At 40.2% G+C, this 122,812-nt stretch overlaps 4 protein-coding genes and 1 pseudogene across 32 annotated transcripts; 3 read left to right on the top strand and 2 right to left on the bottom strand.

The window, feature by feature from the left end:
• Window positions 1–9,077: 9,077 nt before the first annotated feature.
• Window positions 9,078–19,321, top strand: TDG (thymine DNA glycosylase). Of its 2 annotated transcripts, none has more exons than XM_014451519.2 (9): window positions 9,078–9,217; window positions 12,029–12,342; window positions 13,229–13,298; window positions 15,062–15,197; window positions 15,400–15,482; window positions 15,562–15,656; window positions 15,907–16,078; window positions 16,502–16,627; window positions 17,494–19,321. In XM_014451519.2, the coding sequence occupies exons 1-9, from the start codon at window positions 9,124–9,126 to the stop codon at window positions 17,622–17,624; spliced, it is 1,221 nt and encodes a 406-aa protein (XP_014307005.1). In that variant the 5' UTR covers window positions 9,078–9,123; the 3' UTR covers window positions 17,625–19,321. The 2 variants fall into 2 exon arrangements, with proteins under 2 accessions (XP_014307005.1, XP_006084125.2); XM_006084063.3 differs by having other exon boundaries at window positions 17,491–19,321.
• A 119-nt stretch (window positions 19,322–19,440) lies between these two features.
• Window positions 19,441–45,269, bottom strand: GLT8D2 (glycosyltransferase 8 domain containing 2). The gene is made up of 10 exons (XM_006084061.3): window positions 44,923–45,269; window positions 36,095–36,141; window positions 33,840–33,932; window positions 32,868–33,039; window positions 29,664–29,781; window positions 28,576–28,660; window positions 27,688–27,800; window positions 24,952–25,118; window positions 24,014–24,126; window positions 19,441–20,028 (listed from the first exon to the last, which is right to left on the bottom strand). The coding sequence occupies exons 2-10, from the start codon at window positions 36,111–36,113 to the stop codon at window positions 19,856–19,858; spliced, it is 1,053 nt and encodes a 350-aa protein (XP_006084123.1). The 5' UTR covers window positions 36,114–36,141; window positions 44,923–45,269; the 3' UTR covers window positions 19,441–19,855.
• On the top strand, window positions 43,041–46,047 carry LOC102421028 (annotated as a pseudogene).
• Window positions 46,048–56,517: 10,470 nt separating this feature from the next.
• Window positions 56,518–102,654, top strand: HCFC2 (host cell factor C2). Of its 25 annotated transcripts, none has more exons than XM_023749849.1 (18): window positions 56,590–56,765; window positions 58,643–58,791; window positions 60,243–60,403; window positions 66,426–66,634; window positions 68,069–68,153; window positions 70,611–70,717; window positions 70,822–71,014; window positions 75,648–75,889; window positions 77,438–77,605; window positions 78,146–78,198; window positions 81,772–81,949; window positions 84,817–85,020; window positions 85,644–85,717; window positions 87,680–87,817; window positions 89,496–89,681; window positions 90,287–90,572; window positions 94,730–94,783; window positions 97,732–98,949. In XM_023749849.1, exons 1-17 carry the CDS (start codon window positions 56,603–56,605, stop codon window positions 94,750–94,752), a joined length of 2,619 nt encoding a protein of 872 aa, XP_023605617.1. In that variant the 5' UTR covers window positions 56,590–56,602; the 3' UTR covers window positions 94,753–94,783; window positions 97,732–98,949. The 25 variants fall into 25 exon arrangements, 19 of the variants coding, with proteins under 19 accessions (XP_006084121.1, XP_023605617.1, XP_023605616.1 ...); XM_023749848.1 differs by having other exon boundaries at window positions 97,729–98,949; XM_023749845.1 differs by having other exon boundaries at window positions 94,724–94,783.
• Window positions 102,655–105,800: 3,146 nt separating this feature from the next.
• On the bottom strand, window positions 105,801–122,337 carry NFYB (nuclear transcription factor Y subunit beta). Of its 4 annotated transcripts, none has more exons than XM_014451514.2 (8): window positions 122,176–122,337; window positions 120,343–120,429; window positions 115,464–115,594; window positions 113,572–113,702; window positions 110,444–110,641; window positions 109,098–109,179; window positions 108,255–108,334; window positions 105,801–107,556 (listed from the first exon to the last, which is right to left on the bottom strand). In XM_014451514.2, the coding sequence occupies exons 3-8, from the start codon at window positions 115,555–115,557 to the stop codon at window positions 107,524–107,526; spliced, it is 618 nt and encodes a 205-aa protein (XP_014307000.1). In that variant the 5' UTR covers window positions 115,558–115,594; window positions 120,343–120,429; window positions 122,176–122,337; the 3' UTR covers window positions 105,801–107,523. The 4 variants fall into 4 exon arrangements, with proteins under 4 accessions (XP_014307000.1, XP_006084120.1, XP_023605610.1 ...); XM_006084058.3 differs by having other exon boundaries at window positions 115,464–115,557; window positions 122,176–122,336; XM_023749842.1 differs by lacking the exon at window positions 122,176–122,337 and adding an exon at window positions 121,660–122,134.
• Between the last annotated feature and the right edge of the window lie 475 nt (window positions 122,338–122,812).

The raw sequence follows: 122,812 nt of genomic DNA, 5'->3' as shown, positions 1-122,812 counted from the left end.
ATTTTTCTTATCTGGGAGATGCTGCTGTTTTGTGTCGGAATTTATAGCTTCTAATGAACTTATACAAAAATCATTATTATTGAGTGTTTTCTTTTTATTCTATTTTCTAATGTCGGTTTCTTCAATTCTTCCGACTCACCCTTGTTCCTCTACCTCCATTCCCTAGACTCAGAACCAGGGCGACCCAACCCTCTTCCCGAACTCCCTCATGCTCCTGTCAGGCCCGCCCACGCGGGCCCGCCGCACCTGAACCCCTCCTCGGCCTTTTCCGGTACCTCACCGGCTTTCAGATGCGTTAGTGAGCGGCCTGCAGTCTCCTGTTGTGTTTCTGGTGGCCGGTCTTGGCTCCGTGGTCGTGTCAGGAGCTGTAAACGTGGAGTGCCACCCATATCCCTTCAAAGGTTTCATTTTGAAGTTAGATTTATGGGGCTTCCCACCCCCAAGATTTACCAAAAGCAACATCCGGGACCGCAAGATAGCTAGCGCTGCCATCCTGGAGCTCTTGAGTTCTGAGACTGTGAACACCACTCCCAAAAGTCACCAAAATGTCTTCCAAGGGTCTTGAGGACGAACTTAAGAGTCCATTTTTAGTATGTTCCTTTGGGGAGTGTTAGGCGTGTGGGAAAACGTTGCAGAAGATTTCGAGATTTGAATGGGCAGAAAACCAAATTTTAAAAAAATAATCAGATATGGTAAACAACAGGGTCTTTTTATAAAGTGATGCTCCGTATTGGAATAAAATACTGCCAGACCTAAGAAGGCTTATCCTGACTTGCGGTGGCTGATGGGCCCCGAACTTAGGCAAGACCCTCCCTTCTCTGGGCCTGGTCGTGTCTGTAAATGGGGCATCGCTGGAATACAGTTCCGACGTGGGGTGAGTCCGTGTTAGCTGGAAAGGGTTAAGCCACCAAAACCGCCTGAGAGTTTAGGAGAGGAGAGAACCTGTAAAGTGGGAACTTTATCCTGACCTTGTGGATCGAATCCTGAAGTGAAGTTACTCCACTTCTTTCGCAGAAGAACTTTACAAAGAAAAGAATTCACCAGACCTTGTGGAAATCGCTCTGACCTTTGCGATCTTACTTCAGATCAGAATGGGAACTTGGGTAAACCCTACCATCAAATGAATTCCGTGTTCTAAGACCTTGTTTAGTGTCTTATAAAGCAAAGTAACAGGCTGGTAGTGTGTTTAGCTCAAAACTGACTTATATTCTGTCTTCACTTAATCCATAGAGTTATAGACCATTTTTTATTTTGATGTGCAAAACTTTAACCTCAGGAAGTAAGAATTCTGCGTGAATACTGTAAGGAGTTTATCCTTGGGAATTACGAAATGACAGGCTCCCAGAATCCAAAGAAAATGGTTCCCTGTCACCCTTACTTTATGCTAATCAAGGAGTGGAATGGGATGCTGGGTAATAATGAGTTTGCTTTTTATTTTGGAGGATTCACTTCAAAACATTCAAAGAGCCCTGGCCAGGTAATTCATTTGGGTGGAGCATCATCCTGTAAAGTGGAGGGTTGTGGGTTTGATTCCTGGTCAGGGCACATGCCTAGGTTGTGGGTCCCACTGCCCTGGAGAGCTTGCAGGAGGCAGTCGGTGGATGTTTCTCTCACAGGAGAGGGGCCTGAATACTGAAAATAAAAACATGGGTCCCTGTTTCTTCCAGAGGTGGAATCTGTCTTCTTAATGTATGGACTTTGATCCTAAACAAAATGTTTGCTTCTCAGTAGTTAGCACATTTACAAGGAACCAGTGACCACTAGGCTATAGTATAAATTCAGAAACAAGCAAGAGCCACCAAGCTAGATCATTCCCTTTTAGCTAATGATAACTAGAGTAGACAACATCAGGAGGGATGAGAGGAGGTACCTAAAATATTTAATCATCTCCTGTTTTTGTTATTGTTATGGCAAATTTATTACTTGGCAGGCACTGTTTTAAGTGTTTTGCACAGGTTAACTACTTTAATCCTCATAACCAGTAAATTATGTGCAACTATTCCCATTTTACAGATGGGGAATCTGGGACACAAAGAGGTTAAGGAACTTGCCTACAGAGCTAGTAAGTGGCAGTGCTGAAATTTGAACCCAGGCAGTGTGGCTTCAAAGCCTGCCTTCCTAACAATTGTGCCATGCCACTGTATGTGTGTGTGTGTGTGTGTGTGTGTGTGTGTGCAGATGAAGATGGACTGATAGCAGTCTAATTAGGTGAAATCAAAGCTGGTTTACTACCGAAAGAGTCAAATGCAGGCTGAAGGGAAGTCTGTACTGATGTGCCATTTCGTTGTACCCCAACTTTGTACTTTTCAGAAGTTTAATAACCTCGAGGTGTTGATGAAATGATAAAATGTGTCCCTGACCTAACTCTGGAATAGAGGGTTGAATCAGAATCTTGATCAATCCCAACCGGCTGGAATGGTGAATCAGCTTTTACAAAAAAGAGACAATGTTTTGCTGAGGTGTAGAAAAATCAAGGATACACGTGTGAGATGAGGGGGAGATGATAAAAGCGCAGTTTTCATTGATTGTGAACTCGTATGAATCGACTGGATACTGTGAGTGCCAGTACAGCTAATGTATTGGGTTCTGTACTGTGTCTCCAGAATGAGGAAGTAGATAGCCCGGCTCAGTTTCAGGATGATGAGGCTATATCTGAAGTATTTTTGTTTGTTTGTTTGCTTCTGAGCACCAAAAATGACCAAACAGTGAGGAAATTTGAAGTCATACTATATGAAGAGTAGTTAAATGAACTGGGGACTCTGGCTTATTCTATATCTTTGTGTTTACAGTTTCTAGTGACTGTGCACAGCGAGTACCCAGTAATACATGGTGAATACACACACTTCCACCTAAGCATTATTGAATGTAGCCTTTAAATGGTTATGATGGAATCAGCATCATTAAAATGTCCACACTACCCAAAGCAATCTATACATTCAATGTATATTAAAATACCAATGGCATATTTCACAGATCTAGAACAACACTCCATAAATTCATATGGAACCAAAATAGATCCCGAATAACTGCAGCAATCTTGAGAAAGAAGAACAAAATTAGAGGAATCACAATACCAGATATCAAGTTATACTACAAAGCCACTGCACTCAAAACAGTCTGGTACTGGCATAAGAACAGGCACAAAGAACAGAACAGATACCCCAGAAAGCAACCCAAGCCATTACACTCAATTAATATTTGACAGAGGAGACAAGGATATACAATGGAGTATAGACAGCCTCTTCAATAAATGGTGCTGGGGAAATTGGACAGGAACATGCAAAAAAAAAAAAAAAGAAACTAGATCACCAACTTACACCATACACAAGATTATTAAGCTCAAAATGGATAAAAAACTTAAATGTAAGTTGTGAAACCATAAAAATCTTAGAAGAAATCATAGGCAACAAAATCTCAGACATTTCTCATAGCAATATGTAATACATATCCTAGGGCAAAGAAAACTAAGGAGAAAATAAACAAATGGGGCTGCATCAAAATAAAAAGCTGCTTTCTGCACAGCAAAAGAAACCATCAGCAAACTGAAAAAAGAGCCCCCCGCATGGGAGAACATATTTGTCAATGATACATCTGATAAGGGGTTAATTTTCAAAATATATAAGGTATTCCTACAACTCAACAAAAGGAAGACAAATAGTCCAACCAAAAAATGGGCGGACGACCTATATAGATACTTTTCCAAAGAGGACATACAATTGGCCAAGATACATATGAAAAAATGCTCAACATCACTTATCATCAGAGATGCAAATTAAAACAACAATGAGATACCACCTCACACCTGTCAGAATAGCTGTTATCAACAAACAACCAGTGTTGGCGATGATGTGGAGAAAAGGGAACCCTAGTACACTGCTGGTGAGAATGCAGACTGGAAAACAGGATGGAGTTTCCTCAAAAAATTAAAAATGGAACTCTCAGTTGACCCAGCAATCCCACTTCTAGTAATATATCCTAAGAAACCCAAAATACCAATCAGAATGAATGCATCCCTATGTTCATAGCAGCGTAATTTACAATAGCTAAGATTTGGAAACAGCCCAAGTGCCCGTCAGTAGATGAGTGGGTAAAAAAGCTGTGGTACATCTATACAATGTAATACAATGTGAACCAACTCTTACCGTTTTTGACAGATGAATGAAACTGGAGAGTTTTATGCTAAGCGAAATAAGCCAGTCAGAGAAAGATAAGTATCACATTATCTCACTCACATGTGGAATCTAATGAACAAAATAAATTGATGAACAAAATAGATCCAGAGACATAGAAGCATGGAACAGACTGACGAATTTCAGAGGGAAACTAGGGGTGGAGGTGGAGCAGGAAGATTAACTGGGGAACTTGTATGCATATTTATATAGCCCATGGACCAGACAATAGTCTGGTGAAGGCCTGGGAGGGGCTGGTATGGGGTGGAGGGGGTCAATGGAAAAAACAACCCACAAAGTGACATCTGTAATACTTTCAACAATAAAGATAAATAAATAAAAGTAAATAGTTATGATGGTATTCCATCATAGTTACATAACTAGTCCTTTGTATTTGAGCTTATGGATTATTTAGTGTTGATTGTTACTTTTGTAAGTATTCAGTGTTGTATATGCTTGTTTAAATGAAGATAATAAAATGTTGCTATAGACTGAATATTTGTGTCCTTCCAAAATTCATATGGTGAAACCTAACAATCTTCAATGTTACGGTATTTGTAGGTGGGGTGGCCTTTGGGAGGTGATTAGGTCATGAGTTCAGAGCCCTCCTAAGTGGGATTAATGCCCTTATAGTAAAACAGGTCCCAAGCCCTGGCCAGTTTGTTCAGTGGTTAGAGCGTGGGGTCACAGGTTCGATTCCTGTCCCTGTACAGGGCACATGGGAGAAGCAACCAGTCGATGTGTCTCTCTCACATCGATGTTTCTTTCTCTTTCTCTCTTTGCCCCCCTCCCCCCTCTATGCAAAAAATAACCTTGGGTGAGGTTTAAAAAAAAAAAGAGGTCCCAAGAGAGATGTGTCACCCCTTCTGACGTGTGAACTCAGAATTAGGCCCTGGCCAGACACTGAATCTCCTGGTGCCTGGAAAGGGGACTTTCCAACCTCCAACACTGAGAAATAAATATTTGTTGTTCGTTATCCATCCAGTCTGTGATGTTTTGTTGTAGTGGCCCAAATGGACTAAAACAAGTGCATATGGAAAGAGCAACCTAAAACTTCAAAATAGAGGAAAATAATTGCAGATTAAAGAGGTTGAAGTTGTTCCTTTTAGGGAAAACCTTAAAGAGTTAGTTTAACTACAGGAAAATCTGAACTGAACTCCTCAATCAGCTGTGTGTATGTGTGTACATGTACGCATGTGTGTATGTTTTGAGAAAGACTGTCGGAAAATAAACAGTTCGTCAGGAAAACTCAGTTTATCAATTTCAAACAACTAAAAACCAGCCCTTTGAGCACTGCTGTTCCAGAGAAAGGGGGTGCTCTTGGAGGCTAGGAGTGAGGAAGGGGTTAGCGACAGGAAAAGGAGACAGGTGGCACCCAGCAGGTGGGGACAAACATGAAAGGGACAAGTGGAGAAGGGGGAATAAAGTCATTCATACTTATAAGTTTGAGATCAGGGAATTATAGACAATAAAAGCTCTTTGGGGTGTGTCTGGAATCTGGACAGATTTTGTCCTATTTTCTATGCATTCTCCATATGGAGAAGTCACCAAATCTCACCTCATTTTCATGGTGAGGCAATGGAGCTGTCTCAAGGATGCATGACTTGACTAGCTGCTCTTTTGTGGCTCTTCCCCTTGTACAGAGACAATTATTGTTCATAAATATTGCAGAATTCTGAGTTATGAAGTCACAGTTACCATATACAAATACAGCAAATGTATTTAAGAGGTATTTTAACATTAAGGATAAAAGAAATTTATGTTTACAAATTTATTATTACATAAAAGAAAATGAGATTACTCAGAACTCTGTAGTTGCCTAGCATTCAAGTTCATGAAGGTTTTTGTACAGATGTCATGCTTTCTTCTGCCAACTAATAAGAATGTTGTAACCCACCCTGTTTCCTTTTGTTCTGGCTGTAAGTTGATCAGGCTAAATTTAACACTCAAAGATAGTGTTACTTTAGAACTTACACATTCTATTTTCCATAGCTTTATTTTTGTTTCTGTTCTAATTTAATTTACTGTAAAGTGCCAGAGATAGTTTTTAAAAGATTAAGGGACACATCAGTATTCTAGATAAATTTCTAGATTTCTTTCAAAAATTGATATATAAAATAAAGCTCCAGGTATTTTTCTTCATTATTTTTTACTTCAATCAGCTGATTTTGAAAATATTAATTTTCCATTTCTGAGCCCCAGAATTTCTGAAGATCCTTAATGACCCCCTAAGTATGCTAAGGGAGCCACATTTCAGAAATGTATTTTTTAAAGTTTGGAGTCCTTGCCCTGGCCAGTGTGGCTTCATTGCTTGAGCGTTGTCCTGTATACCAAAAGGTTCAATTTCTGGTCAGGCACATGCCTATGTTGTGGGTTTGATTCCTGGTACAGGAGTCAGCTGATCAATGTTTCTCTCTCCCTTCCTCTCTCTCTAAAAATTAATGAAAACATTTTTTTTAAAGTTCAGAGCCCTTTTGTAATGTGAATGGTGTCTCCCTAATTTTTATATGCTTTAAGTTTGGATTTTTCTTTACTTTTAAAAATGTTTATGTATTTACTTGAGGGAGGGAAGGAGGGAAAGAGAGAGAGAGAGAAACATCAATTTTGCTGTTCCACTTATTTATACATTCATTGGTTGATTCTTGTATGTGCCCTGATTGGGGATCGAACTTGCAACCTTGGCGTATTGGGCCGACAGTAACCAACTGAGCTACCCAGCCAGAGCTTAGGTTTGGATTTTTGTGAAGTACTCAACATCTGTTGAACTCTGAGAGTGGCAGCAAGAAACGTGGTGGAGGGGGAGGTGGTAGGTTGCCTTCCTGACAATATGACAAAGAGCAGACCTGGTGCATTCTTTGGCCACTGGTTTATTGTGACCACATGTCTTTACTTTTATATATCCTAACCGAAAGCACTGTTAGCCTCTCGGAAACTGGCATTAGCCCCAGCCAAAAGTTACAGTTCATTTTACTAGAATTTCCAGAGGGCGGACTGCACATGATCTCGCAATGTAACAGCCTTACCCTACTCCTCATCAGAATATTTAAATCATTAACATTGAGCAACCAATGTTTTGACAAGTTAAGAAAAGAGCTACAAATAGTATTAAAAGTGTGAAAAGAGGGGACATTTTACTTTGTGCTGGGCACACTTCACTTCTCTTCATTTTTAACTTTTTAATTTCTAGTCTTTGGCTACATGGTTTCCCTATGCGTAGCCTTGGTTTACAGTGCTATTTTGTATTCTTTTCCACTTTAAAACATATCAGAGGTTTTGTGTGCTTTTATAGAATATCAGTACATTTACTTTCTAGGAGCTGCATAGTATTGTCTCATGTTAATGTTTCCTAAATCATTATATCACATTTATTTTTTTACATAATTTGAGAACAATATATTTAAAGAAATAAAACTCTCAAGGTATAGTTTAATATCTGTCTTACTCTTAACCTTTTAATTTATTTTTTAAAATATGTTTTTATTGATTTTTTTTTTTGAAAGAGAGAGAGAGAGAGAGAGAAATTGATCGGCTGCCTCCTGCACGCCCCTTACTGGGGATTGATCCTGCAATCCCTACCATGTGCCCTGACCGGGAATTGAACCTGCAACCTCTTGGTGCATGGGATGATCTCAACCAACTGAGCCACACAGGCTAGGGCACTAATTCCTAGCCTTTTAAAATCAACTTACCCTGAAAGACAGCTTGATGTTAAAATGCCTCTCCAGTGTTTTATCCATTGAGAACATGGGATTGAACCCGTTTTCTTTGCAAATCTAATATTCTAGCCCAGCCACCCATGGGTAGGTAGACTCTTACCTTGTGTCTGTCTCAGCCACGGTGGGATGGTGTGGTTGATGAGCAGGGTTGCCAGACCAAGGCGTGGCACTGGTTGCTGTCATCAGGGCGAGCCTCTGGTGGTTACTGAAAATTTTTTGCTCCCACACACCGCTGTCCCACCCGGCACTTGCACCCACTACCAGCATCTGGCGCCAGTCCCGATTGCTCTGTGCCGTCAATGGGTGCGAACAGTGGCTGCCAGCCCCGATTGCCCCTGAGGGATTCTCCACCTCCCCTTGCTCCTGAGGGGCAATCAGACCAGCATCCGCCACTCGCACCCATTGCTGGTGCCGGCCCCAATTGCTCCGCGCCATCAGTGGGTGCAAGCGGGGCTGGTGCCATCAGTGCGTGGGAGCAACAGGAGCGGGGCTGCCGGCAGACAGGGACTAGGGGCCACAGCAGGAGGGGCTGGGCAGGGGCGCAGAGGATGGGCCAAGACCCGCCCCTGTGCCCACTGCAGCCTCACAGCCCACAGTTTCTTTCAAGATACACGAATTCGTGCACTGGGCCCCTAGTAAATAATAATACAAGAATAAATTGTGTTTCGTGTACTCACAACAGCAAACCTACTTTTGCCCCACCCTGTATGTAAGTGTATCAAATCAACATGTTGTACATCTTTAACTTACACAATGTTATATCAAAATTGGGGGGAAAGTTAGGCCAGGGGAGGGTTAGATTAGAGGATTCAATACTGATGGTAGTAACACAAATTGTTTTTGTGTTCCTGTGTGGGCTTGTGGGCCTTTTGTGTCTCCCTGCTAGAAATTCCCATGATCTCATCTCAGGGAAAGTGCAGGCTGACTTGATGGACTGGTAAGTTGTATTGAGGACACATCTTGCCATTAAACAGTGTGAGAGTGAATTAGTGTTGGTTAGTAAAGGTTGGGTGAGTGTGTACATATGAAACTAGATCTTCCTTCTCACTTTGCACCTGTTGTCAACTCTAAATAAATACCACATTCTGGTTTCAAAATATTTGGATCCTGAAAAGTTATTTACAGCTGATCATTTAAACTTACATTTGGGTAATTTTACCCTCTTATCTTAATTTAATTGTTCTTTCAGCTATTCTCTTCAGCAAGCTCAAGCTTTTTACACATTTCCATTTCAACAAATGATGGCCGAGGCTCCTAACATGGAAGTTATGGACACACAGCAGATGCCAGCTGAAGTTCCAGAGCCAGCTCCTGCTCAGGCACCTGAACAAGGTAGTTGCACCAGGAGAGCATAGAAAAGTAGCTATTGGATTAGCCTACTTTTTAAGAAAGGGTTTAATGATGAATTTTAGTGTTAAAATTTTTTTAAAAATTTTTTTATTGATTTCAGAGAGGAAGGGAGAGGGAGAGAGAGATAGAAACATCAATGATGAGAGAGAATCGTTGATCGGCTGCCTCCTGCACCCTCCTTACTGAAGATTGAGCCCACAACCCAAGAATGTGCCCTGACCGTGAATCGAACCGCGACCTCCTGATTCATTGGTCAATGCTCAACCACTGAGCCATGCCAGCCTGGCTAGTGTTAAAAAATTTAACCCACTTTTTAGGTACTTAGTATCTGCCAGGCACTGTAGGTTTGCAGGGCAGAAGGGGGGGAACATGGATCCTGTCCTGGCTGGTATGGCTTTATTGGTTGGGTGTTGTCCCATGTACCTAAGTGTCTCTGGTTCAATACCTGGTTGGGCACATAACTTGGTTGCAGGCTCGATCCCCAGGGAGGGTGTGCGGGAAGCAGCCCGTGGATATTTCTCTCTCTCTCTCTCTCTCTCCCGCGCTCTCTCTCTCTCTCTCTCTCTCTCTCTCCCTCTCTCTTTCCCTCTATCTCTCTCCCTTCCTTTCTCTGAAATCAATAAAACATATTTTTAAAAAGGGATATGGATCCTGCTCTAGAATATCTCAAAATCTAGTAGGGGAAAATAATAAGTAAATACACGTCATGGCTCAGCACACAAAGCAGTGAAGAGCGGCATAGAATGCTGTGAGAGCTCATGGCATTGACACCTAACTCAGACTGAGGCTCAGAGGCAACTTCCCAGAGCTCAGAAACTCCAGGGGAAGGAGACGTTATCCCCAGGAAGAAAGGGCTGGGGAAGTTCCAGGTGGAGGGAAGCATGCACAAAGCACAGACAAGAAGAAGCACGACAGTTAAAAAACAGTGATTCTGACATCGGAGTCTGGGGTATAGCAAAGAAATGGTGAGAGGCGAGGCTGGAAAGGGGGCATTGAGGCTTGTTTAGCCTAAAAGATGTATATCCTATTCTGAAGGCAATAGGGAGCTGTTGAGAGAATGTAGGCAGGTAGTGGCGTAGTCTAGTGGCATTTGAAAATATCAGCCTCAGGTATTACAGAGGATAGAATGGGTGGTAGAAAACAAGCAGAACTTGGAGGCAAGGAGTGGATTAGAGATCCTTTGAATAATCTGGGGACAAAATAAGGAGGATGGAAAGCGGTGGAGAAGGACAGAATTAGGAACTACTCCAGAGGTAGAATTACTGGCCATGGTAGATGGATTTCATGGGGAGACAAGGAGGAAAAGGAATCTGGAAATAATTCCTAGACAATTGGATGAAGGAGGTACCATTCACCAAGCTAGAGAATTAGAAGAAAGGAGAACAGATTTGGGGGTGGGGAGATGGAGAGCTACTCTCCAGCTACTCTCTCCAGGGTAGCTGTATTGCATGAGAAATGTGCTCCGAGTTCCAGGTTATGATCCCAGGAACACGTCTCCCTTCACTGTGTTGGGGATACCCCTGCCCTTGACCGCTGTTTTTCTGGGCAGGCAGCACTGGGGCTTCCCCAGCTACAAGCAGTGGAGGTGGATCTCTTGGCATAGGAGTGGCTAAAGCAGTGTGAGATAGAAAAAAGGAAGGACGGGAGGCTAGGGTGGAGAAATGCCAAATAGTAGTAGAATGGGGGAGGAGCCTGAGAAGTTATAAGAGATATTAAAGAACTAAGGTTAGAAAACCAAGGCTTCCTGTCGGATATTTTAGGACAGTGGTTTGTGACCAGAGATGATTTTGCCCTCTAGGGACGTTTGGTATTGTCTGGAGACACCTTTGATTATCATGACTGGCTGGATGCTACTGGCATCTAGTGGGCAGAAGCCAAGGCTGTTATTAAATATAGAATGTTGCCGGCCCATGTGACTCAGAGGTTGAACAATGACCCATGAACCAGGAGGTCACGGTTCGATTCCTGGTCAGGGCACACGCCTGGGTTGCAGTTTTGATCCCCAGTGGGGAGTGTGTAGAAGGCAGTCAGTCAATGATTCTCTCTCATCATTGATGTTTCTGTCTCTCTCTCCCTCTCCCTTCCTCTCTGAAATCAATAAAAATATATATATATATTTTAAAAATATATAGAATGTTAAACATTTTATAATGTACAGAACAGTCTCCCACAACCAAAAATCATTCAGCGTAAGATGTCAGTAGTGCCAAGACTGAGAAGCTCTGCGTTAGGTCCTGAGATCAGAGTCCTACTGCCAGCCTGAGGTTTCCTCTTCAGCACCTCTGAGTTCAGAACTCTTTGCGTGTGTGTGGAACAGACACTCAGAATCTCTAAAGCCCACAGGCCTTGCTTTTAAGGCTGTCTACTGCTGGAATTATGGGGAAATTGAGTAAAACTGTTTCCCTTCCTCCCTGTTTCGCTGTCTACTTTTTCTATCATTTGTTTATTTAGCTATTCATGTATTTACATGTAGAATTCTTATAAAATAGTACATAGATGCTTTGTATCCCAGGGGAGGCCAAGATGCTAGGTAAGATTGTGTAGAAAATCAATCGATAATTCTGATGGAGGTCTCATCCCAACAACAGCCAGCACAGGAGGGAGGGTCGTGGATGGGACCACATGAACCCAGTTGGAGGGTGAACCAAGGGGAAGACATTGTAGAGGAAACTGGCACTGGGAGATTGAGGAGAAAGGTGAAAAGGATGTGGATAGGGTGGCTTTTCTGGGAAAACTGCCTAGGCTTTGAATTGCGGTTTTCTGCATCACATCCTGGAAATCATTGTGTTTCAGAGGCTCCCAAAGGAAGGAAAAGAAAACCCAGAACAAGACAACCAAAAAAACCAGCGGAACCCAAGAAACCTGCCAAGGCCAAGAAGCCTGCCGAGGCCAAGAAAGCCGCCGAGGCCAAGAAAGCCGCCGAGGCCAAGAAACCTGCTGAGGCCAAGAAGTCTGCCAAGTCTGCAAAATCAAAAGAAAAGCAAGAAAAAATTACAGACACGTTTAAAGTGAAGAGAAAAGTTGACCGTTTTAATGGTGTTTCAGAAGCTGAACTTTTGACCAAGACGCTCCCGGACATTTTGACTTTCAATCTGGACATTGTGATTGTAAGGATTTCTGTCCTCATTTGGTTTTATAAATAGCACTAGAGGCCCAGCCCTCGAAATTGCACAAGACTCAGACCTGCTGTGCTGCGGGACCCATCAATGCACCTCCTGGTGACGGGTCGTTTGGTCATTACAGCATTACGGTCACTGGCCTTTTATAATATAGAAGATGGGTGGATTAACTTAACCTTTATCCTTGCAAATAATTTTGCTGAAAAGAACCGTTTCTTTTGGTAGTACATGATGTCACCTTCATGAGGTCCTATTACTGGGGAGTGTTTGAGAGGGTGGGCTCCAGAGTAGAGTTGTCCAGTGTCCAATCCTGCCACATGGGTATGACCCTAGACAGGCCTTAACTTTCCTGAACCCGTTTCCTCCTTGGTGAAACGGGTGATAATAGTGCCTCTCTCATAGGGTTCCAATTAAATAATCCATGTAACTCAGACTGCATGGCATCTGTGAGTTCCCCATGAATGGTAACACTGATTTTAAACTTTGATTTTTGTCTGTAACTGTAAGAAACAGCATGCAGACAGCTGTGCAGATGTTGTGGAGTCAGCTCCTTGCTGGGAGCTGAGAAGGAGACTTGTGGCTGGACCTGGGCTCAGACTCACCGATGGCTCCAGAGCCTCTTTCTTTCCAGCCCAGTGGGTGGGGGTGGGGCCTGGGGATATGAGGGAGTCAAACTGGTTTTTAAAAACAACAGCAAAACTTTTAATATAAAGGAAAATTTCTTTCCTCAGATTAGAGTACTTTGTTCAGATCCAGAGGAGGTAATTGATAAATGATACTGCGTATGATGTCAGATTACACTTTTAATAAATTCAATTTTGTCCACCACTCTGTTGCCCTTACACCCTACTAAAATGTATGAACATTTTTTTAGATTGGCATAAACCCGGGACTGATGGCTGCTTACAAAGGGCATCATTACCCTGGACCTGGAAACCATTTTTGTAAGTGGTTACTTCTTTATTATTATTACTGTAATTTTAAACTCGATACCTGTGTTAATAGTTTGGGTTGTTGTTTTTTAAACCAAATTGTGTTTTTAGTAAGAGAGATTGTATATATATGTCAATGTACATACATGATTTCTGTGTGTGTATACACAAAGAAGGTTTGGAATGACATGTCACTTGGTTTCCAAGAGTAGAGGGCCATGAAAAGGAGTACATCCTCCTTTGTTTGGATTGTTTCAAATGAGTGTTACTACTTTTTAAAGGATTTTTTTAGTTGTCACCTATTGATATAGCAGCAATAGTGCATCGCTGAGCCAGTGCAGACAGAACACTGACCCTTGCAGATTTCTGCTGATTGCCATCGGATTTCTAGGAGAGATGAAATGTTTGCTCATTGGCAGTCAGGTTAAGAAGTGCTGTGATTGGAGACATTCTGTACAGAAACACCATATCTAGCAGAAAATAGTATTAAAGACCTTCATACTTGTCAAGTGAGCTTTAAAACCATGTGTAACTATTGAATTGTCCTGTATACGAGTCGTCTTATCAGCATGCCTAATGGAACAAGGCATGCTGTAGGAAATGCTAGTGGATGATCTAAGAGTAACATAAAAAATATTTAGGGCAGCCCTGACCAGTGTGGCTCAGTGGATAGAGCGTCAGCCTGCGGACTGAAGGGTCCCAGGTTCAATTCCAGTTAAGGGCATATACCTTGGTTGCGGGCACATAGCTGATCGACGTTTCTCTCTCATGGATGTTTCTAACTCTCCCTCTCCCTTCCTCTCCATAAAAAAATGATAATAATTAAAAATTAAAAAAAGATATTTAGGGCAAATGATAGTAATGTATTTTTGGAATGAATAGCATATTGTCTCCATTATTTAAAAAGTTTTTCCTAGGGAATTTTGAACTTTTAATTTTCTCCACTGTCAAGCCCATCAGTGTATGGTTACCTGTTTGAGGTATTCCGGGCAGGTGGTGATATCACCAATGATTAGAAAGGAGAGCTATTTCAAAGTTTCCTATACTGACTAGATGTGTATTCTTGACAGGCCTTTATCTTAACTCCCCTATGAAAAGGGAATGATAATAATAATATCTCATAAGTATGATGATTAAATGAGATCATACAGGCAAAGGGCTTAGCATAGTACTTAGCACACAGTAATTGCTTGATATGGTTTTTGATCTATGTTATAATATGTGCTTTTTTTAAATTTCAAGAATAGGATATAAACTAATGGCCAGATCTCAGAGGGGAGGAAGGTGGAAGGGGACTGGAAGGGATTAATCAAAGAATATATATGTATATATGCATAGCCCATGGAGACAAACAGTAATGTGGTAACAGCCTGGGGTGGGGTGGGGTCTGGGTGGAGGGGGGCAAATGGGAGACATCTATAATACTGTCAACTATAAAAAAATAAAAGAGCATGCCCTAGTTGGTTTGGCTCAGTGGATAGAGCGTCAGCCTAAGGACTGAAGGGTCCCAGGTTTGATTCCAGTCAAGGGCATGTACCTTGGTTGCAGGCACATCCCCAGTAGGGGGTGTGCAGAAGGCACCTGATCGATGTTTCTCTCTCATCGATGTTTCTAACTCTCTATCCCTCTCCCTTCCTCTCTGTAAAAAAAATCAATAAAATATATTAAAAAGAAAAAAAGAGCAGAACAATTTTTAAAAAATAGACTACTACATCAACCCATAGGGCAGAAACCTTTGACCTTCTATGGGAATAAATAAACTCTCTTTCTCACAGGGAAGTGTCTATTTATGTCAGGACTGAGTGAGGTCCAGCTGAACCATATGGACGATCACACTTTACCAGGAAAATATGGTATTGGATTTACCAATATGGTGGAAAGGACAACCCCAGGCAGCAAGGACCTCTCCAGGTAATTACATAACATTTATTTTTATAGACTGAACCTTGGCCGTGCTGGTGCCTCATACACTCTAGGAATACCATATGTGTCTAGTTCAAGCTGAACTTGACAAACAGTATGTGACTTGATCTTTCTTGGAAAGCTATCTGAACTTAGCATATTATAAATATTGCCATACTTATATTATGATGACTTTTTAATTTAATTTTAGTAAAGAATTTCGTGAAGGAGGACGTATTCTAGTGCAGAAATTACAGAAATATCAGCCACGAATAGCAGTGTTTAATGGAAAATGTAAGGTTTGCTTTTAAATTTTATCTTTTTTCTTTGCTAACATTATGGACAATGTAATTATGTTTGCATTTCATTTTAGGTATTTATGAAATTTTTAGTAAAGAAGTTTTTGGAGTAAAGGTTAAGAACTTAGAATTTGGACTTCAACCCCACAAGATCCCAGACACAGAAACTGTAAGTCCTTAAAATTATATTTGCAGATCAGCTCAATGTGGATTTTTTTTTCTAGCTAGTTGACCTTTTTTATTTGTTCTACCCATTGTAATTTATGCTATGAAAAGGAAAACACAACCACTTTTATTAATTTTGCATAAACTGCTAAAGTAATAAGTATCAAATCATGAACCCAGAGAAAGACACATTTTCTATCTCCATAGGAGTGGGTTGAACAGATTTCTATAACTGTCAAATTTTATGATTCTAGCTCTGCTATGTGATGCCATCATCCAGTGCAAGATGTGCTCAGTTCCCCCGAGCCCAGGACAAAGTTCATTACTACATTAAGCTGAAAGACTTAAGAGATCAATTGAAAGGCATTGAACGAAACACAGACGTTCAGGAAGTTCAGTATACATTTGACCTGCAGCTTGCCCAAGGTGTGTCCCCGTTATTGCTCCTTGTTTTCATTTCATGTCTGTATACACTCCAGAAAGCATGTTGTGGATTTAAAAGCAGGAGAAGAGAAAGCAGTTATATTTGCAGCCAGAGTGCTCTGATAATGGCTGTTAGTCACTATTAGAATCTCCTTTTACTAAGGTCTTCCCGGTGGTCTTACAGATGTTGAGGATATAAGAAACATTGTAACCCACCCAAAATTAAATCTCATAGGATGTAAGAGTTCTTATGAGTTAATATAGTATATGTTATGAAGAGTGCAAAAGGTCATACATAGCAAAAGATGTATCTCAGTGTACATGAACATTCAAGAAAAAGATTTCTCCCTCATGATTTCTGAATAAAGCTATCTTTTAAAAGTGTTGTACAAAATTAGCTTTAAATCTCTTTCACCCTCCCCACAGAGGATGCAAAGAAGATGGCTGTTAAGGAAGAAAAATATGATCCGGGTTATGAAGCAGCATATGGCGGTGCTTACGGTGCAAATCCATGCAATGGTGAACCTTGCAGCTTCTCTTCAAATGGGCTAAGTATGTCCCCTCCCTGTGTTTGTTCTCTCAAAGACTTGCTTTTGTCAGGATTGAGGGGTAGGGGAAGTTCTTTTAAAAAGAGTAAATTATTGAAGAATGGAAATTATTATATAAAAATCTGGTTAGTGATTCATAGAGAAAATGTGATGGTTATTTAATGTTTACACAAACTTACAGCCCCTTTACTTTAAGTCACTAACTACTGTAAGTCATCTTAGTTGCATTTTCCTCCTTGGATAACAAATGAGGATTTATTAGTCCGGTATCTGAAAATAGAACAGAAATATACTGTATTCAAGAAGCTTCTTGCCCTAGCTGGTTTGGCTCAGTGGATAGAATGTCGGCCTGTGGACTGAAGGGTCCCGGGTTCCATTCCAGTCAAGGGCACATGCCTGGGTTGTGGGCTCAATCCCCAGTAGGGGGCATGCAGGAGGCAGCCAATCAATGATTCTCTCTCATCATTGATGTTTCTATCTCTCCCTCTCCCTTCCTCTCTGAAGTCAATTATATACATTTAAAAAGAAGAAGCTTACTTAACTATTTTAATAACAGTTCTCATTCACTGGACAGTTAAAATCCCCTAATTTGATCATTTAAAGCAGCGGTTCTCAACCTGTGGGTCAAATGACCCTTTCACAGGGGTCGCCTAAGACCATCGGAAAACACATATATAATTACATATTGTTTTTGTGATTAATCACTATGCTTTAATTATGTTCAATTTGTAACAATGAAATTGGGGGTCACCACAACATGAGGAACTGTATTAAAGGGTCGCGGCATTAGGAAGGTTGAGAACCACTGATTTAAAGCTTTTAAATATAAGAAACTAACTCTCTCCCTCTCCCCCTCCTCCCCGCCAGCAGCTGACTGTGGAGAATCGACTTTCAGTGATGTTCCCAACGGGCAGTGGATGAGCCAGTCGTTTACGGACCAGATTCCTTCCTTCAACAATCATTGTGGGATGCAAGCACAGGAGGCAGGAAACCTTGCTTAGGCACGGTGCTTCTCAGCCCTGCTCCAATGCTGCAGTTTTATTGCAGTTGTCAGGAAGTGGCCCTCAGTTTGCTAACTGAAGTATTTTATTAGTGTTTTCCTCTGGTGATGTAACCATAGTACAGTTGTGTGGTAGAATCAACTGTATGAACCTAGGTAGTTTGGAAGGAACATTTAGGATTTTTTTGTATATAAGTTTTTGTATTTGAATGAACCATCATTCCAGCATTTTATAAAGGCTTTTTCATTTAGGAAGAAAGTGATTTTTTGGGGGGAGTCACTTTTAAACTGTAATTTAAAAAATGCAACAGTCTGAATATTTATTTGATTATTCACTGTGCATAAACCTAGAAACACCATTACCCCTCTTATGCCTAAGAAGGGCATGCTGTTAATAAGAGTTGCCACTGGTAAAGAGGCAGATGTGTGGATTTTCATGTGAAGTTAAGCCTCTGGAGTCATGTTTACACTCAGACCTCTTTACCAATGGTGATTGTTTGTGAGAGTTGCTTTCTAGTACAGACGTAGAGTGTGGCCTTGCAGCAGCAAGACCAACCTGGCCTTACGTGACAGGGCATTCAACCCTGGCTTTGGCCTCCTCACCCTGTGTGTTAGTTCTCTAATAGGCAGAACCTATTCTGCTGGGATGGTGGGCTCCAGGGAATGCAGTAGACCTTTTAAATGTTGTTACTTCATCTGTGTTTTACTTGAGAGACATACACTCGATAGGGAAGGAACTGAATTTCTCTTTCAGTACCTATCACCGTTCGAATTTTATCTTCCTCGGCTTTAGGGGTGTAACATGGCAAGTGATGAGAAATGAATTTTCAGGCTGAGCAGCAAGATGCTGGAGGTGTTCGATAATCTTTTTTAAACTGGTGCTTTATGTACATGAGATGTGCTACTATAATTAAGACAGAAATGTTCTTGCTAGTTAAATCTCATAAGCCAGTAATTTACAAACTTCTGTCTCTGCATCATTGTTCTTTGTTACTGTGGACTACGTTAACCTTATGCAAGGTTAGTTTTTAAGTAATGTACCTTTGTGGTTTTTAATGCATTTTCCAAGGTGCTACAACTAGTCCAGACTTCTACGCCTGGCAGATATAAACCTGGGTGTTTGGAAATGCTATTTGCATCTCCCCTTGATCACTTATACCCACGGAGCATGCTTTTCAATATGGAAATATTTAAAGAGAAACAAATCCTTGTTGTGAATCTTAACATGCTGTGTAGCTGCTGGCTGTGATGAATTTTATTTTTCCTTTAGTCTGGATCAAGCTGTGTAGGAGTCATGTTATTTAAATCATGTACTGTACTGCTGTTTACATGGATGTTTTGTGCAGGTGCTTGAAGCGCCTTGCATCAGGGACTAGGAACAACTGAATTATTTTTTCATGGGACTGTGTAAAGCATGTAACTAGGTATTGCTTTGGTATATAATGATTTGTAGCCTTACAATGGATTTTTTTTATTTAAGTGGAGGAAATACCCTTTAAATTATGGACACTTACTAGAGAATGGGTTTAAGGACTTTCCAAGCGTACAACAATGGTGTGTTTCATTAAATGACAGGTAGTAAATGTTGATATATTCTATACATGACAGGATGAGACTTTTTCATTAAAAAATATTGAAAAAGTTTTTAAATTCATTTGAAAGTCTGATGATTTTTACAATAAAAAATATAAGAATGATTATCCTTAAGTTGCAGGCTTTTCTGTAGCGAGACTTACTGGTATTCTTTCATCCTTTAAACCTGAGATCAGTTTGCCTTCTGTTATATTTAACATATAGAATACTATATACAATGAGAATCATTAAAAATCTATGACTATTTTATTTTTCAGGCATTCATATTTTAAGTGTAATACAAAAACACAAGACTGGCAACCTGTTAAAAAATACCTACATGTGAAAAATACATGTAGAAATTTTGAAAAGTTTTAGATGTAATTGTCACTGAGTTAAGCAAATTGGTTGCTGGAACCTACATGAGTTTATTTCTTTCCAGCAATATATTTCACTCACATAATCTTGATTTCCACACTCAGCGCTTGTACTTAAGGAAGTAATCAATACCTATGTGATCCAAGGTATTACTTGCACACAGTAGTCTCTGTTTTTCATATTGTGGATCATACATATCGAAGGTACTGTTCATAAAGAATGATGTTATAGTAGATTGCAAATGGACAATTCCACATTTTTATACAGAAAATATTTAAAGTGTCAGCTGTTTTGGTGACTGAGTTTAAATATCCCTGCAGGGTCAGGAACAAACCAGCTTTCCCATAAGTCATTGTGAACGCTGGGGAAGTCCCAAGGTTTATGTCTTCCGTTCCAGTGGAGTAATTTTGCTTCTTGCAGAAAATGCTCTGAATATCTGGTATCTGGACTCCAGCCTTTATTGTGTTTAGAGAAAAAGAATAGGCTTGTTAGAAAATAAAATTTTATATATTAAAAGTTGAATATAGGTTCATTATAAAAAAATTAAACAAATTAAAGGGTATACAATGAAGAGTTTACCACCCACCCTAAATCTCTAAAATGACCATGATTTGCCTGGCTGGTGTGGCTCGATGGTTGAGCATCGACCTGTGAACCAGGAGGTTCCCATCAGGGCACATGCCTGGGTTGTTGGCTCGATCCCCAGCATGGGGCGTGCAGGAGGCAGCCAATCAGTGATTCTCTCTCATCATTGATGTTTCTATCTCTCTTCTTCTCCCTTCTTCTCTGAAATCAATAAAAATATATTTAAAATATAATAATAAAGTGACCATGGTTTGAGGTTCTCATGAGAAACTATTCTACCTATACACCAGTATGTGTGTAAGTGTGTGTATATAGTATGTATTTGCGTATATACATATTCATGCATATTATATATGTATTTTTAAAAATTTGTAATTTGCCTTTTAAAATTACTCTTAGGAAACTTTCCATAGTTGCACATTGATTTACTGAATTTTTTAAATTTTTTAATGTTTTTATTGATTTCAGAAAAGAAGGGAGAGGGAGAGAGAGATAGAAACATCAATGATGAGAGCGAACCATTGATCGGCCGCCTCCTGCACATCCCCCACTGGGGATCGAGCCCACAACCCAGGCATGTGCCCTTGACCGGAATCGAACCTGGGACCCTTCAGTCTGCAGGCCGACGCTTTATCCACTGAGCCAAACCAGCCAGGGCTGAGTTATTTTTAATGACTACATAGAATGCATCTATGATTACTTATTTACTGAGTTTCTTACTATGTTTCTGTCCCTTCACTAGAATCAACAATGCTACAGGAGACAGTCTTCTATGCATGTCTTATGCATTTATACAAATAGTATATCTATAGGATAAGAATCTTGTAGGTGGAATTGAGAAATTGAAGGGTGTGTGCCTTTTAATTTTTGGTAAGAGATTGTCAATTGTCCCCAGAAGAACTTGTAACGGTTTGCCTCCCATCCAGAGTTTATAGGAGTTCTTATCTTTCTACATTATCCAACAATATGGCAAGATTTTCTTTTTAAACAGTCTTATTTTGACTATATGAAAAGTGACCAAGAATAAGATCCACTTGTTAACAAACAGCTATCTCCATGTGAATATTATTTCCCTCATAAGATTCACTTAGAGACTATATATCCATTTACCTTAATATTGCTGTTGCTCAAATATTTTTAGAATACTTCTTCCAGAAGTACATTAAGATCTTGAGAATGTAAGTCTTTTTTTTTAAATATCCTCTACAATGTTTTTTTTTCTAAGAGAATTTGATATTTTTTGAAAAAACAACAGTCTATTGAGTAAAGAGGGTGAATAGCTAGTTTATCATATGATGTGAGACAACCAAAAACCTGTCTTCTGTTATTCATAAACACAGCTGTGAAGGGGGGTAGGAGAGGAGCTCAGCGTTTCAGGTTGCCATGGAGTCTATACAGAGGAAACAAAATGCTCATTTGGGAAGAGGGACCTTCCTGCCAGAAGCCTCACTAAGTAGAACATCATCTCTCAGCTCTTTGAAGGAAGGACCAGAGGGCCTTGCAGTTTTGCTTTTAGCCAAATATGTTTCATCAATTTTTAATATTTTAAGCCTCCCTGTTTAGACCCAAACTTAACACTGTTAGCATGACATTGCTCTCTGCTTTCAGAACACTCTCAAATCGAGGTATTTCTCAAATGATCACTGTGTAGATTCACTTGGCAGACCAGCCCTGATTCCAAAACCCTCAGCACAGACGACATTCCACTCTACAGAGAAAAATGACTACTTTCTACAAAGAAAAATGACTTCTTTCCCTTGGGAAGATTCCGCCGCTTTCTACTTGTCAGTAAGTTAGATATTTCATAAAATGTAATTCTGAGTCTCTGTTCCAAGCTCATAAATGCTCTAACCTTATCGATCTAAGCTCCGCATAGCTGTACCTACACAACATTTTTCACAGACATTCTACTTTAATGGGATTTTCTGCACATTCATTACATTGAAATGTTGATATTTGACCTAACAGTGAACTCAGCATCAATATAAATCAAATCAGACGGAACAATAGTGTCCTTAGCTTCCCTGTGTCGCTTTTATGTGCTTGCAGAGGCTCAGGAAAGTCGGGGAAGAGTCTGGGAATGAGGCAGAAGCCGTCCAGGCGGAATTGCTAAGAGGAGACAGGAACCCAGCTTCCACAGTTTTGTCTGTGTGTCCTTCTAAAAGGCAGAGTAAGGGAAGTACCATCTTAGAGGATTGTTCATCTTTATCATCGGAACTGGGCCCAGCACTTGGAAATGCAATGGGCACTTGGCAAATAGAAGTCCATAATCCATTGTCTCCAAGTCTATAATCATCCCCAAATGTCTGAAAACAAAAGGATTTCTAATAACTTCTGTGGCAGCAAAACCTAGATCCCACTCAGGGAATTGCATAACGTAAGTATATGCATTTTAGGGTTCAAAAATCCTTCTCAATTTCTAAATAGGTCTGGCTCAGTGGTTTTAGCTAAAGGGTTGTGGCCATGTGTTTGAGTGAATGTGAATGCCTCTGTTCTAAGCAATTTATACACTAACTGGCCAGATTATTATGAACGGCCAGATTATTATGACCACCCCATCAGTACTTCATTGACACTTCCAAAAATACTGAATATTGAAAACTTCCTAAGCAAATACTCTCAAGGTTTTATTATTAGTATTATTAGTATTATTATTTGCATAACTAATTCACTTCATTGTACTGATGGGGTGGACATAATAATCTGGCCGGTTATCATAATCTGGCCACTCAGTGTATATGTTAGGTCATTTATTCCTTACAAAAACTGTATAAGGTTCTATTAGCTTTGATTTACAAATGAAGAAAGTAAGGCACAGAGAAGTTGAGAACTTGCCCAGGACCATAGGTAATAGCAGAGTTGGGACCCCAACCCATACCCTAGAGCAGTGATGGCGAACCTTTTGAGCTCGGCGTGTCAGCATTTTGAAAAACCCTAACTTAACTCTGGTGCCGTGTCACATATAGAAATTTTTTGATATTTGCAACCATAGTAAAACAAACTTATATATTTAATATTTATTTTATACATTTAAATGCCATTTAACAAAGAGTTCGCGTGTCACCTCTGACACGCGTGTCATAGGTTCACCATCACTGGCCTAGAGCCTGCACTGCTGTAGTGAAGAGTGAATACACATAGGACACAACCAGTAAACAACTTCTCTTTGAAAGATACGTTGCCAGCCCTGGCAGGTTTGGCTCAGTTGGAGCGTTGTCCTATACACCAAAAGGTGGCGGGTTCGATTGTCCTATACACCAAAAGGTGGCGGGTTCGATTCTCGGTCAGGGCACACACCTGGGTTGTGTGATCGATGTCTCTCTCTCTCTCTCTCCTCTCTCTCTCTCTCCCTCTCTCTCTCTCTCTCTCTCTCTCTCTCTCTCTCTTCCTTTGTCTCTCTCCTTCCCTCTCTCTAAAGTCAATAAAAAGCATATCCTCTGGTGAGGAAAAAAGAAGATACACTGCCAGCTAGATAAATGCATCATAAACCATTATGCTAATTCATTTGGTTTTGTCCACTGTAGGTCACTTCAAAGAGTTCAATAAAGTTATGAAAAAGTTTTGACTGAAAGTTCTAACAATAGTTAATGTTTATCTGGCACGTACTATGTGTATGCTAAGCATGAGTCTAATTGCTTTTCATGAATTCCTAGAAACACACCTCTCAGGCAGGCCATCTTTATCAGCTGCATTTGCAAATCTGAGCAATGACGGTTAAATAAGGAGTCCAAGGTAATCTCCAAGGTCACATGGAGGATGTGACTGAGGAAGCTAGTGCTCTAGCACACTTTCCCCAACCTCCCGCTCAAGCGATCTATAACATGCACGTTTGCATGGTTTTTCCACAGTACTTACCCAGGTGCCTTATGTGCCACAGGGGGTTGATGGTGGAGTATTTCCCATGAAACACAATCAGCATTGGGGAGGTGGCCACCTCTCCCCCCAGGGAACTGCTGTAGAGATTCTCCCTAAGAAAATGAATAGAAAAGAAATATTTTAAGCCTGGAGCCCCACAGACTCAGATAAAGAAAAATCTAATCCTTTTAAAAGATGCAGGACAGTCTCTCACTATATAATAAGACTATAATCTTGCACTTCCTCCAACCTTGTATTTTGAAAATTGTTAAACCTACACAAAAATAATAAGCAGGAAATCATGAACTTGCATGTACTAGTTTCACGGTGTTAATATTTTGCCATTTTAATTCTCAGGCTTCTTAATGGCAAACACAGAAGATCACATTCTGATCCTCCATTATTTAGAATAAATTTGTTCACAAATTCAAGGTATGGTGGTATTAAAAATATCCAGAAAAAAAGCAGGCAAGGAAATACAATGACATGATCATAGTGATTGTGTTAGCATTAATCCTCTATTTAAGACTTTAGTAATGAAATACATTTTTAAAAATTCAACCCTAAGAAACAAAGTTTACTTCATAAAATAACCCTTAAAAACAAATCTCTGTAAGAAGGAGGAACTCGAGTAAGGTAAGTGATTTTCAGTGGAAAAGGTTCAGTAGGATTCTGGGAGAAGATTTACAGTCGCATTATTAAATAACTTCTTAGAAAAATGTTTGTATTATACGGATTCCGCAGGATCTCGCTTCCTCTGACATATCATTTGAGAATATATTTTCATCTATTGCCCCTTTTCTTCCCCAGTGAGAAAGTCTGACCTAAGATGTGTATAAAATATTTCTAACCCCTGAGCTATGCATAGAAAATTCATTGTATAATTTTGTTTTCAAGCACGGGGGCGGGCGGGGGGGAAATGACAGATGTGCACGTACTCCACATTTTTCTGCATCCATCTCTCCAGTTGTTTGGTGATACGTTGGTGCTTCCATTCCGTCATGTTGGCAACAATCACGCCAGGGTTGAACGAGCACGTGCTGGGGCTGATGCCGAGGTCTTTTATTGTCTTCTTCCTGTAGTCCAGGAAGCCCATGTAGGTGTTCTGTAAAGGAACAGGATATGCGTGCCACGTGGGAAACAATCTGAAATCAATCATTTTCTTGAAACCATGGTGTGGTGTCTCTGGGTTTCCTCCTGTGTCACTGGCCATTTCCTAGAGCCCTTTGCTGGTTTCCTCTTGTTTCCCCAACTTTTAAAAGCGGGGTTCCCCAAGTCTCATTTCCAGCACCTGTCTCTTCTCTAGCACTGACTCCCTGACAGCTTCATCCAGTCTCATGGCTCTAAACACCATCCGTGTAGACAGCCCTGACCTCCCCTCTGGATTTCCCATTCCTGCTCCATCTGCCAGCTCCGTGTCTCCTCCTGGATGCTTAATCCTGTCCCAAATGTGCTTTCCTACAACCTGCCCTATCTCAGTTAGTGCCACCCTATCTTTCTAGTAACGTAGGCAAAAAACCCAGGGTCATTAGGTCATCCTTGACTCATCTCATTCACTTTTCATCCAAATCTGTCAGTGAATCCTGTTAGTCCCATCTTCCAAAATATATCCTGAAGCCAAGCATGTCCCACTGCCTCTCCTGCTGCCTTCCTTGTCCGGGCCATAATGACCACTCACTGGATTTCTGCATGTTCCTCCTAACCAGTGTTCCTGCTTCTTCCACCCTTTTTTTTTCCTTTATTGATTAAGGTATTACATATGTGTCCTTATCCCCTCATTGTCCCCGCCTGACCCCACTCCCTTCCCTCTGAGGTTTGAGCATCTGATCAATGCTTCTCTGTCTCTGGATCTGTTTTTGTTCATCAGTTTATGTTGTCATTATAATCCACAAATGAGTGAGATCATGTGATATTTATCTTTCTCTGACTGACTTAATTTCTCTTAGCATAATGCTCTCCAGCTCCATCCATGCTGTTGCAAATTCTTCCACCCCTTTCAACCCCACTCTATCTCTATGTTACTCATCTGCTCCAAGCTCCTCTAATGCCTTCCATCTCTTTCAGAGTAAAAGCCACAATTCCTAACATGGCCTGCCCTGCCCTACACCATCTTCTCCCCAATGTCCATTATTCTCCCTCTGGATCCCTCTGCCACATCGACCTCCTTGTTCTTTAATCCGCCAGACACACCCCTGCCTCAGGACCTTTGCACCTGCTGGCAACATTTTCTTTCTTTTTTTTTTTTAAATATTTTTTATTGATTTTTTACAGAGAGGAAGGGAGAGAGATAGAGAGAAACATTGATGAGAGAGAAACATCGATCAGCTGCCTCCTGCACACCCCCCACTGGGGATGTGCCCGCAACCCAGGTACATGCCCTTGACTGGAATCGAACCTGGGACCCCCCAGTCCGCAGGCCAACGCTCTATCCACTGAGCCAAACCAGTTTCGGCTGGCAACATTTTCTTGGAATGTTGTTCTCCCTGCTTAAGTGGTTCCCTTCATTCTTTCAGGTATAGGTTCACGACACCATCTCAGTGGAGCCTTCCATGATCACCCTAACATACAGCCCACCTCCACCCTGATCCTCTGTTAAGTACCTTACTTGTCTTCCCACTAGAATGTAAGCTATGCAAAGGCAGGGATTTTAGTTTTGTTTGTGGTATTATTAGAACCTAAAACTGTCAGGCACATAGGAAGCACTCGGTGCGTAGCTGAATGAATGTAACACCAGGCAGGACATAATGTTTCACACACGTGGGCTGCCATAATCTACCTCAGTGGAGTGCTCAGACATGACACGGAAGTAACAGACATACTCGAGCACTTTCTATGTGCCAGGCACCGTTCTAAGAACTGCACATGCATTACCTCATTAGGTGTGTGCCATAACTTCACATGTATTAACTAACTTAGTTCTCACAGTGACTCCCCCCTATTTGGCAAATAAAGGAGAAAACAATTGGTTAAGTAACTTGCCCCAAGCTACTTAGGTGATGGAGCCGAGATCGGGTCTGACCCCAGAGCGTAGGCCTTAAAGCATGTCACTTCTTGAATGGCACCATTTAAAAATTATTCCCTGGAACTTTTTTGAAGAACAACATTCTATTCTTAATAACACCTTGCATTTTAAAGCCATTCTTTTGGTTTCAGTATTACGTACAGGTTCACCTTTTCTCATTTCCACTCAGGTAAGGAGCTCTTTACCCTTGAACAAAATCAGCATTTCCCTCTACTGGGGGTGGTGGGGTGGTGGTGGTGGTGGTGAAGCAATGGCTAAAACTCTGAAAGCAGAACTAAAGACTCAGCAAGTCTCTTTTACAGAAAACACCACCTCTGACAGAAAGGGAGGTTAAGAGGGACCTAGATAACTATCATTCCTGGTGCATTCACTGAAGACCGGACACGCTGTTTCATCACAGCTCAGAGACACGATAACATGGATATTATTGTTGCCATGTTTCAGATAAGAAAAGTGGCTCCTGCAGGGTTCAGGAACTTGCCCCAGAGTCACCACAGAGTGGAGCTGGGGTGTCCATCAGAAGCCCAGGCCCCTGGGTTCCGCCTCCAGCAATCCAGACGGGTGGGGCTCTCGAGGTATAGTAGCTTGCACTCATTCTGAGTTGCGGGGGATGGGAGGGGTGAAGGCACGATTTCTGAGACAGTGTGCTCACCTGCAGCCCCACAAGTCTGTGCCTGTCCTGAAGCGAGGGCAAATCACAGTCATCTGAAAAGGCGGCCGCGTGGCCCAGGGCCAAGGTGGTGTCATACAGCTCCTGGATATCACCTGCATTTAGAAACACCAGGAGTTCAGAGAGTGCAGCATGAGTTTTAGGGCTGCATAGAGCCTTAGCGTTTAAACTAATCCCTGGTTTTGCTGTGGGGGAGAAGTGTGTGATTCCCCGATTTCATGTGGTTTGCAATTTACTGAATAAGAATAGCTCAGCTCAATTTAGAAAGCCACCTGATAAGAAGCTCAGCTGGGCATTAGACAAATGTCTTTATTTCTATTGCTATGTAGGTACCCCAACCGATGCTTGTCTTATCTGCATTTAATATGTTTTCAATTGATTTTACAGAGAGGAAGGGAGAGGGAGAGAGAGAAACATTGATGTGAGAAGAAATGTTGATGAGTTTTCTCTCGGAAGCACTGAACTGGTGATCTTTCGGTGCATGGGACGATGCTCAACCAACTGGGCCACACCGGCCAGGGCTATCTTATTTGCATTTAAACACCAAAACTTAGTTCTAAGAATGTCATCAGTGAGACTATCACTCCATACATTTTAGTGGTACAGAGAATGGAAAGGCAGCCAAGCTATTTATCTCAATCTTTAACAACCTGAGAGTGGCTCTCAAAAAGCCAACTGGTCTGTCCAGGGAAGTAAGTATCAACCCCTGTTTTCAAAATATTCCTGAATTTGCAACAATACTATACTCTCAAATTTAATAAGCAGAAAAAAAATCACTGGGCAGCTAACTCTTTGGAAAATGAAGACAGACAGTCATTCTACTTATCAGCGGCTCCTTTTCCAAGTGCTCCGGGCAGTCGGCGAGTATACCTTGTACAATGACATCGTCGTCCAAATAGATGACTTTCTCGTGTTGGTGGATCAGCAGAGGGAGATAAAACCGAACAAAGTTCAGCTGTGAAACAACAGAAAAAGCGACGGTGGAGAAGAGGCACATGGCGCAGTGTCTTCCAAGGGTGCTGGGGTTCAGTGGGAGTCGCAGAGGCTTCCTCCTGAATCTTCAGGCCACAAATTGCCTGTCTCCCTCTACATTCAGTAATTTGACTGCTGTGAGCTAAATCAGCCTCACACACACACACACACACACACACACACACACACACACACACACACACGGGCACCATCCTCAACTATAAGCTCAACCTCCGCTCCTTGAACCAGAAAATGGAGGAGCATCGGCAGAGAGTGGGAGTTTATTAGCCACCACACAGCTTAATCCAAAGCCCAGCCCAGCTGGCGCTCCAATCATAAATATCTGGAACTGGGGAAAGATCGTGTCATTAGACAGAGGGCTTAGAATTGAATCCATTTTCAAGGATGGGTTTAAGTAGCAAGTATATGTAGAAGGTGGCTACATTCCCTGTAAATCCGCCATCGACGCCACTCTTTTTGCAGGGGAGAGCCGGTCCCTTTGGTAAGAACCCTTGCAGTAAAATACCTTAAGATTCCAAAGCTAGGAAAAGAGCTGGTGTCTTCTGAAAATATTATCTTAGTCGATACTAGGAAGTATATAATCCATCATGCTACCGGTTTTCCTTGGTTGCTGGGATATTCCAAGATAAATGTTATGTCCAATCACAGCAGCCTGTGGGGTTGGGAATATTTTTTCCTGGCCTCCCTACTTGGCCCCTTCCCCCACCCCCTCAGGCATATCCACACACATAAATGCATCCTACATGTTCTTATGCTTCATTCCTTCGTTGACTACTCTGTTATGTTGATGTAAACCATCTTAAATCCTTTCTGGAGCAAGTGACTTGTAAATTACAAAGAAGCAGAGTTTGGTGAAGATCTAACAATTCAGAACTATTCCGTCTGCATCCCAGTGCGAGAACTCCATACGGAACAGAACAGGGGCTCACCAAGGACCACCCCCAGCACAGCACAGTCCTACTCACAGGCTGGAGCAGCTCCGGCCTCGCCGAGTCTGGTCGGATCTTCCCTTTGAGGACCATAGGGTTGAATTCCACGACTTTAAAGTTTATTTCTCTCAATTTAGAATGTTCGATCCATTTTCTAAAGAGATAAAAAACAAACAAAAAACAACCTCTAGTATACACATCCCACCTTTCCTCAATTTGACTATTGCCTCAATCCATTGGCTCCTTAGAAAGTTAAAAATAAAATATGTAACCTTAGTAGAGTTTAGTCTGTAATTCCCAATTTTCCCCCATCTGGTCTGGTTTAAATCTTTCCATTATTATTATTATTATTATTAACATAACTTTTTCTGAAAAGGAAAATAAAACAAAATAGTAATAAACCAAATATCTCCTCACATCTACGTCATCTCCACAGGTAACTGAAGAACATACTAGTAGCATTCCCCCTTTCTTATAAAGCAGCATCTGTAGTTGCCAGTACCATCTTTGTCACGTGTCAGCAACTCTGTAATATTATGAAGCAAAGCGGGATATTATCAACCTTCTGCGGTGACTGATGTCACCTTTACCCTGCCATTTTGACTCCAGGGCCATTTGAATTTACCTGTGTTTCTTTGTCTCTGTCTCTCAGTCTTCCCCATTCCTCCTCATTCCCTGCCTTCTCCCCTCACATTTTCTCAGTCTTACAGAACTTCTATCTTTTAAAAAATATTTTTTATGGATTTCAGAGAGGAAGGAAGAAGGTGAGCAATAGAAACATCAATGATCAGAGAGAATCATTGATCGGCTGCCTCCTGCACACCCCACACTGGGGATTGAGCCTGCAACCCAGGCATATGGCCTGACCGGGAATCGAACCATGACCTCCTAGCTCCTAGGTCAATGCTCAACCACTGAGACATGACGGCCAGGCCAGGCCAGAACATCTAACTTTTAATCTAACTCATAAGAGTTTTCTTGTAAGAAATCATCTCAAAATAAAATTTCCAACACGTAAGCCACACATAGTAGTATTTCTTGTTGATTAAAAATTGACAAAGGCCCTGGCCAGCATGGTTCAGTGGTTGATCTTCAACCTATGAACCAAGAGGTCAAGATTCAATTCCCAGTCAGGGCACATGCCCAGGTTGCAGGCTCAATCCCCTACTCACAGACTGTGAGTGTGGGCTGTGCAGCAAATCAATGATTCTCTCTTATCACTGATGTTTCTATCTCTCCCTCTCCCTTCCTTTCTGAAATCAATAAAAAATATTTTTTTTAATTGACAAAGGAATTAAATCTTCCCAACAAAATTTAGATCAATTTGAACCATAAAAAGTAGCCATTTACACAATGTATTATATCAATTATTTCTCAATAAAGCTGCAGGCGGGAGGCAACCATGCCAATAAGAAGTCAGTCAGTCCAACTGAAAAATTGGCAAGAGACTCAGGCATGCATATGCAAACAGCCAAGAAATGTGTGAAAAGTGCCCAACCTCATTACCGTATTCGAGACAGAGTATTCCGGAGCCCAACTACATAGAAATAAGGGAACCGCACAATGAGACACGCTGGCACTCCTCAGAATGGCAAAGTTAAAAAGACTGACCGCACCAAGTGTTGGTGTTGTGGTTGTTGAAAGGTGTGTCTATTACACATTTGTGACGATTCACTAAGCTGTACATGGGATTTATACAATTTCCTGTATTTGTGTTACACTTCAGTGAAAAGAGTTTTTTAAATATTTTAAAATAAGGGGTGGTGAACTGGGAATCATTCCCTGCTCAAATGTCATACAATCCTGAAGCTCATAACTACTGTTCAAGTACAGACCCTTACTCAGAACATATCACACAAGCCATCCTTTGGGTTTGTTATCTATACCCACAGATAACGGAGGGGCAGACTAAATGAGCCCATATTGCAACAGTAAGTTATAAGAAGAGTGACAAATGAGACAAAAACAAAACAGAACAAAACAAAAAACTCAGAAAGCACATATAAGCCCCCAAAACCCACAGCAACCAAGGACCATTTAGATTAGGAGCAAATGTCTTACATATCTCAGTATCTCCTAATGGTGATACTACCCACAAATATGGTTATAAAAACCATCTGTAAATACATTCTTCTTGTAACTGATGGGAATAACACTTGAGATACCTTGAAATTCCCTTCATCACTGCTTTTTCCAAATATTCCATCCTCCCCAGAGATGGTCACTATTAACAGTGGAGATCTTTCTGGTCTTTTTTCTTTTTGTTTTGTTAATCCTTACCTGAGGATATTGTTCTATTGATTTTTAGAGAGAGTGGAAGGGAGGGGGGAGACAGAGAGAGGAACGTCGATATGAGAGAAACACATCGATTGGTTGCCTCCTGCACATGCCCCGACTGGGGCCAGGGATCGAGCCTGCAACTAAGGAACGTGCCCTTGACCAGAATCGAACCCGGGACCCTTCAATCTGAGGGCTAATGCTCTACCCACTAAGCCAAACTAGCTAGGGCTAGTCTACATTTTTATAATACATTTAAAATTTGATTTTCTGTATATTTCTTTTCAATCCAACTCCAATTTATTTATTAGTGTGGTGAGGGACGTGAAAGATATCACTTTGCAGTTCAAAAATTATAATTAGTGATGATTCTGAGCCATATTAAAATGATTATATTACACCAATATTCTTTCAGGTTAAGAAAATAAAGAAAAGAGAAACCATTTTAGAAAGAATGAATTTCATATAAACTGCTTAAGGATTGGGGTTCTTTAGTTCATTAGACAATTCAATTCTGCAGCATGACACACAGCCCTACCAGATTAGTGAGGCTTTGCTAGAAATTTCTTAGTGAGGCAACACATTTATCAAGTCACCAAATAAACCTCAGGTCATCCCCTTCTTAATTTGAATGATATTTCTCAAACGAGAAAGAAAAAAAAAGGAAATCCATTAAAGGAAAAACAAGGAAGATCAAAAAAAAGTAGAAAACTCCAACATCTATAGCAGTGGTTCTCAACCTTCCTAATGCAGCGACCCCTTAATACAGTTCCTCATGTTGTGGTGACCCCCAATTTCATTGTTACAAATTGAACATAATTAAAGCATAGTGATTAATCACAAAAACAATATGTAATTATATATGTGTTTTCCGATGGTCTTAGGTGACCACTGTGAAAGGGTCATTTGACCCCCAAAGGGGTCGTGACCCAAGGTTGAGAACCGCTGAAGGATACAACTTACCGTATTCGAGACAGAGTGTTCCGGAGCCCAACTACATAGAACAAAATATTGGCGTCCGTGTTGCTGTAGATGCTATTGATGGCGGCCATCGCAGCCCCCATCCTCCCTGCTGCTGCGCAGATCACCACGGGGATCTCAGCGTCCAGTTCCTCGGGAGTCCCAGAGTCCTCACCTGGAAACCAAAATCAGTGTCTTGGAACATGAATGAATTTCACAGTCGAGTCCATTAAACTTGTTTTCCACACCCCCGAGGGAAGGAAAGCAGAGTGTGGAAGAGGCTGTGGATTGTTCATCAATATCCAGTCTTTCTTCTTCCCTTATAATGTTGGAATTTTCGCTGGCACATGGCCAACCACTAAGAATGTTTTCCAGACTCCCTTGCAGCTCTATGTCGTCAAGTTCCGACCAGTGGGATGTTAGTTCAAGTGATGTGTACAACTACTGGGTTTGCTTTTATAAGAAACTTGCTCACCGCCCCCGCCACCGCCCCCCCCTTTCCTTTTCACTTCCCCTTGGCTGGAATGTTGCTATGATAGCAGCCACCTTAGACCACAGGTGGAAGCTACCTATTGAGGACACCAAAACCCTAAGATAGAAGGAATCTGGCTTCTTCCATTTAGCATAATGTTTGTGAGGTTTATCCATATTATAGGGGGTATATTTTTTGAATTGTGGTAAAATACACAACATGAAATTTACCATCTTAACCATTTTTAAGTATACAGTTCAATGGTATTAAATACATTTACCCCGTTGTCCAACCATCTCTACCACCCATCCCCATAACTCTTTTCATCTTGTAAAGTTGACACTCTACTCATTAAACAATAACTCCCCATCTTCCCCTCCCCTCAGCCCCTGGCAACCACCATTCTACTTTCTGTCTTAGGATTTTGATGGTCTAAGTACCTTACATAAGAGGAATCACGCACTACCTGTCCTTTGGTGCCTGGCTTATGTCACCTAGCTTACCTGCTTCATTCCTGAGCACAGTCCCCTTGTGAACTTTCTTATACAGAATCCCACAGAGGGTCACAATCAGAAGGAACAGCAGCACCTGATTAACTGAAATTAAAAAAAGAAACAAGTTCAACCTATCGAGCTGGAGTTGTGCAAAAGTTCAGAGCAGCCGTGTAAGGAGTTGCCTTCCCTGACATACACAGGAGTGGTGGCCCGGACCCTTCTTTAAGCAGATGGCATGGGCAGGAAAGACTTAACCTGCAGTACTGTTGATACTCAAGGATACGCACAAGCAGTTTAAGGAGGATCCAGGGATAACCCCAGGGAGTTGGCTGGCAGAGGCTACAACCTTAATGACTATAGGATGCTGCCTTTTCTGTGCACGAACTTTGTTTAGAATAATAGCCAACGTTTACATAACACTCGTGATGAGCCAGCACTTATTTTATGTTCTTAGCCACTAGAACCCAGCTACTTCTCAGATAATTCAGTCACCGGTCAAGGATGACACACAGAAAATGTTTTACCTTGTTCTAGCTAGTATGGTTCAGTGGATACCGCGTCAACCTGAGGGCTGAAGGGTTCCAGGTTTGATTCCGGTCAAGGGCACGTACCTCGGTTGCAGGCTCCTCCCCGGGCCTGGACCCCTGGTTGGGGCGTGTGCTGGAGGCAACCAATCTATGTTTCTCTCGCATCGATAATTCTCTCTGTCTTTCACTCTCTCTAAAAAATCAATGGAAAAAATATCCTCGGGTGAGGATAAAAAAAAAAAAGAAAGAAAATGTTTGCCTTGGGTAAGAGGTTAGAAGACCCACCTACATGTCTTCCAGTTCTGAGCCTCCAGGAGCATCTGTTTCAGAACAGTGGCCCTGGCCCCTGGGATCTCCTGAGAAGTGGGGTGATGCAGAACAGTGTTGTCATAGTAGGAAGCATGTACCACTGGCTGTACCAGAGATAATGGGGGAGGTTTGTGTTCATAGCATTAAGTCACATTAAATCATAGCGTGAGAAATCAGTTCCAATTTCATATGCAGGAAGATAACAAAAACTACCCAGAATTGAATAACATGGTTCTAACCACATATAGTTGTATACTTTCCTTATTTTTATGATAGGAGATAACTGGTGTTCTAGTTACAGTACAGATATAAACTTTCTATTATGAAGTGCACTTAGGATTTTTAAAATGAGTCCATTTAAAGAAAATAGTCATGCATTGGACAGAAGGAACACAGATGCTGAAAACTGAGAAGATACGACATCGCTGTACGTGGGGCACAAAGGCTGCAGTCTGGAAAATGTTGGTAGAAGGGGGAAGGTCTGGGATTTGAAGTCAGACTCAAATCTCATTTCTATTACTTCCTAGCTGTGTGGCCTTGGACAGGTTACTTAACCTCTCTGAGCCTCAGTTTGCTCATCTGCTACCTGGGAATTGTAATAATAACCATTACGTCGCAGGGGTATTTTGAGAGTTAACAAAGGCAATGCAATCCCAATGAAGGTTTTACAATTGTTGTGCATCAGAATATTTACTTATATTGGCCTCGTACTAACCTATTTCACGGCCCCTAGGCTTTTCTCTTTACATTTGTAAAATCCGTAGGAGGAAGGAGTTGAACAGTAGCCACGGATGCCTTCCAGAGCTACGTCAGGAGGCTCAGTGGTCCTACCTTGCTGACACGCAGCTCCTCTCTGCCTCTGGGTTGTCAGATTCAGCCAGAGACAACCAGATACTACTTGGTTTAAAACAAAACTATAGAGAAGCAGAAGATAAGGGTCAAAGTTCTATAGGTTATCAGTACCTCTGATTAACATTTACCTGCCACAGCCAGTTTGGGGAAGTGGCCCATGTCACTACCGTCTGACCCTTTCAACCATGGCTGCTACTGCTGATGCCAGGTTAACAGAGAAAATACTTTAAAAAAAGAAGTATGTCTCATGAAATATTTGGGATATAGTTATACTAAAACATTATTCATAGTTTACCTGAAAGTCAAATCTAACTGGATAGCTTGACTTTTCATCTGCTACATCAGGCAACTCTACCCTGAGGGCAACAGTAGCACAATTAGGTCACTATGTTTCCTCCCAGATTCACAAACGACTGGATCTACAATCAGGGGCAAAACCAGGTTTTGATGGAGTCTGAGATTATATAATTTGAAATAACTCTTTAAGAATAAGAATACGAAATTACAGATGCTAAATTAGATGGGAACATGAATCTTTATTTAGATCAAAAAATATTTGCAAACTTTTAGACTTACTTTTTCGTAACAAAGCCATGTATGTTCATGTGGATAAAAACTGTGACCTGTGGATTAAGAACAAAGTTTTGTTTAAAATAGAATCCTCTCTCTCTAAAATTCAATAAATAATTTTTAAAAAAGGAAGAAGCAGTAGGCATTAAGAAAAGCATGGGATAGATGAGCAGTTTTGATGAAAAAATGACGTTAACCATTAGAAAAGAATTTTACATTATAAAATTCATTTTAGTCTGTAAATCTAAAATCGAATTTTGTCACATTTATATGTTCATTCATTTCTTTGTGGCATTTTGCCAATCACCCCAGGAGCTGGAAACTGACTCCCTTTATGTTAGGAGAAAAAAAGTTAATTTGTTATAAATAACAATTTGTCTTGAAAACTCAAAGTTTATTTTAAATTGATTCTTCTTAATTAAGGTCCTTCCAAGGAACTTCTGAGCTTGAGGTGTGACTGGAGGCAGCAGTCAGCACACAGGGAATAATAATACCCTGTAGGAATTAGCGATGTGACAGATGTGACAGAGAGCCTGCGGGAAGCGAACAGAACAGGCGGATGTCACAGCACCCCAGGGTGTCCTCATGAGCCAGAGTGTGGTGAGAACTCATCGGAAGTGATCGAGGAAGAACTTCAACGGGGCTTTGATTCAGGTGCTTAACTCAGTGTAAACAACCAGCTACAATGTCCCTTTTCTTTTCCTGGGATGGAGGCCATAGAGGCTGGATACCAGGAGCTAGCTCGGAGCGCCTGGGCAGTGACCCTTGTCCTCTTGCCCTCTCGCACTTGGGAAAGAATCGAGCCCAAACAGTAATTTACTTAGGATTCTTCTGAGGTTGGTTTCATGTGCTTTTTATCCATTTATGATTTTAGATGACATGCATTTAGCTAACTTTATGAGACAATATAAGCCTAGAATGGTCGTTGGCCACAGGACAAAATCCCCCACCCCCCCACCCCCATCTATGAAGGAAGGCCATCTAGTCTCAGGGGAGAGAACAGGAGGGGTGGCGAGGGGGGGAGACCAGAAAGATCCCAGCTCCGAGTCCCTGAGGTTAGTTCCTCCCTGGGTGAGCTGGATAGCTGAGCCAATAAATCCCCCCTTTTTTCTTTAAACTGCTTTGAAATGAGGTTCAGTGCCTTGCAACTAAAAATCCTTACAAATATATTCCCTGTGGCCAGAAGGGTGTGCCCATATAGGGAGATGTTTGCAGGGGCCAAATGCTACGACTACCATGGCTACCGTTTATTGAAAGCTTCATTTGTACCCAGCTCTATACTGACCATCTAGGCACATACTCTCCTTTAATTCTTTTTTTCTTCTTTATTGATTAAGGTATTACATATGTGTTCTTATCCCCCCATTGCCACCCCATGCCCACCCTGCTCATGCCCTCACCCCCCTGGTGTCTGTGTCCTTTGGTTATGCTTATATGCATGCATACAAGTCCTTTGATTGATCTCCCCCCCTTACCCCCACCCTCCCCTAACCTTTAATTCTTACAACACCTTTCCGGTGGATATATTACTATTCCCATGTTTCAAATGAGGAAATTGTGGCTCAGAGAGGTTCAGTGACTTGCTCAAAATCACACAGCTAGTAAATGGCAGAGCAGGGATTTGAGATGAAGGGCTCTCTGGCTTCAAAGCTTATGTTCTTTAACCACAGGTGCTGGAGCTCTTGAAAGACTATTTTGGCGACCCCAGGAAGCCGGTGAGTTGAGGTAACAGATGTCACTGCGTGCAGATCAAGTTGTGCAGCTCACAGGCAAGGTTGGGCTGCTAGCCCCCAAGTGCTCGGTTACTCTAACTACTGAGATTACGCCAGAATCACAGAAATCATAAGTGTTGACTCATCTGAGGAGGGGGGGCCATCTCTCCCTTGTCCAGCAGGTTGCCAGCTCTGAAATCTCTTTATGATAAAAGAGGAGGCTTCCGGAAACTGAGGGTGGCACATTGAACTGCAAGGCGCAGCAGTGGTGAGTCAAGGAGGGAAATTCCTCAGCAGATTCTTGGAGGAAACCGAAGCCACTTTTAGAACGTGAGGCAGAGCAAAGTCCTTGAGAAGTATGTGCTTTAAAAAGAAAGCTGGGTTTATTTAATTTTTAAAAAGTATGGAGTTGTATACAGATTCCGCATGCCTTCTCTCCCTCTTCACCATGTCATTGCATCTGTGACAGTGGTGTTTGCTGTTTAAGCGGCTATAAACGGGTGTTTCTGATACTTGCAGTCAAAAGCATTTTAATAGATTAAGTAGGTGCTGCGGGAATGTCTGCAGCTCCTAGATCATGTGGATTTGGCAGAGGGATCAGAGTCGGAAGGAGATAGAAAACTGATGGAGGAAGTCAGGGCCAAGAGCTGGAGGGACCAGCCACGGGACGAGAATAAGGGGCCAAGAGAAACTGGAATGTCTGGGGCAGAGCCTGGGAGAGCATCCTCTGGGTTAACAGAGTTCCAGGGGAGGAAACGCACCCTAGGACTCATTCCTATACGGGAAGAGCCTGGGTGCATGGGAGGTGCAGGCCCACCAACCGGATCCCTCCTCCTTTCTACACTTCCTGTGGGACTCCACACCGAGGCCTCCCTGTCTCTCTCAGAGTAACAGCAAAAGTCCTACACTGGCCTACAAAACCTCACGTGACCCACTGGCCTCCTCGCCAGACGTTCTCCTGCCTCTGAGCCTTTACACTTGCTCTTCCCTCCACCTGACATGCTGTTCCCTCCACCTGGAACACTACTCCCAGATATCCACATGGCTCGCGCCTTCACTTCCCTCAGACTCTTAGTCAGCAGCCCCTAACCCCAACAACACATATATTAGTTCTCAGCAATCGCCACTATCCAACATGCTCCCCATTTTACTACTGGCTTATTGTCCGCCCTCCCAATGATGGATTACAGGCTCCATGAAGGCAGGGAATTTTGTCTGTTTTGTTCTTTGCCATATGCCCAGTACAAGTGCCTGGCAGTATAATTCCTAACCTTTTTGGCTCAGTGGATAGAGCGTCAGCCTATGGACTGAAGGGTCCCAGGTTCGATTCCAGTCAAGGGCATGTATCTTGGTTGCAGGCACATCCCCAGTAGGGAGTGTGCAGGAGGCAGCTGATTGACGTTTCTCTCATCAATGTTTCTAACTCTCTATTCCCTCTCCCTTCCTCTCTGTAAAAAATCCATAAAATTTAAAAAAGTAAAAAACTATTTACAGACAGAAGGGGTGCATGAGTGACTCTCCTCAGGGATTGTGCACAAGCACCTCAAACCCCTGTGTTCACAGCACCTCCCCATAGACGCTCCTCCTCTGGTGTCCTCCAAGCATCCTCTTTTTTTAAAAAAAAATATATTTTATTGATTTTTTAGAGAGAGGAAGGGAGAAGGATAGAGAGTTAGAAACATCGATGAGAGAGAAACATCGATCAGCTGCCTCCTGCACACTCCCCCCTGGGGATGTGCCTGCAACCAAGGTACATGCCCTTGACCGGAATCGAACCTGGGACCTTTCAGTCTGTAGGCCGACACTCTATCCACTGAACCAAACCAGTTAAGTCCCAAGCATCCTCTTCAACTTCTCCCTCTTCATCCCTCACTCAGTCAATCACAAATTCCTACAATTTCACTCCTAAGTGTTCTTTAAACCCATCTCCTGTCTCATCTCTCTTGCTGGCTGCCTCATCTCACTCACTCGCTGACTCTGCAGTAACTTCCCACCTGGCCTTCCTGCCTCAAGGATGTCTGCCCCCTTTCCTTCCTCAATCTATCACTGGCACAACTGTGACAATAGTGACTATTTTTGTTGTTTGATAATTATATTAGATTAATTGGAAACATACATGCCGTTGGAGTACCTTTAATTTTTTGTTCAATTTTTCTTATCACTTGAAACATTTCAAGTCTATGAGAAAGTTGAAAGAATGAATTCCTGTACACGCTGCGCCAGATTCATCATTTGCTAACATGCTGCTATACTAGTATTTGCTTTATTTCTCTCCTCCCCCATACATACATGTCATCATGACGTCATGACACTTCAGCTCCTAATACTTCAGCGAGCAACTCTTAAGAACAAGGACATTCCCCTACGTAACCATAATGTCACAATCACACCTAGGAAAATGACATGAATTTAATCACTTCTGGGAAGCAGGTGTTATTAAAGTTCTCCCATTGTTCCAATACCATATTTTTATAGTTTGGTTGTCATATCTTTTACTCTTGATCAACCCCACCTCACCCACACTGCCTTTTTATTTTGTTAATGGCCTAATTTTTTTTTTTTTTTTGCAGAAGAGAAGCCAGTTGTCTTGCAGAATTCTACTGAATGATTTAAAACACAATGCGGAGTGTCCCTTTCTTGCCTAAAGCTCTACACCAGAAACCCACTACCAGAGGGTTAAGGATGGAACTCTAAGATGCCCACAGGTCCTCCATGCTACACCTTCTGCCCAAACCGAACTGTCTGAGGGCTAGTCTTCAGCCCTCCACTGTCCTCCACACCCAAGCTGATGCCTCTGGACTTTGGTTCATGCAGTCCCCTCTGCCTCAAATGCCCTTTCCCCTCCTCTTTCCCCAGTTAATTGTTACTTGTGCCTTAAAGTCTCAATTCAGGCAGCACCTTCTTCAGGAAGTCTTCCTGATTACCCTGCCTGGGTGCTCCCCTAATCTCCACTCCTATCCTTATCCCTGCACTCAGAACACTGTGTTCTAATATTATGAGTGTCCCAGTCTCTTTCCTCAGATCACAAGAGGACTGAGGACAGGGACTATGGCTTACCCACCTCTGTGTGCCTCAAAATGTGTGTGGAATAAATGAGTGAGAAACAGGAGAGAGGAAGAATGGGAAAGAGGTGGAAAGGTGTCAGCACACCTTCACTAAGGAAGAAAGCCAGAGGAAGGGCACTGTTGATGGTCTTTATCCAGGAGGAAAAGCAGAGGGCTCTCATGTTCTTATCAGCCTTCCTCTGACCATCACAACAAGGAGCCCCAGAACTGTGTCCCCTGCCCTTTTGAACACTTTTCTAGGCTAAATGGCTTCTGCGCGTTGGTTTACCTGTAGTAATAAGTAGGCAAGCCTTGAGCATTAAAGAGCCTGTAAGCTTGTTTTCAAGACAGCAAGAAAGGCAGAGCTGGGAAGTCGCCCGGCAGCCAGCGTTGGACAGAGGAACCCCCTAGGCCAGGCATGGGACGGCGACAGCTGCAAAGAGGGGAGGGAAGAAGGCCGAGGTCCCAGGGCCTGTGACTAGGAAGAAAAAGAGAGCTTAGGAAATTGGCCTGGACCCGAGAAGAGGCCATTAAGTCTAAAAACCCTTGAACACCTAGCATGGGCTGCTATTTTACCAGATGCCAAAGAGTTTGGGCTGGTGGCAAAATCTAGGAAGAATGTTTTCAGACCTGGCAGCGGCTAAAAGGATTAGCTCTGCCCTAGAAGAAAAGACAAAAGTGGGAAGGACTCTTCAGAATAATGTTTCAAAAAGCAGAGCTCCTAATGGGTTTGATTCTACATGCCAACTCAGATCAGTTGGTAGGGCTTTCCGGGCTGCTAAACTGAGATGGAATCCAACGCTATCACCAGACTCAGAAAGTTTTTTTTTTAAAGTGATTGGTTAATCCTGTGTGTCCTGGGTTCAGGTAGGGAGGCCTTAGAAAGGACCTGGGGATCAAAAGAGAACATGAAAGAGGAGACCCTAAAAGGCACTGTTGAATGACTTAAGTGGCAGGCCATGAGCCTGAGTGAAAATACCATGGGCTTTGTCATCAGGCAGAGCTGACTTTGAATCTTGGTTCTGTACCACTTCTTAGCTGTGTAATCTTGGGCAACTCACAAAACCCCACTCTCTAAAATGGATCTGCTCTGCGTATTCAGTTAAATAACCTAGAATAATAGGTAACACCTAGTAGTTTTTATATGCCAGGCATGGCTCTAACACCTTTATAAACATTCCTTCAATCGATTCACACACAACAACCCTATAAGGCTGTCATCCGCAGTTTTCTAGTGAGGAGACTGAAGTTCAGAAAGGCTAAGGTACTTGCCAAGGGTGACATAACTAATGAGTGGCACGCCTGGGATTCACAGGCAGGCGGTCTGGCTCTGAGTTCACATTCTTCACCACCTTAATAGCTACTCCAAGCCAACACTTTCCATTGCTAATTGTTACCATTATGCATCAAGCAACTGACAAGCTCTGGGATCTAACTTAGCTCCGTAGACTTGCACCCTGAAAGTGTACACATGCACAAAAGCGATTCACAGAGCACGTCATCTGAAACCTGCCAAGCTACAGACGGACGAACAGGACAAGAGCATGGGTGCACCTGAAGAGAGAGAAAGAAGGAAGAAATCAGGACCCAGGAATCTCGCTTCCAACAAAACACGCTGGCCTTCTTCCTTTTGACTGTAGCATGGAAGGTTTACTCAAGATCCACCAAAAGCTGCAGGACAGGGAAGCCAGGGGAGGGAGTCCTCAGTATGTGGAGAACCCGTCCTGCCCTCTCCTGTGTGGGAAGGAGGCGTTCTTTCACAAAATGGCTATAGATCAGTTACCAACAACCACACTCCTGGGCCCAATCCTGCCCAGCACTGGTTTTTGTAAATAAAGTTTTGTTGGAACATAGCTGGACGTATTCTTTGACATTTTGTCTATGGCTGTTGTCACACTATAACAGCAGATCTGAGCAGTTGCAACAGAGACCACATGGCCTATAAAATCGCCCACTGGCCCTTGGCAGGAAAAGGTGGCTGGTCCCTGCTTTCCACTTTTGGCCAGATTTTCTGGATATCAATAGGGCACATGTAACCCATCCTAGGTCCCTGACCAGGGGAGGAAGAACAGGCCGTCCCCGCAGGTATTCACCAGGGAAGGTATGAAGTAGGATGTCTATAAGAAAAGCCGAAATGAAAACAGACGTGGCCAGAATAGGCTAAGGCAGAGTGCTCTGAGAATGTTAATCGGTGTTATGGGGAAGCATGATTCAGGGGGCAACTTGGAACCCTGCGTTAACCCACTTTCAGCAGATTCCTCTACTGCGGGACTTCTCAGGACCTTTGAAATGCCATCAGACCTGGAGATTTCTGAGAGGGTGATACGGTTCACACAGCTCATTTTCCCCTGGGACTGTCTTCTTCCGAACATCCCTGGGCAAATGCTGAACTAAGAGAAGTCTTTAGAATCATGCTCTCTGGGGACTAGAAATGAAAGCTCTGAGTGCTGTGGCTTCCTGAGCATGCCTTTCTCTCAGCAGGGAAAGAGGGAGAATAAAGGAGAAATCCAGAGACCCAGAGTGGGACAAAAGCAAAGAGGTGTTTGAAGGGAGGAAGAAGGCCCTGGAGAGACAGGTGAGGATGGGAGGAACACGTGGATGACTTGACCAGAAAGAAGGATGTATCAGCCCTGACCAGTATGGCTCAGTGGACAGAGCGTCGGCCTGCGGACTGAAAGGCCCCAGGTTTGATTCCGGTCAAGGGTATGTACCTTGGTTGCGGGCACATCCCCAGTAGGAAGTGTGCAGGAGGCAGTTGATTGATGTTTCTCTCTCACCGATGTTTCTAGCTCTCTATCCCTCTCCCTTCCTCTCTGTAAAAAATCAATAAAATATATTTTTTTAAAAAGAAGGATGTATCAAAAGCATGGCTGCTGCCCAATGCAGGATGAGTGGTCCCTTGTCAGCATCATCACCATCACGGTCACCAGAGAAGCTAACCTTCCCTGTGGCCTCCTCACTACTCTACAGATTCTCAAAACATATGATGCCCTTGGGTCCCCTTTTACAGATGAGGAAACAGTCACAGAGAAGTTAACTCCCCCAGAGTCAGAGATTATAAAGCTTCTAGGTGGCAGGGCATAGATTCAACTCTGGGAGTCTGAACCCCGAGCCCACGTTCTCACCACTGCACCGCACTGCTCCTGCATTAGAAGGAGGGCTGGAATTTCATTACGGAGCACAGACAGGATACTGTATAGAAATGCAGCACCAACACTTTGGAGGAAAAGACAAAACCAACCAACCAATGTCGCTTTGCACACAGCCAAACAGCTAGAGTACTGATCCCCTCCCCCCACGCCAAAACAGCCAGATGTTTACATATCATCATGTGTTCTCTCTCTCTCTCTCTCTCTCTCTCTCTCATTTCCCCTTGTATTAAGTATCCCTTCTTATGTTATGTATCAGGTTTATCCAATATGTTACACTTGCTCATAAAGTGGATATAAGAAAACATTTTTTGAAAGTTCAAAAGCATTCTCCACTTGAACACTGACTCAGCTCTTGTCCCGTTCATGACTCTGTATTTACAATGAGCTTCATTTAGATTTCCACAACTGCCAGTCCTTTGGTGGGGGCAGGGAGCTGGGGACCTCAGAACAGCTTCCTGGGACAGATTCCGAAAACATGAGTCCAGATCAATGACATCTTTTGTGGCTCAGAACCGTATCTGCACTGAATGCTAGACTAGCATTTATCTGTGTCCTGGCTAACTGCTGATTTCCATGTTTAAAATACGATGCAAATAGTAAACCGCAGCATTTTGGGTGGGTGGGGGTAAACCCGGGTCAGGCAAAGCAGTCCAGGTTGTGAGCAACTTGCTCATTGAGTGTCCTGGATTTGCTACAATGGCAAAAAAACAAAACAAAAACCCACCAAAACAACAACACCCAAAATACAGAAAAGAAAAAAAAAAAAGTTCCGTTGGAATGCTGCAAACATTGGCTGGGGCTCCTGAAGGCAAAGTTTGTGTGGGCCAGTCTCCCTCTGATTTACTTTCTTGGATCTACAGCAAAATAAAGGACTGGGGCAGGGTGAGACGGAAAGGCTGCCACCCGGCTTGTAAATTTCTGTTTACCTGGTGACTGGCGAGGGCAGGGCTTTGGGCTCCTGGGTCCAGAAGAGCTGCAGGGCTGAGCGTTCAAATAGCGACTGGCCCCGGGCTGCTGCCCTTCACTGCCGCCGCTGCTGCTGAGATCCCATTGGAAAACCCCAGGGGCCGGAGAGTCCAAGGCCAATGTTATGTTTCCAAGACAGTATTCCTCCCCGGCTCGCACCTCCCTTTGCTTGCGTTGACTCTGCAGCAGCTCCGGTTTCTCCACCCCTGGGCGAAGCAGCTGGGGATCCAGGCGGTGCGCTGGCGGCCCCTGAAACCACTTCCAGATGTGCTGGCAGGCCAGCTGGGATGGGTCTGCCTTCCCCTGGAATCCCAGTCCGGGAGCCTGCGTGCATTTCAAAAACAGGGCTGCTCTGGAGGGAAAGAGGAGAGACCAAGGAAAAGCAAATGCCCAGAGGGTGAATTTCTACCACATGTTGGGTCCAGCAGAAGAGGAAAATAAAGTTCATAGTGATTTTAAGAATATCTCTATAGGCACTAGCTTCTCCTGAAATCTAGTGATTAAAATGCTGTTGTCCCCCCTCCTTCCCAAAGCAGCCAGAGGTGACCTCTGAAAATGGTCCTATTCACTCTGACCCAGAAAACCCCACAAAATCATGCCAATCAAGAGGCTCAAATCTTCGTGTTCACTTTCAGAACACTCGTGAAACTGCCCAGGCCATCGAGGGTATGCCTATTCGAAAAGCCGCCAAGTATCTGAAGGATGTCCCTCTACAGAAGCAACGTGTGCCATTCCGTCGTGCCAATGGTGGAGTTGGTAGGTGTGCCCAGGTCAAACAGTGGGGCTGGACGCTGAATTTTTGCTGCACTTGCTTAAAAAATGCAGAGAGTAAAGCTGACCTAAATGGTTTAGATGTAGACTCTCTGGTCATTGCGCACATTCAGGTGAACAAAGCTCCCAAGATGCAGCGCAGAACGTACGGAGCTCACGGGCGGATTAACCCACACACGAGCTCTCGCCGCCACATTGACCCCTCACGGAAAAACAGCAGATTGCTCCTAAACCGGAAGAGGAGGTTGCACAGTAGTAAAAGCTATCCCAGAAGAAACAAAAAATTATGGCCTGGGAGTAAATTCAGCATAAAAAAATACTAATAAAAGTAAAAAAAAAAATGCCATTGTCCCCAAATCAAAGCCCAGATAACAATTGTGGTCTCATTCTACCAAGACAAGGATAAGCGACAGACGTACCAAGAGGGTGTGTTTTGTGCCTGAACATGGAAAGGAATCAGGCAAGGAATCAACCCCGCCTGTGCTGTGCTGTTCTGAGTTTCTGTCTCTGATTCTCCGAAGCCCAGGAAATGGTGCCAGCAGTTTGCCTGGGATCGTGGGCCTTAGGACTCTATTTCTGCAATGGCCTCTCCCCCTAGTTCCTGTAAGGAAAGGAGGACCCACCCCTCACGTCTCCTTCTGCAGTGGTGCTGCTGGAGAGAAGTTTGATGCAAGTCACACTGTAATTTTAAATTTTCTAGTAGTCACTTTAGGAAATTTACAAAGAGGGGAAATTAATTTTAATGACACATTTCATTTAACCCCATATGTACAAAATAGTATTTCAACTCGTAATCCATAGAAAACATTATAAACCACACATTTTATGTTTTGGGGGTACTAGGTATTTAAATCTGGTGAATACTTTACACTTGCAGCACACCTCAGTTTAAACACTAAATTTCATCAGAAGCAATTGATTTCCTAAAAGGCACAGTTTAAGAAGCATAGAGGGGATAAGTGGTGGTGAAATAAATAAATAAATAATAATAAGAGTAAATTCACATACCCAAGTTGTTCCAATCATTAAAAAAAAAAAGTTTTCCAATAACTGAATCCAGTATCTTTTTTTTCAATTTCAATGAATTAAAACTAAGTAAAATTTAAAATTCAGTTCCTCAGTTGCACTAGTCACATTTGAAGAGGAATTAATAGCTAATGTGGCTAGTGGCTACTGTACTGAATGAACAGTAATTGTAAGAAAAATGATTTCATGGTTTGTTTTTTTTCATACTTGAACTTGAAGAGGGGGGATATCCTGAATTTGTACAGAACTTTTAAAGGGCAAAGTGCTTTCATATCTTCTACTTTATTCTCACAACATTCCTGTCAAGTAAGTTGAACAGCTGTGTTTTGCCCCAATTTGCAGCTGAGCAAACTGAGGCTTTGAACAAGTTAAACTCCAAGTTCCCAAAGCAAATTAGTGATGAAGCCAGGAGTGGAATTCCTGTTCAGCATTTCTCAACTGTTTCTTATGGAGGCATATTTCAGATACTGGGGTTTCTGGCAGCAACCCTAGAGTTCAATTGCATCCACAGCGATTGCATTCTTCACTTGGTCTCTCTGCAGCATCAGGTCACTGCTTGTATAGAATCATCGTCTGTCCTGGTGACATTCCCTTTTGCATTCTCATCCCAAAGCCCTCCTACAATCCAGCAAGCGTGTCATTTTTCTTTGGACCTGGCTTGACATTATGTTAGTCCTCTTCTTTCTTGACTGCCAGCAAGGTGTACTATTTTTTTTTAATCCGCTTTTTATTGATTTTAGAGAGAGAGGAAGAGAAAGAGAGAGAGAGAGAGAGAGACCAACATCAATGTGAGAGAGAAACATTGATCGGTTGCCATTGCCTCCCATATGTACCCTGACCAGGTATCAAACCTGCAACCTGGGCATGTGCCCTCAGTGGGAATAGAACCCAGGACTTTTTGGTGTACAGGACTATGCTCCCACCAATCAAGCCACACAGGCCAGGATTGTGTACTTGTACTCTGTTTTAAACCACAACTCTAGTCAATGCTTTAGCTAACAGACATGGTTGTAAGATATTTATCTGTAGTTGCGGCAAAAGCATTTTTATGCATTGGTCCTGTGGGAAGTCAGAAGGTTCAGTGGCAGCGCAGGGTACTGTACACTAAGTACTCTTGTTCCAGTCCGCACTGCACCCACATGAGCAAAAATAGCATCAACATTTCCTAGCCCAGGGCTTGCCACCGCTCTTCCAGAATTGTGTGCTGTCAGGAGCAGCAGGCTGGTCTCTCCAACACTCCAAGCGACCTCCTGACATTCCTGTTTCCTCCGAAGATCGTGTTTTCTCCGGTGTATCTCTCATCCACCTGGCAGGATGCCTGACCCAGTGTAAGAGCTCCTGAATAAGTGAGTTCAGAGAGGAGGACAACCAAAGCACTCAAGAGGGGGCCTCGGAATCGGAATAATAATTATGTGGTTTTCGTAGACCCTGCTTGCTATTCAAATTAACTTCTATGTGGACCCAAATCTCTCTGGTCATTGATCCTCGTACACTTTCTCGCTGACCCCCTGCCGTCTCCAACTTCAGATTCTTTCTCCTTTATTTCTGCTGGGCAATGTCCTGAGGATGCAAGAGGCGTATTATCCATGACCTAGATTTCTACACTATGTACATATTCTTCCCTGGGGAAGAAATGAGGACAGAAAGAGACACGGGGTATAAGTGCAGTGGCTACCAGCATGGGCTCCGGAGACAGACAGACCTAGGTGCTAGCTCAAGCCTTATATGTATGTGTTACTAAAAATCTCACTTCAGTTTCTCATCTACAGTATAAAGTAGGGAAGCCTCATAGGCCCCTCATAGGACCCTGGTAGGGTTAAAAGGCATCATGCATGTAAAACTCTCATCAAGGACTCAAAACATGGAGGTTATTACTGTTGTTGTCTGGAGAAACCCAAGGTATGAACAAGGGAAATGAAGTGTAACAGTAACATATTTGGAACAATAACAACAACAAAAATCCAAGTGAGTCAGTTATACGATGTTGCAAACACTGCTGGTAGCCTACTTAATAACCTTCTCTGCTCCCTCCCTTCAAATAGAAACACTACCTTTTCGGGGAGAAGGTGCCCGTTAAGGGTTAACAATAGTCGTCTTCTCAGACATCCTAAGCTAGAGTGTCTGTGAGCAGAGCGGCTGTCTGACTTCCTAGAAAGCTACATTTTCCTGGCAGAGAGCGTGTGGTACCTTTTGCCCTTTCTTCCTGTCTGAAATCCAACTTCGATGCCTGGAGGTGGAGGAGCATCTTGCAGCTCTGAGGATCAAGGTCCACGCTGGGCTGCTGCATATGGTCACAGTGGCTGTGCATGGAGACTGCAGTGTCGAGTCAGCGAGGGGCCTGGCAGGACTCAGATGGCTCAATCCAATAGGCTAGTGGTGGAGATTTTTGGGGAAAAAAAAAAGGCCATTTGAAGTGTGTAGTCGGGGGTGTTAGGGAAATGTGGTTAAGAGATGGTTCGGTAGCCTGGGGTTAGATACAGCCATGGGCAAACTACTGCCCGCGGGCCGGATCCGGCCCGTTTGAAATGAATAAAACTAAAAAAAAAAAAAAAAAAAAAAGACCGTACCCTTTTATGTAATGATGTTTACTTTGAATTTATATTAGTTCACACAAACACTCCATCCATGCTTTTGTTCCGGCCCTCCGGTCCAGTTTAAGAACCCATTGTGGCCCTCGAGTCAAAAAGTTTGCCCACCCCTGGAAAATGCAGGGAGCCATCACGCCCCTGGCCCTGAGGGGCAAGGGAAGGGAGTGGTTAGCAGGACTGCGAGGAAGTGGCTGCATGAACCGGGCAGCCCAATAGCGGCAGCCTGTGCTGACCCACAGAGAAAGGACTAGGGGGCTAATTCCTCCAACCTTACAATCTCCTCTTGGTGGTGCCTCCCATCAGCCAAACTCAAATGGAAGTCAGAGGGCAAGGGAGCTCAAGTGATGTAATCCACTTCTGTCAGCCTCTCAGGGCACTGAACAGGTTGAAGAGTGGAGGGTTGATCTGTATAAGCAAACAGAAAATATCCTTGCACAGGGTGGCCAGCAGCCTTGCACGTGTTTATAGGGCAGAGCAAGGACAACGGAGGAGCCCGAGTCCCTGGTGGCATCGGGAGCCACCTGGCAGCTCTGAACTAACTACTTAGGACACATCTTGCTAAGTGAGGAAAAGAAGCCCTCTGTGCTAAGTCACTTTGGTCAAGTTTCAGTCCTATGCCTGAATGCAGTCCTGTGTGACCTTGATGCATTTCACGTGCATTTTAAATTTGTGGTGTCAATATATTGTATAACTGGCTCATTAGTATTCCATGTTTCTTTTCTGTTGAAAGTCAAGTGGTCATCATTTCTTCTTACCCAATGGGCCTGCCTTTCTGAGTATAGATAAACCTTCGATAAAAATTTATTAAAGCTGATAAAGGTGACTGGAAGGAAAGGAGAGAGTATTCTGTAGTAGCAGTGACTCACTCAATGACTGGGTTGGGCTGACAAGCCTCTACTCATTGCCTCTGTCTCCCTGGGCTGGGCTCCAAGATCACCCACGTGGGGCAGGAAGCACAACTATAAGAGCCCCAATTCCCTCTTTTGCTTGGTGGAGCTCAACGATGGGTCCTCTCCTTGTCTGGAGCTTAGGTCCCCTGTTACCCCGATCTGCACAATGGCTCCTGCACCCTACTCTTTGCACCTGGGTTCTCTCCCACACAAGATGACCGTTTTTTCTTCCTTGGCTCTTGTGCCAATTTCCTTTCTTGTAACTGGTGTAGGCTCTCCCTGGCCTAGAATCCTGCCTTGCTCTTGCCTGCTGCCCTCTCCATGCCTTGGCCACAGCTCCAGCCAAGACCCACGGCCAGAGCCGTGCGATCTGTGAACAGGCCTCTCAGACACCATCTGCTCCCTTCATCTTGGGAGCAGCGCCTGCCCAGACTCTCTGCTGCTGGAGTCCAGTCGACCTGCTGGCACTCCCCGAAACCTCTCCTCAGAGCTCTGCCAAAAAACCCTTGGCCCGAGTCCTCAGCTGAAATTAAGGTATCCCTTGGACATGCAATTTATACTCTTGGCCGAAAACACAGCACTGTCTGCTGCCTCCCAGCATGAGTCCCTCCCTCGGAGGCAGATACCTCAGTGGCTTAGAAGGAGTAGAAATGGTAATGATGTAATGAAAATGCTGCTGCTGCTGGAGTAAAACCATTTACTACTTCCCAAATGCTACCTGCCTGCCAGGCATTGCTTAAGTGCAGCACTGTGCTTGTTTGCATGGCAACAGCACCAATTTCAGTTACCACGGTTTAATTTAATAACATCATCCCTCTCCCCCAAGCAACGCAGTTCAAATCTGTCACCACAGAATAACTGTAATCCCGTAAGTGCAAACTTTGTGGCTGGCTTTTCAAAGTAACTGTGCAAATCACAGATCTACATCAGAATCAGCGGCCACTCATGTCACTTCTTTGACACAGTGGCTGTTGGTGACTGGTCACTGGAATCCGTTGTTCAGTTTATGTACAGACAGCAAAGCGTGTAGTTGTAATGCTTCCTTCACACCCAGCGATAAACCCATGTGATGTTTACAAATATGGGCAACAGAGAGAACTGACCAATAAGGATAAAAGTGTAGTAAAGAAACAAAAAGTGATCCCGGTGGGAGTGAAGTCCAAATCCAAGGTAAATGGCCGTGAGCTATAACTACTCAACTCTAGATATGCAGCCAGGAAAAGTGAGTAAAAGTGAATTAATGAACGTAAGCGAGGAAAGTGGTGGTGATGAAAAGGAGGCAGACGTTGCAGAGAAAGTGAGTGAGTGAAAAATTCACACCGAAGGAACTCTCCCAGGTGTTTTGTGACATTGAAAGTGTGAAGGATAAAATATGGGAAGCTGATCCAAATTTAGAAAGGAGTACGCCAATTTGCCAACTTGCCAAGGCACAGAAAAGCTGCTCGCGCTGTACAGTAATAAGAAGGTCCTCTGGGTAAGTTTTACACAAAAATTAAAATTTTGTTCCCCATGTTTCTAATGTTTTAAATTACAGAATGACAAATAAATATTAGGTTAGCTAACTTTTCATTTCCCTAGATATTTAAAGCCAACAGGGAGAGTTTTAAACATTCTGACAAATTTTAAAGGTCACCGAACAATTGTGATTTTTCTCATTGAGAAGACCACTTTGCAGTGTTTAAGCTTGCATGGTCATTTTTACAGGACAGCACCACCATGCAAGGCAAGGGCTGCCTGTGTTTTACATCTATTCTCTCATTTGATCTTTAAATAACCCTAAGTGATAGATGCTAGTATCATCCCCATTATATAGATAAAGAATCTGAGGCTCAACGACAATAAATAATTTGACCCAGACCAAAAAGCTAATGAAAGGCTGCACCTATTGGATTCTAAACCCCATGATCTTAACCTCTATGCTATATTATCAGTCCAGGTAGATGATGGGTATTTGATATGGGGGAGCAGGTGTGAAGGAGAGAAAGTGATGAGAGGTGAAGGTGCCTTCTCTAATGTAATCTAAAAAGGCTAGAACAGTATTGTCCAAAAGAGCTTTCTGTTTTCTATTCTATTTTTTAAAAAATATATTTTTATTGATTTCAGAGAGGAAGAGAGAGGGTGAGAGAGATACAAACATCAATGATGAGAGTCATTGATTGGCTGCTTTCTGCACACCCCCTACTGGGGATCGAGCCTGCAACCGGGGCATGTGCCCTTGACTGGAATCAAACCTGGGACCCTTCAGTCCGCAGGCTGACGCTCTATCTACTGAGCCAAATCAGCTAGGGCTTCTATTCTATTTTTAAAGCATATAACTATATATAATTTATAATCTATAATACAGAAATATATATTCAACCTTCATATACATGTAAATCTATGTGTACTCCTTAGTCTATCTTTTCTTGATCCTCCAGGATTTTGCTCCATCAAGAAACTTGAATATTACCTAGGTACATGGCCATCTATATATATATGTAGATATGGCTAATATGCAAAGTCCCCTCAGGAGTTTGACTGGGAGACCAGGAGTTTGATCGCTCACTAAGACGTGTGCTGACCACCCGGGGTGGCACGGAATGAAGGAAGGCCCCGGCCGGCACTGGAAGGCCCCTATCGGCCCTGATTGCTGGCCAGGCCTAGGGACCCAGCCCGTGCACTAATTTTGTGCACTGGGCCTCTAGTTCTAAATAAAAACTACATTTCCTGGCTGGTGTGGCTCAATTGGTTGGAACATTGCTGCATACACTGAAAGGTTCGATTCCTGGTCAGAGCACATACCCAGGTTGCAGGTTTGATCCCCGTCGGGATGCATTCAGGAGGCAACTGGTTGATGTTTCTCTCTTACATGGATGTTTCTCTTTCTCTATCTAAAAAAAAAATTAAGTTAAATTAATAAAAACATACCCTCAGGTGAGGACTAAAAGAAAAACACTATATCTCCCAAACTTCTTCAACTGGCCTGTGACTAAATATTGGCTAATGGGATAAATAGAAAAAATATGTATAATCCCAGGATGTGTTCTGGAGAAGGGAATCTTCCTTTCCCTTACTCTTTCCTGCTGGCTGGAACGTGGATGCAATGGCTAGAGCTGAAGCAGCCATCTTGGGCCATGAGTTGGAAGGAGGAATTCTAAGCCATAAAATCTACAAATTCCTGAGGACTTATGAAACAGAGCTCCCATGCCAGTTTCGGAATGCCACCTCCAATATTCATTTACAAGAAAAAAACATCAACTTTTAAAGCCATTATTATTATTTTTTTTTTTGGTATTTCTGTCACTGCAGCTAACGTCATCTTAATATACCAAAGGCCTGGGGGTTCTGGGTGGCTTGTGGGCAAGATGCTTTTTGTCCCTGCAAAAGGAGAGTCCTATTTCCCCATCCTGGCTATCCTCCTGCTTCATGCCTTTGGGCATGTTATGTGAGGACACAATGCCCAGGGCTGCAAAAGCCTTCTTATGACCACAAAGGAAAGATCGAGAGAAATCCAAAGCAACCATTCAGAACCATGACACCATCGAAGTGCTGAACGAACTCTGGAGCCACCTACCCCAGATTTCTTGTGTAAGATAATTACGAGCCTTACCATTTAGTTACTATGTGTTGAATATTCTGCTACTTGTGGCAGAAAGCATTTCCAAATGACATTTCTCTTGCTGTGTTCTGAATGTTTATGTCCCTCCACAAATTCATCTGTTGAAAACCTCACCCCCAAAGCAATGTTATCATTAGGTGGGGCTTTTGGTATTTTGGTGCTTAGGTCATGAGGATGGAGCCCTCATGGATGAGATTAGTGCCCTTATAACAGAGACCCTAGAGACTTGCCTGGCCCCTTCCAACATGTAAAAATACAGGGAGAAGTCAGCAGTCTGCAACCTGCAGACCCTGACCATGCTGGCAGCCTGATCTTGGACTTCCAACCTCCATAACGATGAGAAATAAATTTCTGTTATTTATAAGCCACTGAGTCTGTAGTATTTTGTTTTAGCAGCCCCAAATGAGACTTGATTGTGGCCCTAAAGAAGGATCTAGTTGAAAAAAGAAAGACTGACAATCAAGATGTTAAGAACAGCTTTCCCTGCACCCATTTCTCCCCTCCAACCACTGTTCGTTCTTTCCTTTCGTGGGCGAGTCTCTGTAAAAAGTGGACTACACATGCTATTTGCACTTTTTCACTTGCTATTCGTTCTTCGATCTTCTCTGCCTTCCTTCCTCCCACTCTGCTGAGCATTTTAATCTAGACCACTAATAACCTAATTTTCAAATCAAATAGACACTTTTTTTGTCTTCTTCCTCTCTGACCTCTCTATGCCTTTGGCTTTGATAACCACTTCCGCCTCTGTGAAATCCCCTTCATGGGTGGCTTCTTTGACATCACCCTCATCCAGTTCCCTTTTGACCTCTCTGGCTCCTCATTCTCTATTTTCTTCATGAGTGCCTCCGTCGGTCTGTACCTCCTAAATGTTGGCTTCTTCTCTTCCCTTTCTACACTCTCCTCCTAGGTGCTAACTTCTAATCCTGTAGTTTCCAAGATTGAAGGTAGCTTTCTTGGGAACAGGGGCCCTAGTCTAGACTCGTCATTTAAACAGAGATGAGTCAAAGCTGATCTGGTAAAAGTATTTTTCCCGTTGGATTAAGCACTTAGTCATGGATTGAATTGTGTGCCCTCAAAGGATATGTTAAACCCTTAACACCCAATATCTGTGAATGTGACCTTTTTTGGACACAGGGTCTTTGTAGATGTAATCAAGCTAAGATGAGGTCACTAGGATGAGCCTTAATCCAATATGACTGGTGAATATATAAGAAAACAAGAGACAAAGACAGACACGGACAATACCCTGTGACGATGGAGGCAGAGATTGGGGTGATGCAACCACAGGCCCAAGAATGCCTATGATTGATGGCTCCCACCAGAAGCTAGAGTCAAGGAAGCATTCTCCCCTATGGGTTTCAGAGGGATGAGGGCCCTGCTGACACCTTGATTTTGGATTTCTAGCCTCCAAGACTGTGAGACAGCCCATTTCTGTTGTTTCAAGCCGCCTGGTTGGTGGTGCTTTGTTACGGAAGTCCTAGGAAACGGATACACACTTCCTCCATTGTCCTGCAGCTCCTTAGCTGACCAACCATTTATAACTTGCAAATATCATACACCAGTTTTGTTTAACTTAAATATCAACATTGGGTTTGCAACTTTTTTTTTAATCCTCACCTGAGGGTATTTTCCATTGATTTTAGAGAGAGTGGAAGGGAGAGGGAAAGACAGAGAAAAATATCAATGTGAGAGAAACACTTTGAGAAAGTGAGGTAGGGGTTTTAATTGCTTCCCATTTTTTTCCCCCGGCTTGACTTGTGTCTCTTTGAGTGTGATTCTGTGTGGGACTAGGTCACAAAGCAGCCGAGCCTGACTTACAAGGGTTACATCTAACCACGATCAGAGGCGGTTCTGTGGCGAAGGGTAGGGGGCTCTGCAATCAGAACCCCGCGCCTGAACCCTGCTCCCCATCCTGTTCTGCTCGGAGCCCCGGGGACAATTCCTTCTCTGTGCCTCATTCCCCCACCACGAAGAGGCGGTAACAGTACCCGCTCCCCAGATTGCTGGGAGGATCAAATGAGACAGCCAAGGCCATGAGGACGGTGCTTGGCAACGGACGACGCTCACCTGTCGGTAATCAAACAGGACTCTCCGTATAACTCTCACCTGCTTACACGGAACAAGAACAGAAAGAACCTTTGGTGGCTCGCCGTTCCTCAGGCCCTTAGAATGTCATCGCCAAGCCTGCTCGTCCTGAGTGGCCTCTGCAGGCTCAGCTCCCCTCCTCCCTGGGGTCGTGGTCCAGACTCCCTCCCTCGCGCCCGCGTTCCAGGGCATCCCGGGCCCAGGCGGCGCGTCCCGCCTCCGCGGAGACAGACTTCGCTCTCCCCTCCCCGCGTCCCGACGCCTCGAGCCTCTGCGCGAGCTTTCCGCCCTCGGTGCTGTGACCGCTGAACGGGTCTGACCCGCCCGCACATCTAGATGCTCAAGGCGGCCGTAAAGGCAAACGCTGCACCTTCTCTCGCGCACACAAACCGCGGGGCCCCGGGTGGGGAGGGGAGGCTTGGTCGTAGGAAACGTCCTCCCACCCAAAACCTGTGGCCCCGCTGCCCCGGGCCGGCCGCGTAGCCCGAGGGTGGGGGCGGGCTCCCGGGCTAGGACCCCCTCCGCGGCCCGCTGGCCTCCAGCCTCGCCCCGGGGCGGCCGCCGTCACGTGACCCCCGCCCCCGCCCCCGCGCACAGCTGGAGGCGGGCCCCGCCCTCCCCCGGGAGCCCAGGCGCCCGAGCGGCGCGCGGCATTGTGGGTAGAGGGGCGGGGGTTGGGAAGATGGCGGCTCCCAGCCTCCTCAACTGGAGGCGGGTTTCTTCCTTCACGGGGCCGGTCCCCCGCGCCCGGCACGGACACCGGGCCGTGGCCATCCGGGAGCTGATGATCATCTTCGGTGGCGGCAACGAGGGCATCGCGGACGAGCTGCACGTCTACAACACGGGTAGGCGCGGCGGCGGTCTCCGGCCCCGCCTGTGGGAGCCGCGGAGGGGGAGGGGAGGCGAGGCGGCGGCCGGGGCCTGACAGCTGTCACCGCCGGGTCAGCGCCTCCTCCCGCGGGCGGCGAGGGGCGCGGCTCGGCCGGGCGGCCCGGGCCCCGCAGTGTCTCGGGGGCAGCTTCGTTTCCCCGGTGCACCCCCCTCGGGCGGAACCGGCCCCCGAGCGGGACGCGCCGGCCCTCCGGCGAGCGGTCCCGACAATCACCCCCCCCCCTCACCCCCGCCATCGCTAGGGGACGTCGGCTCGCGAGTGTGGCTGTTTCTAACCGCCTGTGCCTCCTTCCCAAGTCTCGCCCACCCCCGGCCCCTCTTCTGTCAAAAACCCAAACCAACCCCAAACGCAGGCTCCTCCGGACCTTCCCGGTCTTCGCCCTCTTTCCTCTCGGGAGGAAGGGAACCTGGGGGCTGGGGTGCGGAGGGAAACCCCGAGGCTGCTGGTGCTTTCACCCCGATGCAGCCCGGTCGCGGGCAGGTGGCAGGTTAGATGCCCCCCATCCCCCCTGGTAACCCCCCTAACTGCCGGGGAAGTGGTTGGGGGTGAGCGCAGCGCCTGTCGGTGCACAGTGGGGTGTGTGAGCCTCCGCTCCGCCCGGGAAGGGGACGGTCAGCCCGCGCGCCGCCGCACATACCCGCGCCCCTCGCCCGGGAGGCCGGGCCTTGGAGCACCTCCGCGGGTTCGAAAGGAAGTCGGGGCTTCATTTTTCCCCCTTGTAAATGCGCCCGCTGCCGTGAGCAGCCGGTTTCCTTGGTGTCAGGCTAATGCTCCTGAATGCGGGGTCTGGGCCACAGTCCCTTCTCTTGGACGCAGCCGCTCAGTCATTGTGGTCACTTAAAGGTTAACACGGTGGCGGAATAGGGTGCGTTTTATTTTTCTCACCCTCCCCTTCTCCTGGCACCCCGACATAGGAAGTGGTAAAGTTGTCTGGGCCCTGCCTGGCCGGCGTGGCTCGGCTGGTGGGAGCTGGGTCCTGTGCACGGAAAGGTGCTGGGTTCGGTCCTGGGTCCGGGCGCACACCCCGAGGCTGCGGGTTGGATCCCGGTGGGGGCGCCTGTGGGAGGCAGCCGGCTGATGTTTCTCCCTCACATCGGTGTTTCTCTCTGTGTCTCTCTACCTTCTCCTCTCTCTCCAAAGTCAATAGAAAACATTTTTAAAACGTGATTTGACAATGTGGTGTAAAGCTTTCGCTTTGGGATAAGTTAGACCTGGTTTGAGTTTTGTTCCGCCAGTTTCCTAGAATCCGTGCTGTCAGATTTTTCACTTGTGAAACGGAGATGATGGTATCCAGCAGGGTTTTCCTAAGAGCAACATGATGTAGATCAGGGATTTCCAGCAGCAGCATTATGGACATTTGAATGAGAGAATTCTTTGTGGACGGGGACTGCACTGTACTTAATTGTAAGTTTGGCGGTATCCATAGCCTCTACCCACTACTAGCCAGTAGCACCATCCCCCTCCCTCCAGTTATGACAACTAAAAAATTCTAGTTTGCCCCTGGGTGAGGGGCAGAATCATCCCCAATTAAGGACCACTGATGTAGATGATATACATAAAGTACATAGTCATAGTTTGTGATAAATTGCATTTAGGCCCTGGCCAGGTAGCTCAGTTGGTTAGAGTGTTGTCCCTATAATGCCAGGGTTGCAGGTTTGATATCTGGTCAGGGCACATACAAGAAGCAACCAATAATACCTGAATAAGTGGAACAACAAATCAATGTTTATTTCTCTCCCCCCGCCCCCTTTCCCCGCGCCCCCCCTCTCTCAAGTGTCAATAAATAAATAAAATAATTGCTTTTAATTTTGTTTCTGTTTTGGCAACTAGTTACAAATCAGTGGTTCCTACCAGCTGTTAGAGGAGACATCCCTCCAGGCTGTGCTGCCCATGGATTTGTCTGTGATGGTACCAGAATATTAGTATTTGGGGGAATGGTTGAATATGGAAGATACAGCAATGAGTTATATGAGTTACAAGTAAGTGTATTTCAGATTTATTATTTCAATGATATTGCTCATAATTCTTCAAAATATTTCAAAATATTTCATTAACATACTTAAAATAGTGTGAGCTTCACCTTTTATAGTTCAGAAGAAATTATTTCCACTTCACTGAAAAACTAGTTTTTGATGTAATCTTTTTCCAATACCCAGTGGAACATTTGTATCATTAAGATATCTGTTACTTAGCATCATTGTACATATTACATGTTTATGGCTTTGTATTTTAGTGCAGTTCTTCAACCTCAGCCTGCAGCAGAAGCACTGGGAGGGCTTGTGAAAACATAGGTGGCCGGGCCCTGCCTCCAGAGATTCTGATTAATATGGCCTGTAGTGGGACCTCGCTATATGCATTCCTACCAAGTTCCCACCTGCTGCTGCTGGTCCCCAGATAATACTTTGAAAACCTCTGCCTTAGTTATAGAAATAGTTACCCTCACACTAAACTTTTTTTTTCTGGCTAGACATACAAAAGAAGGATAGCAGTTTTACATATCCTTTCTCAGTTTGACACTCTACTAAACCAGAGTCCACTGTGACAGCCCTAATTGACTTTTATTCCTGAATTGTGCATATGTTCTCAGGGCCATGATCTATGTTTTCACAAGCCCTCCAGGTGCTTGTGTTGCAGGCTGAAGTTGAAGAACTGCACCAAAATACAAAAGCCTAAAAATATAACATGAGAGCATCTGGTAATTGGCAGATGTAGGTGGATTATACCTATTTACAAGCCACTAATTTTAAAAATCATTTTAGAAAGCATGTATAGCTAGAGAATAAGTTTTTGAGTTTGATTTGTTAAATTGTCTTTGTGCTTATTTAAAGGATAAAATATATATCATTAATGGAGTACCTAATTTCAGGAAGTAAGACTACATAAATTACATTTAATCTTAAAGCTATATATAATATTTAATGTTTCACTTGGAAAATATTTTAGGACTGTTAGTGTTTATTTTTATAAGCTTAATTTGCCATTGTATAAAGTTGTGAATATGACCCTAGCTGGTTTGGCTCAGTGGATAGAGTGTCAGCCTGGGGACTGAAAGGTCCCAGGTTCTATTCTAGTCAAGGGCGCGTGCCCCTTTTGTGGGCTCGATCCCCAATAGGGGGCGTGCAGGAGGCAGCAGATCAATGATTCTCTCTGATCATTGATGTTTCTATCTCTCTCCCTCTCCCTTCCTCTCTGAAATCAATAAAAACATATTTAAAATAAATTTATGAATATGGAAGATTAGACAGAATTTCTATTGAAACATTTATTTTAATTCCAGAAGTTATTTGCTTAATTGCCATTTGTCCCAAAAGTACCTTTTTGGAGTCTTCTGATTGGATTCAGATTTAAATGCATTAGTATGATGTTATACTATTAGCAATATAGGAATACTTTCCTGATTTTGTCTGAGTGTATTTATGCTCTTTTTTAGGCAAGTCGTTGGTTATGGAAAAAAGTGAAACCCCATGCCCCTTCTTCTGGTTTACCTCCTTGTCCTCGGCTTGGACATAGCTTTTCTTTGTATGGTAACAAATGCTATTTGTTTGGTGGCCTGGCAAATGAAAGTGAAGATTCAAATAATAATGTTCCCAGGTATGCTGACCCTTTTTCAGGCCAAATGCTTATCTTATGATTAAGATTAAGAACATTTAGTTTCTTCCATCTTTAATTATTAGAGTGGATGAAGCTTAGACTTTTTGCATAACTTAACAGAGAACAAATTTGTGTGCATTGATGTTTTTCTTAGTCCCTGGAGTATATGTTTTCAAAACTGTGCCTTTTCTCATCAGAAATACTTATTAAATTGATACTAATATAACTGCTTATAGCAATATATTTGTATCTTTTGAACCTGCTAATGTATTTCGGTTGACATAAGTGATCATGAAAAGTAACAAATGGTTATTTTCACATTGATTTCTCTGGGAATTTAGTGACAAATATTTGACTACAAAATGAAGGCCATATTTTCCATTTTTCACACAGAAAGCTATTAGAATGGTTCACACAAGCAAATACTTTTGGAACCAATCCTTTCTTTTTCCAAACAGAATCACTACCTCTTTTGTTTTCACATAGTGTTTTGATCACACTGTCATTATAGCAGTCAGGATTTGGAAATTTAGAGTCTAAAAGGCTGTTTCTGATTCACTGCTCACTATGTGTGTCCTTTAGTAGAAGTAATCTAAGCCTGCTTTCCTTCATTGAAATCGGAGTGATTAAATACCTACCTTTTAGTGTCATTGTGATCGCTAAAAAAGATCACTGGCATAATTTTCAAAGCACTTTGAGGTTGCCACCAGCACATAGTACAGTAGTTATTATGACCATGATAATGGGTCTTTTTACTACATTAAATTAATGTTAGAGTCTTAGTTTTTATTTTTAAACTTTAAAAAATAACACTTACTAAAACATGGAAAATTTGGAAACTGGAGAAAAGGAAAAATAATTTATTCTACCACACTAATGCAGATACTTTTACTTTGAGCATGTCTTTTTTTTCATTTTTTCTATTAAACAGTTTTTTTTAGATAGAGACTCATAAAAATTAGGAAGTATGTAAAGTTCTTTCTCAGAGCATCAATGTCCCCCACATAGGCAAACACATAATTCAATTTGATATGTATCTTTTGGGACCTTTTTCATGTAATACATTGTATTAGTCAACTTTTCTTAAGTTATTGTATGTAGCTGGCAGGCTTCCCGAGTTTATGCTACTTGAGGGTGCAAATAGATACATGCAGTGTTTTCTAAAGCCTCTGACTAAAGCTAGTACATTCAGTTCTGTTCACATTCCATTGGTCTAAGCAAGTCTTAAGGCCAAGCCTTCAGGAATGATTCCAGGGATATATGTTCTGCTTACGGGGAGAGGAGAATTGGAAACATTAATTTGATCCTACAAAGACATGTATTTTCTTTTATAGGAGTGGGATCTTTCTTTCTGCTCTGTGACTTTGGGTGTGCACTTGTTTGTTTTTGTTGTTTTATTCTTTTAAGGTATAGCTTAGAGCTCTTTTCATGGCAGCAGGTATATATTGACCTTGTTTTTTAAAGGCTGAAAGTAGTGTGAATTATGCAAATTACTTAACCATTCCCATGCTGATGGACATTTAAATATCTTTCTTTTTTGCTATTAGTCTTGGCACATGTATAAATATTTTTGTAAGACTGATACTTATAAGTGGAATTTGAGGGGATGTCAAAAGGTATTTACGTTTAAATTTTTTAGGTACTCCTGATACTCCTGAGTCAGTCTCCAAGAGAAAGACAATTTATATTCCTAATAACAGTGTACAAGAATGCCTACACCCTTGGCAATACTGAATTGTATCACTCTTCTTAATTGTTGCCAAGCTAATTGATGAATATATTACACTAGAGGCCTGGTGCACAGATTCGTGCACCAGTGGGGTCCTTTGGCTTGGCCTGAACCCTCTCGCAATCCGGGACCCCTCGGGGATGTCAGAGAGCCAGTTTCAGCCTGATCCCCACAGGCCAGGTGGAGGGACCCCACCGATGCACAGATCTGTGCACCGGGCCTCTAGTATGCATATAAGATCTTTGGTTAATCTCTTCCGCCCTCCCCCCTCCTCCCTTCCCTCTGAGATTCATCAATCTGTTCCATGTTTCCATGCCTGTGGTTTCTGCTCCTGCATTGAGCATCTGCCCCCTGGTGGTCAGTGTGCATCATAGCTACCGGCCGGTTGAACAGTCGGCTGGTCAGCTGGTTGCTTAGGCTTTTATATATATAGATAGATAATTTTATTTTGATATTTTTTAAATTGGAAATGAGTTTCATTAATTGCTTTTTGGATATTTGCAATTCCTATTTTGTATGGATTTCATGGATATAGCACATTTATCTATTTTATCAGTTGATGGACATTTGGATTGTTTCCAGTTTTAGGCTTTTATGAGTAATGCTGCTGTAAACATTTACATACAAAGCTTTGTATGGACATGTATTTATTTCTCTAGATTAGAAACATAGAAGAATTACTGGGTCATATGGTAAATTTATATTTAAGTTCTTAAGAACTTCCAAGCTGTTTCCAAAGTGACTATTTCATTTTACATTCCCACCTAACACTTGTTATTCTCTGCCTTTTTTATTGTCACCAATGTAGTGGTATGTCATTGTGGTTAATTTTCCTAATGACCAATGATACTGAGCATCTTTTCATGAGCTTTTCAGCCATTTGGTGAAATTTCTATTCAATTTCAGCCATTTGGTGAAATTTCTATTCAACTCTTCATTGATTTTTAAATGAAGTTGTTTGTGTTCTTATTATTGAACTAGAGGCCCAATGCACGAAATCCGTGCAAGAGTAGGCCTTCCCTGGCTGCTGGCATCGGCTTCCCTCCAGCACCTGGGACCCAGGCTTACCTCTGGCTGCCAGCAGGCACCTGGAACCCGGGCTTCCCTCTGGCTGCAGGCAGGCACCTGGAACCCGGGCTTCCCTCTGGCTGCAGGCAGGCACCTGGGACTCGGGCTTCCCTCACAGCCCTGGCTTCATCCGGAAGGTCGTCCAGAAGGACATCTGGAAGGATGCCTGGTCTAATTAGCATATTATGCTTTTATTATTATAAATTGTAAGAATTCTTTATATTCCTGGATACAAGTTTGTTTTTAATCAGAAATGTGATTTATAAATATGTTCTTCCAGTCTAGCTTGTCTTTAATTTTCTTAATGGTATCTTTTGAAGCACAAAGTTTTTAATTTTGATAAGCCCAACATATTAATTTTTTATTTTATGGATCAGGCTTTTAATGTCATATTTAAGAACTCTGCCTATCTCATGCTTTTGAAGATTTGTTCCTCTATTTTCTTCTAAAAGTTTCATAGTGTTAGCTCTTACATGTATATGTATGATTCATTTTGAGTTAATTTTTTTTTCCTGGGGGAAAGTAAATGTCTAAATTCATCTTTTTACATGTGGATATACAGTTGTCCCAACACCATTTGTTGAAAAGACTATCCTTTTCCCATTGTATTGCCTTGGCATCTTGGTTGAAAATCAATTGACCCAAAGTGAGAGTGTTTATTTTTGGTCTCTCAATTCTGTTCCATTGATCTATATGTCTAGCCTTATGCCAGTACCACACTGTCTTGATTACTGTAGTTTTGTATTAAGTTTTGAAATTGGAAGATCTAAGTTCTTAAATATTATTCTTTCTCAAGAGTGTTTTGGCTATTTTGGGTGCTTTACATTTCTATGTAAATTTTAGGATCAGCCCTAACTGGTTTGGCTCAGTGGATGGAGCGTTCCGTCGGCCTGCGGACTGAAGGGTCCCAGGTTCTATTCCGGTCAAGGGCATGTACCTTGGTTGCGGGCACATCCCCAGCAGGGGTTGTGCAGGAGGCAGCTGATCGATGTATCTCTCTCATTGATGTTTCTAACTCTCTATCCCTCTCCCTTCCTCTCTGTAAAAAATCAATAAAAAATATATTAAAAAATAATAATAAATTTTAGGATCAGTTTGCCAATTTCTGCACAAAGTTCTGTTGGGGTTTTGATAGTGATTGTGTTGAATATATAGATTGAATTGTGGAGAATTGCTATGTTATTAATATTGAGTTTTCCAATCCATGAACATGGAATGTCTCTCCATTTATGTAGACCTTCTTTCGTTTCTCTCAGCAATATTTTGAGGCTTTCAATGTACAAGTCTTGCTCTTATTTTGTTAAATTTATACTTAATTTTTTATTATTTTCAATGATGTTGTGAATAGGTTTGGTTTCTTATTTTTGGATTGTTCATTACTAGTATATCGAAATACAGTTGGTCTCTGTATATTGGTCTTGTATCCTCTGACTTTGCTGAATTCATTTATTATTTTAATCATATTTTCATGGATTTCATTTTTTTCTTGTTAATTTGAAGCCCTATCTCTGTCATATCTTTATCCTCAAATAAATGGGTCTTTATCTAGGCTCTCTAGACCAGGAGTTCAAACTATACTTACTCTGTGGGCCAAATTTGGCCTGCTGCCTGTTTTTTGTTAATAAAGTTTTATTGGAATATAGCCATGCCCATTCATTTACATATTGACTCTGACTGCTTTCTATTGAAAAAGCAGAGCTGAGTAGTTGTGACAGACTTTATGACCTGCAGAGCCTAAAATGTTTATTTTTTGACCTTTCACCAAAAAAGTTTGTCAACTCTTGTGCTAGGTTCTATTCTTTTTCATTGGTATATTTATCTTTTTATCATTAATTGTGATATTTGCTGTAGGTTTCTAATATATATCTTTAATCAGATTAGTTTTCTTAAAAATCGTTTGGGAATAGGTTACTAGTTTTACCTTTAAGCCTTTTTTTTAATGCTTACCTCCTTTTTCCATATATTCTTAAATCTTATTTTAGATTGAAATAATAATAAATTAATTTTTTGGCCAGTCTTTCTTAGTGATTATTTAGACCTCACAACCACAGTTATCAACATCAATTTAAATATAATTATAAATTGCTATTTTCTTTGCTCTTCTATTTCTCTTATTCAGTGTATTTTTTCTTGGATTTCTTTTTATTTTTCCTGATTGACATCTAGAATCACTTTTTCCTAAAACAATTATATGGCTAAACTTTGAAGTTTTATATACCTCAAATGTTTTAATTTTGCCTTCATATTTGAGTAGTAATTTAATAGGAAATAGGTTTCTGTAAACATTATTTTATTGAAAACATTCATGTCACAGATAAGAAGTTTATGCCAGTTCCAAAAGTAAAAAAGTTGTATAGGACATTGTTGTATGTGACATTATAGAGTGAAAATTTAAAAAGAAAGAGAACTTGCAAAACAACATTTGTAATATGCCTCATTTATACGTATGTGGATATCCACACAGAGAGAAGTCTTACCAATTATTATCAGTAGTAATTTTTTTTGTAATCTCATACCATGTAATAAATTGCTCCAAAAGTTAGTGATGCAAAATAACCATTTTATTACGCTCAAGGATTCTGTGCATTAGGAATTCAGACAGAACATAGCAATAATGATTAGGCCCTCAGATGGGAATGCATGAATGGTCACTTGCATGTATGATGCCTCAGCTGAGATGGCTGAAGGGTGGACTCAGCTGGGACTGTCATCCTTTGTGCCTACATATGGCTCCTCTAGATGGTGGTTGTGTGATAGTTGGACTTACATTGTGGTTCAAGATTTCATAGTGAAGCTGCATTGGCCTTCTGTGACTCAGCCTCAGAAGTCACATAATGTCATTTCATCATACACTACTAGTTAGAGCAGTCACAGGCCTGCCCAGAATCAAGGGAGAGGACATAGACCCTACCTCCTGGTGGGAAGAGTGTCACAGAATTTATGGCTATGTTTTAAAACTATAATGGTTATTGTCATGGACAAGAGTTTTGGCTAAATGATGGCAGAATTTTTTAGATCTCTTCTGTTCTACTTATCCCCAGAAGGGTGCCTGATACACAGTCGTGTTTGGTAAATATGTGTTGATGATTAGGTATGGGGTTTCTGCTCTCATAATGTTTTTCTGTATTATATGAATTTTCATAGTAAGCATATATTACCTTTGTAGGTAGAAAAAAAATGAAAGGTATACATTATGCTAATGTTTTCATTTTTTAAATATCTTAGATATTTAAATGATTTCTATGAATTGGAGCTACAGCATGGTTCTGGTGTTGTGGGTTGGAGCATTCCAGTGACTAAAGGGATTGTGCCTTCTCCAAGAGAATCTCACACAGCTGTTATATATTGCAAAAAAGATTCTGGGAGTCCTAAAATGTATGTTTTTGGTGGAATGTGTGGTGCTCGCCTGGATGACCTATGGCAACTTGACTTAGGTAAGCTTAACTTGATTCAGGCTCAAGAACTGGTTATGACTGATAAAATCAAATATAAAAATTGCTTTGAAAAATATTTTTTATTACAGTATTGATTGAGTTGCACTTAGATTTATTTATAACTAGAGGCCCGGTGCATGAATTCGTGCACCAGTGGGGTCCCTCAGCCTGGCCTGGGGGATCGGGCTGAAACCGGCTCTCCGACATCCCCCAAGGGGTCCCAGATTGCAAGAGGGTGCAGGCCAGGCCAAGGGACCCCATCAGTGCACAGTCAGGGCCGGGGAGGGAAGCGGGAGGTTGGTCAGCTGGGGAGGGACCATGGGAGGACTCCAGGGCGTGTCTGGCCCATCTTGCTCAGTCCCAATCGGCCAGATCCCAGCAGCAAGCTCACCTATTAATCGGAGCATCTTCCCCCAGTGGTCAGTCCACATCATAGTGAGTGGTTGAGCAGCCTTAGCATATTATTAGCATATTACACTTTGATTGGTTGAATGGATGACTGGACATTTAGCATATTAGGCTTTTATTATATAGGACTAGCACTGTAGACATCACCAGGGGCAGCAGGGTGTGATTTGAATGGTTCCTGCCGATCAATTAGATTGAACAAATGAGTGTTTATGACAGTGACTCTCCTGTATTTCCTGTCAGTAGGATCACCATATGTCCTGGTTTGCTTTAATGGTCCTAGTTCATGCTTATTATCCCATAGCATCCACTTTTACTCTGTGAAGTGTCCCAGTTGGGGATGATCAAATTTATATCGTTACTCTTATCTACAGGAAATGTAGCATTAGTAATGTTACTGCTGGTCAGCGAAAAACCTTGGGTACCTCTTTTTAAAAAAATCCTCATCCAAAAATAAATAAATAAATAAATTCTCATCCAAGGATATGCTCTTTACTGATGAGAGAGGGGGGGTGGGGAGGTGGGAAGAGAGATATATCAATGTGAGAGAAACATCAATTGGTTGCCTTCTTGCATGCTCCCCAACAGGAATCCAACCCGCAACCTTTCAGTGCTTGGGGTGATGCTACAACCAACTGAGCCATACCAGCCATGGCTTGAGTAGCCCTTTTTAAAGAGATCCTAGGAATAAATAATTGGGGAGTAGGTATGCCTCTTACTTTTGACTGTCTCTGCCCAGTGTACTCTTACTTAAAATAGTAAAATCCCTAATGTCCCAATTCAGAAAAAATGGTATTCTAAATACATCTCTCTATTACAAGTACTAACAATAAAGTGTAAATAGATTTCTGTGACTAGCAATTTATGTCAGTTGGAAATGTTTAAAATGAAATCCAAGTAACAGTTTTGAAATATTTTTGCTTTATTTTAGTAAGACCTTTTTGGTTTTAATTTTTAAAATTCTGCAAGTTGAGATAGTTTGCTGTTATTAGATCAAGTTGCTAATATACTTATTTTTACTTTTAGAAACTATGTCATGGTCAAAACCAGAAACTAAAGGGACAGTGCCACTTCCACGAAGCCTTCACACAGCCAGTGTTATAGGAAACAAGTATGGTGCTTTTTTGTTTTCACTGTTTTTAAACTGAATAGAAACATCAAACAGACTGTCAAACCTCAGAGGGAAGGCAGGGAGAGTGGAGGGAGGGCAATGGGGGAAAAAGGGGACATATGTAATACTTTCAAAAATAAAGATTTATTTTTTTTTTAAAAAAAGAAAGATATACACAAAGAAGAGTGATGCTACCTGTTTCTTAGAAATATATTACTGAATTTAATAATGTTTGTGCTTACTGAAGCTAAAAAAATATGCCTACAGAAGCTAAAATGCTTAATGTGCCATTTTCTTATCATGCTGCCTCTTATACTTCTTTACATTCCTTACAATGCCTTGCACAGAGTACGTATTACGTAAGTGTAACGCAAAGTGTTGTCAAAGTGATCAGTCCTCCATTGACAGGTTTGACACACCTCACTGTTCCTTTTTACATATTTTTGGTAGTGCTTGATTTGTACTCGGCTATTACTCAGTATGTACATTCCATGGTTATACTTTTGATGGAGTTATGGTTAGACTACAGACTCTGAAACTAGATTGCCTGAATTCAAGTCCCAGCTTTGCTGTTTGTGCTATATGACCTGGGGCAAGGAAACCTAACCTATTTGTACCTAAATCTTCTGAAATATAAAATGCTGATGATAATAATACCTGCTTCACAAAGTTGTCAGGAGAATTAAATGGGTTAATACATTTAAAATATTTCAAACAGTGCCTGGTACATAGAGGCACTTAATGGTTAGCTATTACTGTCGTCAACAAGTAAGTGCCCTTATTTGTGCAACACTGGGCCAGAATTAGTTTTTTTTTAATATATTTTTATTGACTTCAGAGAGGAAGGGAGAGGGAGAGAGAGATAGAAACATCAGTGATGAGAGAGAATCATAGATCGGCTGCCTCCTGCACGCCCCACACTGGGGATGGAGCCCACAACCCGGGCACGTGCCCTGACCCGGAATCGAACCGTGGCCTCCTGGTTCCTAGGTCGATGTTCAACCACTGAGCCACGCCGGCCGGGCTTGAACTAGTATTTTAAAAAATAAAATTTAAGTATTTAATTAAATAGGGACTTTACCCTAAAAGCAGTGTTTTTGGAAACAGTTGTAATTTAGATCCTCATTACTTCTTTTTAAAAATTTTTACTAAATTGCCCTAGCTGATTTGGCTCAGTGGATAGAGCTGCAGCCTGTGGATGGAAGGATCCCAGGTTCGATTCCAGTCAAGGGCACAGACCTCGGTTGCAGGCTCCTCCTCCTGGTTGGGGCTTTTGCAGGAGGCAACCAATCGATGTGTTTCTCTCACATCTATATTTCTCTCTGTCTTTCCCTCTCTCTTCCACTCTCTAAAAATCAATGGAAAAATATCTTCAGGTGAGGACTAAACAAATGAAAACAAACAAAATTTTATTAAACTTACTGGAGTGACACTGGTTAATAAAATTATATAAGTTTCAAGTATACAATCCTGTAATACATTATCTGTATATTGCATTGTGTGTTCACCACCCAAAGTCGTCTCCTTCTGTCATCTTATTTATTAGTTTGTTTTTCAAAATAGACAAACAAAATATGTTTTAGGAAACAGCTAGTTGTAATTTAGAACCTCACTAGTTCCTTTTATTTAAAAACATTTTTTAATTTATTGATTTGAGAGAGAGAGAGCGAGAGACATCATTTTTATACATTCATTGATTGATGCTTGTATGTGCCCTGACCAGGGATCAAACTTGCAATCCTGGTGCATCCAGACAGTGCTCTAACCAACTGAGCTACCCAGCTAGGACTCATTAGTTCTTTTTAAAAAGTAGACATTTCTTAAAACAGCAGAACCCTTTTATAAAATGTAGCTTTTCATTGGAACTCTAATATATAAGAGATTGAAAACAGAGCTTCTCTGGTTAGCTTGAAGTCACATGGGACCCAAGCTCTACTGGATGAGCCTTTCTCCTTCTTTAGCCATTAGGGGTGTCTCAAGAACTGTGAGGGCCCTAAGGACATAGTTTAAAGTTTTTTATTTGAGTGATATCAGTGGCCAGACTAATAAGAAACTTAATCCTCTTTGGTTACTATATGCATACAATTCTAAATTTGGCTTTGAATGTCATGGATCATTTGAGTATCTTTCTGACTGAGATACCCTTAGTATATTACATCAGTATTGATTTTCAAATGTATAATAATTGAAATATTTCCCACTTTGAATAACTTGCCAGAGAGAGATCATTTTGATTCTTTATTGCTTCATAAAATTGTAAACACTTGAAAGAAGTCTACTTTATTCATTATCTTATTTCCATTACCTTGGCATTGACAAGTGAGTGAATAGTTCTATAGCTTGGTGTCAACAAATAAGACATTTAAGTCTATTATTAGGATTTTAAATCTAAATAAAATTAAAGCTTTAGGAAAAAATTTAACTACTTTATGTTCTTTTTGTTTGTTTGTTTTTTAGGATGTACATTTTTGGAGGATGGGTTCCACATAAGGGGGAAAATATTGAGGCTTCATCTCAAGATTGTGAATGGAAATGTACCAGTTCATTTTCTTACCTAAATCTGGGTGAGTCTTTTAAGAGTTGCTTAATCAAATAAAATTTATTAACAAAAGAATTTTTGTTTTGTTTAAGAATAACAGATTAGTCATGGATATTTCTATCTTTTTAGATACAGCAGAGTGGACCACCCTAGTATCAGATTCTCAGGAAGATAAAAAAAATTCAAGACCAAGACCAAGAGCTGGGCACTGTGCTGTTGCAATTGGCACACGATTGTATTTTTGGAGTGGAAGAGATGGCTACAGAAAAGCACTGAATAGTCAAGTTTGCTGCAAGGATCTTTGGTATCTTGATACTGGTAGGTAAGAATATTCAACAGATAAAAATTTTCCTTTAGGTAAATAAGTATTGGAATAATGTCTGTCTTTTGAGACATTATTCCACTGCTTATCTTTCCCATAATTAAAAATACATAGGAGCCCTAACCGGTTTGGCTCAGTAGATGGAGCGGCGGTCTGTGGACTCAAGGGTCCCAGGTTTGATTCCAGTCGGGGACATGTACCTTGGTTGCGGGCACATCCCCAGTGGGGAGTGTGCAGGAGGCAGCTGAATCGATGTTTCTCTCTCATCGATGTTTCTAACTCTCTATCCCTCTCCCTTCCTCTCTGTAAAAAAAAAAAAAATCAATAAAAAAAAATACATAGGAGATGGATGGAGGGGGCAAAAAGGGGAGAAATGGGAGACATCTATAGTACTATCAGCAATTAAAAAATACAAAAAAAAATAAATATACATGGAAGAGCCCTGGACAGAGTGGCTCAGTTGGCTGGAGCACCATCACATATTCTGAAAGATTGTGGGTTTGATTCCTGGTCAGGGCATATACTTAGGTTGCGGGTTTGATTTCTGGTCAGGACACGTACAGAAGGCAACCAATTGATGTTCTCTCTCACATCGATGTTTCTCTCTCTGTCTCTCCCTCGACCTCCTCTCCTTCTCCCTCCTTTCCTCTTTCTCTCTCTCTCTGAAATCAATAAGCATATCCTTGGAGGAGGATTTAAAAAATTCATGGAAGAAATAATATATGTAGATGCTTCACACTCCAGGAGAGTTTCTTAATTTCCCTCTCCTTGAGGGTAGACTGGATTTAGTGACTCCCTTCCAAAGAATAGAGTACGAAAGGGAAAAAATAGAAGCTTTACAGTGGCGAAACCTGGCAAACAGCACCTTAAGTGAGTAATCAAGGTTCATATCACTAGTGATAAGTCAAGTTGATATCATTTGCCCCTGCCTCCCATATCATGAGATAAGAAGAAACTTCACCCTTGTGATATCCCAAAAATCCATTACTCCATTCTAACTGTGAGAACATATCAGACAAACCCAAAGTGAGGGACATTCTATTCTGCAGACTGTGTGAACAGTACTGTTCTAATTTTCAAAATGATGGAAAACAAGGAAAGACTGAGAAATAGTCACAAATTGGAGGAGACTAAGGAGACATGAAGACTAAATGCAAGGTGATGCCCTAGATTGGATCCTGAAACAAAAAAGACATTAATTGAAAAACTGGTGAAATCTGAATAGTCTGTAGTCTATGTTAATTTCTTTTTTTAATTGATTTTTTAAAGAGAGAGGAAGAGGGAGATAGAGAGAAACATTGACTTGTTCCAGTTAGTTATGCATCAGTTGGTTGATTCTTATATGTGCCGTGACCAGGGATTGAACCCACAACCTTGGCGTATCAGGAAGATGCTCCAACCAACTGAACTACCCGGCCAGGGCCTCCAATGTTCATTTCTTAGTTTTAACAGATGTGTTAGCATTAAGGGGAAACAGGAAAGGATATATGAGAATTCTTTGCAATTTTTCTATAAATCTAAAATTATTCCAAAATAAAAAGATTTTTTAAAAAAGTATTATAACACCAAAAATATTTTAAAGATGGAACTCACATCTATTTTTTCAATAAATATTCCTTGATTGACAGCTATGTACCAGAAATTGTTCCAAATGCTAAAAATACAGCAGTGAACAAGACTGATAGTTTCCCTGCTTTCAAAGATCTCATATTCTAAGAGAGTATGAGGGCAGGGAGATGACAGGCAATAATCCAACAAATTAACAAAATAAGTTCAGTTTCTGGTCAGTATGTGAAGACAGTAAGAGAGAACAATGAGATAGTGATGGGGGGGTGTTGTTACTAGGAATGAAGGGAGGGGTGGCTACTTCAGAATGGGGAGTTAGAAAAGGATGAGATGGCATTTGGGATGTAATCCCAATGGTGAGAAGATGCCATCCATGTAAAAAGCTGGAGGAAAACTACAAGAGGAGTGAGTGAATAGCAAGTGCAAGGGCCCTAAGATGGGAATACTTGGCATGTTTGGGAATAGATTTAAGCTGAGGAAAAGTGGAGAGTGCAGGAATGGAGATTAGAGACGTGACCATAGGACAGATCATGTAGGGCCTCCAACACCGTAGTAGAGTTTAAATTCTTTTTAAAGTACAATAGTAGCCGAAACCAGCTTGGCTCAGTGGATAGAGCATCGGCCTGCAGACTGAAAGGTCCCAGGTTCGATTCCGGTCAAGGGCATGTACCTGGGTTGCGGGCACATCCCCTGTGGGAGATGTGCAGGAGGCAGCTGGTCGATGTTTCTCTCTCATCGATGTTTCTAACTCTCTATCTCTCTCTCCCTTCCTCTCTGTAAAAAATCAATAAAATATATATTTTTTTAAAAAAGTGAAATCTTAAAAAAAATAAAATAAAATAAAGTACAATAGTAAGTTACTTATTAGTTTGAAGGAGAGGCATGCTATGATCTATTGAACATTTTGGAACAGTCACTGCAGTTGTGTGGAAAATAAATGATAGCGGTCAAAAGTGCACACATGGGAGACAGGAGGCTTTTGTAGTAGACAAGGAAGTCAGACGATAGTGGTGACAGTGGAGATGAGGAGAAATGGATAAATTCAGAATATATTTTGGAGTTCTTGTTGATGGAACTGGCTGATGAATTGGCTGTGGCAGATGACAGAAAGAGAGGAGTGGAGGATGAAGTTTTTTGCATGAAAAATGTGGTGGTATTTCCATTTACTGAGATGGGGAAGACAGATGAGAAAACAAGCTTTGGGGAAATTGAGTTCCATTTAGACTGTGCTAGACCATGAAATAACAAGATCGAGTAGGCAGGTTAGTGAATAAAGAAGTCTGGAGGCCAGTAGGAAAATCAGATCTGGAGATGTAATATGTGTTATATGAGAAAAGCAGATGATAAAACATACCTATGTTTTTTAAAGTGTATAAACAGAAAAATCTTGAAAGATTCACTGTGTACCACAATATTATCTACGGGGCTAGATCAGACATTTCTTAAAAGGTTTTCTCTCTTATCTGTATTATCTATAATAGCATATATTACTTTGGTAATGTAAAAACAGTTTAATTTTAAAATTAAGATAATGAAAAAATAATAAGTGAAAAAAGTTAGAGACTATGAAAGAAGCACATACTAGCAAGCGGGAGAAAAATATAGAAAATCCAACGTACTGATTCATATTTGAAATTGGGAATTATTAAGTGAAGTCCAAAGATAAGCTTCAGTCTCTGAGATTGGAAGAAAAATGTGTGCATGTAAATTTTTCTCAGTAGCAGATATGTCACTTTAAGCAGAGTCTCTAAGAGATCTATGACTTTTATAACACTTATTTTTATTTACTTACTAATGGGAGAAAGAGAGAGGAAGGGCGAGAGAGAGACAGACAGACAGACATCGACTTGTTCCATTTATTTATGCATTCATCGGTTGATTCTTTAAAAAAATGTGTGTGTGTGTGTGTGTGTGTGTGTGTGTGTGTGTGTATTATTGATTTCAGAGAGGAAGGGGCTGTGGAGAGAGAGAAAAACAGCAAAGATGACAGAGAATCATTGATTCGCTGCCTCCTGCATGCCCCCTACTGGGGATTGAGCCCACAACCCAGGCATGTGCCCTTGACTGGAATTGAGCCTGAGACCCTTCAGTTCACAGGCTGACGCTCTATCCACTGAGCCAAACCAGCTAAGGCCATCGGTTGATTCTTGTATGTGCCCTGACAGAGTATCAAAGTTACAACCTCAGTGCATCAGGATGACGCTATAACCAATTGAGCTACCCAGCCAGGGCCCTGGATCTGGGACTTTTAAAAGGATAAAAGTCATTGGCTTTAAATAGCCATTTTTTCCACAAATCTTTCCATAAAAGGCGTTAGACATGATTATTTATCTAAAAGTAATTATGGCTCTCTGTGTCTGTCCCTCCATCAGAGGGCAGGCTCTCTCTGTCTGTCCCTCGAGTCAGAGGGCAGATACTTAAAAAAATAAAAAATAAAATAAAAGTAATTATGGCCACTAATCATAAGGGCCATTTTGCTTTTCCTTTTGATAAGTTAGCATCAATTTTGTGGGTGGTGTATGAGGGCTCTTCATTTTGCTTTTTTTCACTTTTAAACTTTGTGCACTTGATAATATTTAAAAGAGTAATACAATTCCATTAGGCTTTTTATGAATAGTGGTCTTTTGCTCCCACTCTCCTCCCAATTATCCTTGCCTCACAAGCATCTATTTTTAACTCTGTTCATTCTTCTTTGATATTTACTTCCATATCTACATATAACATGTGTATACTGTTACTTGGATTTTTTTCAGTTTAGGCATAATATGCTCACTTTCTACTATAGAAGTTAAGGATTTATCTTTCCCCACCATTCCCTACTTCCTATTCTCTGAATATAAATACACCAACATTTTGTTAGAGGAATATTCAATGTTTATATCATGACTATGGAAACATTGTTCACAGGTGGGCCATATAGAGTATGCTGAATACCTTCCTTGTCCTATTTTTTATTTGCCATGGATTAATAACTATCACTTCTGTTTTAGATTTGTATATTTTTTACCACTAATTCAATCCATACTCTGTTATTTGCTTAAATTTTCTCTCATCTCCTTATGGTTAGATGCATCAGATGTTCTATCAAATTTCATCATCTTGAAGAGATTACTTCTGCTTCAATCTGGGTGATTGCTCTCCACAGATTGAGCACAGCTATCATCTTGGAGTCTCCCTTCAGCATCCTCCTGGGGATATGTTTTGCCTCTCACTTGTACCGGATTTCCTGTTTCCTGGATCCTGTGTTTTTCCCTATCTTAGTTTATGTCCTCATTTTTTGTGGAACACATCCAGGAAAAGGGTGCATAGGTGACAATTTATTTTGAGATCTTGCATTATTTGAAAATATGTTTAGTCTTCCTTTTGACGTAACTGACGGTTTGCATGGAAATATAATTCTACATTAGAAATCATTACCCTTAAGAATTTTGAAAACATTGTTATGTTGTATTCAAGCTTCTAGTGTTTTTGTTGAGAAATTTGAACCACTTCTGATTTTTACTCCTTTTAAATGTGTCCTTTTCCCTCACTCCTGATAACATTTAGGATTTTTTTCTTCATCCCCAACTTGTTCTTAATTTTCGTGATGATGTGCTTGTTGTGTGCCTGTTTTTAATTCATTGTTTTGAGTACTCAGTGGACTCTTTCTGGAATTTCGTGGTCTTCAGTTCTGGGAATTTTCTTGATTTATTTCATTGATTTGCACCCTACTGTTTTCTCTCTTCTCTCTTCATGTAACTTCTATTAAATGCTTGGTTTACCTCCTGTAACCATACTTTTGTTCAGGTGTAGGTTGCTGTACTTTGAGTAACATAAATAAATTGGATTGTTAATAGGGTCATGGAGGAATATACAATGGGAATAGTTAAAGGATCTAGGCTTAATTATACTCTAAATTAGGCCCATCAAATTTTTTCTGTAATGGCTCAAGTAGTAAATATTTTAGGTTTTGCAAGACATATGGTCTCTGTTATAACTACTCAACTCTGTTGTTGTACCATGAAAGCAGTCATAGACAATACATAAAAAAATGAGCATACCTTCAATAAAACTTCATTTACAAAAAATTCACATGAGCTATAGTTTGTTGACTGCTACTCTAAAAGATGCAAAGAGATATTAGATGTACTCTGTAGGGGTTAAGTTATCATTTATAGATTCCAGTTCACTAGAAGAATTAATTGTCTTATATAACTGTGCAAAGATGTGATATACTACCTCTGGAATTGTGAGTTCTGTGGTTTGGCAGGTAAACTAAAAGAGGAAAATGATATCGTAGAAATAATCTCAGTTCCTTTTTTCAAGTTCTAAGAGTCTGTAATTTTTATTTGTTTTGGAAATGTTGGTAATATTTTATACCACAGTAATTACCTGTTTTGGATAGTACAAGTTTTGATAAAAGGGTATTATCTTCAAAGAGGTTATGTTGTTCCAAAATATCATACCCAAATCACCTAGCATTAACAGTATTTCTAACATGTATACTGTTGCCTAAAAATTGACTCATACAATTAAAAACTTAGAGTAGGTAAAATTATGTAGCTATTACTATGTAATACTTCCCCTCACTTCTAGGATTAAACATTTTTTTTTTCTGAATCTGATGATTCAAATAGGTTGGAACTACATTATTTTTAAATTTATTTATATAAAGGATTAAATAAAAAAATAGAACCCCAAACTATTTTCAGTTGACCTTCCATAGCTGTGTTTATTTGAGTAAATTTTTTCCCTCTTGGTAAACAGATGAAATATTCATTGCTGACATTTTCAGAGCTCCAGGTCTACACAAACTTTTATATGCAAAGTATTGACACATTTGAAGCTTATAATATCTATATCAATATTGTTCTTTAGAGAAACCACCAGCCCCATCACAAGTACAACTGATCAAAGCCACTACCAACTCTTTTCATGTCAAATGGGATGAAGTGCCTACAGTTGAGGGCTATCTTTTGCAGTTGAATACCGACTTGCCATACCAAGCTACATCGTCAGATTCTTCAGCAGCAACAAATATGCAAGGTAAATTGCATACTTAACATAAATTGTCACACTTATAGCATGTATGCTTTTTTTTTTTTTTTAAGATACTAAAAAGCCTATGAGTAGGCCTGGTGTAAGAAATCTTATATGATGTTTCCTGTCTGGTAAATCAAATATGTTGTGTTTCAACTTTGTAACTTGACTGTTTTACAATTACAATGTAGTAGAACTCAGATATGTAGGGTAGCTTGTTTCTTCAGTTCATTTTGATGGATTTTCTTAATTTGACAAGCTCCTTAACTCCAGGAGATGATTTTAATTAGCTTTCATACGTATTTTGGCTTTCCCCCCACCCCCCAAATATTTTTAACTAACAGGTACTTGGAAAATAAAAGCAAATTTAATTTTACATGTTCCCCAAGAAATGATTTCAGTCAGTTATTAAGAAAGCAGATAAACTTTGATAAAGATAACTACTTTTTAACCTTTAACATTTAACTCTTGAAAATTTTTTTATTGTAATATATTTTATTGAAGCTAATTTAGATCATATCAGTCTGAACTTTCTTATTCTTGCAGGAGTCAGGATGGACCCTCACAGACAGGACAGTAATAGCATCATTCCTAACAGTGTAAGTTTAAAAAAATTTAGGATGATAAATGAATGTGTATGGTTACAGTCCCATGTTTTAATATTGTTAGCATATTACCTTAGGACAGGAGTTTTCAATCCTGGCTGTACATCAGAATCACCTGTGAGATTAAAAAATAAACACATAGATTCCCAAGCCTTTCCCCAGATCTAGTAGTAGCAGAATCCTTAGGATGATGCTCAGGTAGCTGTGTTTTTAAAGTAAGGTCCATAGATCATGGTGACAGTAGCCTGAATTAAAAACCCCTGACCTCATTACACATGGCATCAGAGGCTAATCCATTATTTATACTTTTGCCATTTCTAAATATTATACACATTTTAAATTTCTAAAGGTGTACTTTCAAAATATATATGAAATATATTTCTTTAACTATGTATTTTGTTTACCAAAGAATATGAGTTGCTAAGTTGAGCACCGGTGTGTGTGAGGTTATCTCTTGTTTATGAAGTGCTTCACAGTAGGTTTTTGTAGAGATTAATGAATAAGCTTACTAGGATTTACACAGATTTTATCTGGCAAACTGTGCTTTACATTCACAGTACATTCTTTTCAAGGGAAATGATGTAGATATAGGCTCAGGTGTTCCGAACATGGCAGAGGACCTGTAATAAGCAAAAAAGACTACTATGCCAAAAAGGGGATATAACAAATAAAGCCCATACAGTCATTTCTGAATAGCCCATATTAATAGACTCACACAAACACACATATAGTAATCCCCCCTTTTTCTGTGGGGAGGTAACTTCAAGACCCCCAGTGGATGCCTGAAACTGTGGATAGTACCAAACACTATATATTGTTTTTTCCTGTACATACCTATGATAGAGTTTAATTTATAAAATAGGCACAATAAGAGATTAACAACAATAGTTAATAATAAAATAGAACAATTGTAACCATAGACTGTAATAAAGGTTATATGAATGTGGTCGCTTGTTTCAGGAGATCCCTTGCTAAAGCCTTCATATGGGCTAAGTGCTTTCTGCACAACATGTTGGGACCCATTTTCTGTTTATTCTTTCACCCACAAATTTAATGTCTTCTCCATCTTAAGCACTTACCATGTACTGTGGCTGTAACTTTCTCAGTTTTAGGTGCGGTAGCAAAACTAGCACAAATTTCTTTTTCCTTCACAATTTCACAGATAGAAGGTTTGTTCTTATCATAGATCTTAGCAACCTCACTATATGATTTTTAAAAATTTCCTTGTTGAGAACTTTCACCTTTTCACTTAAAGAAAACACTTTATAGCTTCTCTTTGGCATATTTAAATTGCCAACATCACAACTCTTGCACTTTGGGGCCATTGTTAAGTAAGAGTTATTTGAAGGCAAGCTCTGCAATACCACAACAGTGCATCTGATAACCAAGATGGCTATTAAGCGACCAGTGGGTAGGTAGTGTATACAGCATGGCTACACTGGACAAAGGGTGGATTCTCATCCAGGCAGGATGGAGTGGGACAGCAGGAGATTTCACCATGCTACTCAGAAAAGCATGCAGTGTAGAACGTTTGAATTATTTATTAGTTGTTTATTTCTGGAATTTTCCATTTAATATTTTTGGCCCATGGTTGGTTGACAGCAGGTAACTGAAATCACAAAAAGCAAAACTATGGCTAAGGGGTGCTATACACACATATATTATATGTTGAGTTTATATTTTATTTATATACTAGAGGCCCAATGCGCAAAATTCATGCAAGAGTAGGCCTTCCTTCCCCCCGCTGCTGGCACCGGCTTCCCTCTGGCACCCGGGACCCAGGCTTCCCTCCGGCCACTGACAGGCACCCGGGACCCGGGTTTCCCTTGCAGCCTGGCTTCATCGGGAAGGTCGTCTGGAAGGATATCTGGTCTAATTACCATATTATTCTTTTATTATAGATTCTTAAAAAATTTTAGATATACTACAAGGTTTATAATGAAGTATAATAATTGCCCACTCTGTCCCTCTTGATTTTGCCTCTCTAGAGACAGATATTCCTTTATGACTATTTGAGTTGGATTTTTGGAGGAATCTCCTGAAATGTGTTTAATCTGCTATGTTTAACCAAAAATCCTCAGGGCTTATTTTTTTCTCATTTTGAACAATTCTAGTTAGACTAGATAGATACCTGATTTTTAAGCAAAGAGTACACTAGAGACATTACAACATGGAGACTTTGGAGTGACATACACCTTGGTTCAAATTCTAGCTCTGTTATTACTGACTCCCTGACTATGGGTAGATTATTTATGGTCTCTGAATCTCATTTTTTTCATGAATAATAGGGGTCATATTATTCAACTTAAAGAATTCCTGTTACATAGTATAATGCTTCCTAATGGTCGTGGCTAGCATCATTATTTATTAACAGTAGCACCATCACTATCAATTAGAAGAGAAGTATAGGGCATGTTAAGTCTCCTTAGAACCATGAGAAATTATAGTTGACAATATAGTTATAAAAGTAACAAAAAACAGGTAACTAAAAAGGAGCAGCAATATTGGAGTATCAATGAAATCAGATCATTTTTATGGTTCATTGGACCTATAAGTATCCTATATAATAAAACACTAATATGCAAATTGACCAAACAGTGGAACGACTGGTCGCTATGATGTGCACTGACCACCAGGGGGCAGGTGCTCAGTGCAGGAGCTGCCCCCTGGTGGTCAGTGCACTCCCACAAGGGGAGCACTGCTCAGCCAGAAGCTGGGCTCACGGCTGGTGAGCGCAGTGGCAGTGGCAGGAGCCTCTCCCACCTCCGCAGCAGTGCTAAGGAGCAGCGAGCCGAGCAGTAAGGAGCAGCGAGCAGGCGGGCGGTAAGGAGCGAGGGGTCCTGGACTGCGAGAAGGTGCAGGCCGGGCTGAGGGACTCCCTCCCCTCCAGGGCACGAATTTCATGCACTGGGCCTCTAGTTGTAATATAATAACTGATATTCACATTAATGACTTGAAATAGAAAAAAGTTTAAATGTGTTCTTTATAGTATGTTTACTAAGAAAAATAAAATATAATTAGAATAATTCCTATCTAAAATGTTTAATGGTAAAGTATATTGATATGTCTGTGTATTAAATATTGATATCTATATGGGAAGTTCAATTATACAGAATAATTATTTTGCTTGAAGAGTCCATGTAACTGAGATTTTACTTTTAGTAGTTGTCAGATCTGTAATATACATGTCTGATCCTTGTTAAGAAAATTTGACCAGAATGTTAGACTTAGTAGCTGTGGTGCTGTCTCCTGTGTTACATACATATTTACTTAAATAATAACTACAACTTATAAAAATGTAGATTTTCCCCTCAAAATATGCCCTCCCTTTTCCCTTTAGAACAAGCCATTTGAGAATGGAAATTAAGTAAAAAGAAATTGTCTTCTTAAACTAATATAAATTTTAAAAATAATTCTTACAAATTAAGAATATAATTTACACTATTTCATATTTTGGGTAACTTATTTTCAAAATCATTAAGTTGTAAGTTATTTTGCTTGTTTTTTACATGTATTTCTATGCAATTGAGCATTGCTTGCTACAACAAACTATTTTATTTCTTGTAGATCAATGATATAATGAACAGTGCAAAAACTGAACATACAGCTATGAAAGTAACTTCAGTGAAAAACAAACCAGATCTCAAATCATCAACTGATTCTAATGCTGTTTTACATTCACCTTTGGCAACTAATGCTTCTAATCATAATAGTTGTATGGTGGATATGCTAAGGAAAAATGAAGGTAATAAAGACAGTGTTTTAACTAAAGCTAAAGCTTTTTACAATAATGGTAGGGAATTTTTGAGTGTTTAAAAAAGTAAATGTTACATGGTTTTGATCCATTTTCAAAATAATAATATAACAAACAAATTGACTAGAGTGATTTGTGATGTCAATTATAAGCACTAAACTGAATAGTAATGAATAATTATGAGCTATGGATTTTAAATAACAATAAAAAATACATTTGAAAATGAAAAAAACAAAGAATTTGAATGAGGAAGCTCTTGTATGACATTTGCAATTGGCCAGTGTGTTCAACGTCACTATCGTATTGCTTGTTTTGTTAACATTTATAACTGTTTGATATTATTTATTTTGGGCAGGGAGTTTTTGTCTATCTTGTTCACCTCTATTTTCTTAGCACCCAGATTCATGCCTGGTAAAGGAGTCACTTAGTAAATATTTGTTTAGCAAATAACTGGATTATTTTCAGAAAGATGGTTCATTTATGAGAGCTGTTGCAATCATGGAAAAGCTTATAATTTGGTGATCTTTATATTTAAAATAACTTAATTTGAATATTCTGAAGCCATATGAGATATAAGCATTGCCTCTTATTTTAATATCTAAAATTATTTTATAAATCTCATTCTGATTCATCCCTGACATAGGATCATGTGACTTTATTTTCAGTTTGAAAAAATTATGACAGCTGATTAAATTTAATTCCCCTTTAATGATTCAAACTTAGCAAGAGGAATATTCTTTTTATTTCCATTTTTCTTCATAAGTTGATGGCAGATAAAAATATTCAAGGAAAATAATTTCCTATAAGTTTTGTCATTTCATTACTTGTGGAAGAGGAGAGTGCTTTTGTTTTGTTGATTTTCTGATGTAAGAAAATTATTTGGTCAAAATTATAGAAAGTTGGACCTAGATCTCAACTTTAATTTCTTTCTTATACAGTGGGGCCTTGACTTACCAGTGTCCGGACTAACGAGTTTTTTGAGATACCAGCTGTCTCTCGGCCAATTTTTTGCATTGAGTTGACAGAGTAATTTGAGTTAACGAGCTCGGTCTTGGAACGAATTAAACTCGTAAGTCAAGGCCCCACTGTACATCATTTTGGAGACTATTAGACTTGAAAACTGGTTGGATGTGATAAATAAAAATGAGTTGAACATGACTCCCAGTGTTGGACATTCGATGGATGATGATACTTGTCATCAAGAGAAGAAATATAGGAGCAAGTGTGAATTTGACTGTTTTTGAGGCATTTGAGGGACATATGGTAAAGATTTCTAATGGATGGTTGGATACTTAGGTCTGGAGTTTAGGAGGCAGTTCTTGTCTGAAAGTATAAATTTAGAAGTTAAGGGTCTCTAACATGTAAACTTCTCAGAGCAGGGACCCTGTTTGATGTGTTCACTGCTCTATTTTACAGCACTTGGCACAGTGCCCACGTGTACTTGAGAGAAGTATAATCATGAATGGTAGTTAAAGCACAGGGAAAACATGTAAAGGGAGAAAAGAAGAGGCTTAGGAATACCTGCATTTAAAGGATCATTTGAAGGAGAGAAGCTAGCTGAAGAGATTGAAAAGGGGTTCCTAGCAGGTTAGGAAATGAACCAAAAAGATTGGTATCATGTTTTCCCCTCTGTAGTGGGCATCACAGTTTGTGACTAGTGTATGCATCTCTCTCTCTACCATGTGACTGTAAGTTCATGAGATATGGCCCATACTTTCTTTGTTTCACCATTATAGAAACGAGCACAAAGTCTGGTAAATAGTAAATCTTCAATATTGTAGAATGAATGAAGATAAGTTATAGAAAGGAGTATATGGTCAGCATAGTTTACATTGCAGAAAGGTGAGGTAACTTAAAATTGAAAATTATCCCTTAGAAATCATTGCTGTCTGCCAGAGCCATTTCATTAAAGTAGGTAGTGATGCCAAAACCGGTTTGGCTCAGTGGATAGAGCGTCGGCCTGCGGACTGAAAGGTCCCAGGTTCGATTCCGGTCAAGGGCATGTACCTGGGTTGCGGGCACATCCCCAGTAGGAGATGTGCAGGAGGCAGCTGATCGATGTCTCTCTCTCATCGATGTTTCTAACCCTCTATCTCTCTCCCTTCCTCTCTGTAAAAAATCAATAAAATATATTTAAAAAAAAAAAGTAGGTAGTGTTTTAGAAACCACATTTGGAGAGGGCAGGAAAATAGGGACTGTTCTGAAGGGAATAGTAAGGGGAGAGAGTAACTGGGGATAACTTGGGGGGGCGGGGTCAAGGAAGGTGTTTGTTTGTTTGCTTGAGAGACTTGATAATGTTATGGACTGAGGGCCAAAAACTACTGGAGAAAAAGAATCTGTAAATTCTGAAGAGAGAGGAATGACTGATGAGAGGGTCCCAAAATATGGGGGAGGAATGGGACCAGGAAGATAAATAACACTTCCTTAGGAGAGAGGTCAGCTCATCCTCTGAAATGAAGAGAAGGTGGAGAGAATGGACACAGTCACAAATACCTTTCTAGTTTAGGGCGGGAGAAGGCACAAAATTGATGGCATTCACGCCTGGCGACCTCTATTTTTTCCCCTAGAATGGGAGGTAAGGCCATCTGATGCATGATTTAGTAGAGTTGGAGAACAATGATTCAGTGTTTAGAATGGAAGAGGGAGCTGAGAAGTTGGACATCTGTTTTGGATATTATACACTTTATTTTTCTAAATATTTTCTGCCTAATGGTTAATTAGTATGAGTGACATTTGTGGTGCTCATGTTTATGATTTTAAAATGGAAAAATACCAAGAATTATATGCTAAGAACTATAAGATACAACAATTATCTGCAGGTATTATGTTAATAATTGATCTTTTCCCTTTGATTTTAGGTCCTCACACTTCAGCAAATATAGGTGTTTTAAGTAGTTGCCTGGACTTAAGAACAGTAATTCCTGAAACTTCTGTATCCAGTACTGTTTGCAGCGCACAAACTATGGTAACCCAGCAGGCCATTAAAACTGAATCATCCAGTACAAATGGGGCAGTTGTTAAAGATGAAACTTCACTAACAACATTCAGTACCAAATCTGAAGGTTTGAAATGTGTTTCACATACTGTATTTTGAACCATTTTTGTATATAAATTCATCAAACTTATTTGTTTTAAGTAGGAAATGAAATGTGTTTCACATACTGTATTTTGAACCTTTATTTGTATATAAATTCATCAGACTTGTTTTAGATGGGAGTTGCATTTCACTTTGTATTGAATTATGTATAAACATATAAAGCATTTCACTTAAAATGATTATGTAATATACTCTCTGCTGCCTTACATAAAATATTGAAATCATCACACACTGAAACACAATACTGTGAATATATTCAACAATTTTTTTTTCCTTAGAAAAGATTAGTTCTAGACTATGGAGTAACAATTCTCCCAGCTTGATTGATTTCTGATTTTGTAAATCTCATTTTTTTTGCAATTAGGAATTGTGTTTCATCTTTGGTAAATATTTGCTGAAGTTATAGCTGGTTATCAAACCCTGGAAAAATCAGCTTTGTGAATTAGTTTGAATTAGAGGGTACATATTTCTAATTATTGTGATTTTTTTCCCCTCTGGCTAATTTGGCATATTTATAAATTATATTTTAATGTGTCTGTTTGATAAGTGATTATGTAAGTCTTACCTGATGAATTGTTTAATTTTCAGTTGATGAAACCTGTGCATTGCCTGCAACTAAGATCAGCCGTGTGGAGACACATGCTGCAGCAATGCCGTTTTCTGTAAGTATATGACCTGGAGACAGCGTGTGTTTACAGACGAGTAAATAGACTTTAAATACTGAGCAGCTTTGACATAAATTCACAGAAAGATTCGTGTGTGTCCTCTAGTAATGATTTGACATAGATTGAGAAATAAAGGGTTGAATAGGAAGAATGTTCACAGTAATGATAAGTGAAAAAAGATACACACACACACACACACACACACACAGAAATACATTCATACTGTGGTCCCAATTTTATTAAAAAATATACCTAATACATTCATTTATACATCACATGAGTTCACACACATCCACACTACCATGCTAGATGAATTTTTCTAGGTTGTGGGGCCAAAGACAATTTTTACTTTCTTCTTTATGCTTTCTATATTTTTCTATAATGAAATGTGTTACTTTCATAATAAGAAATGTGTATGTAGATATATATGTAAATTACATTAGTGGTTTTATGAGTAAAAGGATATGTTATGGAACATAAAACTTGAATGACTCTATTGCTAGCTGCTTAATAGGAGAACAACAGAATATTGTGATATTGGGTTAGACATACCTATAGGGTAGCCCAGTGTTCTATGACATTGGACAATATTATTTGCTGCCAAAAGAGAAGCCAGAATGGGTCTGCATGGCACCAAACTTAAAATGCTAGGAAAGTGCCTCACAAAGATACCAAGATTGTCTTAATTAGGTAAATATAGGGACAATACATGTTTGTGTGCATGTGTGTGCATATACCTTTTAATTTATTTTTAAATTATCAATCATTTCAACTTTATTGCTATGAGCAAGAGTTTTTATTTGACCTACTATTTACTTTTTAGAGTTTTCAATTGTCTATTGTTTTAGTTTTTTTTTAGATCATGATTTTACGGATTTTGATCATATATTTACCATCATCAGCTTTCACCTTTACAGAATGTTAAATCCTAGTGTTCTAAGACTCTTCTCAGGGAAGAATTATTAAAGTGAACTTTTTTCCCTTAAATCTATTTTGTGATGCATCAGCTAGAATGGTATTTGTTATTTCATTTGGAGCCAGTTGTTTTATAAAAGTTGTTGAAGAGAGTTTTTACAACTTTAAAAATGAAAACAAGTTAAAAGCTATTCCTTTTTTTAAAGAAAAACCTTAAAGATTCTTGGTTAGTTGTCATGTGTGATAGCCTAAATAACAAATAATGTGAATTGTAAGCATGTACCTCTGCTGTTATATATTTAAGACAGAAATAAATAACTGAAGTGCACATTTGTTTTGAGCTTCTGGAAACAGTGTCTCATTTATAAAGAAGATGGCTTAAAAAGGTTAGTTCCAGGGATAAGTATAATTCACTTATCACTAAAAGTAGCTTAAGGTAGAGGAAGTTTATTTGTTTTAAAGCAAGGCAAAAAATGTAAAACTGTTTAATCTGTTCCTCTTTAGTATATATACTAAAGTGTATTCAAATTGCATTTTAGTTTTGAACATTTTTTCTCCTTTTAGGTTTGGAGAATCACAGGTATTTCAAGTGCAAAGATCACTGAATTTCTGCTAGTTGTTTTTGAATCTAGCAATAAGCCAGCTTGGAATGATTTTTTCTTATTAGCTCCTTTTGGAGCAAGTTGTATTGTCACACTAAAGAGATTACATTTTCTGAGAGAGTCTCTGAAATGACAATGTTCTATAAAACAGCTGGCATTTTAACATACCACTAGTGGATTGGAAAGCATGCTAACTCCAGCGAGGGTGATAGTACAGAGCTACTGACCTGGAGAATGCCTGTCACTCCCTGTGTTTGAATTGGCATCCCTGTTTCACTGTCAGTTGACCTAATCTCTTAAGAGTTTATTTACTTATGAACTATTAATGTTGTGGTGTTTACCCATATGCCTATTTGTAGATCACTGCATGGAGTTATTAAATCTAGAAATTTATTATATGCTCGATAAGAGTCTTCATAAATTTTTTTTTCTCTGAAATCAGAAAGAGACTCCTTCAAATCCAGTGACTACAACGAAAGCAGGAGAACGACAATGGTGTGATGTAGGAATTTTTAAAAATAACACAGCGTTGGTGAGCCAGTTTTATTTGCTGCCAAAAGGGAATCAAAGCATTTCAAAGGTAGCTATTGATGTATTTTCTACACTGTGAGTTATAAGCCTCTAGAATGAGGTGTTGTTTTTTTATGTAACTTTAATTGAAGACACTTGAATGCATGAAATTAGGATCTGTTCACAATCTGTAATTGAGAATTCTATATACCTAGTTATGTTGTATTCTTTTTAAAGGATCTTTCTATAAAATATATCACAAGCAGGTTATTTATTGATTTTTATTTTTAAATCCTCACCCGAGGATATTTTTCCATTGATTTTAGAGAGAGTGGAAGAGAGAGGGAAAGACATATCGATGTGAGAGAAACACATCGATTGGTTTCCTCCTGCATGCGCCCTGACAAGGGCCGGGCCTGGGAGAAGCCTGCAACCAAGGTATGAGCCCTTGACCGGAATTGAACCCGGGGACCTTTGGTCCACAGGCTGACACTCTATCCACTGAGCCAAACCGGCTAGGGCACAAGCAGGTAATTTAAAAATCTTATACAATCACTGGGCTGGATTTTGAGTCATAAATAATATAGTCTGGCCAGTATAGATAAGGATTTTTTGAAATATCTCTAATTATATTATGTGATGTGTTTAGAGAATAGAATATTTTTCTTACTCTGAACTTTATTTCTGAATTCACAGCTTTAAAAATTTAAAAGCCCCTGTAGGCTAGTGAATACAATTTAAGTTTCCCTTGGTTCTGAAATCCCTTAAAGGAGGACCTCATATATATAAGTGAGACATTAACCCTCTGAGGATTGTGAAACAGATAACGGCGCCAAAGCATACTGAACTAATTTTTATCTGGAATGGTAAATTTCAGAGAGAGAATTGCCAAGAAATAGATTGAATCTCTCAAAGATCTGCACAAATGGTGAATATATCATTTATCATTATATTTTAGTTTTTCTAATATTACTACTGGTGTCCCTCTTTTTCATATTGGATTTTTCCAATTCTCGAAAACAAAATAGAAATCTTGGTTAATAATTTGTTAGTATTATGCCTAATAAAATTTCTGGCTGCAGTTTGATTTCATGTGTAAGGAAATACCTATATAAGGCCCTAGCAGCTACTTGTTTTTCCTAAAAGGTAAAAAGAACTTAACATTTAGAATCAGTAAACTTGGTTTTGCTTGATTAGTTCCAGCACTCAACAATGTGACCTTGGACAAATCACTCATTTAACCTCTCTGAGACTCAGTTTCCTATGGAGATGACATAGCTCCCTTAAAATGGGATGATGTGTTGGTGCTACATGTTTCATAGAGGTGTAGTAAGAGTTAGGGAGAATATGTAAAAATTATTTGAAAGTTATAAATATTATAATCTTCCCACTTAGAGTATGAAATCCAATTATTTCACATTTATTCAGCATGGAGATGAGATAGTTGTTACTTTGTTTATAGTGATCCTTAATATTTGCTACCTATGCACTCTTCATGTGCAGAATACCCTTGCACTTCTTTTTGTAATCAGTGATTCTCAGCTGGAAGGGCACTTTTCCTCTGAATAAGAATCACCAATTTATGGGCTCCGTTGTTTTGGTGTTGGAGGTCTCATTCCATGTGTGAAAAGGGGGAAATACATAAATGTAGACTAGAACCTTTAAACAATTCATTCTTTAAAAGTTTTGTTTAATTACAAAATAATTAATTGCACCTTTTCTTTACTTTTGCATATATTGCATTTTAGATAGGAAATGCAGACGTACCTGACTACAGTTTACTTAAGAAACAAGATCTTGTTCCAGGCACAGGATACAGATTCAGGGTTGCTGCTATCAATGGTTGTGGAATAGGCCCTTTCAGCAAAATCAGTGAATTTAAAACTTGTATTCCTGGTTTTCCTGGAGCTCCTTCTGCAGTCAGAATTTCAAAGGTGAGATGTCAGGTTAAGACTTGGTTATGTAAATTATTTGAAACTTTGTACATGAAGTAAAACTGTCAGTAAAGAGATTCTTGTTAGTGTCTAATGAAATGGGAGATATTTAAAAAGGGGGATTAAAAGGTTAAAAGAATATTTTTTGCTAATCAATCACAATATTTTTAAGGACCAAATTTTAAGTAGAATTACAGCATCCAAGTTAAAGAAAGGGAAATCTGCTATATTTCTTAATATTAATTTTATACTTGTTTATGGAACTAAAGGTTTGTGCTGAAAGAATTTAATAGAATACATAAAATTGGATTATATTTTATCCTAAGGTCCTGCCCCTTTAAAATTTTAGAGAAGAAAATGTCTGCTTTCAAGCAAGAAAAATACCTTTCTTGGCATAGGACAAGCAGACAATTAAACCTAGATATGTTTTTGAAAAGTGGGCATTAATTACACATTGCAGATCCAATTAAGATAGGTTTTTAAAACTCAACAATAAAAGTTCTAACATCTAATACAAAAAGCATTTTGTATTCTAAAGATAGAGTTAACATAGTAGAGAAAACTTCAGAACCTTTACCTGTTTTTTTTCCTCTCCTCTCTTCAAGAATGTTGAGGGTATCCATCTTTCCTGGGAACCTCCAACTTCACCTTCTGGAAATATTTTGGAATATTCAGCCTACTTGGCAATCCGCACAGCACAAATACAAGATAATCCAAGTCAACTTGTTTTTATGAGGATTTATTGTGGTCTTAAGACATCATGTATAGTGACCACTGGGCAACTTGCAAATGCACATATTGATTATACATCCAGACCTGCCATTGTGTTCAGGATATCAGCAAAGAATGAAAAGGGATATGGACCAGCTACACAAGTTCGATGGCTTCAAGGTAACAATAAAAAAACACCTTTAAATTGAATTGTTTTTACTAAAGCTATTGTGATTATGTTTATTTATTAGTAACTGGTTATGAAGATTTGTCATTTAAAAAGAGTATTCTTTGTATTTCTAGCACTTATGAATTTGAATTTGTAAGCTGTTCTTAAAATGTATTTGCTCAATTCTAGATCCAAATAAAAATAGAAAAGACGCAAAGACTCTCTGAGATTTAGTATATGGATTCTTTGTTATAGTTATAGCTCTTTTATAAAGGAAAATAGTAAAATTAAGATAAAAGCTAGAAGACATTATTACCCCAATATATTTTATAAAGGTCATGTAACTCAGTCATCCTAGGGTTATTGAGGAGATTCTAGTAACTGGCTGTTGTACAGTGTGCTGTCTTATACCGTAAACATTCCCTACATTGTAAAGGCCCTGTCTATGAGTACGTCCTCTAACTTTATATGATCAGTGATCCTCTAACAACTGTCTTCTATTGGGTAATATTTGTTTTACTAATTTTAGCAGCCATTTGATTTCTTTGTTTATATATAGTTAGCACAGAACTTAATGAAATTAAAAAAGAGGCAAGTTCAGAAACTGCTTTTGAATTTTTATTATTTTTCCAGAATCATGGCAAAATATAATGGGTTTTCTTGATTCATACCAGGGTGATATATTGGAATATATTTTTGGCCAAAGCACTTATCTGGCCCTCAATTTCCTCATTAATAGATGAGGGAGTTTTAAAATTTTATCTTTAAGGTCCCTTTCAGCACTTAAATTCTATATTTTCATCAGAAGTGAAGCATATCCCTGAACATTTTAACATCTGTTTTCATGGCCCTAACTTTGCTTTTGCTGAAACTAAAACATTCAAAATTAAAGTGCATGTTCCCCTTATTGCAAAAAGAAAGAAGCACCTTAAAAGGACACAAATTTTGAAATAGTGTTTTAAACATTTGTAAGATTTTTGTAAATGCTCTAAATATTTTATTTTTGCATTGTTTTTACCTTAAAATTGTATAAACTTTTTTACAACTGAAATACAAGCATTAGATAGCTTACTCAGGTTCCATTACGACCATAAAGATGCAGAGAGGCATTGTGGATACTCTGCTCCAGGTAACCTGTTTTAAACCTTTTAGTAATTTCTTGGTTTCACTGCCTATTCAAATCGGGAATAGATACAGAGCAATAATTGCAGAAAAGATATTTCAAACTAAGAACTGCAGAGGCACAGGTCTATCTTTTTTGTACCTTATAACCTATGCCAGTTTAGGTTGACTGAGTAGCTATGTCCTCCAACTTCATGTATAATACTCCAAGCAAAGATAGGTTTAATTGTGCAGAATTGATATATATGTATGTTCCAGTTACTAATTTAAAGTGTATAGAATATTTTAATATATAATTTTTGTAAAGAAGTGGGATTTTTATACTACAGTATTTGTAATTAATGTGTCTCACTAATTAAATTTCTCTTGAAGAAAATATGCAAATTGTTAGATGCATACTGAGTGATTTCCAAACTCTAAAGGTAAAATAAATGCACTACTATGGTGTTATTAGAATACCTTTTTTGTGGCTGTATGAATCCTTAATCTTTAAATGTGTATTTTACAAACAATGTTTACAAGGAGCTTCTCTGGTTTGTTATCCCAGGACCACCCTTGGTGAGAGCTTCATTCTGCATTTGTGTAACTCATATGCTTGGCTTTTTGGCATATGCTTGCTTTTTGCACTAGTAGAATTTTAACTTACCTCATTATTATGTTTGTAATCATTTGTATAACTTCTATAATGTGTCTGATATAGGTTAAACAAAAACGTAACCAAAGTTAAAATAAATGGTAAGCAATTTTGCACATATTAAATGCTAGGGTTTGTTGTGTATGTGTGCGCGTTTAGTTATAAAGAGTAAGGATGGAAAGTTATAGTAAGTATGTGTATCAGGCCCAATTATTTTAATGACCTTTTTGCTTTATTAGAAAAAGGTCTGGCTTTAAACCCCTTATTCTCTATATTAATTAACAGTTTGTATCTTGAAGCACTTCTCTTAATGACAAGGAATAAGCTGATTTTAAGCAAAGAATGGATTATTTGTTTGAGTATGCACATTTATACCTATTTTGTATTTGATTTAGTTTACTTTGCTTAAATGCTTCTACTGTCCTAGACCAGGAGGTAAATATGAACCTTTGGTTCTAACATCTGCCTTATTTTCTAGAGAGAAAGGCATTCTTTCTTTCTGAAAGGATTTGTTAAAATAGCAAATGTTTTTACTTTGTGAATTAGCCCAGAATTTATCATTTTTTTAGCATTTGTACATTAAATACTAGTCACATTTATCTCTCTGATAAGTGATTGGTGACTGAAAGATGCCATTGAGAAATCTCTGTGGCTTTGACATTAACAGTTAATAAGAGATCTTTGAGCTGTGTGTTCATGACTAGAATGGATTGGGGTAAATAATAAGAGAAGCACATTTAGCTTATGATTGGTACATTTCTAAGGTGAGATCCCGTTGAGTAGCAGTGGGCTATGTAATGCAGATATCATAAGAGGATTTACACTTAGTTAAATTAGTTTCTTTACTCCTCCCAGCTGGGTAAGCAATTCAGATGTACAAGTCTTTGTGCCACAGTCCTCTTCCTGGGCTCTGCAACTTTGGTTCATTTATGTAGTAAAAAGATTTTGATGTTGCATGCTCTTCGAATTATGTTTTCTAAAATATTGTATTGGTTTCATTTTAGTTTAGTAAACTGTTTTTGGCAATTTAACTAGAAATAGGGTATTATAAACTCACTTTCACCCGCATTTTTTAAAAAATGGAAATAATCTCATTGCATGTATGAGGCCCCCCTGCCCTATAACCCAATCACATAAATATAATGATCTATAAGAAGGTGAAACTGTTGATCATTATTTCAAAGACGTGTAGACTAGCAAAAGTTTGTTCTGATTAGAGATATGGTCTACTATAACTGAAGATATTTTTATTATTAAAAGTGCAGCACTTGTAGCATAAAAATCACTTGTAACATTGGATATGAAGAGATTTTTAGTATTTAAAATTATTGTAGTCATCTGGTCATAAATGAAGTAAGTTGCAAAATAGACTTGGTCTTTCATCATTTAAGGTTTAACTGACAGTTATGTTTTTCAAGATTTACTTTAGGCAGTTTTATGTATTATGTACCAATGATATGTAAAATAAAGCACCTTTTCTACTATTACCAAGTATAGGTGTTATTTATTTTGAACTATATAAAAGAAAATTAGTGATGGCAGAGTAAACTTATAGAAATGTTGATTTTATATTAGTCATGTAAAATAATATAGGCAGGTTCATAAAGAATGGATTGTGTCTAAAAAATTTGTTTTTAAGTTAGTGGATTGTGTTAGGTAGTCATTTTCTTACAGAAATGTAAAGCCTAACCCTATTATAGCTGAACTAGTCTGTTTGTAAGTAAAAAGGTAAATAGCTCCAAAAACAGTCTAAACTGGTCAGCTCTTTTTTTGTCTTCTACTTACTCTTAAAATTTTTTTTTATTAAAGCATAGTTGGCATATAGTATTATATTTGTTTCAGGTGTACAACATAGTGATTCAACATTTATATACCTTATGATGTGATCACCACGATAAGTTTAGTACCTATCTGTCACCATGCAAAGTTATGATGCTATAATTGACTATTTTCTGTGCTGTACACTATTTATCCCCATGCATTTTTAATTTATAACTGGAATTTTGCATCTCTTATTCCCGTTCATCTTTTCACCTATCTCCATACCCACCTCCCCTTTGAAGGTTTGTTTCTGTTTGTTCTGTTTATTCATTTATTTTGATTTTTTTTGGATTCCAGATATAAGTGAAATCTATTTAATCTTTTTGTCCTTATGCTTTTCACCCATTTTTAACTCTCAGCAGCCAGGCTTCTGTCCTGCTACACCATGGAAATGGATCTTGCAAAGGTCAGGGATACTTCTCATTTCCCAGATCCAGTGAATTCTTTGATTATACTTAGTCCTTTTAACCATTCTCTTGAAACTTTCACAAGTTTTTTTTAGTTTCTTTGATACAATGCTCTACCTTTCTTTATGTATTTCTGTCTCTTTTTCCATCTCTACTGATCTCCACCCATTTTTTCAAGATTCAGGTCAAATTTTGCCAACCTTATGAAATGAAGCCTTTCCTGACACTCCATTTCCAGGTAGATTCTACTCCTTCTTCTTGTACCCCCACTGCCCTTTGTTAAATCTTCTGTCACAGCCGCCTCTAGACTGTGTGCTCTATTTGTTAGAATTGTTCCTCTCCCTCTGCCAGGTGGTAGATCTCTGAGGCGGAGACTGGGTCCTTTTGTCTCTCCCATATTACCCACTTAGCTGGTACTTAAATATTTCAACAAATTATTACAGAAAATTGTCACCTTTATATCTCTTCATACTCTCACTCCCTTTTATCAAGTTGGAGTTAAAAGGGGAGGGAGGCTTTGAAAGGGAAAGAGTTTTTAGCAGATTTAATAAGGCTTTGGAGGAAATGAAGACTCCAGCTTCGTCTTCCCCTGTCCTGCTATTATTACTTAGGTTCCTGAGAGAAGTTACGGGATAAATAAGGGATATGTCCCATATTTACTAGGCTAAAAGGAGTTTAATGTAAGTGTGCATGGATCTCATGAGGAAGCCTTTGGTCTAAAAGATCTCAGCATTTAGTGTGAAACCAGTGGGCATTGCTGGAATATGATTTTAAACATTGGATGATCAGGAAAATGAGCTAAAAATATTTTCAAAGTTAATTTCCCTGTTTCCCTATAGGAAAGCCATGGGTAGTTGTCTAACATTAGAAAAAGCTACCTATTGTTAATATTTAAGCACAGGGAACTGCTGGAGGATGTGGAACACCAGCATTAGAGCCACACTGGATTCCGTTACATTTCCAGTCAGGTCACTTTGTCACCTCTGAGCTTGTGGGACCAAGGATTCTTACACTACTGGAGAACAAAATAACATTGGCACACCTTCCTTCCAAGTTTCCCAGGTGTAGTTGGGAATCCCCATACTTATATATTCTTATGATCAGGAAAAGACTTTTTTATCAGGCGTGGAAAAACATGAACTACAACATTCTGCGTAGAAACAATAATTTCTATAAACTGAATGAAGAAAGAAAGGCTATAAAATTCAAGGATATCAGCCTCGTTAAAAATAGATTATTTTATTAATATCCATTTACTTCTTTTCCAACCTCTAAAGAACTAAAATTAGGAAAATGTCCACTTGTGTGACTATTCCTCTCAGCCCAGACATCTGAAAATGAGTATGTTGAAGGTTCTTTTGTTTTGCATAGTTGGTATCTTGCATAACTTGATTTGAGCAAGAAGCTTGTACTTAAAGTTCATGAAATTCACAGTCTGACTACTGTGCAGTACTTCAAATTCAAAAGTCTTGAGAATACAGGATTATGAAGCCTTTGGCTTTGGATAGAGAGAAGGGTAGGAAGTCATAGAGTGAGGCTGTGGAGGGAACAGAAGGATTTCCTATTTCCTGATTTGATTTGCTAGTTCAGCAAAAAGTCTTTGCAGGATGCTCAGAGATGTCAGGGTGTTTACATACAACCTCTGAAGGTGCAAAAAATATGGATTGGAAGCATGTCAGATATGAAAGCTGTAGTAGAGAAGGAAATGGTCCCTCATCTACCCACTCCCCCTTCCTGGTCTCCTTACCACCCAGAGACAAGAAGCTGAAGACTTCATTCCTTACTCAGCATGAGAATTGAGAAGGTACAAAAAGAACCCTCTGTATCGGAGCATACACACGTTAAAAATAAAAGGTAGCAGCTGGTATTTGTTTCTGAACATAGAGTTAACTCTTCCCACTAGCAAATCATGGTCCAAAAGGTGTCCAGCTCTGACCAAGAGGATTATCCGTTCCTCCTCCTATCTGGGGAGATAGAATGGAAGTTCCCTAAGCACTTGAGAAAGGTTCCCTCCTACTTTCTCTGTTTCTTATAGGAGACGGAGGAAAAAGCTACAGGTGTGATAATTACCATCCAGTATAACAAAGGTGTGCGTGTGCCACTCGTGGCTGCATAGCACGTGAGAGAGTGGGCATTGTTCTGAAGGTCCAACTAACTGCTCGATCCAAAATCATTTTGCTCTCAGTTGCAGGCTAACACCCCCTGGTGGCATTGTCCATGCCAGCTTAAATATGGGTAGGATTTGGGTCTTGTAGCCACCTGAGATTTTTTAAATGGCAACAGCAATGTCTGGAACTTTCTGATGAGTTGGACCTGGGGAATCTACTTCCTACTTCCCCATTTCCTGGGAGTGGTTTGCCAGCCATTTACTGCTGGGCTTAGTCTACCTCTTGCACCAACTCCCTAACTCAAGATAATACCTTTAGCCTGCCCTGTTTGGGTATAGGGAATATATAGTTTTAAGATCTTTTTCTCAAATTTTTACATAGTATACTGAAATTGGTAGCTAATAGCCTGAATCAGGAGAAGACATTGTACCTTAACTGTATCTTGTTTGATCTGCAAAGTATCACTGCCATTGATGAACTTGACAAAGATAAGATTTCAAAATTGTTTATGACATCTGAGTGATCAGCTTGGCACCTACGACTGATCGATGTGGACAAACTGTCAATAGCTATGCACTTTCCATGTTTTTTTATTACTTAACAAATAAATGCATTATTAGAAGAATGTGCCAAAGAGAATTTGTGCTTTTGAAAGTCAACTGAATTCAGTAAAGAGACGGTGTCCTTCTCAGCTTATTTTGGAATTTGCATCATCTATCATTTCATTCTCACTTTATTCAAATAATTATACCCAGTGTACAAAATAACCAGTTAACCAGAATTATGCTAGTGACTCTGAGTCTGGCACTGCTTATAATACCTCGTAGGATCCTGATCCTATGGGAACTCAGTTAACTTCTATAAGAAATAGCCCATGCTCATTCCTTTTCTCATATTATCATGCACTTCTTCCCCACCAGTTACCATAATTGGTTAATTTGCAGTGCACAGAAGTGGCTGAAATATTGGGGAGATGTTCCCTCTCTTTGTTGATGAAATTATATATTATATAACCTTATGCCATTTTTCTTTTATATGTTTTGTGGAATAAATGATCATGCATATGGTCAACCAGCAGCTTAAGAACTAGAACATTCTCAGATGCCTAGAGTCCTCCGTTTGTCCTCTCTTCACACACACCACGTGAGGCAAACATTATTCTGGATTTTTTTGTTAATAATTCCATGTTTTTATTTATGGTTCTACCATCTATGTCTGTATCCCTAATATGTTGTTTAGATTTACCTGTTTCTGAACTGTTATGTAAGTGGCATTATGCAGTATGTATTCTTCTGTGACTTTTTTTGACAATTGTTTTTGAGATTCCATCCATGTTTATACATGTAACTGTATTTCATTTGTTTTCACTGCTGTATAGTATTCCATTACCTGCCTATACCATAATTTATCTGTTCTGTTCATGGAGATTTGGGTTTCCAGTTTTTAGTTGTTATGAATAACGCTGCTATGAACATTCTGCCAATTATAATGTAAACTCTGTGCGGGCAGGGGTTTGTCTGTTTTGCCCATTTAGACATTCACAACGTCTAGAACAATGCCTGGCACATGGTAGATGCTCCACATCTATTTGAGGAATGAATGAATTTTTGAACATGTATCCTGGTGGCACATGCTCAAGAGTTGCTCTTAGCAGTTGTTTTCAAAGTGTCGTCCAGGGACCTCTAAGGGTCCCTGAGCCCCTTTCAGGGGGTCTCTGAGGACAAAACTATTTTCATAAAATCCTAAGACATTATTTGTCCTTTTCACTCTCATTCTTCATGAGTTTAAATGTTTTCCAGAGTTATGATGACATCATCACACCGATAGCTAATCAAGTATGTACCTGTGTATTTTTGTGTTTTGAAAATGTCTCTTAATTTCTAATACGGCAAATATTTATAAATATAACCCACACGAACAACAGCAATTTGAGATCATCAGTAATTGTTAAGGATGTAAAGAGGCCCTAAGACCAAAAATTTGAGAACCGCTGCTCTAAGAAGCAGGTTTTACTTGGCCATGCGGAACTGTCTGGTAAAGCATTTGTACCCGTTTACACTCCCACTGGCAGTGGTTGAGTGGCATTGCTCCACGTCTTAGCAAACTCGTGGTCTTGACTGTCTTTTATACTCGTCAATTGGATAGCTATTATATTGTGTCTTACTGTGGGTTTCATTCAAATTTCCCTGGTTATTAATGAAATTTAGTTTTTTCCCCCCGTATGTAAACATGTTTCCTTTTCTGTGAAATTAGTTTTTTCCCATATATAAAAATGTTTTCATGTCTTTTGCCCATTTTTCTGTCTGGTGTGTGTCTTTTTTCATTGATTCATATTTCTTTATATATTCTGGATACCAATCCTTTGTCATTTAAACATGTTGCATATATCTTCTCCCAGTTTGTGTAATATCTTTTGTAATTGTATTGAATCTGTTGATCCATTTGGAGAAAATTGATTTTCAATAATGAGTCTTCCTAGCCAAAAACATTGTATGTCTTTCCATTTATTTGGTCTTTTAATATCTCTCAATAAACTTTAATAATTTTTCTCCATAAAGGCCTTCATGTCTTAGATTTCTTCCTAGGAGTTTTGTATTTTCTAATGCTGTGGTAAGTTTTTTTTTTTAATTACACTTTTTATTCTAACTGGTTGTTGCTGATTATACATATACTAGGGGCCTAGTGCACGAATTCGTGCACCTTGAAAGGAACTGAGGGCCGCGAGGCTGCGGTGGGCACAGGGGCAGGTCTAGGCCCATTCTTCACACCCCCTCCCGGCCCCTCCCACCACAGCCCCCGGTCCCCTGTCTGCCTGCAGCCCTACTCCTGCTGCTGCCGCTAGCTATGTGCTTATGGCGCCGGCCCCGCTCGCACCCACTGACAGTGTGGAGCGATTAGAGCTGGCGCCAGCAGCGGGTGCAAGCAGTCAGGACCTGCTCCAGGTGCTGGCAGCGGATGCGAGTGGCGGTTCCAGCGCAAGCTACAGGTGCAAGCCAGACTGGCGCCAGCAGTGGGTGTGAGTGGCAGCTCCAGCCCTGATTGCCCCTCAGGAGCAGGGGGAGGTGGAGAAGCCCTGAGGGGCAATTGGGGCCAGCAGCCACCACTTGCACCCGCTGACAGTGCCGAGCGATCAGGGCCAGTGCCAGGTGTCGGCAGCGGGTGCGAGCAGGGCCAGTGCCAGCAGCAGGTGCGAGTGCTGGGCGGGACCATGGCGTGCAGGAGCAAAGAATTTTCAGTAACCACCAGAGGCTCACCCCAATGACAGTAACTGGCACCCCGCCTTGGTCTGGCGCCCCCGCTCACCTCCACCATCCCGCCGTGGCCGATGCCCACCATGTTCCATGCTCTGCTGCCTGTTGCCAACGCCCGCCATGTTCCGCGCTCGCCCCCTGGTGGTCAGCGCACATCATAGCGACCGGTTGTTCGGTTGTTCTGCCATTCGGTCTATTTGTATATTAGCCTTTTATTATATAGGATTGTTACTATGTGTTGATTTTTGTATCCAGCAACCATGCTAAACTTTTATTAGTTCTAATAATGTATCTAGATGTCCTTTTGAATTTTTATATAATTATATCATCTGCAAATAGTGAAGTGTTCTCCCTTTCTGACCCTTTTACCTTTAAAAACATTTCTTGTTACATTTCTGCAGTGGCAAGGACCTGTAGTATAGTAGAAAAGAACTGATAATGAACATCCTTGTCTTAGCCCCGATTTAAAGGGAATGCTTTCAACATTTCAGTTCAGTATTTTTCCCCCACAAAAGTCCTTTATTGGGTTAAGGAGGGATTCCCTTCTAGTTCTAGTTGGTTAATAGTTTTATTATGAATGGATGTTGAATTTTATTACTTTTTATCTATTTAAATGGTAGAATTGTTCTTCTTAATGTTAATGTATAAAATTATGGTAGTTGACTTTTTAATATTCAACCAATCTTTAATTCCTAGGACAAACCCAACTTTGTCATGGGTGTGTGTGCATGCACTCATGCATTTTAATACATTGCTGGACTCAGTTTGCCAGTGTTCTGTTTAGGATATTTACGCCTATATTGGTGAGTGAAATCGGCCTATAATACTCCTTTCATGTCTAGTCGTAGTATCAACGTTAGACTAGCCTCATGAAATGAGTTTTTCAATTGTCTGGAAGAGTTTCAGATTGGACCTTGTCTTTTATTTTTTTAACATTCTTGACTTCACAGAGGAAGGGAAAGGTGAAGAGAGAGATAGGAACATCAATGATATGAGAGAATCATTGATTGGCTGCCTCCTGCACACCCCACACTGGGGATCGAGCCTGCAACCCAGGTATGTGCCCTTGATGGGAATCAAACCTAAGACCCTTCAGTCCATAGGCCCACGCTCTATCCACTGAGCTACACCGGCCAGGGCTGGACCTTGTCTTTAAGGCCATTTGTCATTAAGAGAAGAATTTTAACTATTGCTTCCATTTCTTTAGGGGTTGTAGGATCATAAAGATTTTATGTTGTGTTAGTTTTGTATATGTGCTGCCAAAGCAAGCACACAGTTTTGATTAATATTTTTTTTCTAGTGATTTCTCCATTTCATCTTAGTTTAAAATTTTTTTTATATGAAGCCATGTTATCTTTACATTTTTAGTTTCCATAGCATCTGTAGTTATGAGCCTTTCTCATTCCTATTAGTTTATTTGTGCCTTTTTAAAAATTAAAATATTAAATATTCCAGAGCTTTGAATATTAGCCCAATTGTTATTTTTAAAGTTATTACCACATGCCAGGGTGTGTTATATATTTGTTTTTTAGTGGAGATGCTGGGGACTGAAGTGTTATAGTTTATTAGCATTTTGTAGAGAATATGAGCTATAAGGTTTCAGTTTTCTGAAATGAAAATAGCTTTATGATTTATCAAGTGATCAATTTTCATGCATGTTCCACATATACTTGAAAAGAATGTGTGGTCTAAGGCCATACCACCTGAACGCGCCCGATCTCGTCTGATCTCGGAAAAGAATGTGTGTTCCCCAATAGTGGAGTATCATGTCATTAAATCAAACTTGTTAGTTGTTCTGTGTAAATCTCTGTACTAATTCACCTTTTACTTGATTTCTTATTTCCTGAAGTCTCATGATCTGATTATGATAGATTTTTCAATGTCTCTTGAAGTTATCATTATTTTCTTTCTTTCTTTTTTGGCTTTATTATTAGATACATACTAATTTAGAATTCTGTCTTCCCTGGTGAATTTTGGACCCTTTATAACCATGCAGGGACTCTATCTCTATGAATGTTGTTTGCTGCCTTAGTTTTATTATTTTGTTACTATAGCAAGATTTTGGTTAGTCTTTATCTGAATATCTTAAATCTGTTTTTGGTCTTATATTTTGAATTTGCAGGAGACACACTCAAAAGACCAAAGGGAAACTATCTTTTTAATTGCATAGTTTTGTACATTTATATTTATTGTGATTACAAATATAAGTTGGATTTATTTCTAGGTCCTTGTCATAAATTATGTCTTGGGGTTTTTTTGGGGGGAGGTGTTTATTTTTCCCCCCTCTATTTGTTGGGTTTTTCTTTTTTTAGATCTTCACCAGAAGATGTTTTTATTGATTCTCAGAGAAACATGGATGTGAGATAGAAACATCCAGTGGTTGCCTCTTGTACATACCCTGACAGGGATCGAACCTGCAACCTAAATATGTGCCCTGACTGGGAATAATCAAACTGCAGCCTTCTGGTGTATGAGATGACGCTGCACCAACTGAGCCACTTGGCCAGGTCTTTATTTCAATGAGTTTTATTTGGTTTACAAATCTTGTTTGTTCTCTGTGTAATCTTTTGCTCATTCTTCGTATTTTCCATGCTTCTATTCCTTTACAAATTACTTTTTCCTTTAGAGTCCTTGTGTGTGATTCCACTGTTGTATACACTGTGTTGTTTTTCCCTCATGGTGCCATTTTCCCTCGAGTTTAAACTTATTTTCCTTGGGAAATAGGAATTATTTGAAGCATGGATTGAAATTGAGGTCCTGAGGAGAGTTTGCTCTGCCAGACACTGCAGGAGGAGCTACCAACTGAAACCACTTGACCAGCTTGAAGGTTCTGTGATTTCAGATCACAAACGTGGAGGGCTGGCCTGTCTGAATTTGAGGGAGCTGGTGACTTATCTCCCGCCACCCAGCACCACAGTGGAGGCAGGCAAATTTCCTAGCTGCTCACTTTTCTGTGGTGGCCCTTCTGGACTCCAGTGAGCCTCAGGCTTTAGGTCCAGTCGCCCCGCTGCTGCTGTTTCATGGTCTCCAGCTCAACACAAGTCTCAGGGCAAAGTGGGATTTGGTACTGTCTTACCTCATAGGTTTCCTATTTTCACCTCATTTTGGGAGTTTTGCGATGACTTACTTTCATGTCAATTCAGTGGTATATTTTAAGATATTGTGTATTATTTAATATTAATTTACAATGTTGCTTGTATTTTATCCAGCATTTGGTTTTATAAGCTGGGGGTTATCAAGGGTATCTAGACTGCCTTCAATTGGAAATGACGTCCAAATTAAAATTTGCTTTATTGTGCCCTTGATGTAAGTAGGAAACATGGTAGTGTATAGTCTATACAGAATTCCAGGGTGCCAAGCTCTCTGCTTTGCACTGTTCTATAAGATAGCACTTTTATGAGACTGCTACTTGCAAGGTTAGAAATGTACAAAAACCATTCTTTAGTTATACTCTTTCTCTAAAAGAATGGCTCTGCCATTTCCTTTAATGGCTGTCAGCCCAAATTACTCCTTTGTGTTCTTTGATTAGTCATTGCTTTGGTCTGAAAAACGGATTTGGATCTGATTTCTTGTAAACATAGGATTGGGGATTATCTATGCATGAATAGGCCTCTTGGCATACCTGTCCTGGCTGGAGGCACTGTCTGTTATGACTTATCTTTTGCCCAGCAACTTGTTTTACATCAATTACCCGGTGTTTAAGGTTTGAAAATATCTTTCATTCACATGTACTCTGAAATTGAACTTTGGAAAACAGGTGCAAAAGACACAAAATTGTTACTGTTTGTTTTAGAGGATGAAGACGACCTAAATTATACCTTAGAGCAGTGGTTCTCAACCTGTGGGTCGCAACCCCTTTGGCGGTCGAACGGCCCTTTCACAGGGGTTGCCTAAGACCATCCTGCATATCAGATATTTACATTATGATTTATAACTAGCAACATTACACTTATGAAGTAGCAACGAAAATAACTTTATGGTTGGGTCACAACATGAGGAACTGCATTTAAAGGGCCAGAGGTTGAGAACCACAGCCTTAGAGGCAAAAGTTTACGCTGTAGTGTCAGAACTTTTTAATCTTACGTATTTTTGTAGAAGATGGAGAAATTACCTACCAAACTTATAACTTGCACCCCCAGAACTAATCCATGGACATTAGGTTACTATAGACAGAGCCAGCACATATCTGACTTTTGGGGGGCACACTTGCTGGCATTAACCTTGGCATAGGAGTTCTTATAATACATTGCCTTGCACAAGTATCTATTTAATATGCAGTGCAAAAGAAAACTTTCTGGAAGCATGGTCAGGGAAACCTGTATGTACTATTGCACGTTTACATTTTGAAAGGTGATGGCCAGAAGCCAGAGAAATTAATCCATCCAATGTCAGCTGTGGCGCATGATTTGAAGGGATTCTGTAAAATCAGGTATAAATAAAAAGTCTTGAAATAAATATGTAAGGGACTATAGCTTCTTCATTAGCTCCTATCTGCCCCTTCTCTGCCTCATAATAATAGAGATGCTTTACTCCAGAGAGAATTTTACCTTCCTAGTGTCATATAATTGGGTATGAGGACGTTTTAAGCTATTTGTATTTCTCTTCCTCCTACTATGTAGTATCTATTCAGTATTTTCCTTTCTTTAAAAAAAAAAAAAAAAAAAGCCTGTTTTCTGGATGGCCTTGGTGTGTTAAAGGAATACTAGTTACCTTTAATAATGCTAACTGAACATAGTTATGAGGGTCCAACTAAAAGGATTTCCTACAGCAGTAGCAATTAGGCATGAAACATGGGAAAAAAAATAGCTTCTACCATTTGCTAAGAATGAAATCTTGCAGTGCAAGATTTTTTAAAAAAATCTCTTAGGGAAAGTTATTTTATCAACAGTCCCAAACAAGAGAATATTTGTTGCTTTATGTGATAAAATATACTTTTCAGCTACTCATATAAATGATACTAAGTTAAGAGCTACACCAAAAGCTAGCCTATGCCGAAACCGGTTTGGCTCAGTGGATAGAGCATCGGCCTGCGGACTGAAGGGTCCCAGGTTCGATTCCGGTCAAGGGCATGTACCTGGGTTGCGGGCACATCCCCGGTGGGAGATGTGCAGGAGGCAGCTGATTGATGTTTCTCTCTCATCGATGTTTCTAACTCTCTATCCTTCTCCCTTTCTCTCTGTAGAAAATCAATAAGAATATTAAAAAAAAAAAGCTAGTCTATTTTAAGTGCATATTTTTGGTGCCCCTGAATTAGATAATTTATATCTTAACTTTTATATATATTCTATCTATGACTTAGTCTCTGAGCCCATTTCTCTCTTGGATATTTATAAAAGCAGTATGTACAAACTTACATTTTTTAAAAACACACACTTGTAGGTTAATGTAGGAACTTACATACTTATGACATTCCAGAGGGGACGAAAACATATTCAGTTCAGTGCAACATAAGCCAAGAAAGACTCCATGACTACCTCTTATGTGTGTAAAAGGAGATTATGTACCTGGCACATGCAGAATGCTAAGATTCTCTCAGAGTATGAAAGTCACATAACCCAAAGTGACCTGGTTTTACCTACTTTAAAGCTTTTAGTCAGGACTATTAGAAATTTGTTTTGGTATATATTAAAATTTTAAAGTTGTCTAATTTTTCTTTATCTTGATGCTCAAACATAACACAATCTTTTTTTTTTTCATAACACAATCTTTAAACTACCAAAGACCAAATGCTTTTTATCAATTATATAGTGACATACTACCTGGATCAAATAGAAGATATTTCAAAAATACACTTATATGTAAGTATCAAAAGCCTAAAAATTTTGCCTATCTGTTAACCCCGCAATTCTACTTCTAAGAAATTATTTTAAGAAAACAGTCATGGATGTACACAAGATTCAGTGAAGTATTGTTTATACCTGGAAAAAGATGTATACAGTCAAAATGTCCTATAGAGGATTAAATAAATTATGCTTCAGCCACACGATAGAATAGAGGAATAAAATTAGGAGACTGATGACCTGGAAAATATGTTTGCAATATATTCCGTGAAAAAAAGCAGATTATGAAACAGTATGCAAGCAAGTAAGAACCTATTTTTATAAAAATATACATATTTAGCAAAGTAAAAGGACAAATGATATTTACCAAAATATTAACACTGGTCATTTCAACATAGTAGTAGAATGATGGTTATTTCACCACTCCTCCCCTTTTTGCTTATTTGTTCTCTGTGATGACTATTTTTTAAAGGGGAGGGGAAGTTATTAACCTCATATTAGTCCAGATATGCCCCTAAAGGCGCCTCTGGCAAAGTAAATGCTTCTGTTCAGCCTATATGTGGGAAACTGCTTATACCTTATAAATATGAGCAACCTTCCAAGATCACATTCTCTCAAACACTCGCCCTTTTAGGCAAAATATACAATAGCAATTATTGATTTTTTTTAAAACCACACTCAAGTTAATTATCACCTAAAAGATGAAAAAATACAAATCCTTATTTCAAAAATGGAACAACCCAAATACATGCTACTAAATTATGCAAAGTTACATTATATAAGTTTAGTTTATTGCAAAGATCAAGACAGCACACTAGAAGTTGGTGGCTTCTCTTTCACTCCATTCATAGCACTCACTCAATTCTTCATGTCATTCACTCACCCATGCAAAAAAATGTCAGTATACAGACTGATGTCTGATGCTTCTTGGTTCCCATAGTATAACCGGAAACTTGACATTTCAATTAAAAAGGTAAAATGAGGACATTTACCATCAGACTATAAAGTCTCTCTTCTGGAAGAGGATAGTAAGATATGTTTTGGAAAAATCTGATACAAAATGAAAGGGGCACCATTTCAAGAGCACTAGGACTACATTAAACTTAAATGAATTCCAACACTTATAATAAAGAAATGTAGTCTTAACAAAGCTCCAATAAACTAAAATTATCTTAACAGGCACAATGAACAGTGTAAACACTGTTAATGGGCACCAAATTTAATTGGGCAGACAATATTTGCTTCTGCATTCACACTTAATTTTTCAGTTACATTTTTTAAAAATGGTGCTGCTTACGCTATGAATGTTTTACAAAAAATTAATTTTAATAAATATGGCAAATGTTAAAAATCTAGCTAGGTTATCATGCAAGATAGTATATAACCAAGACAAACTCAAACTTATAATAAAGGCAACTTGCATTCAAAATGAACTCTACCCTTGTATTTTATTAAAAGGGCAAACATCATGAATTAACCCAGCTGCTTACTTGAATTACAAAAGTAACATGATTCAATATGAAAATAAGAAACTGTCTACAAATCTCTGACAGTAATAAATTGCAATATACAATGCATACAGGAGTCATACAGAGCAACAAACTCTTGTACAAAACAAAAATATTTTAATACCTTTAAAATCCAAATTTTTCTTTAAAATCATTCATGAAAAAGATCCTCAAGTCAGAATTAACACCTCAATTAGTCAAGCATCAGGAAGCTACATTACAGCTATTTAATATACAGAGAGACAGCTTTTCCCAGTCCTTTCCTTCTAATGTCTCTGCTTCGGAATCGTACAGACTTGCTTCTCCTACTCCACTCCATCATTTCTTCAGATCATGAAAACTGAATTTGTTGAACACCAGAAATCTAAGATTAGAAAATTTAAGTTGGCAAGAATGAAAAATTAGTTTAAAAATAACATGCATATTATAAACATTCAATGAATAAAAATAATAGACAATTAAGAAAAACAACAATAGAAGATGAAAAATAAGTCTACTTCTCACCCCAAATCTCTCTCTCTACCCAAGGAAACTACTTTATTAATTTCTTGTTTATATTTCTAGAAATCTTCTATGCAAATGTGACCGTGTGTGTGTGTGTGTAACATTATACACACATATAAAAGCCTAAGCGACCGTTAAGACCAGTCGATCAAACGACAGGTTGCTATGATGTGCACTGATCACCAGGGGGCAAGACACTCAACGGAGGAGCTGCCCCCTGGTGGTCAGTGCACTCCCGCAGCCAACCTCCCACAGTCCCTCCCCCTGGACTGGGCGAGATGGCCCTGATCACCAGCCAGGATGAGGGACCCCACCCTTGCAAAAATTCGTACACCGGGCCTCGTGAGTGTGAGTGTGTGTGTGTGTGTGTGTGTGTGTGTGTGTGTAACATTACGAGAGTACCAAACAATTATATATTCTGAGAAAATAATATTTAACCTTTTTAAAAATCAGGTTAATAATAATAATAATAATGTGTTGAGATTAACTACCTGTGATCAAAATCAATGGATATAATAAATTCTTAAAATAATTTAAAATACAAAGAAGGTACTCTACCTGTTGATATGATGTTGTGTAAACCATAACATTTTGTTGTTGACCATCTGCAGTTATTAAGCCAGCTGGTAACTGGTTAGCTAAAAGACAAAAAAAAGTTAAAGTGAGAAAAGAATTGCATCTACTTTCTTGGTCTGCACTGTAAAATTCTGCCATTAACGTCTCATTATAATTCTGCTGTTTATCAATGTAATCTTGGGCCAAAGCATAACCCCCAAATATTCCATTTTTAAAAAGCTCCCAAAGCATTTTTGATTTTCTGAATCTTCATTTCTCTGAACTGTACTTTAGCTAACTACCCATGTGCACAAACCTGCAGAAATGAGTTTCTAAGTCAGGAGTAGACCTACACCATGAGGGTTGGCTGGAAGCAACACTCACATACCTAAGCAGCATATATTTTATATATAAGAAATCATATGTTTATATAAGAAATATAAAATATTTACACATAAAGTTTATATGAGAAATATAATCACCATAGACCTTTTATTTCACCATATAACAATATAATTAAAAAAATAAATCAGTTCTAATTTATTTAAATCACAAGATTTTTATATTGCAAACTACAGTTCTCAGCATTCCTATCTCACATGAATCTTAAATGAAAAAATAAGGGCTATGGCAATCAGCTGAACTATTGGTGAAAGATTATAATGTCTGCAAAATTTAAATTTTATACTTATCCCTCACTGACTTCAAATATACGGGCATCAACTAAGAAGGACTATTCAAGACAATGCTATGTCAAAACACTCAGTGCTGACAGTCCTAAAGTACCACCACTGACATTAAATTACATTAAATTTAGTTGTATAAACGTATCACAACACTGCTTACTAAATGCCTCCTCTGTTAGTTCTTCACTTAGTCCATCTGCAGTTGTGACTGCTCCACCAATTCCTTTCTCCCCTTTCATTGCCTGGGGGAGGAGAACCAAAAAAGTAATCACCGCTATTCAAAAGAAACAGTTTTCTAAACAAGAATGCTTGCTTAATTCCTAAAGTTAGGAGCTTATCTTTTTACAAACACTACACAGAGTATTTATTAACACTTCTGGTTAATTACATATGAAAAGATCTTCAAATGCTAAAACTTTTTATACAAGTAGTAATCATCAAAAGATAGTCTTAATAATGACCTAGAAAATCTAAATTATTTATGGGTAAAATTAAATAAATTATTCTAATTCCACACTACATCAAAAGGAAAATAGATCTCTACTTACAGATGAAATAGCCTGTAAAATAGTATAAATAAATATTCAGCTTATGAATCTACTACAAATGACCCAAGTTATCAATTACATATACACTTTCAGCCAACTGGGCAGTACTGTAACAGCAAATTTAAAGTTTAATTTTTTTTTAAGAACAATAAACACCTTTATTACACGAACTAAGATAAGAAGGAGGGTTTATCTGCCTTTCTGGGCCTTGATTTTGCTCAGATAGATGGAGCTTAAAATTTCTAAATCAAAATTACAGTTTGGACCAAAGACCTCTAAGTTATCTTCCATTCTAAGGTCCCACGATGCTAAAGACTTCGAAAAATACTGTGAAGAATTTACATATTTCTTCCTACTTTAATCATTCCATAAAGGTATCACGAATTTAATGGTATCCTAACACTAAAGATACTAAGAAAATATTTTGAAAGCAAAGTGAATCAGATACCCAACTTGCAGTGCAGAAATAAATACGCCGATTTTAACTCATTTTCACAAAATTCATAGGCAACGACTACCTCTTAACAATACCCGCACACACTGACATTATTGAGCACTCACTGTATGCCCAGCTAAATGCAGTCCATAGGCTGTTCCACCTGATCCTCTCAATATGCTGGGAGGCAGGGACTATTATTACCTCACCTTACAGATTAGGAAACCAAGGCCTAACGTACTTAAATAAGCTGCCCAGGGTCACAGAGTTCACATGTGGTGGAGCTGGGATTCACCCTCCAGAGTCCACGTTCTTAATCATTACGTAACTATGCTGTCATTAGTAATAACCAAAGGAAAAAGAAAGGACTTACTACTTAAGTACAGTAACGTAAGTGATGACACACATCTGACAAATGTTATGTAGTTTGCTATAAAATGAATTTTTAAGCAATACATTTTACAAGTTAGTGAATAATGTATCTTATTTTCTTAGAAGCATAAAGGAAGACATTTTACTCACCTCTCTGAATTTCTGAAGGTATAATTTTAGAGGTTCTACATAACTGTCAAAGCCTAAGGTAGACATGGCAAAGAGGATATCTTCGCCATTGATTGTCTTCCGTTTCTCTTGATGGCATCTTTCACTGGCCTCCGATGTTATAAAGCTGATGAACTCACTCACACATTCCTGAACACATTCTTTGGCATCTTTCGCAATCTGAAGAGAAAAATGAAAGGTAAATTTGCAGGGAATATAATCATCACCTTCCTAACAATGTGCAAAAGTGAAAGCTATTCAGAATAATACAAACTTCAGTTTATGACTAAACCTTTAATCTTTGAAATATATGCTAATAACATAAACACAATTTGTACTATTAAAATTCCACCCTCAGAGTGAAAATTAAAAACTCAAATACAAGTCAGAGAAGCCTTGACAACTATTCACAGAAAACAGATATAATCTATAATAATAAAAGCATAATATGCTAATTAGACCGGACAACCTTCGGGATGAAGCTGGGGCTGCAAGGGAAGCCCAGGTCCTGGGTGCCAGCGGGAAGCTGGTATCGGCAGCTGGGGGAAGGGAGGCCTACTCTTGCATGAATTTCGTGCATCGGGCTCTAATTTAGTTATAAAAGCAACCACTGGACGTCCCTTCCATCCCAAGATAAAAACCCTTACTAATGAGTGTCCCCAGAAAACCAGGTTGTGTGTAGATAGTATACTGTGGGCTACAGACTTCGGTACCAGTTCTGTGCTCTACCATTTCCAAGAATAAGGGCACCAAAATTTTGAAAAACCAACACTGAAGTCACATGAGACTTACAAGGAAGTGAAAGAATGACACCTGGTGACATTTTTTCTACTGAAAATACAAAGTATCAGGTATAGGTTTTGAGTTTATTAAAAAGCCTACCCAGCCCTTGCTGGTTGCGCAGTGGTTAGAGCGCTGGCCCGACTGAAGGGTGGGCTCGATTCCAGTCAAGGGCATGTACCTCAGTTGCAGGCTCGATCCCCGGCCCAGGTTGGGGCACATGCAGGCGGCAAGCAATCCATATGTCTCTCTCACTTCGATGTTTCTCTCTCTCTCCCTCTCCCTTCCACTCTCTCTTAAAAAAAATATATCAATGGCAAAAATATCCTCTGGTAAGGATTAACAACAACAAAAAAGCCTACCTAAAGAAGCACACACCCACCACCTCATAAAAACCGTTCTCCTAAGGGCCTGGGGTTTGAAAGTAAGACTCTAATGGACTAAATTATGCAATTCCAAAGCCACTCTAATAGGAATGACACTCAAAATCCTTGCTAAAACATACTGTCTTTCATCTCCATACCTACAGAGCATCCTGGAGAAAAGTAAACGAATTTCATAAATGCAGTCAAGCAAGATAATATAATGTGAGCTGTATATATAACTTTAGATAGCTAGTAGCCACGTTAAAAGAAACAGGTAAGTTAATTTTACATGTTTTAGTTAACCCAATAAACCTAAAATATTATTTAAACACAGGATCAATTGAAAAATTGAGGTATTTTCATTCTTTTTTTCATACAAACTTCTAAAATCTGGTCTATGTTTTACATTTCAAGTGCATCTCAATTAGCTCAATAACATTTCAAGTGCTCGATAACCACTTGTAGCTGTGGGTACTGGACAACAGTGCAGGCCTCGCCTCAGCAATCATCAGCAGTTGTGCTTTTTTCCCCTTAAAATATAAAGAGACCCAGCAGGCGTGAGTCAGTAGTTGAGCCTTGGAGCCCATGGTTCAATTCCCAGTCAGGGCACATGCCCAGGTTGCAGGCTCGATCCCCAGTAGGGGATGTATAGAAGCAGCCGATCAATGGTTTTCCCTCATCATTGGTGTTTCTATCTCTCCCTCTCCCTTCCTCTCTGAAATCAATAAAAAAAAATATTTAAAAAAACAAACAAACATAAAGAGGACCTCTCAAACTGGAACTTCTAGGCTGAGTGATATATTTTAATAATATATTTATTTAAAAGCTTTATTACTTTCACGTATACTTTATAAGCTATAATAAAATGATAGAAGTTTATTATGCAATATAAAACATAAAAAGTGTGAATTTTATTTGAGACCAAGTGGTGAGTACAGTGACGAATTTTTAAAATTGTTCTAACAAAACTACTTAAAAAATTACCAGTTGAATTTAAATGTATGTTAAGATCTATAATTTTATAAAAAAGTTGTTTCACACTGGCCAGGTGGTTCAGTTGGTTGGAGTATCGTCCTGTACACCAAAAGGTTGTGGGTTCAATTCCCAGTTAGGACACATGCCCAGGTTGTGGGTTCAATCCCAATCGGGGCAAGTTTAGGAGTCAACCACAAGAGGTTCTCTCTCACATCAATGTTTCTCTTTCTGTCTGTCTCTCCCTCTCTAAAACAGCGGTCGCCAACCGGCAGTCCACAGACCACTGGTGGTCCATGAGGTCCGAAAGACTGGCGACTGCTGCTCTAAAAATCAATTTTAAAAAATGTTCTCTCAGGTAAAATGACAAAAGCATAAAAAACAAAATAGTTGTTTCCAAATAAAAGGATTTTTTAAAAAATATATTTTATTGATTTTAGAGAGGAAGGGAGAGGGAGAGAGAGATAGAAACATCAATGATGAGAGAGAATCATTGATTGGCTGTCTCCTGCACACCCCCTACTGGGGATCGAGTCCACAACCCAGGCATGTGCCCTTGGCTGGAATCGAACCTGAGACCCTTCAGTCCGCAGGCTGATGCTCCATTGAGCCAAACCAGCTAGGGCATAAAAGGGTTTTTAAAAACTCCTTGTAATACATATATCAGTCCAATATGACCCAATTTTGCTGCCACATTATGGAAGTTACCTCATATGCCCAAACCTGATAGCTCTGACAATACACCTATTTTTTTAAAGTTTCTTATATTTCATCTGCTTATAATAGGTGGGAGAAGGAGCACATTTTGGGGACATGATAGAACTTAAAATGGAATATTGTTCAGTAACTAAGTATTAGAATTGAAAGAAATACTTGATTTGCTGAAGGACTGAATCAGTAACTAACTGTAGTCATGAACTATGTTCACGTAGTTTTACATCCCACCCCACCCCATCCCCAAAATCTCCTAGTTATGCTTCTCCTCCACATTACCTTTCCCGTCTGAGGTATGGCATTTTTCATTATCCTTGCCACATTTGCAATTGGAAGATATATATCTTGTTCTCTGAAACTTTCTTTTGAACCATTTGTGTCTTCATGATCATTCATGCTGTCCTCATTATCTAAAGAAATAAAAGTAATTTAGTTTAAGGCTTCTCATAATTTTTACTTCAAGGTAGAGAGAAGACTGTCTATAGCAATCTAGGATGAGAGCCATTCTGGCTCATTTCCTAACCCTTTTTAGGGATTGGGATATAGTAGTTTTTTTCACCACTTTCTCAGGGCCAGAATGAAACCCACTCCTTAATTTCAAACCTACTGTCTAGAACACTTTGGTCCTCAACTCTCCTACTCAAATCCTACCTACTCCTTCTCCAAGAGCTCAGTAACAACCTCGCACAGCACTTCAGAAGTGAGCTCTGCTTTCACGAAACATCACAAGTGCCTCTCTGCATCTTTTCTGACACACTGTATTGATTCTTTTTATCTCACTAGAGGCCCGGTGCAAGAAATTGGCCCTCTCGCAGTCCAGGAGCCCTTGGGGGATGTCCGACTGATGGCTTCTGACTGCCGTCTTCTGACTGCCGTCTTCTGACTGCCGTCAGTTGGACATCCTTAGCACTGCCGCGGAGGCGGGAGAGGCTCCTGCCACCACCGCTGGGCTCGCCAGCCGTGAACCCGGCTCAGGGCTTCTGGCTGGGCGGCGATCCCGCTGTGGGAGTGCACTGACCACCAGGGGGCAGCTCCTGCATTGAGCATTTGCCCCCTGGTGGTCAGTGCACATCATAGTGACCGGTCATTCCACCGTTCGGTCGATTTGTATATTAGCCTTTTATTATATAGGATTCCTTCTATTAGATTTTTTTTTCTACTTGAGACCAGGGGTCAGCTTTGTCTCTTTCCTAGCACTTGGTAGCACCTATAACAAAACAAGTGCTCATAAATATTTCCCATGACTGAGCTATAAAACTTACAGACCCTGACCTATGATGATGGCTCCTTGACTATTGCTAGATTAAGAGCTTATATGTCTACCCAAAGCCAAATTTACCTAGAAAGGGAAAATTGGACTTGAATATTACTGATCTAATTGGTTTATTACTAATGTAGTTATAGTTTTGAACAAAGCTATAGCAGTGATCCAATGTTATTACAAAAACTGAATTTTCAAATTACGTAGATTTAGATATAACTGACGCTTTCCCAGTACCAATAATACCCTTTGATGATTAAATGCATTATCTTGTAAGGAAACTTCCCACTCTTTATATGAATTAAATAGGAAAGTCACTTAAGCTAATTCAGTATACATTTTCATGTGTTTAAAAGGATGTTGTCAAAATTAACTTGTTTAAGTATGTTTTAGGATGAAGTAACTAATTGCCTCCTCTAATTGTCTTCTACAAAAATGTATCTTAATGTTTTTAATCTTACAAATCAGAATGCCACAAAACCAAATTATTTCTGATAGGCCAATTTTAATACCTACAGAACTCAAACTTAATATTGAAGGAAAAACAAAAATAAATCTGTTTATAAGTACTAAAAATAATAGCTAGCAACTCACCCTCTAAAGAACTTTTTACTGTTCCAACTGAGTAAGAATTTTTTATGTTTCATTCTCAAATAGGAAATCAGTAACAAATTTTTAAAGAAACTTTAAAAGGCATACTCTTACAGAATTCTTTTCTATAACTCATCACTCTTTGAAGACTATTGCTAATTAAAGTAGCACAGTACACCTTTATACACTTTCACTGAATGGTGATGCAAGACTGCTAATTTTCCTATAAAGACAAAAGTAGCCTATAGCATCATATTAATAAAATTTCCACTTCCTAATTTGCTTCTACTTGTGAAGCTGTTCTGACTGTGGCTCTTACCATCAGGAGGCTGTATAACAAAGTGACTTCCTCCAATATAGTCTGCAGAAATTCCTAATTGAGAAGCATCTGTTGTAGAACTGTCACCATCCATCTAGGAAGAAAAAGTGTTTCAATCTTCTTCAGTAAAACTCGTGTAAAAAACATAACAGAGTCAGTGCTCATGAAATATCATAGGACAGGTCAACTACATTTTTCATAGCTTAAGCTTACTAAAAGAAAACATTTCTATTTCTTGATTTGGAAACCTTTTGATAATTTGCCAACTATCCAAGAGTTCCCTACCATCCTCCATAAGTGAAAACATAAGACCAACAGGGAAACAAAATAAGGAAATGAATCTAAAATACACATCTCTTTATTTTCAACTGCATAACCCTGACATATAGTATAGACAACTCTGATTTATAGCCTAACTTACCCCTGGATTAACAAGCAAAACCAAAATTAGTAGTCTCCTAAAAGCCACCTGTGTGCAGCACGTTCGGCTCGCCTGCTGAAGCCTAATATTCCTAGGAAAACCTCTAGTTCCTCTGCAAACTTCCTTTGTGGTCTCACGGAAGTTCCACAATAGACAATGTCTTGATTCAAACTGTTGTCTGGGACAAGAAGTATATGAATTCCTTGCACAATCTGTACCCATGTAACCAAGCATGCACCCACATTTTGAATGAGCCCATCAGCCTCTAATTCTAGCCAAAGGTTCATTTTCTCTTTCCCCTACCCTCACACTTTTGATTCTTTAAAGAAAAAAGAAAAGGAGGGCTCAAGGAGACTGGAGTTCTGCATATAAGGGTAGGAAAATTATAACCACAGACGAGAGTGAGAGTTAAAATGGCTATTTGAAAAGATGCCTGCTTAATTAATTTTGGTCAGAGCTAAAAGAATTTTAAGAGGGGAAAATCTGGAAAAAAACAGAACCGTTCATTTTAAACTACTACACTTTATTTCACCAACATGACAAACCCTGGAAGTCTTTCGGCTTTGCAGATAATACTTAAAAAGAGAGAGAAAAAACAACAACAAAAACAAAAAACAAGGGATTGGCTAGTTGTGGGTAGAAAATTTTTAATGCATTATCTGAATAAACAGTATAGCAAAATTTAAGTGGAATATATACATGCTTTCAGGCCAAATCAAGAGACACTTGATCCTAAATATTCATCAAGCCCAGAACCCAGCTATTTGAGATAGGGAAGGTGATATTATTTCCATTTTATATAGAAATACATTTAACCAATAGGGATTCTTGTTTTCAGAGATCAGTAGGAGAGGCAGAGTCATAACTCACTGACTGTATATCACTTCTTAGAGGCCCTGGCTGGGTAGCTCAGTTAGAGTACTGTCCTGATACGCCAAGGTGTGGTCAGGGCCCATACAAGAAACAACCAATGAATGCATAAATAAGTGGAACAACAAATTGCTGTCTCTCTAAAATCAATCTATCAATCAAATTTTTTTTCAAAGTATGAGTAAATAGGTACCCTGTACTTTCACAAATTATTAAAGGTATGTGAATTCTGTTCTCTACCCCCTAAAAAAACTATGTAAATTATGGAAATATATCTGTATTTCCAATTATGTTAGATACCGCAGTCAACAGATGTATCAAATAAATGCCTTATTACTGAAGACTTTGTAAAGTCCAACAGAGATGGAAAGAAGTGTTAGACAAGGACACAGATACTGCAGTTAATATAAATGCATGGGAAACATTACCCAAATATAAAATACTGTATTGATCCTACAATACAAACAAGATACTAGGGGAGTAGTCTTTAATAGATAGACATGATGATAGGTTTTACTAGCCGTAAAAAGGCTCAATTAGAATAACTGTGAATTGACTAGTTTTTACAATGCCTAGGGGAGATCACGGTGCAGGAGACAGGACCAGTGGTTGTTTCAGAACAAACAACTGAAAACAACTCTTTTTAATAGGGGAGAAAATAACCACAGTAAAAAATTCTTTCCAAAATGAATATCCACAGGATACCGTGAGTCTTTTTAAATTAGCTGATCTGCAGGACACTTCAAATAACTAGGATCTGAGAGATTAATTTATAAATATAACATAAAAAGTATTAAAGGCAAAAAGTTAAAAATCGCAATATCTTGTCATGCACTGGAATTAGCAGCAAGATCATCATTTGGATTAGCCTCTAAACCTCAGCTTCTAAAAAATGCTCTGACAGTATTTTGGAGTTGTCAGAATTAAACAAAGAACAGAAACCTGCTAAGGACAGTGTTTGGCACTGAGTACTCAGGAGACATTAGCTATCACCTCCCCTTCTTTGAAGATAAGCCACCCAGCCATCATGGGCTTAGCTGTCTATATCTCTGGTTCCGCAAGTTTTAGCTTTCCTGTCCTTTCACCATACCTTCTGTCTTCCTCCCATACTTTAAACCCAGTGTTCCCCCATCCTCCTGAAATCTTTTGGGTTTACTCCATTCTGCAAGCCAAAACTTAGTGTTCCCTTCTCTGAATCCCCAAAGCACTTATACCTTTCATTCAACAAATGAATGAGCACATCAACAAATTAGCCTCATCTTTAATGCTTACAATATGCTATCTACATATTGGGAGAGATGGAACTTGCTACATCCCAAAGATTTCTTTCTAGGTCTAAAATATCCTATAAATATTTCTAAAAATAGATTATCAATTGTAAGCAAGCCAGTCAACAAACATTTACCAAGTAAACACTTAGTACTTAGGTCCCTGCTATGTGGGAAAGCAGTCACCAGCACAGACAAGTCTCTGTCCTCATCTAGCAGAGAAGACAAATGTTACGCAAACTGGGGGCATGGGGAGGGGTGGTAAGCATAGCCTATCAGTACTTCCAAGGAATGTGCTGGAATTGGATCACCTGGTTTGAATTCCCTACTACTTGCTGGTCATGAGACCTTGAGCAAGTAGGATGAGAATAGAACTTGCCATGTAAAGACAGCATTGTACAATAGGAGCTATTAAATAATTACAAATGATTAACTGTTAGTGCTAAGGAAAACAAAGATGTTTTGTTGTGTGTTTGGGGAGTTTTTCCCGAAAGGGACCTCATAGTCCGAGAGTCAAGGAAGGCTGTGTTAGGAAATCACATTTAAACTGAGACTAAAAGATGAACAGAAATCAGTTAGGCAGGGAAAGATGGGAAAAGAATGTTCCCAACAAAGGAAAGAGGGAAATATAGTCCTGGTGGATTAGAGCAAGCTAAGTGGGGGCTAGATCAAGCAGTGCAGTGGACAAGAGCAAAGGGGGCAAATCAGATTTCTTTTTTAAAAGACCACTCGGGCTACAGTCCAGTGTAACAATGAACTGAGGGGGGCAAGGACAGGGGAGACCAGCAAGGACCACAGTGCTGCAATCAGGGCAGGAACTCAGGCAAGATGTGGTCACTCCAGTATCTGGAGACAGAGAGCAGAGGCTGAAGAGATGTCAGCAGTAGGTAAAAGCAGCAGATCTGACTGAACCAGAGCTGGAGGAAGAACCAAGGATAATGCTGGGATTCGTGCAGCTGGGCAGACGATGCCACTGCTGCAGAGAACGGGAAGGAAGAGCCTGGCTGACGTTGGTGACCAAGAATGTATAAGTGGTACCAGGATGCCCACTTGTGACACTTACTGGTGAAGGACAGGGAACAGAGGGAAGAGCAGGTAGGAAAATGACAAGAGAACGGGTAAAACGATGAATCATTAGGATCAAGGGAACTTGATCCTAGGAAGAGAGTAGTTAAATCCCATTGAATTCCTTTAGTAACAATTCTAATTATTTAGTTGAAAATAGTGTTCTCTAAAATATGTGACGTTAATGGTCAGCTGGCTAAGAAATGCACCTGGTTTCGGATTCATCTTACCAGGAGGCATGATGGAACAGTGGCTCTTAGAACAGACCACCTGGGTTTGAAGCTGAGCTCCCCGCTTCGTAGCTGTATGTCTTTCCGTACCACCCTCTTTGTGCTTCCGCTTCCCCATTTAAATGGGGTTGCTGTGAGAGGTGAAGTTATTGTGCCTTTTAGCCCTTAGCAAAGAGCACCATGTGTAGGAAGAACTGGACAAATGAAACCTTCTATGACTACTGTCCCTTCAAATGCAGTTCTCATCATCTTTCCAGGCATGAAGAGTGGGTCCCTCACTTAACCTAACTAATCTTGTTTTCAATTCTTATAATGTGATAAAAAAAAAAAATCTTAGTGCTAGAACGTGCCTTTCTAAGGATCACCAGATGCAGCTCTTTTAATTTAGCAGTGAGGCAATCACTGCTCAAGGCCTGATGTCACAGATACAGTAGCAGATCCAGGACGAAGTATCCAGGCAGGCCAAGGGGAATCTCGTCACTCGATTATCCTGTGAAATCCCCCCGTGGACCATGCAGATGTACTCTCCATTCCCTAAAAGTAAGTTACTCGCCTTCAGGCTTCTGCATTTGGCAATACCCCCCACCTAGCCAAATCCCATTCAACCTTCAAGGCTCGTTCGGAGGCCTACAAGCTCCCTCCATGACACTCCCACTACCCAGGCCTACCCACCTCTCGTCTTTTCATTTGTACCGTCCTTATTTAGAGCCAGCATTTTCCATTCCACACATAACTGTCCTTGAAGTACTCAATTCGACTAAAGCCCTACCAGATAAACAGACAGCCTCTTAAGAGCTGGGACAAGCTTTGTATCCTGTAGCTCTGACAGCCCTCTGGGGCCCACAGCAAACACTATAGACCAAGTCACTACAAAGAAGGCAGCTTTGGGAATGAATAGCGGTACGGTCTGTCTAGACTTGAAAGGCATTCATCCTATAAGGAATCTCCAATATAAAATCAGTTGTAATTTCCAGCTAATTACTGTGCAAATCTAATTAACAACCAAAATGGTAAAACATACTTACTGTCATGAAATACTGTCAGAACGGTGTTGTCAGGGGTGTTCAAGAACTCCCTTCCAAACCGGTGTCTAATACTTGCCCAATTTCAACCTGGAATATAAACATGTATCAGTGGGAAAAATGTATAGCCTACAGGCTTTCTTGTTTGTAAAATTTTAAAAGGCAGGTATAATTTTACCTACAATTCTTATTCAATGGAGTGCATGGTGTAAAACGGTGCAAAAAGCAGGCACCCAATAAATGTTTGTTAAATTGGAAGATTTATTTTGGAGAACTCAAATTTTAAAAGTTGATTCTATTGCAGGGAGGATTGCTTTTCCAACATAACTCTGAGTTTAGTCATGCTCACCATATTCATCACAACACACCAAATTATATAATATGCAAGAGACAAAAAATTACACATCTAAACTACTTAAAATATTAACAGCCAAGACACAATAGTGACTTAATTTGGAGATGGTTTTCTTAATGTTTTAGAATGAGATTCAGGGGCCCAAAAGGGGAGAAAATTTTATCTCAGAATATAATGCTTTAAAATTAAATATCTCAGATTATACTGGAAAGATACATGCTGTCCAGAGAACATACACAGAACAACACAATCAATTAAGACCTCTATTTATAATTTTAAAGCACCACCAATCTGGACTAAAATTGCATCTGAATAGCTCTTCATTCTCACTGTAAATAGCTGAATAAATTGGTATCAATTACTAATGCTACAATCTCCATTTCTCATTTGTTCTTTTCCTTTTTTCAAGTGAAACAATTAGAGGAGAAGTGTCAAAACAAAAACATCCTTTCAGTGTTAATTTTAAGGGAAGAAAAATAATAGGCATTCCAGCATGAAATCTAGTAAACAGCAGGAAAAGATTGTAGCCACTGAAATTGAATTTTCAAAAAGCCATTACAAGGGTAGAGGCAGCAAAGACAGGCTGACATTGTCTGCTATAATCGTAAAAGCGATTTTTAATTTCTTTTCAAATATTGTCCTCTTTTTAATCCCAACATTGCCCAAAAAATTATTTCCTGTAACTAGAAGTGTTACTTTTTTTAAGGGTGTCTTTGGGGGGAAGGGGGAAATCCTCACAACACTTAAAATATAAGATATATATAGATATAGATATAGATATATATTTGTGTATTTTGCTTGGGGGTGGGGCTGGGGGTGGGGGTGGGTCTACCCCTCACACCACACTCACCCAAATAGTTGAGTATTTAGATTCAGTAAATTAAAGAAAAACGTTCTCACCCCATATGGCATATATATTTTAAAGGCAGGTTATGATATATGTGAAAGCTCAAGGGAATGCGTACATCTGTTTAATGTTTGAAGAAATGCAAATGATATCCAAGAAAAGCGGCAGACCCCTCCTCCGCCCTCCCTTCTTCGGCATCAACCACCGGAGTTTTGCATCAATAAAAGTCCTTAAATTGAGCTCCAAGAACAGGGATAACTGAACTGCCTTTGAGGGGATTCTGGTTAAACTTCCAATACTTTGCAAATAGAGCCCCTACTTGCGAATGCCACTCACACCGACGGGCTCACCCCCTCCCTTCCCGCTGCCGACTCGTTTGCATACGAGCCCGAGCCACCCGGTGACCAGCGACTCGCGCGCGGCCCACGGACGGTGAAGTCCAAGGTGAGCGGGATGCGCTGTGTTTGTTTTGTTTTGAAAGGTCGCGCCCTACCTGAGCTAAGTCACCCCGCTAGAGGACTTTGGGGGAGACTGCGACTGGTGGGTGTTCTGTATGCTTTGTTCTCGGAGACCAGTGCTCCGAGGGCCCGACACCGCCTCCCGCCTCCCCCGCGAGGTTCCACCTGAGTCCCACCTTCGGGGCCAGTCCCCGGACCGCAAGCCGCCAGATGGCTGCCTCCTTCCCGTGCAAACCCGACTGCGGGGCGACCGGATCCATTCCTTCCTCCCGGGGCCTCGCTTCCTCCCCACGACGGTGCGCGGGCGGACCCTGCACCCCAGCCGCCAAACTGTCAGCCCCGCCGGTGCGGGGCGGCCGCTCCCGCTCCCGCTCCCGCCGCGCATCCCCCGACCCAGGCCCGGCCCGCGCCCAAAGCACGTCCGCCCGCCGCGCGGGGCTCCGGTGCGGGAGAGATATAGCGGCCCGACCCGCATGCCCCTGGACGGCAGAGAGGGCGCTCCCCTGGGATCCCTCGCGGCTGCCGGCCATTAGGGCAGGCTCCGGGCAGGGGTCACGAAAACACGTCCCCCCCGCCTCCGGAACACTCCACGAACTATATGGACCCTGCGGAGCACCGCCAAGAAGCGGAACACACGATTACGGAGTCCCTGAGAGGATAACGGGCAGAGCTCCACAGCTGTAGGGTGATTGGTTCTACTCCCCTTCTCCACCCCCTCATTTGATTTACTTAAGGCAGCGAAGCGCTCTGAACCAACCAATTGCCCTTATTGCGTATAAAAAAGCGTTGTAAAAAGTGTCCTAAATGAATATC

Source organism: Myotis lucifugus, unplaced genomic scaffold (assembly GCF_000147115.1).
Source record: "Myotis lucifugus unplaced genomic scaffold, Myoluc2.0 scaffold_10, whole genome shotgun sequence".
Taxonomy (NCBI): domain Eukaryota; kingdom Metazoa; phylum Chordata; class Mammalia; order Chiroptera; family Vespertilionidae; genus Myotis; species Myotis lucifugus.
Note: the sequence above shows the minus strand (reverse complement) of the source record. Positions and strands in the feature narration are given on the sequence as shown.

Excerpts from the sequence above, each read along its gene's own strand:
- GLT8D2 (XM_006084061.3), bottom strand. Across the intron at positions 24,127-24,951 it reads TGGATGCAGAAAAATGTGGA|GGAGAATCTCTACAGCAGTT; the intron begins GTACGTGCACAT and ends TCATTTTCTTAG. Across the intron at positions 20,029-24,013 it reads GTGGCACATAAGGCACCTGG|GCTGGAGTCCAGATACCAGA; the intron begins GTAAGTACTGTG and ends AACACAATAAAG.
- HCFC2 (XM_023749843.1), top strand. The coding sequence starts at position 56,603 with ATGGCGGCTCCCAGCCTCCTCAACTGGAGGCGGGTTTCTTCCTTCACG. Across the intron at positions 81,950-84,816 it reads TATGCTAAGGAAAAATGAAG|GTCCTCACACTTCAGCAAAT; the intron begins GTAATAAAGACA and ends CTTTGATTTTAG. Across the intron at positions 87,818-89,495 it reads GGAATCAAAGCATTTCAAAG|ATAGGAAATGCAGACGTACC; the intron begins GTAGCTATTGAT and ends ATTGCATTTTAG.
- TDG (XM_006084063.3), top strand. The coding sequence starts at position 9,124 with ATGATGGCCGAGGCTCCTAACATGGAAGTTATGGACACACAGCAGATG. Across the intron at positions 13,299-15,061 it reads TGGACCTGGAAACCATTTTT|GGAAGTGTCTATTTATGTCA; the intron begins GTAAGTGGTTAC and ends TCTTTCTCACAG. Across the intron at positions 15,483-15,561 it reads AGCAGTGTTTAATGGAAAAT|GTATTTATGAAATTTTTAGT; the intron begins GTAAGGTTTGCT and ends ATTTCATTTTAG.
- NFYB (XM_006084058.3), bottom strand. Across the intron at positions 110,642-113,571 it reads CCATACCTCAGACGGGAAAG|ATTGCGAAAGATGCCAAAGA; the intron begins GTAATGTGGAGG and ends TTTTCTCTTCAG. Across the intron at positions 109,180-110,443 it reads ACCTTCAGAAATTCAGAGAG|GCAATGAAAGGGGAGAAAGG; the intron begins GTGAGTAAAATG and ends CTCCTCCCCCAG.